Here is a 143448-nt window from a genome sequence, read left to right on the forward strand (position 1 = left end):
AAACAGGTGATAATTTATCACCTTTTTTTATCCTGACTTTATTCTTCTATACAGCCAGGCAGAACTGTAATTTGTAGTGTAGATGATCCTCCTTTTCGTGTTTTAAATTCTAGATGTCAATAGTAAAACTCATTATGTCAAAAGTGGAAACACTTGTTAAAAAAATAAAATGAGAAGATATGAGAGATGAAATAGAAAACCCTGTAGAGTTGTAAGTTGTAATGTAAGAGAAGCTGCCACTTTAGGATCCATGACATCAGTGCTTTGACCTCTTTATCACCATGGTTAACATCCCTGGGAGCTGAATGTGGCGCATGTTTTTAGCTAACAGTCCTATCAGAGCAGCTTAGACTGATAAATAGGTAAGCAGGAACAAGGTTTGCTGTTTGTTCCTCAACTGGCCAAGACACGCACCCAGTGACAAACACACAAATCTATGATATCTCACCCTAACTTCTCTCCTATGAGGTCAACCCAACCCAACATAAACTCTCCAACTCTCACCCTGGACCAGACTTTGCACTTGCACCACAGGTCTCTAGGACACTGTCATGGCCATATAGACCCTGTGACTATACTACAATAACAGTTAGAAAGAAAAATACTTCCTGGAAGAGTAAGGATACAGGTGGCAGATGATGTTTGTTTGTTAAATGAGTGTTTCTTCAGTGTTTGGTTTCTAGAGGTCTTGTTTGGTTTTCAAGATTTCCAATACAATGCATTTCTTGCTTATCTCACTTGAAGCCTGATATCTTTCTGTTTAATTCACCAATACAGTACTTAGTTCTTTAATAGTATACAGACAAATTTTGATGTCATATTTCATGTGACGTATGTGTAATGGAGGGCAAATCCAGGGACAAGTCCTGAGTCAACCTGCCCAGAAGCCGCTCTCCTTCAAAAAGACTTTGGGACTGCCATGATTGTCTTCCAGGAGTTAAAAAAATCTTGAAGTGGAGAACTCTTTCAGTCTGTTATATTTGATCTCCCAAAACAGGCTAATATGGCAATGAAGAGCCTAATCCCACATGCCAGCAGAAAAAGAGATCTCGGTGATTGGCAGACGATCAAAGATATACAAGCCTCTTTGTCTTTAATTGTTCAACCCTCTGTGGTTTTCGACGTCTTGTATGGTCTTAGCTTAAGAGCTTTAAACTAAAATTCCTTTTGACTGAAGATGATTTCTAAGGATTTTACAGTTCGATCAAACGCTGAGCCGATCCTTTTGTGCTGCCTTGTTTGGTTTGACTTCTGTATTGACCTTGCAGTGGGCTACATTGCTGCTTTTAGGGTGTGAAATTAAAGCTGGCGTCTACCCATCTTGATGGAGAGGTTCAGCTCCCATGCAGGAGGTAAGCTGTCCGTAACCTAACTCTAGATGCACTACATAATTAGCAGAGAAGCTGAAGCTTACCAAGGGCAGTCTTAATCAGCGGTAAATATGGCACATTCATCTGTAATCTCCCAGTAGGTAATAGTGGAGAGATTGTTGTTGTGGACAGAAATAAACGAAAGGTGATTTGTTAAACACCAAACACTGGTCTTACTTGTTCTGTTGTAGTTCAGCTTTCATAACAAGCAGGGCTGGACATTCAATGTACTTAGTACAGTTTGTAAATGACACCAATTGACAAGCTGCCAAGTCAAAAGCTACTGTATATATCTGCTCTGAAACCCTGTCATTGCAATGCGAGTAGACAAAACACTCGCAATCACAACTTCAAACAACAGCAGGTTTCCTCCTCCTTCACAACGGTGTGGTTTTCTGTGTGGAGCGGAAACCTGCTCTTTAAAGATGTGGAGGGTGGAATTTAGGTCTTAGCCATTAATCCACAGTGGAATTCTCTGCCTGCCAGGTTGCTGCTTTTTCCCTCCACAACTGCAGCCTGGGTTTGGTCAGATTGACCCCCATGGAGCCTTAGGACTGTTTATGCTGTTCATATATCTATGAGTCCAAGCCAAAATGTCTGTTTACAACATGCAACAAATTAAAGAAGACATATAAGAAGTGGCCTCTCTTGAGATTATTTGCCATACAGGGAATCCTGGTTTCAATCATTCTGCAAGCTTGAAAGTGGTTTTCTAAAAATGTTTAAGGGATAAAGTGAGAGTATGTAGTTCGTGTTGTTGCTTGATAAGGTGTAAACATGTCAGAATAGAGATAGCAAATGAAAAAGGACGAACCTAAAGCCAGCTGCATGTGCAGAGTCACTCAGAACTCACATCAACAAGGCAAGAAGCCATCCTGTGTGAGATTAATTCAGTCTGTTTCTCAGGTAAATATTATGTTAAGGGTATCTACATTGGATGTCTGAACCCCACGCTGGTGGGTTAATGATTTAACAAATGCTTTGGGGAAAAACATGACTTTATTTGGCCCTGAAAATGGTCAAACAACCTTGCATCCACAACATACATGCACAGACTGATTTGTCATGTCATCATACCCTGGTCCAGACAGAGTAGAAGCAGATTGGGTTGATGTAAGAAAAGCCTGACTGCAAATTAGCTTTACGTGTCCTCTGTCTCAAAGCAATGAGCCACTTCCCACTTCTGAAATCTGTATTGTAAAGCTGCTTTGCTGCTAAAGCCATATTTAACTTGTTGTTTGGCTGTGGACTTCAGCTATTTTCCCATACAAAAAAAAAACCTCAAGACGTTATGTAAAGCAACAATGAAGGGTAGGCATTGCCTGTGATCCGAGGAACATGCAATTTCTCCTTGTTTGGAAAGCTCCCGTCAGGCATTGTTACAGCGTCTTTGTGGGTTTTTGTCGTGACCGTATCAGGACACATCAGGACAACATGGACACAAACAAAGAACGGAGAAAGATTACAGACGTCTGAGCTCAGACATGCTCAGCATCCCAGAGGAGAAAAAAAACTGTAGCATAGTCGTATCTGTTATTATCAGCCTGTCAGCGTGTGATGGTAACAGAACAGGATGTGCTAAGTTAAGAGAAGACCAAGAATTTACTGTTCTAATAAAAGCCAAACAGGACATTTATGAGAGATGTGCAAAATGAGAAATGTGGTGGGTTGCGAGGCATGAGGAGTGATGGAGGAGGGAAATGCTCACTATGCTGTCAGAGTGAAATACATTTGTATAGGCTATGATCAGCCATACAGTTAAAGGTCTTCATAAAAATGACAGTGCCCAACTGTAGGCTGTTGAGTGTATTTAAATGCTCAACAATACACTGAAAAAAGCATTTGAGTGGTACCGCAAAGATTGGGTTTCAGTCCTTGACTGTGTTGCTTTTGACATGGATGGGTGCCCAATGGAACACAATTGTCTTCATGGTGGGAAGCCAGTGAGGGATTGTGAGCTTGTTGCTGCATTCGGGACTTGTGCTGATTCGTTGGGGTGACTCGACAGATTGAGGTCGAAGTTATACCCTTTGGGTGAGGTTGTCCTGACCCTCCACAGAGTCAAGAACAGCAATGAACAAGGAACAGGCCTTTTCAAAGTGGTAAAAAAAATGAGAAAACACACCAAAAAGTCATCAAATTACCCTAATTCTGATGAAGAGAACCGGGTAATGATGTTCACATCCCAATTTCAGATATCTTGAGAATTGCCTAAATCAGGTTTACTTCAAAAAAGACAAGGCAGGTGAGAAACCGATGCCCAAAAACTAAATGTAATTGGAAGACAAGCAAATACACAGAATTAAAAGAACATAAATGCTGTATTAGCAGCTACAACTGGCATAGGGACATTACTGAATGTTCTGGTGAGATTTGGTGCAGTCTAACTGCAAAACTACCCCTGTATTCTAGTAAATCCCCCTGCTGCATCAATGTCGCACCAACAGAGAAATCTGAAACCACAGTGATGACCCACACTGGAAATACCTCTGACACTTCCAAACAGAGATGGGAATAATGGGGGGTTTCAGTGCTTGGCAGGTGTGGTGAAGGAGGCCAGAGCAAACAGAGAGCGGATACAGGAGCCTTGCTTCCCTTCATTTCGGTTAGATGTCAGCAGCAGGTGTTCAACCTTTTAAACACTTCTGGTCACACACACGACAGGGATGGCCATGTGCGTGCATGCCCACCTGGAGGAAAATTGAACCACCTGATCTCCTTATACTGTTTTATTAGATCTTAAGTGCTTTCTTATATTTTATGGGATTAAGCTTGATCATTGCAAACTGTAGTGTTACTGTTTCTGTTATAACTACAACACAGGCAGTAATACTGTAACACAAACACACATCAGCTAAAATTGCCCACACAGGAGAATGTACTTTTTCTTTTTTTTAATAAATTTAGAACGTTTACCCTGGGAAAAAGCCCTCTTGATGATACATACACCACTCTGCTACTATTTTATAAAGTTAGTGATAATAATTGTCTTGACTTTAATCCAAGAATTCAACCCCCAAAAAAATCATGAACAGCACCAACAGGGGTATCAGGTGGCCTAGTAGTCTAAGATACTCAAATAAAGCTAAACATCCAAAAAAATCTTCTAAAACAGCATAAATAGCTGCTTCTGACCATATCACCACTCCCTCTAAGGACTACCATTCACACCGCAGCAGAATTCATGATTTCTTAGTCACTGAGTCTGCCTCTGATTTGCATCAGACCCAGCAGCTGTGGATCCAAAATCCACCAGAAGAGGGCATTCACACACTGACTCATCTACATTCCTCACTGCTCCCCAACAACGCAACTCCACGCACGTATTGCATCGCTGGCTGGCAGGCCTCCCACACACATCAAGACTGTACGTTTGTGTGTGTGAGTGCGTAAGTTGGACTGTGAGTAATCACACTGGTTGCTTTGCTGTGGTCTAATGTCGTCTTATGCTGGGCTTTGCGATTAAAAGCTCTGCCACTTAAGAGATGGAAAAGTACAGGTGCCATTCAGTGCATAACAAGATCCTTTACAATAGCACATACTGGTATTTCTGACCAGGGACAAACTGGTTTTCCCACCTTGGAAATAACAGTTTTCCTAAAGAATCACAGGGAGATGAAACTAAACAAAACCTCTATAAACGGTTACTCGTGCCACAGCTGCTTGGATCAAGAGTTGGAGGTGGAAGAAGATTCAGGAGAGAGAATCATGATGGAAAATGTTATAAAATTAGAAACTAGTTCATAAAATACAGATTAACTGCAACACAGACGCCAATGAACTGATGACACTGATGACTGGCAGTCAAATCTGGGTCAAATTTAGTTAGATCTGCTGTCAAATGCAGAATTTAAGACATATTTCACACTTTAAATCAAATCTAATCTAACCAATATGACCTCAATATCATTTACTTGACACTTTAGCCTACTTTATAGCCTGTTTTACTAATAGGATTACTATTGTTAGTGTTTATAGACACTCTTTTTTGTCTAAATAAATAGAATTTTACATGATCTTTTGCATATTTTGAATACTCCAAATAGTTATGTTTATATTAAATATCAATGCCAGTTTTTCCACAGCTGATCTGCTCTCCAGCGGGGTTTATTTCAAGGAGAAACTGTTTTAATGTGTCATGGGAGAGCCTTTGACCTTGCTGTCTACATTATCCACTATCTGCCCGACACAACAATACAGCACTTTCACTTCTACACACAGATGTGATCTATTACACAGGTAACGGACGAAATAATCCAGCCTTTTAGTCGCTGCTTATTTGAGCAGAGATGAACTTCATACTATAAATTAGATAAAAAGGTGTCAAGTTTGACGCACGGCAGTCCTCAGTCAAAATGTATTCAAACAGTGCGAAAGTCCGCTCAACAATTGAGCTTAAAACAAAGCTTTGCAATAACTTTCACACTATAGGCTACTGAATAGTTCATGTTTGACAAGTCATTTGATACCCAATAACGACATTACAACTAATTAACATTAAATAAAGGTTATTGTAATGCGCTTTAACTCCAAACTGTACAGTCAAATTGCTCATTAAGCGGCTACAAGGTTAATGCACTGATATTTAAATGAGCTGTTTGCGGTCGCAGGTGCGTTTTCTTGTCTTTTACGGAGAGCTATCTGACCAATCAGCAGTGAGGAGCGGGTCTGTGTGTTTAATAAAGTAGTAATAAGTCAAATCTCCTACCTGCTCCTGCCGGGACGCTCCTCAGCCGGCAGAGCCAGCAGCTGCTGGAGGGAAACCAGGCTGATGCAATACACAGTAAGCGGGAGAAGGGACCGCATCTCCGGACCAGCTTTTACTTTACACCCTCTCTGGGAAGGAGGGGGCGACCACACCGACTGGGCGCAGTTTAAATCCCAAGAGTGGGAAAAAAATCAAAATAAATATTGTAAAAAAAAAAAAAAAAAAAAAGGAAAAAGAAATCCCAGAAAAGTGTGCCGGGTTCAGATATCCAGGCTTGGCAGAAGAGATTGGAGATGAAACCTTAAAGGAAAAAAAGAGGAGGAAGTTAAAAAAAAAAAAAAAAAGATCAATTAAGCTGCTGAGCATAGCCTGCAATAATAGAAAAAAAGCACACATTTTATTCCTTTTAGAGCTAATGGGCAACTTTTAAATCAAACTATCTGCTCTTAAACACCCCCATCAGTGAATTCCACTTCAAAAGTTCTGTTTATAGATCCCTCCTTCATGGTATCCACTGAAACTTCTGCCCCAGATGAAGCATTCACACATTCTCCTGAAAATGTGCAAATATGCACCTACAAGCCCAATATGCAAATGATTTTCTTAACTGTTTAACCTGTTCAAACCTTTTAATAATGGTAATAAATGAAAGTCTTACCCTCTCGCTTATAATTTAAAATCTGTGTTTAGTTTAAGAGTTTTTTTCCCCCCTTGGATCCAAACGTGTTGGTCAAGATCAAGTTCTTCAGTGTGAAGCTGAGCGCTTGGTGACATTGTGGGTTTAAATACTGAGTGGGCGGAGTATAATGCCTCAAATGCCGGTGGGGACTTGTGGAGCCGAAGGTGCTGTAATGTTATTATTTCTCATGCTCGGAATATAGTGGACTGATGTGGTTGGTAAATACAAGCTATAAAGTGCGGGTAGAAACGAGAAGATGCATTTGGTTCCACATACCCTTATTAAAAAGAAATATGGTGTTCCTATGAGACATTTTAGAAAAATACTAAAAAAAAACAATGTAACAAGAAAGCTTCATGTGTCTCGATGTTGCCAGGAAATCTTAAACATGCTATAAAATATGCAAAGTTTGGTCTAAATGGTTTTTAACATGAATATTGAGCACCACAAGCTAATTTTAAAGTCTCAGAAGTAATACAGGAATGTTAAAGTGACGCAATAAGCATTTTAGGAATAGCACTACAAGCTCACTATTGAGCAGGACAGCACTACAGGTCCTTTTATAGATATTATGGGATTATTGCAGTTGTACCATATGAGCTTTAAAATTCACAAAAGGTCACTGTTAAGCCATAATTGGACACCACAGCCACACTTTGCTATCTGAATCAAACATGCGATTACTTGCACATGAATTTCTCAAGCAGTTTGTCTTCCAGACCAAACCCTTCCTCCTGTGTCTTATCATCACTGTCAGCCAAGTGTGTAAGCCAGATAGAAGGAGATGCCCCAGAACTTTGTCAATGCACGCCTACAGTCCCGTCATGACACATCATTGATAAATTTCCTGAGTAGAACATTTCTTTTGTACAGTTTATTTGCTATTGTGACCACTTTCCAAGAAGCTCCTGGCAAGACATAGAAAATTGTTTGTATGATTCATTAAGGAGCTGTAAAAGATGCAGAATGTGACATTTTTTCACTTACATTTTCTACTAGTACCACTACTACTTTCACTTTTATTAGGATATGTGGGTCAGACATGTCACAGGTCTAAATATGCATCTTACTATTTTGTTTAATGACTCAGATGAATCATATGCAGCTCTTTCCACTGTATTAGCGAGTCTAAGCTCTGCCAAAGTTCCTTCCTTTTCTAAGTCAGCTGAGTGATGCAGCAATGCACTAATAATACATACACCTGATCCTGCCTCCAATACAGTTACACAACTCTTGTTTCCAAGAAAGCACGTAGAGCTGGTTGTCAACGGTCAACTGGAAGCCTTTCTTGGTACTGTACTGACTCTGTGCTGCACATCCATGTACAACAGAAACAATAACAGAGTCAGGACAAGCAAAACACAGACTCCATGAGGAATTTAAGAATGTAATGTTTATTTTTTGGGCTTTTTGCTGAAGCAAAAATCATCTCAGGCTCATTAGTTGTATTTATTTAAACAAACATCAGTAGTCCTGCCATGTAGTTGACGCAAATGCATGATTGTCAATTTAGAATAGACAGATATAACCCCAGTTTGTGCTTCACATATAGCATGACATTTGAGTCACAGAGCTAAGCATCCAATTTTCCCCAGATTGTCACTGTATTCCCTGATCCAAACAAAGATGGAAGCCAAAAATGAAATACAATATGTCCTTGCTCTCGTAAAACACATGACAAAATCTTATGGCAATATTTTGTGTGGAAATATAAAATACTGAAAAGTACCATCAACATTTACCAATATAACTGATAATAAAATGTTTAATTTTGGTTCACGTTGTAAAAACCGAGCGAGGACATACAGTATGTCATTTTCGACTGCCATGTTTGTTTGGATTAGGAAAAGATGCACAATGGGAAACGGGTTAAAAATGATTTTTATAGTTCAACAGATTAGAAGGTTAGAAGACTCTTTAAGGATTTTGGGAATACCTTAGAACAGCACTAAGTGTTGTGCAATGAACATCTGGGTTTTTCACAGATCGCGGGGTATTTATTTTTTGGCGAAAATCTGATGCTGAACTCTGTGACTCGAATGTAGTGCTCATACATGGGAGGCACAAACCAGGGCTGAGACTGACAGAACATTTTACACATGTGGCTTGAAAATTCTTACAGCTGTATGACTTGATGGAAAAATCAATTATTTATGTATTTTTCCTTCTTCCTATGTATAACTTCTAAAATCTTAATGACTTCATGAGACATGGCCATATTTATAAGAGCTGCAGGAGAAACTGATTTAAACTGTCAACCAAACGTTTTAGTGTCAGTCATACTGTCCTCAAACTTCAGCAACGTTCAAGAAGAAGAAATCCATCAAAGCAGAGGAATGGAAAATGTTTGTAAGTAAGGCTAAAATAGGGTTTTAATTCCTGAAAAGCACTAAAAAACAATAAGTAACAGTGGGAATGAGGTACAAATAATATGAAACACCATGAGTGCCTCATGATTATGGGTGCTGTACTGTATAATTATTGCCAACCCAGGATTTTAGTCTTAATGTGTGCTACGTGATCCCTGTCTTGCGTGTAATGTGAAGCGTTGCGTGAGTGATATTCGCTCAGACAGATTCGTTAGTGATAGTTGCCAGCTTCTCACCCTCGCCGCTATCATCTTACAGCTCAGCTCTGCTCAGCCTTTCTTTGATCGCCTCATGTAGTTTCTCAGTAGTTAGCGCCACATTGTGACCTTTCAGTGGCACACTAATCCAGGCTTGGCTGAAATGGAAGGATCCTACTAGTCTTTGATATGGCTTCATATTCAGAGTCAGTTTGGGTTATGTTACCAGCTCATCTCTGTAACTTCTGTTTTTCTTAAAAATTAAACATTGTGATAACAGCAGTGTGGTTTTGACCTTCTTCCTAGGGTTAGGGTTGATTCATTCATATTGAATATTGCATGTTTACTCTGTCACCGACCTTCATCCAAAGCCTACACTAGTACCTATTGATTTGGAAAAATGATTCATGAAAAATTTCCCAAGACAAACAGCTGCTAGTAACTCATTTATCTCTCAGACTTGGCTGTGGAAACAGGTCACTTCTTCAGATTCTGACCCATTTATGTAAGAGTTCTCTGGCATGTGACAGTGAATCGGTACCCGCTGGGCTCTGAACACAGGCTACCCGCCTGGTTTGATCTCTCAGTCGTGCACTAGTTCTACTTTTGTTTTAGGCGGCAATTAGCGAACATGAGTATGTACTCTGTGGAGCCGACCACAGGGCAGTTTTAAAAGAGCCTCTATCTGTGGCTTTGAAAGGAAAAGTTGGGGGACGTAGTCAACTGATCAAAGAGGAGAGGGACCTTTGCTTGATTGTGCGGCATTCTCTGTCTTGTCTTTGTCAATGTGAATCTTTGGATGGGTGAGAAGGGGACACAGCCAGCCTTTGAAGGTTGCGTAAACAGTGCAAATAAGCTGTTGTCTCATGGGATGTGATAAAAGTGAACACTCGCCTTAGTCAAGCAAACTGATATGATTACAGGTTGTAACTTTTCACTTTGTTTGTTGGTGTACGTGCAGTTGGTCACTTGATTGACACCCAGTCATCACTGGTGGTGCTGATGATCTGTGTGTTTTATATCCTTCCTCTGTCCTCATATGGTGTTGGTCTGAGCACTGTGGCTAGTAGCCACAACCAGCTACCTGCTAGTCACACCAATGGCAACTAGATTCCACAAAACGCCCCAAATATTGCTGCGGTGCAAAGTTAAGTCTTGTCCTTGGAAATAGCAGTTGACAAAACAATCTAACCTCAAGGTCCATTTAATAGCTGTTCTGGAGCGTTCGATCGTATTACATGATATTCATCAGCTGATGAACTTTGCCAGTTGTTGTCTAAGATTCAAACTCCTTGTGTTTTCAAGGTTATGATTGTACTTAATACCTCAGCTTTCAGGCCAACATGAACCAGAGGTTCTTTGGCCACTCTGGGGCAGCAAAAACAAGGTGTAAACACAAAGTTGAAGTTTGCGGGACGTAAAAATCAAAACAATGAGCTGAAAGATGCTAAAACGGTTAGTGACTGGGGGGTTGGGTGATATAAATTCTCTGTGGGTTCATCATTACGAGTGACCTCTTTCACATTACACATCATCTTGAATCCATTGTTCATATAAAAATATTAATGATAGCAGCTTTAAAGTGCCCAGAAAATGAAAATTTGAACATCCAAAATCCCATGAAATCTAGGCAAACTCCATCGATGATGAAGATCATGAAATATGATCACAAGCTTCAAAACAACTACTAAATAAAAGTAAAGGTAAAATTGGTAAAATAGTCAAGGTAAAATAGTTTTTTCAATCCCAAACATCTTTTAAAATTTAATTTGAGGCAGAGGAGATGGATGTGTGAAAAGTAACAAAAAGAACACTGTTCATGTTTAATATGTCATGTGAATATGCATTTGGAAGTACTTTGTACCAAAAAAATAGTCCCGATGGAAAGTGTTGGCAGAGTTCTGTGGATTGCCCAGAGTTATGCTGGAAAGAGAAGTTGCTGGTAAAAAAAAATGTAAATGTCATTTTTCAGTGCTGCGGGCAAAACTAACAAAATTCCATTGACCTCTATTTTATTGGGTTGGAGACATAAACCTCAGAGAGAGATCCCTCAAAACCTGAACAAATAAAACTAAAACTATCACCATGGCTAGACACCACGAGGGGTAAAGTCATCATTTGGGTGAATCAGCCCTTTAATATGGGTCGTAAACATCTTCAGCATGTGCAGGAATCTCATGGTTATGTGTTAGTGGAGGTTAACGTGAGAGGGCCCATAAACAGCAGCTTTATGCTGAAGTGTCCTGGCTCTGGATTGAAGTGGCTTATGTTACAAGCAAATTAATCATCTCAGCACGTGCAGTGACGTGGCTGAGCTGAAGGACTTCACATACAAGCACACCTACACCTGCTGCTTTGAGGAAGATTTATTGATCCTTCGCAAGAAAGTCTGATTTCTCCTGTTTTTGAGGAAAGTACCAGTTCATGTACATACAGTATCTAAACACTTAATCACTTGTGCATTTTTTTTCCTTTCTTGCAGCACCTGATCTGGTAAAAATGTAAATGTTTTCTCGGTTGTCCACTTGAGCAGCATGTGACCATAGGTACTCCACATCTGGATTCGACCCAAGACTGAATCATAACAGATCTCTCTGTCCTGTACTGTTTCTTACTTCCATATGAACATTTTACATAAATATTTCTGACATTGGTCGTGATTACAACAGAATAGACCACACCTCAAGAGCACGCCCTTCAACCTCCTCCTGCCTCCTTACACAAATAAATGACACAGCCAGTCATAACCAACATAAAAATCATAAAAACAGCTTTTGTGATGTGACTGTGTTTCCATATCTATGTTGTGCTTTGTTTTATGGGTATTCTGGAGTGAATGTAAGCCAACCTTCTCTCACTGAATCAAGTTTATTCCATCAGCAACCACAATGTGGTAGTCTAATGATTGCTGCCCCCTAGTGAATCTCACGTTACATCAGCAGAATACACTGAGCAGCAGTTCCTGCTGACAGTGAATCTGTTGTGATGCTTCCCATGAGGACCGGCCTAACTTATCCCCCTTAAATACAAAACAAATATCATTTATCAGTACGGACAACAAAAACAAACTTTATCAAGGCGTTGTCTTGGATTTTAAAATAATTGTTGGGCAATTCACTATTAAATCCCCATGAAGAATCAGTTGAGGCATTTTCCCACTGCTGTGCTTATAGCATCCTCTTGGCTTCTTCAGTACACTTTATTTACATTGCTTGTTTGAGATGGTGCACAACCAAGTTTGTTTGAATGGCTTGTTGTCTCTGTCTGAGCCCTATCAGTCAAGTTTGTTTGGTATGGCTGCTTACCAGTACAGGGATGTGTGGGAGGAGGGGGTTAACAGGACAGTGCTCTGCCAGATTTGATGGACAAATGAGGGATTGGATTTCAGTGTGGGAAAGATGATGGCAAAAGACAGCGGTGACTGATAACAGCAGAGCGCCCAGAAATCACTACATCTGATGAGGAAAACAGGGCTTCCAAGTTTGTGGGAACAGATTGGGGAAGAACCTTTCCTGTTTCCCTATGACAATGCCCCTGTGCACAAAGCCAGGGACATAAAGAGATGGCTTTCCCAGGTTGCTGTGGAAGTGTGGAGGAGCTTGACAGGCTTGCACAGAACCCTTCCAGCCCCAACCAGCACTTTTGGGATGAGCTAGAATGCCATCCGTGAGCCAGGACTTACCTCTCAACATCAATGGTGGACCTCCCTAATGCTCTTGTGGCTCCAGCCAGGTTCTAACATCTGGTAGAAAGGCTTAAATCAGAAGAGCGGAGGCTGTAATGGCAGCAGATTAATGCCCGTGGATTTAAATGGTCAACAAGCATATATGAGTGTAATGTTCAAGTGTCCACATACTTTTAGTCAAATAGTAGTATGAAACAGGGAAAATGTGTTTTCTGCAAGGAGGATAGAGGTGTAACAGCATCCATGAAGCTGCTTGGGTGGATGCTTGTTGACACACTGCCACTCAGCTGAATGAACAAAGATACCAGTAATTACATTATCAAGTAAAAATGAGAGGGTTAATGTGTATATCATGTATTCATCACATTGTGTGTCATCTTTGCTCATGCACTGTGCTGCAGCATGCATGCAATTATGCCAGAATAGTTTTCAGGTTGCACCCCCTCCCCCTCTAACATCTGTCCCCTGCACTCTGCAGACAGGCCACATAGAAATGAATGGCTTCCTTATCGTTGTGGTTAGAAGATCACACTGATATCACCACCAGATGTCTCCAGGCTAAAAGTCCCATATCTATACCTATATCATATCATACATATATCTGGGGGGTAAAGAATAAAAATCTACTAGTGGTGAATCATTTTTGTTCCATATTGAATGACTTTGACTGCAAACCTACAGTGATTTCTTAATCAGCGTCTCAATAAGATGGTTTGAGGTGGGTGGGACTCAGTTGGAAAAAGGTGACACATATTTTTGTGCACTAATCAGAGTTGAGCAACATTTAAATCAAAATATGATTTCAGTTGTGTGATTGTTTGCTTGTTACCCGTGCTGTCAACCAAGTCTGATCAAACTACACCCACACACTCCTGATGAAGCAGATTAGCTCTTAAAGTGAGACTATGTAGCCTTGGAAAGACAAAATAACACAATCCTTCATAAGCAAAAAACACATCTTTACTCAGTTCAATACACTCAGGGGTTTTGCTGCTGTTATGTGGTCTGGTGTGACTAGTAGCTTATGGTGGCTAATGTTTGTGAATGTTACCAAATCTAAGCAAGATATTGTTGTATAACTGCCAATACTGAGTCACTTCTTTGACTTCATGACTCTTCTCTACTTTTGAAACTGTTGCACTGTGGTTATATGAGGCCTCAGCCATTCAAATGTGTCAAAAGATAAAAAGTGGATATCTTAAAAAGTTACAGCTTTTTAAATACAAATTTCCCTCTTTTTTACTATCTTTTCTCTGCAGCTCAACAAGGAAGCCACATATTAGCTTCAGATAAACCTTTTGAAAGTACATTATGAAGGGATCTTCAAATGTTCAGTATGAACAGGAGGAATGATCACAGCAAGAACAAAACCTGTTTAGATGTTCATATGGGCACCTGACTATTGTTTTAAGACAGACTTGAAAAATGGTGAACCTATCCTTTAATAGTTATTAGGATTCCTACTCTGTATGTGAATCATACAGTCATGTAATCATGGTTATCTCAGATGGGAATACAAATTTATTACAGACTTGGAAGATAAGGGTGATTACCAGGCAGGCGGGGTCAATGATATTGAGTTACATTATGATAGTGTAGCAGTGTTTTTGGAGGATGTCTTGGCCTATGCTGCTTCAAAATTTACTATAATTTTTACAGTCTGTCTGTTGAAAGTCCCCCACCTTCATGCAAGTGCAGTACTAAATTAAAAAAAAAAAAAAGTAGGCTACCATTTTAAACTTTAGCAGATTGTTGCATCTGGCTCAATTAGTATATTTAAACTTTTTTTTAGAGTATTTATTATTTAATGGTGCTGCAAACATGGCAAATAAGTAACACTGTCATATTTTTCAATCTCTGCCATCTTTCCAGGATGTTATGGGTAAAAACAGACTTAGTTACAAATCAGGATTTACAGGAGTTTGCTGTACACAGAGTTGCGCCACATTGCCTTTGCTCTTACGGAAATAGAGGAGCTCCAATTACAGCAGTGAGATGCATGAAATAGGAAGGTCTGTGTGTTTACATATGTTTACTGTCAACCATAAAATATAGTCTGACTACCAACATGAGAGTAACACAGTGGAGAGACAGTACTGAATAAAAAAATCTCTGTGTCACTGTGTAACCATCTGCTGGTCTGGTCTCTGGGGAAATGAGTGCAAAGATGGTTAAATGAAGCGTGTTCATGTGCTATATGCTTCACCTGAGATGAAGGGAAATCAACTGCTGGAATAGCCCTGTACAGAGCATTGGTGTGCAAGAGGCCTTCAAACCACTTCCTGTCTGTGGGTTAGTCTACAGGAAGTCACATGGTTGTTGCATCCTGCAGAGCATGGCTTTGCGCTCTGATTGGACTGCATATGTTAATATCACAGTGTCAGTGACAGAACAGACACCTCATCAGCTTTCTTCTTCTTTTTTATTCCTCGACATAAAAGGTGACAAACTGAGATGGTAATACTGCAATAAGAAAGTTCAAACATACTCATATTAGCCATGAAAGAGATCACTTCACTTCTTCCCATCTCATGCTGCCTTATCAGAATTAAAACATGTGCATGATTGATATATATATATATAAAATTTTGATGATTATGATGCTTTGAGGTCTATCAGAGGTCACAATTATGGCAGAATTAACTTCCATGGGGAGAAGCATTACATGCTGAGATTAAAGGAATAGTTTGACATTTTGGGAAATAAGCTTATTCACTTTCTTGTTCGAGTTAGATGAGATGATCGTCTCATGTCTGTACAGTAAATAGGAAGCTACAGTGAGCAGTCGGTTAGCTTAGCTTAGCACAATAACCAGAAACTGGGCAAAAGACCTAGCCAATTAACCCACCTCCTAGCACCTTTAAAGGTGATTAATGAACTGTTAGTGGCTGGACGCAGTAACTTTATGGAGCCTCCAAAATTACTGCTCCCAGCTAAGAAATAGTCCTGCCCCCCATGAAAATGATTGAATTATTAACATCATAATGTTGAAGGTTATGTTTTCAGCAGTTTGTTTGTTCATCAGCATCAAGTGATTAGTTTTAGATAGATAGATAGATTTAGATCCAACAATAAACACTTGTCAAAATACTAAATTACAAGTAAAAATCTTGCATTCAAAGTTTTACTTGAGTAACTGTACTTAGTTACTTTTTCAATGTGTTCGGTGTTTTGCTTTAACCTGGAATTACATTTACTCTCATTCATTCATTCCATTGCTGTATATTGCCTCAGCATCTGACAGAAATGCAACATATCTATGTGCGTCATCCCTTAGCTCATAAAAGAGGAACAAGAGTGACGTGTTTCCAGCTAAAAACACTTGAATGCACAATGCAACATTGATATTTAACACACAAGGCAACATTGGTATTTAAGCATGTAGGCATTTCCAAAGTTCAAGTTTGTCTAAGAAAGACAACTTCATTACTGTGTGTATCCTTGTCCTGAGGGGAGAGTCTGGTAGAGACTGTGTTGCTCTTGTCTCTCTCTCTCTCACCCGCTGTCTGTCTCTCTGGCAGCTTGTCAAGAGTGATTCAAGGTTGAGATACAGTTATTGTCAACTGTAAGAATCAAAACCACAGCGTTGACCTCAGTTTCACTCCCTGAAAATAGTATCCACAAACCCGGCTTGAGATGCATGTTATCTCTTGTTAACATAGCTTTGGTTGTCAGAAGCCGTGTTTATCAAAGAGCAGCGCTGTCCTCCGCTCATCCGGGCCTGAGTCTTAGATAACTGTGTGAGAAAAGAGGGAGAGCAGTTGTCGCTGACTGTTGGGAAAACAAAGCTCTTAAAGAAAAATGTGACATCTCAGGATCAGGATTGTTTTTAACCAGTGAGTGATACGGACTTTAGGTCAAAGGTCACAGCGCAGGAAGTGTTGGAATTAAGGCTGTTACAGTGGTGACAGCCAAGGACAGGCCACACGGATATGGGCCAACAGGCCTTCCTCACATCCCACTGACATGTTATCTGCCTATCAAAAGTGACACTACAGCATCATGCCAAGGTTTTCTGTAGCCTTACTTAGCATTTTTAAGTCGCTCCACAGCCAGAAGTTTAATATGTATCTGATTATCTTTTATATTTCCCTCAGGATTCTATGTTTGCAACTGAAAGGTGTAACAAGAAGGAGGATTGTCAGAGGGAAAAATATCTGAGATCAAAAAAGATGAATGTTGGAGTTTGGGGAATGGTTTGGCTACAGAAACTTGGATTAGTGCTCTACAAGCAGTTCCGTGAAATCTATCTCACTGACATTTTATGTTTCTTGACTGTAAAAGGATGTCCCTATTAACTAAAGTGGTTTGGCAAGGAGATGGAGCTGTGGCTGTGTGTTTGGATGTCTATAAAACCCAGGACCAAGTACTCAATTAATGGCTGAATTTTAATTTTGGCCTTAACTATTCCTTTTAAATGACTAAATGTTTCCAGCACATCATTCAGTCAGCTAATTCCCAAGAAAAAGTTCAACAGAGCTGCATGATCCACCTTAGTGTTGGATTTTTCATTTAAGTCTTGGCTACAAAGCAAAGCGATATATTATGGTTGAACTTTCACAGACTTAAACCCAACTGGAGTCCAAACATTCATAACACCTGCACAAATAACAAATGCAACAATTCACAGAAATGATCCATGTCCTGGTAAAAATAATGTTTTCTGTTTGAATAATAGTGAAAGTTGGGGGCTTTCAAACTTTTCAACTATTGGTAATGTAAGGTAAGAAGATACCTGGATAACTGGATTCCCAGACTTAGAAGGTAGAGAGATGCCATATTTAATTTGTATACTGTACTATGGATTGAAATTAAATCATTTTTCAAGTTGAATAATAGTGAAAGTAAGCGGCTTTCAGACTTTTGAACTTTTGGTAATATAAGTTGACAAGATAGCTAGACAGCCAGATGGATAGCAAGGTAGCTAACGTTAGATGACTGGATCGCTAGACTGCTTGGAACGTAGAGAGATACCATATTTCATTTGTATACTGTGACATGAATTGAAATCAAATCATTTTTCAAGTTGAGTCATAGTGAAAGTAATAATGAAAGGCTTTCAGACTTTTGAACTTTTGCTAATATAAAGCAACAAGATAGCTAGAAAGCTAGATGGATAGCTAGGTAGCTAACGTTAGCTAGATTGCCAGACTGGTTGGAAGGTAGAGAGATACTGTATTTCATTTGTATACTAACCATGGATTGAAATGAAATACTTTTTATGACACGTTCATATTCATGTCGATTTTCATAGTCTACCAGCAGTTCACACATAGATCTAAATAATGCTAGTAGCCATGGGTAGAGCAGAGGGTGGTACCTCACTCTCTATACACAAATAGCCTACAACAAAATGAATAAAACTATGAGTGCTAAAACACATCTTTCCCCCACAAAATGCCAAACAAGCATAGATGACTTCACCCACCTACTAAACAACCAATACAAACTGTGGGTTCAGAACTCCCTTCTCTAAAACACAGTGGACAAACAGATCATTCATCCCATCCAGAATCATTTTTCTAAACAAGGACACCCACTGTGCATGGCAGGGGTTGTATGTCCATGCCATATCATTATTTTGATGTGTTTCTTCTACATGCTACTGCAGAACAAACATCCTTCTGAGATAATCTATTGGGAGCCCATTGAGACTGGTGTAGTTTGTGGTCAGACTTTCAATGGCCCTGCACTGGACAATCCTGCCATGCTGCCCCTCCTGAAAGAAAAGGTTCAAACTGAGCTGCAACAAAGAGCAAAAGTCAGTAGGTTTCCCCTATAAGTTAAGAGTTTACGACCTCATGGTTGCCAAGGGGTTGCAAGATACTGTAAATCTAAGGGGTCACAAGGTGATTTATATGATGGGAACTACTGAAAAAAACATTTCTGCAACACAAATTAATTGTTATCTCAGATTTTTGCTTATTCATTGTGAAAAACTGGATAGTTTTACCTATGTAAGCATAAAAAATGTTCAAATAAAACAACATGATAAGGGAACATCACTCTTTGGTTGAACTGCTTATACACAATCAATGACACGGGGTCATGAGTAGACACTGCTTCACTTTAAAGGGTCATAAAAAGGTTGGAAACCATTGGCCTAGCCTGAAAGGGCCAATAGCCTTGCTCGTAGAGCTGCAACGAATGATTATTTTCAATATCGATTAATCTGCTGATAACTTCATAACTTGCCAATAAATTATTTGCTTTATAAAATGCCTGAAAATACTGAAAAATCACAATTTTTTACAGTGACAATTTCCTAAAGCCTGAGGTGGTGTCTTGAAATCACTTGTTTTGTCCAATAAGCAGTGTAAAACCCAAAGATATTCAGTTTACTATTACATAAGATAAAGAAAAGCAGCCAATCATCACAAAGGAGAAGCTGAAAAATAACTTAAACAATGAATAGATCATCAAAAATAGATCCTAATTTATTTTCTGTCAAGCACTAATCATTTCAGCACTACTTACATATTAAGTAGTACATATTCTTTTGTAATTTACAGTATGCTCTCTAATGATAGTGTAAGGCATAAAAAGCAATTCTTGGCCCCCAGAGGGAAAAATATTGCTCTTGGATCTCCATTTTAAAAGAAAGCATTCCCACTGGATTTTGGTGGGTGCTCTTCAGTTTTGAGCAGCTAGAATCGTCACCACCTTTCACCCCTCAAAGGACGGCAATGTTGCAACTTCACTGGGTTTATTATAGGTTTTGGTCAGACTTTTGGCCCCTGAGCTGGTTTGGCTCCTCACATGGGACATTCCTGCCGCGCAGCCCCTCCCTGGAAGTCCCTCACTGCGCAGACTCGCGGCTCTCCGCTGTCAGGGCAAGGCAGACTGACAGTATGGCGGCGGGGTGCAGCTGGAAGGATGCTACAGTCGCCCGTGATGTATCAATCGCCGGCAGGACGTAAATGGACTATTGACGGCAGAAAGAGAAGAGGAATTAGCGAGAAAGGCCTGTCGCCGTGAGCTCCAAAGATGGCCAGGCTCGCCGACTACTTTGTAGTGGTCGGTTACGACCTCGACAAGCGAGGTGGGTGCTTCAGTTAGCCTGCCCTGCTAGCTGTAACGGCGTATTATTAGCTCCGGGTAAACAGGAGGCAGGGAGGGAGGCGGGGACGGGCCGGACCGCCGCTCACAGCTGGCCGGCTCTATCCGCTGTCAGCGGGGAGTGTGCAGTCAACTTTAGGCCGGGGACGCGGAGGCCTCACGGGATTAGTGTACTTAAATGCTAGCCTGTCAGCTGGTGTCCCGCATCTTTAGCGGGGGGGCGGGGGGACACATTGAAATGCACAACTCCGCTACAACGTTTATCTTCCAGCCATGTTTTTAGCACCGGCAAAGCAAACTGTGTTGCTCTGTTGACAGTAAACTTTATTTGCCAGGAGCTAACGTTAGCCGGGCTGTTTGGTCGGCTGTGCCCTAAGACGGATTTATTCACCCGTTTCAGCTGTATCTTCCCCAGTTGTCTCTCAAATAATAGGTGCAGCTGTCGGCATTGAAGGTGTCATTTTAAAGCAGAACTTCAGTGAGGGACTGCTGCACAGCGGGTTGTCAGTGTTGTGGCTGCAGGGTCCTCAGCAGTAACTTGGGACAGTCGCTGATTTCCGCTTGGACTTGATTTAAAGCGTGATTCTTAAAGTGGAAATCGATGCTTTTCCTCGTCAGAGTTGCTGATTGTTTTTCTTTGTCTGTGTTTTGTGTGGATTAACCCAAATGGCTTTGCCCCTCCCTGAGCCCCCTCGGACCGGAGCTCTGTTCCCTTGTGTTGTTGGGACGGGGTTTGGACCGTTATCTGAGCCCCCACCCCCCCTCCTTTCAGCCTGAGCCTTGGCCTAGATCTGTGCAGTATAATGGCCCGTTTAATCATGAAATATTCAACCCGCCTATCCGATGGAAGCATGCAGCTTGTAACGTGGTAGTGGAGTCTTTTATTCAGAGTGGATTTTTGCTTATGATTTATTCAGAAGAGGCAAATTGTAACATGACAAGTCCTCTGCGGCTAAAAGCAGGCAGAGAACTGGCTTTTATCTTGATGATGCTGGAGCAACCTACATCACTTCTCTAACTGCTTGAATGCACATTTTGCATCTTGCATTTTTTTTCCTGAAGGGGTAAATACAGGATGTTATAACGTGGACACTGCAAACACTGCAGAAACTCCCCTTCCTGTTCTACCCTGCCTGAATGCAATGCAGAGCAGAACAGGCCTGTAAAAAGCATCTGGGAACCAGACATCAGAGCCACGGTGGCTTTAATGGATCAAGGCTCCCATGCTTGTAAAAACCAAACACTTAAGGGTGATGATGATTGTTAGCGTTGCCCCACTACTGCTGCCACGCTGTTTACAGTAACTTTACACCATGCTGAAGTCTCTGGGTGGAGGCATTTTGTTGTGCTAAACATCTCCAGTAGCAGCCACGAGTTGACTCCCATCCTCATCATCATCGCCATTAGTATTTGATGCGCTGATAGGCCATCATTAACTTCCTCTGGAGTCTGATCAATACTTTTCTGCCACGTCTTTGCTTTTGATACTGTCTTGTCCTCTTTTAGCTTATTCTGGTTCTTCACACATCATCAAATCACAGAGCGAAATGTGGAGAAATTTTTAGTAACATATATGGATATGTTCCTCTTCAAAGCTTCCGTACCAATCAATAACCATTACCTAATGGAGTATTAGTAATATGTCAAGAGTGTGGGTTGTATTATGAGTCTGATGCTCCAAGTGTATCAAATATTTCTGCGTGTGCACGATTATTTTGGTTGTATTTTAATTTTTCCAGCTGTATTGCCACGGGCAGTAAGTGACTGTAAATAAAAGAGTTGGCTTCGAATCAAGAATGAGCGGTCCTCGATCATAAGAATACCAGGAATTCTGCAGCACAGTGGAGTTTCCTCTTGTGTCTAAATATTACATGCATCCTGTCTACGTGTGTGTGTGTTTGTGTGTGAGTGGTTGCTGGTTATCACTCACTCAGTGGAATGTTTGCAAGCGTGGGCACTGACAGGTTGTCAGGGCTGACATCATCGCTGTTCATCTGCCTCTCAGAGAGCCGTCAAAAGCAAAAAAAACCTTGTGGGTGTTTATAAACTGAACTTCCTGGGGGCAGAAGTGTTTTACCTGTTTTTTTTTTTATGATTCATTTCCAAACAACCAGTGACAGTTTGGCTTGGCTACCGGACGCCAACCTGGAGGCGGAGCCTAGAATCTTCCTTTCATCTTCTCCGTTTGTCTCTTAAGGTGTCAGGTTGCTCACATTGTGCTCAACCTAGATGCTCAGTTATGCTTACAGTGGATCTTACTTAGAGCCAAGATGGCTGCCTTTGGGTTGAGAAGTGTCCATAGTTGCAGGGGTGTGGTCCTCATCGCGAGGGTCTTTTGAGAAACCCCACACACAGCATGTCACTGTGTTTTGACAGCGGTTCCTCCACCGCGCTGAGGACACAGCAGCCAATTGGACAGGCAGTCCAAGGCCCAAACAGGAAATGGGAGACGACCCAAGGGAGACATGTGTTTAGAGCGAGAATCCAGATTGTCCCCCTGTGCGTGTCTGAAAACCAGGAAGGGGGTATGTGTGTGTGTGCGTCTGTGAGAGACGGTCTCATTCAAGACAGTGAAGAGACACACATGCGCACACAAACACACACACACACAGACGCTTACATACAGGCTCTATTGTGGCTCCGTCTGTGTGCCTCTGGCGGTGCAGTTTGAGGGTGTTGGTCATTGCTGCGGCGGCCTAAACAGAATGCAGAATGGTTATTTTCAGGCTGGAGTGACAACTCTGGCACTCAGATCTTCCACTGAAACTCAGCCTCTTCTTCACCCTGCGCCCACACACACACACACACACACACACACACACACACACACACACACACACACAGACGCTCACCTACCTACAGCTTGCAGTCAAGCCAGGATCATTCATAACATTTAGTGCGTTTACGTGCACTTAAGTAACCGAGTTACTGTCAGCTTTCTCCAGTAAGCTGATAAACATCATGTAGACGAGTAACCTTGGTTCTATAATGGAGGTAGGAGATTAGAGAAACCTGGTTTGATTTGGTAGAAATGTTGGTTTCTTGGCCATGTGGCACAAGTATATACGTGCATGACAAAGACTGCAAGCAGGGAAAGTTTCTCTGAGTAACCTGGTTTCTAAAGTGCATGTAGGCACACTGATCGAGAGGTCAGCGAGGACACACAGAGAAGCACACGGGACGGACTGAGTGTGCATGGGTGTAGTCGTGTTTACAAAACTCAGGTTGTCTCTATTACTATCCTGCAGTGTTGTCATGAATTGTGACATCACTAACAACGTTTAAGACTGCATGTCAGGGTCCAAAAGTTACTTTTACCGGCCAGACAGATTTTTTTTACCAGCCAAAAATAGTAAATAGCTTTTTGATTATGCAATTTGCCTCTACTGATTGGGGTAGGGGCACAGACTGTGTCCTGGAGACTCACGGTGACATTTTGAGCTCTCATGTATCAAGATGTTCTCCAATTTCATAACTGTAGTGCCAACAACGAAGGAATTGCCTCTCTGCTTTTCCTTTGCATTAATACCGCACACACTACAAAACCTTACACCCTCCAGCCATGTTCTTTGAACACCTGAAGTGACAGTGTTGAGCAGTGGCTGTGGCAGCAGCAGCAGCAGCAGTGGTGCCACAGCTACTGCTGTCTTTTTCTCCACTCCCACGTTAAATCTCCACGTAGCTAGCTGGGTTTGTTTCAATTGCCCGGATGACAGCAACAAGTACCTCACATGCTGTAACCATAAAGGTCGCGGTTTGATGACTGATGCAATTACGTACTACGCAGGACACACACAGCATGGTAGATCTAGCAGATTAAAGTGACAGCAAACCAGCAGCTTTCTCCAGCACATGTAGGGAATTAATTTTTTCCTGCTGGTGATTTTTGTCGTCTGTTGATTGTCTTTGTTAGCTCTATTAGCACTTCTGTTGCTCTTTTGCTGCCAGCTTTGTCAGCTTGACTGGGACATTTTGCATCGGTTAGGGCCGGATATCAAACACTGAGCTGGTTGAACTTTAACCTAACTTCAATTCTGTGGAGGTTTTAAAATGTCAGCTCAACTTGTGATTATGAAACTAACTTTACGTGCTCATTCTCATACATGAGCACATGATTGTGGGACGGTTGTATCTACTTTTCCAAACTTGTTAAAAGATTTTTCTTCTGAAGTATGGATTTCTGTTTTGGTGTCAAAGCGGTGACTAATTCATGTGGTACTCGCAGGTGCATTCAGCTGTGTGAGTGTGAATGCAAGCGAAGATCAGCATGAAACTACATAAAGCTCGCAGGGGAAATAGAAACCTCTCAGACTAAAAGCAAGATGAAGCGGCTGAGTGAGTGGAGGAGAGAGGAGTGTGTGTGATGCTGCCAGCAGTGCCTGCCTGTGGGCAGCCACATCCTCCATTGCTCCAGAGCAGGCCTGCAGCCTTTCAGGCCCTCCAGAAATAGCCCCCACAATCTGCCTTTCATAGGGGGGACAGAGTGACGCTGGGTCGCGGTGGTGGCTGCGGTGCGCTGACGCTTGTGTGTGTGTGTGTGTGCGTGTGTGTGTTGGCGTGCGCCGTCACCCGTCTGCCACTCAGATGGCTGCCTGCGCGTTTGTGGCTGTCTCTGTGTGTTTGCTGCGTTACCGCGGCAACGTTTACCCCCCTGCGGGCTGCGGGTTGTGATGATGAGCGCTTGTCGCATACTGACCAGTAGGCACAGATGTTTTTTTTTTGTAAACCAGTAACAATGCTAATAGGAATCTAGCAGCAGCAGTATTTAGTGCTGATATGTTTTATGTAGCTTTAAATTTGAGAAGTTTCATACCAAAAAATTGCTAATAATTACCCTAGATTAGATTTTTTGCATTCAGCTTTTTAATTGAGCATTTAGACCACCAAACGATACAAAAATTTTCCACTGACACTAAACTGAGAAGCTAATTTTTTGCATTAGTGAAGGCAAGTAGAACCACATCAGCTCTTTCATAATTGTACAGTGAAAAGAAAAGAACAGGGAACTTATTTGCAGATTCACACGGGACAGCTGTCAGTGTGAAAACCTCCATCATATCATTGTTTTGATGTTGCCCTCGTCCTGTGTGTGTGTGTGTGTGTGTGTGTGTGTGTGTGTGTGTGTGTGTGTGTGCGTGTTTGTGGCTGTATTACAGCAGTCTGTCTGCTGTGCTGAATGCTTGTTATTCATGAGGGAGACGGTTGCCCCAGGGCCCCAACGCTGCCCTCATTCCCTCATTCCTATTACACAGATACACAGGAGAGTGTGTGTGTGTGTGTGTTTGTGTGTGTGTGTGTGTGTGTGTGTGTGTGTGTGTGTGTGTCTGTGTGTGTGCGTGCACTGGGGGTAGGGATGTAGATACATGCTTCCTCACACATGTTATCTCTACATACACACAGGGCCTGTAAACCACTTCTGTTGGCAGACACTTACTCTTCTGTCAGATACTGTATACTCAAATCGTAACGTGAGGGTGTGTATGACAACTTTTTGTGCATGTTTGTGCGTCTGTTGCTAAGTAAATGTGATCTGCACCCCAGGGGGCATCTAAGATCTAACATGAATCCACTTTAATACGCTGACTCATTTTTAAAGGCTTTTATAGGCTGTTTTGTTAAAGTTGAATACAATTAAAGACACCAAAAAAACTCACCTGAATGATGGTGATTGGATGGTCACTTTGTGTATATGTTTGTGAGTGTGTGTGTGTGTGTGTGTGTGTGTGTGTGTGTGTGTAGTAGGGGGTGTTAGGGATGCCCTCTTCCTCAGTCCTTTGATGGTTTTCCTGGAATTCAGAGAATTTTCTCGGTCCCCTCTCGGGACAAAGGCTGAGTCAGTGCTGCTCCCAGTCAATCTGTCGGTGCTCAAGGGAGCAATCGTTGAAATCCCCGAGGGGTGATTCCAGCGTGTCCGGGAACAGTTTTGATTTGAAGATAGGGTGTTGTTAGGAGCATTCAGGCCGACTTAAGCTCTGAGTGGAAAAAATGCAGCCCTCTCATTCATTTACATGAGGCCGGTCCAGCGACGTAGCAGGGGTGCCCACGCAGAGGGCTGCGCCAGAAAAAAAAAAAAAAAAGCAGGATCGTCCCGCAACAAAGTTGAACCCGACTCAACTTTTGCCAGACGGCAACACAACGTCGTCTGGCAAGGTGCCGGTGGTGGTCTATGAAGTAAATCTAATCGCATCTTCCTGGTAGATTACTTTGCAACATGAACTGAATATTTCCACTTTTTTTTTTACCTCTCCAGTGTCCCTATGAAAGATAAGATGTGATAACTTTCCAGAGTTGTAAAATACTTTCTCATAGGATTATAAAACGCTGAGCGGTGTTTTGGAAAGTATGAGAAGCTTTCAGACTCATGGATCTGTTCCTCAGACTTGACTTCCTGGATTTTATTTCATTGTCTCAGTGGTACCTGAAGCAACATGATCCCACGCAGGGCTGATTTTTGGTCTGAACACCTGCTTAACGTTGGTAGAGTGTGTTGTGTTAAACTGGTTGGCCATGCAGTAAATACATCACTGCATCACCCTGTTTGTGTCATACTACTTGTGTTATTGAGCTATAGACGGCGTATGGATGGAAAAAACAGCTGCTGATGTAATATGAAACCCGCCTTTTCTCAACAGGAGCAACAGCACAGATATCTATTACGTAGGTTTGTATTTATAGTTGTCTGATTTAACCTGTTGATGACTCCACCACAATGCTTGTGTTGGACATGATCGCTGTATCTTATTGCTACACATATACTAATAGAAATGGAGTTACATCCAGGTAACCTATAGTGTTATTTCACCAAGACTCTGCTCTGTGCAGTCGCTGTGTTTACATTCATTCATTCATTCATACAGAGGTGTGACAGAAGCTCTGCAGTGTGATGACTCTGCTAGCTAAGTGTTACTGAAAAGGAGAAGGAGTCTTCCTTCAACTTGTTTAAGGTTGTCTTCACTCTCAACTGGCTGATAGCTTTTCTTTAAAGTCTACTATCAACCTGACATTTCAGTCTAATTGTAATTTTAACATTTCTCTCGGCCTCGACCGTCATTTTCCACTAATTGTCTCTGCGGTGGCTAAATAAATGCATGAAAAACACTGGTTTAGTGTCTGGTGGTAGAAGATTAAGTCTCATCTTTATTAAGACAGCCTCCAGGTCAAATCTGTCCTTCAGAAAGGAAAGGAAATCTGCCTCCCAGACACCAACTGTGTGCTCGCTCTAATCTCATGTGTAGCCTGTGATTGGTTTAAATATGCAGATGAAAAGATGCTCATTGGTCCCGACCTGGTTTGATGTCTATAACACTGTACTGTATTTATGGTACTGTCTTTGCTGCTCTCCCCTCCCCCCCAAAAGAGAGCTCTTTCCTGTTTCAAGGTTGAGATTACTGTGTAAACCCAGGTTTTGCTTGTAGGCAGGGACCAAAATGTGATATTACTTTGAACCTGGACATTTAGCTTTTCCTGTGCGACATACATACAAACAATACTTTAAAATGCTGACTTGGTTGTATTCTCAGCGTACTGTTTTAATGTTGTCACATCACAACATGCTTGTTGTCATGTGAGCTCCACATACTCACATATAGCCCCTTTCAGACATGCTCCTCCTTGTGATGGCGATTTAAAATGATTATATTGTGTCTGAATTTTATAGCACGTAAAAGTCCTGATGACAATCTGTCAAAGTGGGCTACTGCAGGCCTGTGGAAAACAAAATGATGAGAAACTTTATTAGCGTTGGTACTGTGAGAGGAGGGGGCTGAGCGTCACTTGTGCTCACATCGGTCAATAAATAAGGCCTCAACAGCTGATTCAGCCTGTGAGAGACTTCAAACCTCCACCGCTACAGCAGTAAAACCACTCCCTCTGGAGCACCAGGTGCCAAATATTGAGCAAGCATGGTTTCTCTTTCTGTAACGGTCCTGACATTTCTGAATAAAGCTCTAACAGACATTTAGGTGAAAGACACCACTGTCTGAGTGACAAAAAGCCATCACTTCAACAGATAAATGTAGCCAGCAGTGTTGTGTGTTCCATTTGTGAGCAGGGCTTGTGTGTCTGCAGTATACCACTTATTTTGGAGGGATTTTGAATAGACCAGAAAAAGTCAGTCAGCCATAGATTCAGCTCAAACCCTGCTGTCTTGCTTCAATTGTTTCACTGTCATTTAGTTTGGTTCCTGTTTGGTTATGAGATACGCACACGTCTGTGTCTTGACTACTGGTTGCCCAAGTAACAAGATGTAATTTCCGGGCCATGTGTGTGAGGTTGATTAATGGTGTGGTAGGAGAAAGAGTTTTGGGGTTAATTTGCAACCGAGTACAATCTGAGACTAGAATATAGTAGCGCTGATAACAAAGGAAAGAAGAAGAGTGTTTGGTTGAAATGATTAGAGGGATTTAGTGTATTGCTGAGTGAAGACTAGGGCCTGGGTGCCAGAAGATAAGTCGTGATTGAGTGCATTAGCCCATAGCTATCATGTTTCCTGTTGCAGTATTCTGGGGTAGCGCACGGAAACCTCATTTGCATCTTGTTCTCCAGGAGCCTGTTGCGTTAAGACCATACTTCCTGTCTTTCATTGTGTCAGTCGTGTATTAATAAGTTTAATGAGACAGACAGTCATATGCTTTGGTAAGTTGTCACTGACATAATCTGATGTCTTAAGCTGTTTGTGCACAGTGATTAAAAAAAATTACAGTTTTACAATGAACAGTTTTTTTTTTTTTCAACATGGCTGCTCATCATCCTCTTGTCGACTTAAAGCTCCTCTAGAACCACAAGACTCAACATCATCTGTGACAGCATCATGTCAGCACGCAGGCCATGTGCCTTCCTCATCATGTGATTATCATCCACTGATGAGTCCTGCCCTCCATTTATGTCACTCTTGTCTTGTCACTCACTGATGTCACACCAGCCTAAATAGCACATTCTGGCAACTGAACACTCGTATTTACAATAGATCTACTGTGTGTCGTCCACTGAGTGTCAATTTGATGTTATTTGACAAAAAACTATGCATTGGACCTTTCAATATTTATAAAAAAAACAGAGCAGGTTGTAGTTTTTCACAGTGCACTCAGACATTAGCATGAAGAAAAGTGAAACTGATGAAATAAACACTATGTCCTGAAGTAATCCTAATTCAGAACCGGATTAGAATTGATTTATATTTTAAATATAACTAAATGTTGTTGCCAGAGCAGCAAAGTCACTATATATACTCAATAATATCTCACTGGAAACAAAAATAACATGTCAATAAAGTATCAGTTATTCCTCGTGATTATTATGTACAATGTGAAATTTCAGCGGTGGTGTTCATTATTATATTATTATAGGGGGGAAACACCTCTCTATGATGAGAGAAAGGGGTGAGAAGGAAACAGTAGTTGGTCTGTGACAGGCAGAAGCTGTGCTGAGCTGATGGTTAGTCAGGCTCTATATAAATATACTGTGCTGGTCATTGTGACTCTTGTGTCTGCCGGGAGGGTGATTTTTTTTTCCACGAGTCTTGTCACGATTGCTCGTCTGCTCTTTAAATCGTATTGTAAATATAAATCAGTGTTTCCCCGCTTTTCTTAGGATGACAGGGCAACGGGTAGGTACTGCTGACACATAGCACCTTAAAGACCCGGTGCAGCGAAGTTCATCAGGGCGTCTCCGTGACATATGTGGTTCTGGAAGCGTGTTGGTGAACTGTTGTGGCTGACGAGTTAACCGCTAACACACTAGCCAAGTGTGAACATGTTAGTGCTAGTCAGTTACAGTAGCTCTCTGAATGTCTTCCTGTTTTCTGTGTATTGAGCAGTTGACGCTGTCCAAGCTAACAAACTTGCTGAGTGGCAGTTAGCAAGCTTGTTAGCCTGGTTGCTAATGAACAAAAAGCTCATTATTTTGCCATGCTTGTCACAGTTATTGTTCATGATTTTTAGCCTTTTTCGAAGACATCGTTACTGTTGGCATTTTTTCGATTTCACTACCTGTGGTGAGAGGCAGTGGTCGTCCTTCACACCAGTGCAAGTGAAAATAAATATTGCACTGTGTTTTATTGTCTACAGTTCGAAGTCATTCGAAGCAATATACTGATTGTGCTATTTATGACCAAAGCCACGGTCTGTCTTAACAAAGCCATGGTCTGTCTGTTTTCTGTCTGGAAGTACAATTGTGAATGTACAAAACCCAGAGTGACTGGAAAGTAGATGGTCTGTGTTCTGTGAGCATTGGCAGGTTCTCTCCCCCCCGACTCTGTTGAATGTGTTTGGCGGCTCAGACTAAAGCAGAGGACATTTGCAGACAGCCACCTGTAGCTGCGGAGGCGAAATGAAAAGAACGAGAAGAAATAAAAGTCATGTCATCAATCATCAGTCTGTGACGTTTCGATACGAGGTAGAACCGAAGCAGTTTAACACCTAAAACTAAATAAGTCTAGCGACTGCTGTCTCCCTTCTCTGAGGCCATTTCCTCTCCTGGAAGGCTTTTCGTTTTTGTTTTGGGGGTTCGGGAGGTGGAGAAGGGGGGGGCGGGGGGGGGGAGCATTAGTTTTGCAGGAAGGATGTGAGTTTGCTGAAGAGCTTTTGCACAAAGAAAAAGTCCCACATTGTCTCCAGGGCGACGGCGGTTGCCAGATGGAGAGGGTTTTTTTTTTTTTCACCCTCTATTTGGCTCCTAAATGGCAGCTTTGCTCAGCCAGTTGGTTTTTAACATGCATTGGTTCATTTAATTATGTAGGATTATCATCTTTGACGTCGCCTGACACCAGATTCAGACTGAAATGTCAAGTGTTACTTATTGATGTGCTGATGTGCGGCTCTGAGGAGCTCAGTGACATAAAACCATATTGTGTTGGATTGGACCCAGTGAGGGGCTTCGGCCTGTAGCTGCTGCGCTGCTTTTAATCAGAGTGACTCACATGCCTTCGTATTACTCAACAACACTGTCCTGCACGTGTGTGTGTGTATAAGAAAGTGCGCAAGTGAGTGGCTGTGTATTCATGTGTAAATGAATGTGTGTGTGTGTGTAATAGCAAACACAGCAGAGAGAGAGCACTATCAGAGGGTGTGGTGTAGAGCCTGAATACAATGATGTCATCATATAGTTTTGTATGTTGTCACCCAGAAGGCCTCATCTCTGTAAATGTCATTAGAGATGTTATCTTAACACAATGCGGATACTGTAGTTCACCTCAAGTGCACTCTAATCACATTAACCTGTAATGCAGCTGATCCTGTAATGATACATGGACATTAGTAGTATCAATATATATATAAGCATAATACTTGCAGCACATTTTGTTGCAGCATTAAGTTACTCAAGGAGGTTTTCATCATAAAAAACTTTTGTGAATGAAACCTGAGGAGAGAATTTGTAAGAGATTGTTTCATCAGTAACTTCCAATCTCAACACTCTCAGCTCGCTTCAGACCAGACTTTCTTGCTCGTTTCGTGCATAGTTGCAAATCTGCACACACACACACACACACACAAATAAACCTGCATGAACACACACAAGGCTCAGAGCTCTTTTGTCTCGACTACTGCAGTCGCCGTGGAAACCGCCTGATGTGTCACTGTGGTTTGGAAGCCTGCGAACGAGAAGCTGCAGTCTGGTTTAGCACCAAGAGCATGACACGCGCGCACACGCACACACACACACACACACAGAGCCACAAACACACACACACACTCAAAGAGAATGAGCTACGCACTCATTTCAACTCTGACTGCCATCATTCAGTGATCACATGACCAGTCGCTCTCCTTCCATCCTGTATCACAGTTTGTAGTCATCTGTGTGAGGAGTCATCGCCAGCTCTGACACACACACACACTCAACCGCACTATATGTGACCCACGTTTTCACCCTTGCTCCTGCATCTTCTTCCTCTTCTGGCCCGCTTCTCTCTTTTTCTCATTTGACGTTTTATGTAAGCTTTATTTGAGCAGGTTATGTTAGGATGTGTGCTTGTAAGACATGCCCTGCTTCACATTCAGACTGTGAGCGTCTGTTCTGGTTGATCATGGCTGGCACGAAGCTCTGTTTCAATGACTATTTATCTTTATAGCAGCTGAATAAAGCAGAGATTTCCTTTAAATATATTCCGTTTTCCTTTTTCACTCAACTAATATCTAAGAAAACATGAGAAACATTTGAAAATAGTCAAGTCAGAACTGGAACAGGACTGCAGTGTTACTTAACATGTTGGCTAACTAGCTTGCAGATATTAGCCAGTCAGTCTGGTCAGTTTATAACCCTCTGTCTGCTGTCTTATTTGCCAAAATATCTGAAGATATTTTATCACAGCCTCCACTTTTTTTGTTTGGTGAATGTCCATAATGTAACATTTATATTGTCCTCTGTGGAAAACAGTGGACTCATAGTCAAGTCAAGTCAGTTATTTATGCAGCCTGATATCACAAATCACAGTTTTGCCTCTAAGGGTTTTACAATCTGTACAACATTATCTTAAGAAATCAGCTTTTTTATTCATGGAAACCTTTGACTGTGCTTTAGTTATTATATTTATGTGTTAGGAGAACGAATGCGTGTTATTGCTTATTTACTGCTTCTTAACAAACAAGTGGTCTTTGCACTAACAAAACATTCTCAGCATTAACTGCAGTTTTAGTTTTAAGTTATTTAAGCTAGGCTAACTATGCTGGCTAACGCAGCCTCATTAAAGAACGAAAATAACGACACAGCGGCAAGATGCAAGGAATTGGAGGGGCAAAGTTCATATCCCTCTCAACATGGGACTACTTGACGCACGCCGGACCCATTCATGATAGCCGTCACTCTACTTCTCACTGTTAGACTACACAAAGAGGGTAATAAGAAGGGAATGTCCGTGGTAGTTCATTCTGAATAGCAGGATATTTATGTAGCATAAATTAAAAAGTAAAAGGAAAACTAATAGACTTTCATTTTCCGCTTTAAAATTCCTCTTGGTCAACTTGTAGCCCGTTTTGAAATAGTCAGGCACAACTATTGTCTAAGAAGCTAAATGACTTTGGTTGGCAAAGCAGGAAACATGGAGGGCTGGTTTGGCTGCTGCTTAGAGAGAGTTCAGTGGATGAAAAGCCTGTTCACAGTCTGCACATTGACACAGTCACTTTGGATTCTCACTGTAGGAATTGAATGCACTGATTGTGAGTTGTTGATTGTGTTGCTCACACTGCGAACACACAGCCGCTGTTACACTTCTTCCAATCCACAGGGTGGACAAAATAACAGAAACACCAGTTTAGTATTTGAGAGTTGCTTTCAGTCAGCGTGACTTGTGACCAAGTGTTTGGCAAACTTTATGTTGTTATGATTTCGGAGCCATGTATGAGTTTCTATAACGCATGTTTGGACTTGTGTTCATTCGTGTTGCTGCTGCGGGTTAAAACAGGCCGATGCACCGAGGTAAACCTTCACCTTAAGTCAACGGTCATATCCTGAGTTTGAGATTCAAGGCTTTATGTTGAAGGAGGAAATCATCTAAATCAGGAAGAGGATGCGAAGACAATGTGGCGCCATAAAATATGGACTGGGGTGTATAAGATGAAGCATCAATGTAGAGATAATGATCAATATTTGGCACAGGAGGAAAAGTCTTCCATTCACTAAGTGGGCGCCTACACCAAAAAAAAAGTCTTGTGTTAAAACAGGTCAGAGACGTTGAATCAGCAGTAGAAATATGGCATTTACATGGCAAAGTAATCTATCACGACTGCACAGTTGCATGTATGTGACCGGCCACAGCAGCACCTTACCAGATGATGTTGTGTTGTGATCTGGCAAAAGTTGAACCAGGTTCAACTTTTTAGCTGGATGACCCTGTGTGTTTTTTTGTTTTGTTTTGCCGGAGCCCTCTGCGTCGGCACTCCCGCCGTGCTGCCGGACCGGCCTCGTTCAAAAGAGCGACGAGCGTGCCTGAAGTCGGCGCGAACGTGGCCGAAAACCTGCTGTTACACAACAACCCCGGCTGATATCTGGCTGTCACATCCCCGCAAGGCCACTCCATTCGTTTCAAATTCCTCTCACTCTGCAGACTGATAGAGAATCTTTGGAAACAGCTGTCTTACATCAGCAGCAGCTTTGTTACGCAGTCATGCATACAGACTGCTCACTGCTACCTGAACAGCAGCACTCTTTGCTGAGCCCTAACTTTTTCCACCTGCTGCACACACACACACACACACACACACACACACACACACACACACACACACACACACACACACACACACACTGTGGACTTTTGCCAAGTCTGTTTGTGGATTTAACCAGACCCCCATGACTGTGGCTCAAAATATAATTACTTGACTCGTTTTAATTTGAAGAGGTGCATAATTTATCTTACACTTTTGGCATATTTGATCAAAATCAGTACGTTCAACAGCAGCAGATGGTGTAAGCAAATTAAATGTTTGATAATGATTTTTGTGCAGCCTTGTGGGCTCATATTTGAGTGAGAGAGTTTAAAATGAGATACTAGGTTTGTTGAATAAAACATGAACGGACATGTCACAACTTGCACTCTCCCACCCAAAAACAAACTAAGGAATCATACAGTTTAAACTGGAATTGTAGTCTGACAGCACGATTGGATACAATACTGATCTGTGTCACCGCTTTGTAAATGCAGGTCATTTGTGCAGATCTGTTTCTTAGATGTACACGCAGCCCGCTGGAGCTTCGCCAATCCTAGAGTTACTCAACTGGATCAGGCTGGAAAGCAGTGGGTGTGACAGGGATGAGACCCGCATCAAATCTTTTCAACTTATCAGCCTGTCATAAGAGATAATGACTAACTTGATACAAAACAGGATGCAGTTACCAATGTAATCACATTTTGCGCAGTTACATTATGATGATGTGATACAGTCTCATTTGCAGTACAGATATCTGTCCCGTCATCGTCCTCTTCAAACAGCTGACCTGTCGCCTCAGCTTCTGTGCACAACGGGCCGGGCGGTTGTGCAATTGTTCAGGTGCAGGTGGGCAGATTCCTCACTTAGTGTAACGCAGGTTATCTCTTTCAACGGGATGTTGCGGAATCATATGCAAATAATGAAGCAGTAAACGTTTTCATCACAGCCTTGTCATTGCATTATCATCAGTCATGCATTAGTTGTACACTTAATTGCACTCAGTACCACCTTTGGGTGTGATTCTTTTATTCACAGACTGTACCAGGCACAGAGCTGTCACTGTATGCTCACATGTTTTTATCATGAATAAACAGATGTAATAGAACTTACTTTGTATTATAATTGAAATAGCATCACTCAGACTTGATCCCTGTCTCCTGTTTTTGTCTGCACAGCATGTTAGCAGAAAGAACTGGTTGAAATATTGAAAGTCAAGTCGAATTAAAGTGACAGACAGCAGTCGGGAGTTTGAGTGGGAGTGAGATCAGCTGGGAGGCCCGGGCTCTGGGCTCTGGGCTCTGGGCTCTGGGCTCTGGGCTCTAGGCTCTGGCTGCTTTTCCTCTCTGAAACACAGGACCAATCATATGTCTTCTCGCAGTTTTGCAGCATCGATGTAGTCGTCATCAGGGTTTGTCGTAGAACCTGCTGCGTCTGCTAGCTCACCGCTCTGCCAACGAGCTGCAGATCTACCAAGTGACATGCAACAGTGTTTACGCAGGAGCTGGAAAAAATTAGATTTAATAACGGGCAGTTTGATCCAAACAGTCTGAATAGCCAAAGACACATTCCAGCTACGCTAATAAATCCCATCGAGCATGACAGTCTATATCTGAAGAGTTGAACTCTTGTGCTAACTAGAAAGCTAGTTAGATCTGCCTGTTTTTAATTTGTATTCTTGAGATCAGTGCAGTAATGGCAACATTTCAGTGCATATATGTCAACAACTAATGAAGTTGGCAGCATGTAATAATACAGATCAAGCTGTAATCAATGTTAGAACAGGCAAAACGACTTTGATTTGTGTTTAGTGTGCAGGGTTGTTGACTGAACTAGCTGAAATTTTCATACAGATCTCAACAGTATCACATGATGGGTTGAATCTTTCAGCCATTCTTTCCTGTAGGAACTGAAGAGACCTCTGACATGTCTGACATTTACCTTAAAAAGGTCATATTATGCCCTTTTATCAGTTGAATATTTTCATTTTCATGGTCTATCAAAAAAGAAGAAATGGAAATCTCTCTTCCTGTCCCCTTTAAGACAGAAGCTCTGAGATGACCCCTGTGCTCACATTAACCTACTTAGTTTCACCTAGTTATCTATGTGTTACATCACTGCTTCGGATGTGGAGCTTTTGTCACAAGTAATGGCATTTGAATTCAAGACTTTTATCAAGGGAGTTGTTTTTTTGACTTAAATATATCCCATACAACTTGTTCTTGAGATAGCCTCTTCATTTTTCATGAAATGATTCTTTTATGGGGAATCCTGACTTGCATGGTAACAACTTATATTTATCACCTGACCAAATTATCTCAACTTTTACCCAAAGAGATGTGAGAGATTATGTAAGTCAGCGTTTCAGAGACTTATTTCAAAATGAACTTCTGTAGCTCCTGTAGAAACACTGTTCAAAGGCTGTTTAGTGTTCAAGGTAAACATTTGCATCATAGTTTCTGTTTTTTGTATCACCCCCGGATCCCAGAGGACGTGCCAGTCTGGGTGCAAGCAGGTGATATGGAGGTACTGGTGCAGCTCACTGCCAGGACTGATGGGGTTACAGCTTTCTGCTCTGTTCCTTGTGCTTTCCTGCCTGCTGCGGTTCTCTGCAGAAAGTATTACAACAGCATAAAAATGCTTTCACTTTTGGTGGTCTGGATTAGGCTTTTAATAGGCCATGAATAGATGGTTACAGGTTTTTAATTTGATACGTGTTTTTACGAACCCAACTAGTTTAAAATTCGACAACACACTCCAAAATAGCATTAGGAATATTCTCAGACCGCTGTCAGAGGTGACGCCGCCGGTAAAGATTTCAAGTGTGCTCTTCAAAGTCATCTATGATAGATCAACGACCATGTGAGACATTGTGGGAGCGGTCGTGACTACTCAAAACAAGAAGTACAGATTATACTTCTATGGAAGTAAAGCAGAACTATGTACAATCAACAGGTTGCAATCAATGAAGTGATTCTTCTTGGTTGCAAACTTGCTGCTTTGCTTGAACGTCTATGTCAAATCTCAGTTAGATTTTAGATTCTGGCCGCTGAAGCATAGATGCTTTAGTAAACAACACAGTAAACATGGCTTCTATTTTTTTGGATACATATACATAATATACTGTATAGTCTAACAGCAAGTGGGCTGATATTGAGCTATGATAGAACCGCTATATTGAGGAGGTCTAGTTTTGGGTTAGAAATGAAAGAAGAGGGCTTATAAGCAACAGACTGAAAGCCATGTATAACCTGGCGTATTATGGAAAACGCTAAGAAAAGCTTGTCTCTATTCATGTGTCCTAGCAGTTCATTAATGGGAGCTGATGTAGCTGCTTAGCTAACAAACAGTGAAAAAGGAGCAGTTTGAACGGTTCTTGGAAAGGTTGAGTTGCACAAACAGCCTCATTTATCATTGTATTTATCATTTCCAACCCAAAGAGTACAAATGGAAAGATCTTTGTATTTCTCTGTAATTTCCCTTTTATATAACTAAATATTTAGAAGCTGTGTAGCAGTTGAGATGTCCAGTGGCTGTAATTAGTTTTTAGTGTGGAACAGTAAGTCACTGTCTCGCCCTGCGCCTTCTCATTTCTCAGAGTAATTGGTGGCTTTGTGAAGTCAACTAGAAGCCTTTAAGTCTTGTTTACATTCCATAGATTCCTTTTATTTACATTCACATATTCTTGACATCATTGTATAGAGTCAAAATTATAGTCATGTGATGACGGGACACGTCTTGCGTCCAGCATACGTCTCTATAAACCAGCCCACAGCAAGGAACCAACTGGGTTTAGTCTGACGGAAAGAAGAAAAAAACAAACAATGAGAGTGTAAGAGTTTGTGTGTTTGTGTGTTTGTGTGTTTGTGTGTGTGAGTGTGTGTGAAACAGAGAGAGCGGTGTGTGGTTGTTAGGCGTGCGTGTCATTTTAAACTCATTTTCTGGCTCATTCATACACTCCTCCTTCAGCTGCAGGATGTCCTGCTTTAACTGGCTGAGTAATAGCTACCCTGCCTCACTATTGGCTGATATCTGTTACACTCAGTGTGTGTGTGTGTGCGTGCGTGTGTATCCTTTGTTCATTGCACGTGTATGTGCGTCTGACACACCTACAGTTCGTCATCCACTGACAACATAACGCTACGAGGCCATACCTTTTTTAAAATCAGCGTCTCTGAGGAGAATGTTTGAAGGTGACGTAAAGTCCCAGCATGCATCAGCTCCGGTACACTGTACTGTGGATGATTCATGACAGCGTAAGAAGGGGTTTGGCCAACTCACATGCTGCACTCATAACAAAATATATCAGTCCTTTTTACCAGCAGACTGATTATTTCTGCCTCTTCTATTTATTATTATGTGACAATTTGTTAAACACTGCAGCTCTGTTTAAATAATGTGGTGTAAATATAGTTAATTTTTATGTTGACATCATTGCATCGCATATAACACCACTGATGAATGAAAATCTTTGATTGTCCACACTCTGCAACCACACACACACACACACACACACACACACACACACACACACACTCAGCTGTGGTATGTGCAGAGTCTCACAGACAGAAACAATGTGGACATTTGAGTTCTTTTATTCTCTAACATTGGTGCTCTATTTGAACACACACACACCCACATTTTTTTGTCTACCAGTTTAGGTGCCACTCAATATGGGTGACCTGCGACAGGGCTGCCCCGTTAAAAATGTTTCCTGTTTTTTAAAAAAAAACATTGTAACTAATACACAGCTCACCTGTCACCAGATGTATTCTGTGCCCTGTCCAATTATTCACATAGTTCAGTCTGTTTTTAGACAATCATTTCTTCCTTTTTCAAACTGCAGCACGTCAGAGCAGCGTCAGTCCTTGTGATCCTCACAGTCTGCAGGATCAGACGGTTCATTTCTGCCTCCGCCGCTGCTCGACACTTAAGGATAGTGTGTAACATTAGAACAGGCAGCGTGACATGAAAAACATTTAGAGGAAAACATTGAGCAGCATTTACCTAGAGGAGCATTAATCCCTTGTTTTACAGCTGTTACCAGAGACATATGTTTGGCTCACTTAGTTAATAAGTCTCTAATGTTTTGAAGGCTCCTGCTTAGGATATTTGATTTCAGGTAGTTGTGCAAATTTGCTTTTGTCACGTGGAGTAACACCCACTTGTCATTGGAAGCAGCTGAGGGAGAAGTGTTTGTTTTGATGATCTACCTCCTAATGCAGAATCTTACTTTGCCCCTAATGCACCAAAACGTACTCATGTGGAACAGCACATTTTAGACCACCAATGTTTAGTCTCTATTATCTCATGTTTCTTTCAAAAAATTCCCAAGAGTGGAAGCCAGAACACTTCTGAATAGGTCAAACTTCAAGAATAAGGAGCAGTCATATTGAAACGAAAAGGAAATGAACTTCTGGTCTTAAAGACTTGATCTCAGAGCAACAGTCCCATGAGCATTCACATATGGCTCTTTTCGCAAGGGAGAGGGGATGACTTTAGTATTTCCCGGTGTATTTTGGGAGCTGGCCTACTTTCTGTTTGTGTATTGTGTCTGTGATTCCCCTCAGTAAAGCCCACAGGCTCTGTTGTTTACTCTTGAGACTGAAATAAGTGCAAATCGTTTCAGGTTCAGGTCGAAACACTGTCGAAAACATCTACGGGATAATATTTCATCCTGTGCCGTTTTTATGCTGGATTTTTTTTTTCCTCCTTTGTATCGGGAGGATAAAGTGTATTCTCTGTGTGAATGAATGCTGCCATTAAGCAGCCTGACTGGAACTAAACTGAAAGACGGGCTTGTGGTGGTTACATAAGTTGGCCTTTGTGGTGGCATTGTGCCGCTGTGATGAGCCAGGCCCCGGCCAACAGTGGAAACGGCCTCATTAACCAGTAGGGCCCTATGATTTCCACGTTGCGGAAAACACGGACGGGCAATAAAAATGGAATTAACTGTAAAAGGCGGAATATTGTGGATTTAAATAAAATGTGGAAGCAGTTTATAAAAATCAAGGGTTTTCCCTACTTAGGTGCAGCACCTAAGTGTTTTTTTTCAACAGCTCCTTAGAATTTTAACACGTCAACGTTTACTGAGAAGATAAACATATCTATATATCTATTTCTCCTTTTTTTTTTTAAAGTAACTAGTTATTTTTAAAAGGAACCGCTGAGCCACTGAAGATGAGATATTATTTGTCATCATCAGCTTCAGATGTTACAGCGCTATACTAGCTGTGTAGTTTCTTCACAGGTTAAAAGACGCACCTTCACATGATGATGGTTATGTGTTGCATCGTCAGTACAGCGTCTGGTGTCGCAAAATCCTGCAAGACCAAAGTGCATGCAGCAGTCACGTTCTCCATGGAAAATAAAAGCGAAATGACATCATCTTTCTAAGCCTTTATACCAGTCTGTCAGCTTGCAGAATGATGTTTAACATGAAGCGGCAAGACTGAAGCTCCTTTCAATGTGATTATTGAAATTAGAGTTTATTTATGTGCAAATATACAAGTGATAAAAGACAGAAAAAAGGAGATAATGAAATTAGTTTTGCCGATTAAATACTAAAGAAGTCGACTGACCTCTGTATGTGTCTCTCTCTTGCCCTGTGTGTGTGTGTGTGTGTGTGTCTCTGCAGTGGAGGGTGAAGGTCAAGGTCGCATTCTCCAGCGGTTTCCTGAGAAAGACTGGGAGGACAGCCCGTTCCCACAAGGCGTAGAGCTGGTAAGTCAACACTTAAAGACATGTTCCTGTATGGCACAGTAGTTAGAACAGGACACGTAACCCTGTCAGGGTCAGGGGCGTTACTGACTCGGTCACATGCAGGGTTTTTTTTCCCCTACCGTTAGAAGACTCAGACGCAGCACCTAAGTGTTTTTTTTTTTAAACTGAACAAACAGAAGCAAACTCTGCTGAGAGTCTCTACTGTGTTTTGGTGTCATGTCTGGTCATGCTGCTTCTGTTCTCTGCTCTCTGGGTCATGCACATGTACACGCACACACACACTGAGGTGGACATAGTGAATCAGATGAAGTGAAAGTTTGGCAAATTCTTGTAAACTCCGCTATTTGCTGAGACGGCAGCCTCTTACCGAACCAGCACCTCCTCTGTAGCAGTGGGACCTGCAGGCAGTGAATCACAGCCAGCAGTCAGCAGCAGAGGGAGCAGGAATGATACTGACTCATGACTTTTTTCTTAGGAAATAGTAATTCAAAAAAACCCAAGTCTTAAGAAATGAAAAAGAAACAGTAAGAGTACTGACTAAGAGTATTAATAAGATAACATACCCGTCCATACAGCTGGGTAGCAGCTGTAACCTGACTATGAGAGGATGAGCAACTCACTATGATTCAATTTTATTTTGAACTTATTTGGCACAGTGTGATTTGTCACTAAAATATGAAGGGTTACTTCAGCTTACATATCTGTTTCACTCCTTCATGCTAATGTCTGACTATACGGTGAAAAACTACAGCCTGTGTTCTTTTTTTAATAGATATTATCATGATAATAGACCAAAATATGTGACAATGCATAGTTTCTAGTCAAATAACATCAAATTTTCTTTGGGGAGGACCCCCAGCCCTCCAGAAACCTAGGTGAAACCTTGGCCACATGTAGTAGGGATTGTTGCATTCATATTAGGATCTTGTCATGTCAGCATTGCGGCTGTCTAGTAATTCCATACCACCGTTTCTGCTCCCCGTTCAAATGCTGCACGAGGGAACAGAAGCATCTTTTGTGTTTAATTTCTAAATGTTCAATTATTTGAAAACGAGGCTATCAGACATGACATCGAGGGGGGGTTGGAAGCTCAGATATCCTGCAGTCCTGTCATTTCAATCCAGCTTTCTATGTCCATGGTGAAACTCGGTCTTCTGTGTTTGTTGTAGGTTCTGTATTCACCCCTGAGACCCAAATTATTTTTAGATATAAGAAAACAAACATATTTTTACTGAACCAGTGAATGAAAAACATTTGATTTGGGCTCAATTTAACCCTGAAATGAAACTTGAGTTGTGAATCACAAGGCTGAATTTGTCCGTGTACTGTGAAGTGTCTGGAAGAACGAACCAGAGTCTGTTTTTGGTCAGTTCAGTGCATTAAATATCTGACATATAATTGTGTATCTTCACATCGATGCAAAAATCTGACATCAGCCGTCAGCTGTATTTGGCTAATAGAAGATTTGTTTACTTTAAAGAAATAGTTTGACAGTTTGGGAATTAGTCTTATTCTTGCCAAGAGTTAGATGAGAAAATCAATGCTGCTTTCATTCCTGAGAGTGGTGTCAATCTTCTCATCTTACCCTTGGCAAGAGAGTAAACTAGCTTATTTCCCAAATTGTTAAACTATTCCTAAAGAAACAGAGCAGGATGGACTCGAGCCTGCTGAGTCAGCATGGATTCACATAGTGATCGGCTGGTTAAAAGCGTTATCTGAATATCTGAATTAGACATGAAAATAAAGACAGAAAGAAAAGACATGAAATAGCTTCATAAAGAGTTTGTGTGTAGATTGACTGAAGATAAAAGCAAGCAGTAAAAGGTATGTGTAATATGTTTACATATGCCAGTCATACACTGACTTTAGATGAAGTCATTCAGTCAGTACATACCACATCATAATAAATGACATATCTTAACATAAAACCCTGCTAATATTGACCTTGTATTGTTTGCTCACCTCACTCACAGTATTGATCGTTGCATTTACATTTCATGTTTTGCAAGTAAATATTTGAAAATTACATACTGCAACTTTTTTCAAACCCGCTACAATGTGATTAGAAATAAAAGTACAAAATGCAATTTCTCATCTATTCACATCATTCAGTCAGAGCTGTGTTGTCGTTGTTGTCATATTATTAAAACGGATGGAAAGTTTTCAGGACAGGTTTTGATGCCAAACCCCTGGCTGAGTCATCCTGAGGTGCTGGAAGAGCACGTGTATGTCTGATATGTCGCAAAGCTTAGTATGAACCCTCATTTTTCTCTTTGTTCCTTCCTTCCCGTCACCATCTGATACCTACCCACTTCCTCCTCCTCCTCCTCCTCCTCCTCCTCCTCCTCCTCTCTAGTTCTGTCAGCCCAGCGGTTGGCAGCTGGTTCCTGAGCGGCAGCCTGCCTCCTTCTTCGTAGCGGTTTTGACTGACATCAGCTCGGACCGTCACTACTGTGCCTGCTTCACCTTCTGGGAGGGTCTGGACAACCCGCAGGTGAGGCAGCTGTTCACTTTCTCCTATCAGTTGGAGTTAGTGGTGCAGCAGCAATGACATGATCCCTCTCTGGTTGCTCACAAAGGATACGAGGCTGAGCTCTCTTTAAATTATGGACCACATGACACATAGGGGCCCTAAAATACCTTTTTGCTGTACACAATCTTTACAAAAGAAATGACTATAAAACCGAATACAACATCCACAGCTGCTAATTCAATGATTCCTTTTGAATAGCACAATGTATAATGTATGTCTGATGTAACTGCAGTAATGTCTGTCCGTCTCTGTGGTCAGCGGCAGAAGGCGGAGGCCAGCGAGGTGGACGAGGTAGATGAGGAGCTCGCCGTCGTCCAACAGGCTCAGGTCTTCGCCCCCAAGAGCCTGGTGCTGGTGTCCCGGCTGGACTACACCGAGGTGTTCAGGGTACGACACACAACCACAGCTCCTAATGTTTAACCATTTCTGTGTCTCCGTTGTGGTAAAAGACAGCAGCGTGTGCTCAGGCTTGTTTGCAATAACAGATATTGTTTTATCTCATCGTCTATCTTTTCTGAATGAACAGATGGGAGAAACACAATACTGGACACAACCATATTATTATTTAACTGTGTAGCTCTTTCATTTTTGTGTAATGCTATATTTTTGGTTGACCTCTGACCTCCATGTCCCTCCCTCCTCGATTGAACAGAACTGTCTGGGTTTGATCTACACCGTCCATGTAGATGGCCTGTCTGTCCCCTTGGAAACGGTGATTGGAAATCTCCTCACATGTGTCATCCCCATCGCTGGAGGCTCCCAGGTAACTGCTGACCGTTTGTGTCTTTGTCACGCAGACGCCTGACTATCCCACAAAAGTCAAAGATCATGATTTGAGCTAAAGATAAACTGACACTATTCTTCAGTCTGTTTCTTATAGCTCTTTGTCTTTGCTGTGCGGTACACACTCCTCGCTCAACAGTGCAGCTTATCCAGACTGTTAGCATCTTAGAGAAGTAGAGCTTGGCGCAGCCTGCTAGCACAGCACCATGTTCAACGCTGTCCGCTCATTTCAGTAAAGCCGCCTCTGTGTTAGCTCGGTACGACAGAAATACATCACCTGTGACGGAAGCGCTGCCCTTCATGTGTGTGTGTACTGTATGTGTGTAAAAGACTATGATTATTCATATGCAGAAGTGCCTGCTGCTCGCATGCACATTTCTTTGTGCATGCATAATTTGATAATTTATGGATTACTATCTACAGACAGTCATGTGGTTGGAAATAACACAAATCTTCATAGAGCTGGTTTTACCGCCCTGACGGCCAGTGTCATGTACAGCTCTGTCAAACATCCTTTAAACATTCACTGCACACTTTATCATTGACATTTTAGCTTTATTTGATTCATCATTGATCATTTTCATTGTTATGGACTTAACGTACTGGTAGAGGTTAGTGACAAAGCTCTGTGAAATGCAGCTGATACAGATTGTTAGCAGACAGTTTTAAACCACATCATTATATTTTGCAAGCAATGTTTGCCACGGCAGAAAACCAAATAACACAAACAAACGTGTGTTTTCTTTCTGTTGATACATGAAATAACTCAGTGAGTTACAGTAACAGTTTCTCCTCCAGTGTTTTTCCTTCATGCTGCAGACATTATTAAATAGATAACAAACTTCCACTGAAGTGAGTCAACAGTATGCAGCAAACTCCATCAGATAAGAAAAGGTTCTTGTTTTTGTTTTTGGCATCTTGTTGCAATTATGCATATGCATGTGCACGTGAACATGCACATGCAGTGTTGTGTGTTACTTGGTAGTGCATTTATTTTAAACAATTTCTTATTTTTTCTTGTCGTTTCTGCCATTTTTCATCATTTTCTTTCTCATTTTTTCATCTATTTTGTAAGAATCGTGTGTTTTTTTTTCTCACCTCAGAAAATAGTGACTTCTCTGTTTTGTTTTTTTTTAATCAGTTTTTTGTGCAACTAAACTAAACCAAACTAATAACACGTATTCATACCCATGGTGCACATTCAAATATAAGTGTCTTATTTTCTCTGAATCAGTTGAACCCTCCCAATGTGGTTTCCAGATGTTGTAACCCATGTGTTTGATTTCTGTGCACCCTACTGTACACTGGTTCCTCTGTGTTACAGATAAATGAGTCCCCACTTTGTAGTTTAGACAAGGTTCCTCAGGTGCTGGCCTGTGACTGGCTGCTGGCCTGTCTCCAGGTAACTTTCTCGTTCTGCAAGCTTCACCAATCAACAACCCGCTCAATGTTATTGATTCTGTTAATCAAAAAAAAAGGCCAGAGTTGTTTTCTTTTCTTTAAGGAATGTCTTCCCTTCTTGCAGTCATTTCAAGTCATGCGTGATTAATGGCGCTTCAACTATTTTTGACCTGCTTTTTTTTTTTTTGTGTGTGTGTGTGTGTGTGTTTTGTGATTAAACTGTTTCCACAGGATCATGTTAATCATTTCAAACATTCCTTTTTTTTTTTTTTTTTTTACTTCCTTTGCATTTGTCATGATTTTAATTTATTGCAACTATTAATAACCATTTTAGAACACTTATTATTTTCAAGTCATTTCCTCCTCTAAAACACAAACACGATGGAGCCCGTTGCTGTGCGGGTCGTAGTTCAGTTGCCGGGTGACCATATGGGACGGCAGATGGCTTCCTACCAGGAACGCACCGTCTGAATGAGAGAATCAGATCTAATCAGTATTAACACACATACAGACCCAAACAGCAAAGCTAATGCAGCGCTCTCCTAACACACTAACACACACGTGAAAACAAACACTCATGGGTGCACAGGTAACCTAAAGCCTCCAACCTGTTATTTTCCATTTAACTCATACATTCTGACTAGAATCTGATCAGTGGTTTCATTATAGAGCTGCATAATACCCATGATGCTCTATGATGTGAAGTATAAGACACAAACACACCCAATTTATCTCATTTCAAAAAAACACCCCATGTATATGTACACAGCTCGTTAAGGCCCTTAGAAATGATTTGTATGGCCTGCTCCAGCCGAGCACAAACAGTTTTATTTTGTAGAGGTGTAGGAGGACAGACCACTTAGACAGAGTAACACACACTTACACACATTCCTCTGACTGTTTAATCATACAAGAGCTTCCATTCAGTGAGATCATCCTCACAAAATATCTGTCATTATCACAGAGTCTGTGTGTTCACAGCAACCTCAAAAACACACAACACACCAACTCCTGCGACATGACAGCCGTCAGACATAGTGTCACACACCAGACCAGTCTTAGCACGCTCGAACCCTGAATTAGTTTCTCTCAAACGACCTGACAACATTAATCCATAAAACCCCGACGTCTCACAATATGTTGTTGAGTTTTTTTTTAGTTTACTTGTATTGTCTGCGCTGTGGCAGGCTGTCATGAACGAGGACGCAATGACTTAACTGCTGTCTGAGGACCTGCAATCTAACCTCAGGCTATCACACAAACTACGTGCGTTTATCTAAGAAAATGAGCAGTCACAGTTCCAGGGAAGCACTGCCGAGCAGCTTGGGAAACAACTGATATTTTACAAGTCTTAACTAGGAAGTTACAACACTGCAGTAATTTATCTGAGTAGTTTACACAACCCAAATGCGAAGTGAACTCCAGGCTGTTGGCCTGATGTGAGAAATGCTGACTTTCAAAAGAAGAGTGGGCCTGTGGTCAGGTTCTCTGCTTAAGACCCTCTGAGAACAACACATCTGTACATGACCCTGACCTCTGACCCTCCCTATGTGTGTGTGTGAGTGTGTGTGTGGGTGTGGGTGATAGTGCCAGATTTCCCCACATAGGGAATTAATCATTTTTCATATGAAAATGATAAAGAATTCCCCTGGTAGCCATCCATTATCAATTGAGTTGTTACAGGAAGGAGTTAATTGTTCTCTAAAATCCCTGTGAAAGAGGGAATTCCAGTCCCAGTTACCGGACTCTGTTTGTCTCACTGCCAAGTGCTCCGATCCCATTTAAGAGTCAAACATTAGGTAAGAACCTTGAGGCTCGATTGAGAGAAAACCCACTCAGTTGTTCTGCTGGAGGTCAGTGTCCCATGATGGAGAAACAGGTCTGTTCTTAATGAAGCACGTAGCCTGTCCACTTCAGTTTTTCCTTTCACCTCTTTTTTTTTTTCAAGATTATTTTTTGGCTTTTTTCCTTTATTTGACAATCAGTAGAGAGAGACGGGAAACACAGGGAGAGAGGGGGGGGGGGGTATGATATGCAACAGGGGTCCTGCAGCCAGGAGTGGAACTGTGGACATTGTGATTATGTGGTATGCACCTTAACCATCAGGCCACCAGGACACTCCTTCCCCTCACCTCTTATCAGTGGATTGTGTCAGTGAGTTTGAGGTTAGAGGGTGATTTCAGGTCTGCTTTCAGTTTTAGTACCTGTTACGGTTGAAAACAGTCACATGGTGTTGGAAAATTCCCTCATCTAATCAGTATCTGCTGCAGTGTAAATTCCATGCAAGTGAAAATTGCACACTATGAGGCTGTTCCTGACTCCAAATACAATAACTGAACAAATAATGATTCATATTGATAGATGAATTGATCAATATTTGTATTGCTGTTGTTCTGTGTGTTTATTTTGAGTGCAATGACATAATGGATCATTTAGTGCTGCCAAATGCCAAATGATGGCTCTACTTTGTTTTGCACATTTATTTTTCATATTTTCACACAGCCCTCTTCATCTTGCAGTTCATGTTTATCATGTTATTGTTTGTGCAGCTTACTTGTTTTGCCATGCTGATACATTACTGTCATATTGTTGTCAAGTTTGGGCATTCTGTGACCACACTCCTGTTGTTTCTAACCTGTGTCTTATCCTGCGGGGTGCTTGTGTTTGTGTGTGTGTGTGTGTGCGTGTGTGCGCGCGTGTGTCTCCGCTGGGTGCTTGTGTAGCCGGGCCAGGAGGAGAGAGAGGAGAGTTTGGTACGCCTGCCTGACTTCATTCTCCCCACGCCACCAATCAGCGCTTAGCTTTCTCAGCTTCCTTTTCTCCACCCATTTCCCTCAACTAAGGAGAACCAATCAAAACGCTTTGATACAGTCAATACGTGACCAACAACTGATCATTCATGTCACATGAAGTACCATAATGCACCTCTAATATAAGCATGAGCCTCTCAGCTTCTCCATATAGTCATGATTGACTTTAGGACTGATTGTCGGTTTATCTCCTTGATGTAACTGCTGTATTTCTGTAGAGGAACTGAGAGAGAAACTACACAAAGTAGTACAATTTACATTCCACAGTACACTTTCAGATGAGAGTACTGTGAACAGCATCAGTTACGATGCATTCCAGATGCTCATACACAGCTGTAAGTAAAAGTGGTAACCCCATCTACTTCAGTCATCTCTATAACTGCGCTGCAAAACATGTATTTTTTTACATTATAAAAAGTACAATGTTTTAAGCCCAAATTGACTTTTCATCCCAGAATGAGCTCTGATAGCTCTGTACGTGATGAAGAAACAGTTTGGGTTTGAAACATAGTGGCTACACAGTAGACAGAGCGTTCTATTGTGTAGCCAGTCCTTGGGTTTGTTTGTTTGTGTGTGTTTAGCACACTGATTATTCCAATTACACCATGGCTCCTCGCCTGTGATCAAAACATCAGTATTGACTTTGTGTTGGCACTAATTTGTCAACCATTGGGTTACTTTACCACTCAACAAGCAGCAAAGTCTGCTGCATGAGAGCCATGCGGTTATCAGTAAAATAATGCACTCAGCATTCTATGCATATCATTATTAGCCCCTTTTTTTATTTAATCAGAGATAGACAGCAAACTGAATTGAACACACCTGATGGTCAGTTGTTGTATCACAGCATTGAATTGCTAACAGCTCGGCTGCTGACGCTAACGCTGCTGCTGCTGCTGCTGCTGCTGCTGTAGAGAGCATGAGATAATGCTGCACCTGCTCCCTCTTAGCTAGCGCAGCACGTACACACACACACACACACACACAGCCATACTGCCTGGATGATTTTAAACACTTTCAAATGAAGCTTTTTCTTACACACATGACAGATCTAATCCAACTGGTTTGTCTATGTTTAAAGGCCCTCGGCAAGACATAACTACTGTCGCTGAAACAAACATGCTAATTTGTTTCCTCTAATCATCAGGACTTCTGATCACCTGGATTATCTGGATTGTTAATGAGTCTCAAATACTTAAATACATAAATCAGAAATCATGTCCTCAAGGTACGCTGTGTTCAATAGTCATATAATCTCACCTCAAACAGCTTCATCTTGTGCTGCAATGCTAAGTCGTACTGTATAATTGTGCTGGTACGGTATTGATTTCTATTTTTGCAGTCTAAACCATCTCTGTCTCCACTCCCGCATACGCTTGTTATCCAAACCACACACACACACACACATCAATATTTATCGGCTTTGTCTTCTGTCTGGAGGCACAGTAGATTTACAGTTTCTACAAAGTCAATCTGGTTATCTGCTGATGGAGAGACATAATGAACCTTATCTCTGTAAGATATCTCCGATGCAGTACGCAGGCTGTCGGAAGCTTCAGCCTTTTTTTTCACCCATCGCAAGTCACATCGGATAAGAGTCTCTACTGTGTTAAATTTATCCCAGGACACGCTTCACGGCCCTAAACGAATCATCTATACACATTCACCCCCGATCAGTCCCCTTTCCACTTGTGCTCACATCAGACCGCGGTGGAAAATCGCCTGCGCATGACACCTGCCATGTCGCCGGTGATTTCTCTCCCCCATAAAGGCTCATTGATACGGCGGCGCTGGTGTTGTTTTGCAGCGAGGTCGTTGGCATGGAGCCCTGCCCGGCTCCATTCTCTTTCTAATCAGCTGGAATGGCTTGTGTCTTATTTGTCGTGTACCTGCTAAGCTTCTGGGATTTCTTCATTTCTCTGTGGCTGACTCACGCTGCTCTCCGGACACGCACAACTGTGATTAAACCACACTGTCAAACCCCGTCTTTCTGAGAAACCACATTTGTTTTTTGTTTTGTTTTTTTTCTCACCTCCCTTTTTTGAATCCCTCCTTTTTTTTTTTTTCTCCTCCCTTCTCTTTCTTTATTTGTAGCGGACAATAACATTAGGCGCTGGCGATCGGCAAGTTATCCAGACACCCATCAACGACTCGCTACCTGTCAGCGGCAGCAGTGTGGCTCAGCTCTTCAGACAGCTTGGTACGGACTATTAGAATATGGGATTAATACTACACCTGTCCTGTCTCTAAATAGTGTTTTCCACATGTTATTGAGTATGGGGGGTTTGTTTATTATGATGAATTCTAGCAATTCTGCATCTAAAATGGACAGGACTGCATTTAATATAGCGCCTTTCTAGTCTTCTGACCAATCAAAGTGCTTTTATAATACATGTCAACATTCACCCACATTCATACACTGATGACAGAGGCTGCCATGCTCATCAGGATGTAATCTTAATGCACATTCACACACTGCTACTGCCCAGTAGACAGATCACTCCCTATTCACTCCCTATTTACCAAATAGTGCACTATATCTACTGTCTGCCAATTTATTGGATTGTCTGAATTCCTAGTGTGAATTTTTGCTCTCTATAGTACCCTCAGAGATGCTAACAATTGGAAAAAAAATATGATAATAAATAAGTAATAATATATCTTCTGAAATATAATTGATTGTTTATTATATATGCTGTAGGGGGTAGTGAATGAGTGAACAAGGGAGGGATTTTGGACACAGCCCAAGTCTGTCAAAAACAGTCTTTCCACACAGCAAATATGCAACTTTTAGATTACAAAAGGAGCTACAATCATGTGACAGTGTAATATTATGAAGAATAGCCTTGCCAGTCTGCTTGAATGTTTCAGAATGTGGAAATGATCACATTTATGTTTCATATGTTTTTAGAAGTACTAACACTATGTAGAAACCCCAGTTACTTTGCCTAACCAGTAATAGATGAATTCTAGCAAAACCCTTAATATGTTGTTTGTGTGTTTTTACAATTAGTGAGATTATTATTGTAGAATATGATATATTGGATTCCTAGTGACGTCCCGTCTGTGCTCTCTTCTTCTTCTTCTTCAGGTATAATCAACGTGCTGTATCTGTTCTGTGCTGCTCTGACGGAACATAAGATCCTGTTCCTGTCCAGCAGCTACCAGCGATTAACGGACGCCTGCCGGGGGCTGCTGGCCATCATGTTCCCCCTCAAATACAGGTGTGTTCCCACTTCTCAGTCTCTTACTGCCGTGTCTGCAGAGCTGTGAAAACACATTCAATCCCATATCTAACGTCATAAGATCCCAGACAGATGTTTACTTGCAGCCTGGAAATGTGCAGTTTATTTATATTATTGTTTTAGTTCCACATTTAGCATTTTATTGTTTGAGTAAAGAGATCCAGAAAAACTTTGACCCTGCTCATTGGTGTTGATGCATTACATAATATGACATAACAGCAAGATGTAACATACAGTCAACAACTGTATACAAAACACAAACACACTGCAAATATACTTTAATATTTAGATAAGCTTTACAGAGCAGGAAAACAGATCCGCTGTAGCTGACGCCGTCTGATGTGCTGAATCTCTTCCTGTTTATGTCTTCCCAGCTTCACATATGTCCCCATCCTGCCGGGAAAACTCCTGGAGGTCCTGAGCACTCCCACTCCCTTCATCATCGGCGTCAACTCCTTCTTCCGCTCTGAGACACAAGAACTGGTGGGTTGGCATCAATACAACATGAGAGACCAATGTAGCCACATCATGATAGCACAAAGTGAAGCGTTTTGGTCCTGTAGATAAAGCAGGGAGCAGAAGCAGGGAGTCTCCAACTAGTAGGAGGCTTTTATTATGAAGCAGCTATAGAAAATGTCATGTGTTTGAGTCAGTGGAGCTTTAATAGCATTGTTGTTCTTCAATAAGAACAAGATAATGACTTATTTGGTGCTGTTAGGATCAGTTTTAAATATCCCAGGGAGGACAGTTCAAGCAGAAACAGACACAGTGACATGTCAGATGAAGAGCTGTAGACGACAGGCTCTCACTGCAGTTTGAGCAAATCAGCACTCCTCCATGAACTTTTTTTTTTTTTACCTTGCTGTTCTGTGGAAAAACACTCCCACCTTACCAGCATCGCTGGCAGGGTGGAAGCGGTTGCTCACGGCTCAACACAGGGCAAGTATCCTCACCACAATTCCAGAAACAGCCAGTAAATGTTGTATTGTTCAACGATAATGCCAGCTTTTTTTTTCACGGTTCGTCTTGAAAAAACGTGCTAACGAAGGCTAAACTCGTCCATCATCGACCACGGATTTCTTACGAACAGCCTACGACGAGATGACCGGCAATGTGTTCTGAATTAGAAAAGTAAACCGCTCTGGAACAGAAAGCAGCGGCCTGAAGCAGCAGAAAATGTCGGGAAGAAAAATGCCAGCTCAACACACACACACACACACACACACACACCACACTCCATCAACAATAAACAAACAAGCAGTATCATTAAAACACCCAGCATGCACTGGGTCAAATCGAAACGAAATGAAACATCTGCTGCCAGTTTCCAGCAGAGGGAAAGAAATGTGTTACATGTGATATAATAGAATCAGTATTAAAGGTTGAATATATCGTTCTGCTGTTTAATAAACTTTCTCTCAAAAAAAAAAAAAAAAAATCAGAAGGAGGAGATTTCCCAGCAAAGAAGCTATTATATACTTGTGGTTGATCTCTCTACTTGTGGCTGGCTTTGATTACAATGTGGAGTATGTTTCATGTAAACTCTCACTGACCCATTAAGCAATGGTTCATCTATCTTTTAATAAAGTGCCGTTCTCTACCTGCCTACATCTTTAGATTAATTATGCCAACATACATGACAATTATCAGCGTCTAGATCTCACGATCAAAGAAAATAATTTGCCGCTATCTTATTAAATCCTGATGAGAGTGTGTGTGTGTGTGTGTGTGTGTGTGTGTCTGACCACGTGCTGCTGCAGGCCGCTCACCGTGCCGCCCTGATGGAGCCATTGTGTCACATAACAACGAGACGCTGTGTTTTGTACCGTAGTTCTCAATGTATGAGCGGCTGGTCAGGGGTCAGATGTTGTTTTCTGGGCAGCTTTTCCTGCTGTCCGCGGTGAAATGTGAATGTCTATTATGTCGTTTTGATAGCCAACGTCCTGTAATGAGCAGCTGCTGACAAGAGATGACTCGTCTTTGTCCTTCTCTCGCCGTAATCAGCTCGTGTATCACTCTGTCGGTCTGTTATCAACATCCCCAGAGGCAAAAATGAAAAGTGTTTTTAATGGTGACTGATAAGGATTCTGTGTGTGTGTGTGTGTGTGTGTGTGTGTGTGTGTGTGTGTGTGTGTGTGTGTGTGTGTGTGTGTGTGTGTGTGTGTTTTCAGTTGGATGTGATCATCGCTGACCTGGACGGCGGTACAGTCACCATCCCGGAGTGCGTCCACATCTCCCTGCTGCCTGAACCGGTCCTCCAGCAGACCCAGACCGCGCTCTCCATGGTAAGAGCTGCCGCGTAAATACCAAACACACCCATAATACACACCAGTGAGTACTGGGAAAATCTCATTACCATCTAGTGGGTGGTTTCTATCAAGCAGTAAATTCCTCGGTGGTGCTTTATGGGTTGAGATTCTCGGAAGCTCTTCAAGGATTTTTCCCTCTTATTCATTGCATTATTTTTTTTTTTTCGTGTCATTTTGGTTTTAGTGTTGTTTGATTTTATGCTCTTTTTGTTTTGTTTTTGCAGGTGGTAGATATACTTTTTGTTTTGATTTAGCTTGGACTGCTATTTATTTAGTTTTTCATTATGAAACCAATATTACCAGAAATGTTGTAGAGCTGCAATAAATAGTCAATTAATCAATATGTCTAGGAGATCTTGGAGTCATGGAATGCTGTCAAAATAAAGGTTATAATTTAAAAAAAAGGTAAACAGTTGAGCGCTAAGAGAAACACTGCTCATAGCGGGAACAGACTTTGGCCTGTAGTTCTGTTGCCAGCTTTTTTTTTTTTTTTTTTGCATGTTTTCTGGGAAAAATTCCACTTTTCGATGCCTCAAATTTTTATGAAATTGTGTATTTCATCTGATTATAATGCAAGAAATCATTGTTTATAAGTTGATTTATAATCATAAGCTAACAAGTTATTTGTAAAAAAAGCATAAATCAAGCAGCTGATTACTCAATAGAGCAGCTTATCAGTCTGTATCAGTCTGATAACAATTCATCAATGGTTTTGATAAAACTTGTATGGTGCATGTCATGGCTCACTGGGAGCTTCATCATTAACTGAGGATGACGTGCTATATGCTTTTCAAGGGTTTTTTACAAAATGTTCTTTTTTTTATCTTGCACACCAAAAAAAAGGATAAAAGATTTAGTTTCATTTATTTTACACGTTGATCAGCCTATCAGGTAGTATTCCTGCACTGTGCTGTTGTGTTGACATCGTTTGCTTCAGATACTTCAAACAACACCGACTCTTATCAAACCTTTTTACCGCATCCTGCAGCTTCCGTCCCTTCCAGTATTCCAGTACCAGCCTGTTCTGAGAAGTGTTTTTTATACGTTTAGGCGTGTAAACAAATTTTCCAGCTTCCTTATTCTCTTATTGATACGAGCAGAGCACACTCATCTATCCGGTGCTGTTTACTCTGCACAGACAATGTCTCATTGTTTTGTTTACAAAGTGTCTCAGGTGTGTAGAGTATTTGCTTTTGCGGGAAATGACTCACAGTTTATGCTCATAATTTACTGGATATAGATAAAGAGCGTTTGTTATGATTGCAGTCACATGTAAAACAAAAATAGGAGTCAGTTACGATACACTGGGCTTGTCTGGAGCCTGCTCATATTTATTGAATGAATCAGATACAAACGTGCAGGCAGATATTGTTTATTTATGTTATTGTTTATTGCCATTGCTCGCTCACACTTACTCATTCAAGGCTTTTTCTTAGTTTATATTCCTCAAAGTAGCAGCTGTTTATCTTGATGACAGCTTTGCACACTATCGGTGATATTTTAACCAGCCACATGAGGTGGTTTCTGTTAACAGGTGTGTCTTGTCAAAAATTAATTAGTGGAATTTCCTTCATTACTTTAACACATGAAGGTCAATCAATCCAGAAAATTCCAAGAACTTTAAAAGTTCCTTCAAGTGACGTCGCAAAAACCATCAAACCATCAATATGAAAGATATTTTGGTTTGTTTGAACACTTTTTTGTTTACTACATGATTCCATATGTGTTATTTGATAGTTTTGATGTCTTCAATATTGTTGTAGAAATAAAGAAAAACCCTTAAATGAGTAGGTTTTAACAGTAGACAGTGCTGCTCACGTGCTGCACACTTGTAAACAGACCGCTAGACAGATTTTCTGTTTGTAAATTACTTTTTTTACAGCAGTATAAAGTATTTCCTCTTCTTGTGTTTGTTTATAACTTTTTATTAGCAGGAAGATACAGACCATGTTTATGATAGTCGCCGCACACTCAACTCATAAAAGTGTCCTCTACTGGTAAATCTGTTTTTGTTTGCTACTGTGATCGCAGTCACGTCTAAAAAGAAATCATTCACTTAATTTGATTATCGTATCTTCATAAAAAAAGACTAATGAGTTTATGGTGAAAGACTGACAAACACGGCACAAGTCAAGGGACAGTTTTCCCTCTGCTGGTCGCAGCAGGGGTTTTCTGGAGTCTTGAGTTGTAATGTCACTGAGGCAGAGGGCAGGATGTGTTTATTTGGGAGAGGCTGGAGTTGGCATCCACCCGCTCCGTCTCGACTCAGACATGCAAAGCGTGTGTTTAGATGCTGCGGAGAGCCCAAATTTTTTGGAGTGGGACATACTCTTCCCACGGACTCTGGCTGTATTTGGAATATTGTCATGTTAGAAATCCATTGTCCCTGTTTACTTCAAGAAAACAGAAGCTTAAGACGCAGTCTGTCTCTACGACGCATGATCTCATATGATGTGAGATATGATGAGAGAACACAACATGCAAAATGATTGTGATGTTTAAGTCACACTTAATTCAATTGTGCTCATCTTCCCAGCTGTTGCTCTCCATCCACACTATGGAAAATTTAATGTTGATTAGGAAGGAAGGAAGATTGAGCTTCAGGGCTGGGCATCGTTTAATAAATTACAACACCAGTACCAACACCAGTACCTTTAAAGTGAAACCGATACCAACAGAGTACTTCATTCATGGGTGGTAAACTTGCACGACATCACCTGAAGAACTAGTGCACGTCTACAGTATAATTTACAAAAGAAAGAAAGAAGTGTGAAGTTCATGTGAAGCTTCCCACCAACAGCTGTGTGTCAAAAGTGTCCTCAACAGTGAACCCTGACCCAATGACCGGAGCGTTCACTAAATGCCAAGGCTCAAAATACATCCAACCGTATAATGAAAAAAAAATGAGTGTTTTTATTGCGAAATAAAGGGATCATTCCTCAGTGTTTATGTGTTTAGGGCTTTTTCTGTCACCGGCTGTTCTGTGTGGTTTATGGCTTATAACCTGGAGACTCTTGTGTGCTGTTGGTGCGTTCTCTGTGTCGGCGGAAAGAGAGAGAGGGAGCGGAGGCTGGAAAGGAGCCAGAGAGCGAGCGGTTCACTGGGTTATAGGTCTGTGTCCTCAGCCAGCGGAGTTTTAACCAACACAGATTTATAAAGTGGAGGATCATAGCTCCCATCGCTCAGGGTTCAAACTGCTTAGTTTGCGGTGGATTTGCCCGGGCGGAGGTCTAATGACCTCAGTCCGATCAGCTCATATACCTCCCTCACTGAAAATGAGACACAAGGAGATAATTGCAGAGCCGGAAGACTGATCCGCGTCTTTCTATAGCAGGGCTGTAATTTCTGAAATTGTCCGAAAATGTTCCCTGGAAGAGGAAGAAGCAGGTTTGGTGAAGGATGATGCTGGAGATTGTTGGGCAGCAACCGTGAGTCAGGGCTTAGCTGTTCTGCTCTCCTTTCATCTCTAGTGTGTACTCAGTATAAAACACATCCACTTTGGTAAACTCTTCAAATGTTATGTTTTCCTTGAAGTGAGACAAAAAGTCTGTCACTTATTTTAAGATATCACTCAATTTTGAAGTCAGAAATAAACCTAAAGTAAATAACAGATCAGTGCATTTTATTCTCATGTTTGGTCGTATTTTGACATGTTCATTTATCACCCGTATTGTTTTCTCACCCAACTATTTATATGTGCAGTATTTTTTTGCTTGAGGTCTGCAGAAAGAGCTTCTGTTTTGTCGAAGTAAACAGGACATCGAGTTTCTTACATGACAATATTTCAAGTACAGCCAGAGTCCGTGGGAAGAACATGTCCAACTCTAAAATGCGGGCTCCTCACAGTATCCAAACACACACTTTGCTGAGTTGTCTGAGTCGAGACAGAGCGCTGAATGCCAACTCCAGCCTCTCCCAAATAAACACATCCTGCCCTCTGCCTCAGTCACATTACAACTCAAGAAAACTCCGACCAGCAGAGGGAAAACTGTCTTTTTTTGTTCATCTTCAAACCTGAAACTCATCATCATCTCTCATCATCATCATCTTTTACATGTGACTGTGACAATAAAAAACAAAGCAGACCATGCAGGAGAGGATGCTTTTACATGTTGAGTGTGCAGCCGCTGCCAGCGTGTGACTTCAACGTCACTTCTGCTGAAGAGACGAAAAGATTCCGATCTGTGCGGAGCGACGAGGAGGCTCCTCAGATGAATGCAGGAATAAACCGAGATGTCATATTTCCATCATGTTTTCCATTTGGTTTTCCATTGTTTGAGCTTTGACTGGCCCTCTGTTTATCTTGATGAACCAACTCGATACCAAAATATTCAAAAAACAGTAGTGGATCGAAATAAACATTCTTTTTTTTTTTTTTTTTTTTTTACTGACTTTCTGGAGATTCAGTTAAAATTTGCACCACGTATGAATAGAAACATGGCTGACCGCAGACTGAAAATTAAGCTTACCCTTCAGTATCAAAATAGATGATGTTTTTGCCACTTACGCTAAATAAAAACTGCTCAGACTGTTTGACAGGTGATGTCTGGGAAGTGAAGTTTACACCAGAAATGCAAACAAACTCAAACGTAAAGCATAATTTAAAGATGACAAAGAAAAACTCACGCATTAGCACTTTACCGCTATTCCACTGATGCAGCAGGAGAACGGTGGCGGTGAGATGACAGGTCGCTAACGGTGATTAATGATGGTGTTGTTCGTTGTTTTTAGGTTTTGGATCCAGAGCTGGAAATTGCTGATCATGCCTTCCCCCCACTGTCCACGCAACCCTCCGCACTCAAGATCCAGGTAAGAGAAATGTCTTTTAATAACAGTGAGATGTTGAATGTCGTTGGAATGTTTTTTGGCGCATTTTTGTGGACAGCAACAGTAGAGAGTTGACAGGAAATGAGAGGAGAGTGAGACGAGGAATCGCATGCAACAAACGTCCCCGGGCCAGATGGCAGTCAGGGACGTTGCGGCACTTTAACCCCTTGACCACCGAGGCGCAGCTGCTGTAATGTTTTAATAATGTCTTTTCTATATTTTTGGCAACAAATGATCCAAATGAATGTTTTGTTCTCTAGCCCTCTGTTTTTTATAGTACAGTCAACACAGTAGATTCTTATGTACTTCCTGCCACAACGACAGCTTCCAGCAAAAGTGGACAAATTTAGTTTCCTGTCACGACTCTGATTGCAAAATAGATTTTGTATTTTGTTCCTACTGGCATGAAGACGATGTTAAAGGTCAAAAAATTAAGTGGAATAAATCTGTTGACACTCAGTCCAGGATTCTTGGAAGTTTTCCAGATTCCATTTCAGTTCCTCATTCTATTATTCCTTTTAGTTCTGGTGTGTGTGTGTGTGTGTGTGTGTGTGTGTGTGTGTGTGTGTGTGTGTGTGTGTGTTGGCTTTAGCTTAACTGTTCTGTGTGTTTCAGGATAAGGAGATCCGGGCTGTCTTCCTGTGGCTGTTCGCTCGGCTCTTCCAGGGCTATCGTTGGTGTTTACACATCATCCGCATTCACCCCGAACCAGTCATCCGCTTCCATAAGGTAGAGTGTGTTCAAAGTGAAGCCGACGGTGTGTGTGTGTGTGTGTGTGTGAGAGCTCCCTGAGGCAGAACAGAGTAAGTCAGTGTTGACGTGTGTTTCTCCAGGCTGCCTTTCTGGGCCAGAGGGCGCTGACAGAGGACGACTTCCTCATGAAGGTGCTGGACGGCATGGCGTTCGCAGGCTTTGTGTCAGAGAGAGGGCCCCCCTACAGAGCCACTGATCTGTTTGATGACGTGAGTCTGCCACTACAATGCTCACCACTAGATTTTTTTTTTGTGTCAGCGTTTAGTGAGACTGTGGTGATGATTTACCCCTTCACTTACATTTACAAAAAAAAAAAAAGACGATGACTCACTGAAGGCTGGTGAGAAAAAACAATATTTTACAGATAATTTCTTAATAATTTCTGGAAAGTTTCTTGGAAAGTATTTTGTGGTAATTATAGAGAAAATGGGAACAGTTGTGAGAGTGTTATTTTAGATAGGATTTAATTTGTTGTTGACTACAGTATCTTATATTAGTAATACTAAGTTACACAGTTCTTTCCAGGAAACTTCTAAGAATTTATTTAGAAATTACAGACACGTAAATTATTATTTTCAATATAAATCATCCACTCTGTGCAGTAGTTTTTTAAATTTTGTTGATATATTTATTCATTAACTTTTATAATACTTAAACCATCAGTGTCAATGAGTAACTGGTGGTAATGGAACATACATGGCTCAGATATGAAAGAAAGATGCTGAAGCTTATTTCTTTCTCTTGTTTCCACAGCTGGTAGCCAATCAGGTGGAACGGATACGACAAGAGGAGACCTGTCCGCAGAAAGTTATGAACCATGTTAAGGAGCTGGCTGAGCTGCTCTTCAAAAACGTATGTTCTCAAATGAAATTGACAGCTAATGCCATACCCCAGTCCTGCTATTTCCTCTTCCTGTCTTCCTGTCCTTTCTTTCTTCTTCATTTCTTTCTTTCTTTTCTTCCCCCTCCCTCCAGGAGAACCCTTACCCAGCTGTGGCCATGCACAAAGTCCAGCGGCCGTCAGAGAACAGCCAGAACACCGCGCAGAGTCAGTCACCCTTCCCTGTGCTGGACGAGGTTGCGGTGCAGCTCTTCATCGACCACGCCGCCGCCAAGCTCAAGACCGCACCGCCTGTGGTCAAGGCAGAGCTCAAGGGCATGGTGCCGTCCGGGCCCCCGCTGGGTGAGCTGGGGGAGAGGGCTGAGGGTTTGAAACTGTCCCAAATGTCTCATAACCTGAGGTGGAAAAGACTTTTTTTGGACTAAGAAGGAGAAGATGGGGAAAAGGCATGCAGCAGAAAAGTGAAAATACTGAGCAGTAATGTTGTAAAATCACTGAAACAATGTTGTTGGACGGACAGAAGGTGGCAAAAGTTTTTCTGTACTGGGTTTGACAGTTGGTTTCACAGTTGGTAGAAACACATCACACCAAGTTCAGCATTTACACTTGTGCCTCTGAAGTTCCTGTGTGAACTTTTCACTCACACAATCAGCCTCACAGTGTGTGTTTAATGGGGTTGAGCTCTACAGTGATGAATGAGTGTCTGATCACTTCTTCCTGTCTCCACAGGAGATTTTGTGGACAGGAACGGCAACGTGATGGCTAACAGCGCCCGCAGGCTGGAGGTGGTCAGGAACTGCATCACATACATCTTTGAGAACAAGATGCTGGAGGCCAAGAAGGTAATACATCTCTGATGACCAGACTGATTGGACACCTCAGGATAGTTTCCTACAGTTTGATGAATTCTGACAAAAAACACTGGAAACCCACATGGCAGAAAAAAGTCAGTTTTTCATTAATAAAAAAAACATGACAGAGTGGTTCAAATTTTTCATATGTACCTCGAAAATGTGTCATTATTTGTTGTAATCTTGTGCTGTGAGTCACTGAGTTTATTTCTGTGAAGTGATTGAGCTTTGTGTCTCCTGTGTCCAGCTGATGCCGGCTGTACTGCGGGCTCTGAAGGGTCGAGCAGCTCGGGTTTGTTTGACCCAGGAGCTTAATCAGCACGTCCTACAGAACCGAGCGGTGCTGGACGACCAGCAGTTTGACTACATTGTCCGCATGATGAACTGCACCTTACAGGTCAGCCTGCTAACACTACTACACTGTAAAAGCAAGAGCTAAAAGTCTTAAAGGGGAACTTCACAGATCTTACACATGAAGATCATTTGTGAAAACAGCTGTATAACATCTTCTGTGGTCTGGAGGAAGCTCTCCAGAGTCTGACTAAGTAACTCTAATGATGCCAGCAGTCTCTGTTTGGAGACTACAAATTTATAACAGAAAGACAAACTGATGATGTGGACATTGGAAGAAGAGGCCTTTTATCAGACGGGGGTCTTTAAAAGAAGATACCGTTGAATTGCATTATGGGAAATGTAGGATCTAGTGTTTCTGTAGCTTGACATACAGACTAAAGCTCTTTTCAGACAATACGTAATGCTGGCTTCATTTTTCTGTTAACGTGTGGAGGAGAAAAAGTAAGCAGGGTTTGAACTTCTCTCTCTAGTTCTGTTTTTTTCATTTGTTACACAACTATTTTTGTCACTTCTCGTGTTCACAACCAAGTGCTACGAATGCCTTCCAAGAGAGACTGAAAACATGTGCTGTTATCCCCATATTTAAACAATTATGTGGCCTTCTCTCTATTACAGTCAGCTTTTCACTCTGCCTTTTAGTGCCGCTGTTTGAAACAGCTATAAATACTTTTGCCATGTTGTATGAACTAGTTCTTTTCTAACATGATCTGGTCCTAAAAGTCAGGATACCTCAGCTGCTTCGATATTTAACTTTCTGTCTCGCACATGATTCCCAACTTTATGGAGGTGCAACACTAAATCTTTGGTCTTGAAGTATAAATGAAATGAAACGGTACATTTAGTTCTGCTGCGACAGACAGACTTGCTCTGTTAATGACATGTTCTTTGTCTTCTGAGGAAAAAATAGCATCAAAAAGAGAGAAATCCAATCAGCAATGAGATTTGTGTTCAACAATCTTATAAGCCTTTGTATACTGCAGATGTACAAAAGTTATTTTCAGTAGATTTACTGAGAGATATTGTGATCATTTGAGTAACTTGTCAAGACTTAATTTTGGGTACCCAATAATTATTCTAAATAATTAATTCAGATGTCATGAAGGCAACTCTGTCTGCATAGACCAGTCACCATGTTGTACTTTATTGTTTACAACGATGGAGAACTTATTTGAACTGTATACCTACAATATTAGCATACGGCAGTAAGTGTTACTGTTTTATCACTAGTGTGATGACTCTTCCCCCTGAGAGACTTCTTGTTTCTTTCTTTGAATAATTATAATTTCTGTAATTTCACTTGGACTGTACTGAACTAAAGGAGAAGTAAATAAGATCTCATTAGATATATTATTACAGATACCCATTTAAAGATTCACAGTATGTACATTTGCGTTACATCAGCTTGTGATAATAGTAAACATGCAGGACAGATGAGATTCAATGAATAACTATAAGCCTCGGTTTGTTATGTTTTGGTTCTGTTGTATGTTTTGCAAGCTGACACGTCATAATCTGTTTCTATACAGGACTGCTCGCATATGGATGAACATGGGATTGCCGCTGCCCTGCTCCCATTGGTCACAGCCTTCTGCAGAGTAAGTTCACAACCAGCATCACCAAAAATTTCCCAAATCCAGCCACATCCTCAGGAACCCCACAGAGCCCAGTGGTTTTACAATTCACCGAGTGGGAGGAGGTTGAGATGAGAGCTGTTTGAGGTTGACGGGATGTCTCATGTGGTCTGACACTGGACTCCTCAGAGGCTGCTTACTCTGAATCTTCATATATTTTAAGTTGCTGCTTTCTCTCATAAAAGTGTCTCCCTGTTTCCTTGTTTTCTAACAGAAACTGGGGGCAGGCATCACTCAGTTTGCCTACAGCTGCGTACAGGAGCACATGGTCTGGACCAACATGCAGTTCTGGGAGGCTATGTTCTACAGCGACGTGCAGAACCACATCAGGGCTCTGTACCTAGAGACAGAGGACGGAGATCAGCAGAACAACTCGGTGAGCTCACGCACAGCTTTACCTGATACTGGACAAAGAAATGATTAAGTGCTGGTAGATTTAGGAAACACATCTGGCACCACAGCCAGCAGACTAATAATTCAGCGTCCCATCCTGCTGAGCAGAGTGTCATTTTTGTCTGGAGATCATTAATCTTGAATGAACCTCTTCCGCTCCGGTTTGTTGTCAGGAGCAGCAGGACGGATCAGGCAGCGGGCGGGAAATCGGCGCCCTGGAGCTGGCATCGGAGCAAAACAGGATGTGGCCGACGCTCAGCAAAGAAATGCAAACGGAGCGCGTGCAGAAGGAAGAGAGCACGGTGTTCAGCCAGGCCATCCACTACGCCAACAGGATGAGCTACCTGCTGCTGCCGCTGGACACCAGCAAGAACCGCCTGCTGAGGAGCACTGGCCTCGGAGACGTGGAGAGCGTCAGCAACAGCTACGTCACGAACAGGTAGGAGCCCGCGTACAACTCTGAAAAAAGGAGGGAAGTTGTTACATGCAAATTGTCCACACACTGAAAATTGCAAGCTCCCACAAAGTTGCTCATTGAGGTGATGCAAAGCATAGATAGCTGCTGACAGAAAATTCAAAACTTTTCTTTTGTTTCTTGTAGTATTGCAGGCAGCATGGCGGAGAGCTACGACACAGAGAGCGGCTTCGAAGATGCTGAGAGCTCAGACGTAGCCAACTCAGTGGTGCGCTTCATCAACCGCTTCGTAGATAAAGTGTGCAACGAGAGCGGCGTGACCAACGAGCACCTAAAGGCTCTCCACACCATGATACCAGGTAAATACTCCCTCATCTCTCTTTGCACCGTGTCACGTCAAACTTCATGGAACAATCAGCCGCTTATATCCTCCGTACTCACCCCTCTGGCGTTTGTTCACCCACAGATATCGTTCAGATGCACATCGAGACGTTAGACGCAGTCCACAGGGAGAGTAAGCGACTGCCGCCGATCCAAAAGGTAACCAATTCCTATTTTTACGTTCCGCTGGAGAAAGGCCTTGCAGAACCCCAGCCAGCCCCGCCCACTCCCCTCTCCACCAATCCTCCCCACCAATCAGGCTCACAGTGTCACAGCAGGTACGTCTGTCCGGCCAGAGACAGAACCGTGTGACTCACAGCACGCCTGAGCAGTGCATGCTGGGTGATCGCTCTGCCTGGTTTGCCGTTTGGTGTCACGAGGGCCCGGCGGAGCTGCTGCAGCTCCCCCGAGGCCCCGCAGACCTGAGTGCCTTCAGTCTGAAGGGTGCAGTGTAACGGAGAGGGATGGTGGCCAAGCTGAGCTCCATTAGACGCGTTTTGTCGTTTCATTAAAGACCGCATGGAACATGTAACCCCCGCCCCCACCCCTGCCCCCTCCTAATATTATTAATCCCTTAATCCTCAGCATTTTTCTTTTGTAACACACAAGCTCATATCCAGAGTATTTATAGATCAGTCCAACTACTATAAATGAGGTTGTGGGCTGAGCAAAACAACAAGTAATATGTACATAATTTACAGCTTTCGGGGCCCCGCACTGAAAACTCCTGTCTGTCTCTGCTGTGTGGCTGCAGCTGGAATGCAGACATGTGTGGCATTAGGTGTTGTGCAACACATTATGAAACAAGTTACCAAACTTGTAGTTCATTTCCTACCAGTGGTGGAGTTCCTTAGGAAGCTCTCCGGGCCTCACTGTGGGACAGGAAGTGATGTAAAGGGCCTGAGGACAAAGCCAGCGTCATATTTCATTTAGAAAAAGCTCAAGTTTGAAAACGAGAGTCCTGTAATCAAGCTTCAGACCCTCAGGGACAGTTTAAAACACTACGGTTCATGTATTTTGTTAAAGGAATTTGAAATGAACATCCCATCGTATAAACACACACAAATGAATATTATTATGTTCCTTTCTGTGTATTTATATTTAACATCATCTCTGCCAAGATCCCACCAATCCAGCTCCACTCACATGTGTGTTATGCATTTTAACATTATCCTCTGGAGTTTTTACTAGTCTAAACTTCCCAAACAGTGCAGGTCATCAGCATGATTGTAAAAGCATGAGATTCTGATGAGTGGAGTGTTTGTTATTTGGTTATTTGGAAATAACCTGTTTTTCCATATATGGCAGTAATAGCTGCAGCATGTTGGCATTTCATTTAGGTGTAGCAACATCATTTTGTTCATATATTGTCACTAATTTTAGTTGTAGATGTATTAGACAGTATCTTATTATATAGTAAGGAAAAAGCAAAATAAATGTAATTCTGTGTTGTAGAATTTTGATCTGTCTGGATCTTAAATCCTTTAGATTCATCTCATGACCAGCGATGGTGGAGACTGTGTAAAATTTCTTAGCAAAATCTGTGAATTTTTTATTTTTACAAATTTGCAGCTTCACAGAACTTGTTTAACAATTTTGTTCTGGAAACCAGACTGTTAGGAACATATATGAATTTGCAAAGTCTTTAAAGTTTATAAAATATTATGGAGAATTTCCTGTATTGACATTTTTTCTCTGTTTTTAGACTTCCTTCATTTCGCATTCTTATAGGAAAAGTTTGAATGTGTAGCAGCAACATTTTTTGCATAAGATTAAAAGAAATGAAACTCTGGAAACAGTCTGGAATCTGGACAGTAGTGACATTTACACTTCTCCGTTTCCCCCCCTCGATTTAATTCAAATTCTTTCCACTGCTGCATCATTAATCTTCCTCTCTCTCTCTCTCTCTGTCTCTCTCTCTGTCTCCGTCCAGCCCAAGCTGCTGAGGCCGACCTTGTTGCCGGGGGAGGAGCTAGTAATGGACGCCATGAGGGTCCACCTCATCTCAGACGGGCGCGAGGAGGCCACGGGTCTGATGGGAGGTCCTCCTCTGCTTCCCGCCGAGGGAGCCATCTTCCTCACCACCTACCGGCTCATCTTCAAGGGCACGCCCACCGACCCGCTGGGTGAGAGATGACACGTACACACTAACAGCTTCCCCATCAGTGATAATAGAGGTGTAGTCAGGCGTTTTGACTCCTCTAAACTCTGCTCTTTGTCTCCCTGCAGTGGGTGAGCAGGTGGTGACTCGCTCCTTCCCCATCGCCTCTCTGACCAAGGAGAAGAGGATCTCCGTCAGTCTACCCATGGACCAGTTTGTCCAGGAGGGGCTGCAGTTACGATCCTGCACCTTCCAGGTACTCTTAACATTCTCAACACCTGCATTACAATCTGAAGCTCTGCCTGTATCTCACCGGCTCGTCTCTCGTCCCTCTGTTAGCTGATGAAGATCGCGTTCGACGAGGAGGTGGCATCGGACCTGGCCGAGGTTTTCAGGAAGCACATGCACAAGCTGCGTTATCCTCAGCACGTCCAGGGTACCTTCGCCTTCACCGTGGGTCAGTGCGGCAAACTGGTGGTGGAGCACAAGACAAAGGACAAGAACCAGTCACTCAAGTAAGGAATGACCTACGTTCTTTTAATGTAAAAAAACACACAGCCCGAAGTTATCAAACTGAAAATACAAGTTCTAGTTTTGCCCCAAGGAAGCATCCATCAGCCAAACTAGCACGGTTACTGACAGACTGTTTATCACTCCTGAGCTTTGACCCCTTCACACCCTGCAGGTCAAGTACAGGGCGTCTGTTGCTAGAACAGTAAGTCAGCAGGTGACACAGATGATGCTTCACATCTGTAATATCAGCTGAATTTACAGCTGCTCTCATGTTTGCCCTACTTACCAAAGTCATTCATTTACACCTCAAGCTCAAGAATTTTCTCTCCATATTTCAACACGTTGTCTTTCAACAGGAGGCGAAGGTGACGTTAAGTTACGGTGTGTTGTGTAACCTAGTGGGTATAGCCAAGAGTCACATTCACATCCAGCATGATTGAAGCTCTTTTTAACTATGATATTATTAATGACATGCCTGAGAATGAAAGGCTTTACTTTCAAGTGAACTGCAGTGCAGGAGGAGCAAAATGAAATAAACCAACTACATAAAAATGTAACAGATCTGATAGCACACACGCTAGTAAAGTTGAACAAAAACACAGAGGGACTTAAGGGTCTTCTAGAAGGGGATAGGCTTTTGTTTGCATTGTTGTGGGCAGGACACAGAAAGATTTAGTCAAATCAAGGATAGCTGTGTGTTCGCCAACTCAAATATCAGCCATGCTTTAGCTGGATGAGAAGAAAAGAAAAACTAAACCTCAGCTAGGCCGATTTAAAGGTGTCCTGTGGAGTTTTCTTTTAAACAAACAAAGTTCCTGTTTATATTCAGTGTATCTCATTTAAACACTTTGTCTGTGTGTTTCCTTGAGGCCCATCAAACATGTTGAATGTGTTTCCTTATTAAACATTTGCAGAGCCGAATTTTAAAAGATTTTAGTACCAAACATCCATGTTTGCTGACTTGCAGTCTTGTCAACTTATCCTACGATATAAGGACATGACCTCCATACTGCCCATTGTGTTTACATGCATGTTTGTTTACACAAGAATGTCACCAGCATTTTAGCCAACATGATGCCAGAATAAACATAATCTGTCTACCTGTTTCAGCAGGTTGTTTCCAGAAGGTTTCAGCTTTCTGATAAATCCAGTTTTCACTAACCACCCCTAAGGAAATGCCCAGTACATAGATGGCACCTCACCCTGTGTCTAAACAGCAAATGTGTCAGACGTGTTTTTCACACACACGTCATAAGCAACAGATCTATGCAGCTGTCAGTACCAGCTCAGTGCAGGCTCGCGTCTCACACGCGTAACCACAACCCTGAAGCGTTTATTTTCATTTCTAGCATAAACCTGAGTCTATTTTCTTCACAACAGTCATGTGTATCGGGCTCTGAGCTCTGCCAACACACGGGTGACCTACGCTCAACACTGCACGTGAACGCCTCCAGTGTAGACACACAGACAGAGCGCTCGCTGCTCTGCTGACATGCTGCTCAGGCTACGTTTGCTGTCTAGACGCAAGGTTAGGGTACATGAAACAGGCAATTTACTGCTTGTTTTTAATATTATACTCTGATGGAACATTGCCAAGTTGTTTCATGTTGATTTTGAGAGACTTTGCACCCTCACTAACCTGGAAAAAGTTGTAAACAGAAGTGAGTGAAGCATGTCGTTGCTTTTCAACAAGTTTGCTTTGTGAGGTGGAAGACACCTGTACCTTCAAACGCTGGTGCTCAGAGGAATCACAGCTAAATACTACCACCTACTGACATAGAAGAGCACAACATAAAATGTACAACCTGTTTTCTTTTTAAGTCAAACAGAAAAGGACTTATGTGTATATGAACTATTTAACTCAAAAAATTCCTTTTTTCTCATGAGCATCACACTCGCCCTGACAAATAAAAATGGCTCCTGTCATTTCTAGAAAGGCAAAATTCTCCCTTTTCACTCCCACTAGTGAACATATGCTGGGGGTGCGTGGGCTTTGTGTGTAGGCTGCAGGTTGCATGGTGTAAGTGAATAAGGTGAAGCTTCGGGTCCTGGCACCACCTAAATAGGTAAATATGTTATTTGAACAAGTGTTACCATGTTAACTGCAACTGTGGCATAAAATGCTCTTAAAAGGACAATAATATTGCAATTATTTCTGGGACAAACAAAAATAGTTGTGGTGACAGGCCTACCACCACCAACTGTCAATCAGGTATAAAACAATATGAATTAAATGGGGGATTACTCCACAGCTACTAGTGGTCAAATACTCCACAGGATACCTTATAAAGGCTTGTTATTACATGTCCACCACTGCTCAACAATTTATTTAGTTTAAGATATTTTTACTCCCTTAAAGGAATAATTTTGGTTCAATAACTTCTTAGACTTTTGTTGTCTCCTTGAAGTTGCCAGGCAACCACCACAGACTCCAGGAAATTGCTGCGCCCGGCCAATAAATAATCCTGCACACAATTCTTTGTAAAAACCACAACATGTCATTTTTTACTTTTTATAAGCATGAAACAAAAAAGATCATTAAAGAATGTGCAGAGGTGCTGATAGGTGGATTCTTCTACCTTCAGACAGAGCCAGGCTAACTGTTTCCCCTTGTTTCCAGTCTTTATGCTAAGCTAAGCTCACCAGCTGCAGGCTGTAGCTTCATATTTACCCAAGAAACAGATCAGGATCAGGTGTGCCCTTGACTCTAAAGTAGTGCATGCTATGTGTTTCATGTGCACGCCTCTGTCACGGCACACTGCATCAAGCCTCAAGTGTGAAAACATGCTCTCAGCTCTGCAGAGAGTGAGTGGAAAGCAGCTACAGTATTAATTCCCACTGGCTGCATCTTGACACATGTCCCACTGGGCTTTGGCTGCAAACTGTAAAGCTCATTTTTGTCTCTTTTGAACATTGTTTTGTAGTGTTTCTGTCTTTTTTTCATGACTGCTGGAAGAGAGAGTTTGTCTGAGCAGCAACAGCAACGACACGGAAGAGTTCATGAATGTGTTGTTTGTCATTTATCATTTTTTTAAAGCACTTTATTCAACCTCTGCTCTGGTCTAGGTCGAATGTTTATTTAGGTTTTCACACCTCTGATGTCTTTGCTTCGCTGCTTTAAGTCATGCATTTTAGTTTCCTGTCTGTGTCCTTCTTAATTTGTCTCTTCTTTATTTAAAGTCTTAGCAACCAACTCTCAGCCTCCTCCCAACCCCATGACCTCACACACATACACACACACACACACTTCTCCCCTCTTTCTTCTCTGGAGAATGAAAGGAGCATGAGAGAGAGAGAGAGAAGCCTTTGAATAATTCATCAGTGGAAAATGTGGCAACCATTTTATCGGCCCTGTTGTTTCCATCTCTGTCTGTGTGTGTGTGTTTGTGTCTGTCATAGGCTACTTTTGGGGACAAATTTCAGACTCAAGACCAGTTAATTGGGGACACGGCTTGTCCAAGACATGCCAGTTGATAAAATACTGATTTTTGGGTCAGTGGGCAAGGTTAGGGTAAGTCTCCAGGAAATGAATGTAAGTCAATGTAATGTCCCCAAAGGTGACCTAGGTCAGTGTGTGTGTGTGTGTGTGTGTGTGTGTGTGTGTGTGTGTGTGTGTCTGACATATTAATTCTGGCCCTGTCTCACGCTCCACCAGCAACACACCAGTGAATTCATGACTGTCAAACATGGAGTCAAATCAGCTCATTGTCAGCTGCTTCAAGAACTTAATGCACATTTGTGTGTTAAAGCCCAAACAGGAAGTGGACGTTCAGTGACTTTGAACGGGACGTGCAGCAATGTCTTCAATGTCTAACTTCCTTCTCCTTGTTTCTTTCAGGACACTTTCCAAAAACCTGGTGAAGAGTGCCAAGAAGACCATCGGCCGGCAGTACGTGACCAGGAAGAAATATTCTCCTCCTACCTGGGAGAACCGGAGCAGCTTCCAGTCGGAGCTAGATGAAGATGAAATCTCAGGTACCATGAAGGAAATAAGACTTATTTAGCGCCCTCACAGTTTGAAATGCCGTCACTGGTTTCATTGATGAGCCCAGTAGGGTTGAAATGAGAGGAGATATTTAAACAGTCGTATTAGTTGTGTAGATGAGATTGAGTCACTGAACAGTTGTTGATCTCCACAGTCTCAGAGGAGGTGGACCAGAGCTCCCTCACCCTCTCCTCCACCATACGCTCCTCGGACAGACAAACCATGAGCAACGTAGTGGAGCGAGCCTGTTGCCGCGACTACCAGCGCCTGGGACTGGGCACGCTCAGTAACAGCCTGACTCGCTCCAAGAACGAGCCCTTCAGGATTTCAACTGTTAACCGCATGTACACGGTCTGCAGGAGGTGAGAGACACTCAGAGATGAAGGCTGGGAGGCTGGGATAGTGTGTGGGTAGTATCTATTCAGTGCTTAATACTGTGTGTGTGTGTGTGTGTGTGTCCGACAGCTACCCCGGCCTGCTGATCGTCCCACAGAGCATCCCAGACACCACCATCCAGAGAATCTGCCGCTGCTACCGGCAGAACCGCTTCCCTGTGGTTTGCTGGAGGAATTCACGAACCAAGGCTGTCCTGCTGCGCTCCGCAGGCCTACACGCCAAGGGGGTAGTGGGCTTCTTCAAGTCCCCCAACGCCCCCACTTCAGGTAAAACAAAACAGCAAAACCCATGTTACTTTGAACATAGCAGGGAAGATCACTAATATGCTCTTTTTCAGGTGTCTTTCTTCATTTTATACACACAGCCATTAGTTTGCTCACCGTTACTTAAATGTTATCTGCCAAGACTTCACTCAGAGCTACATCAGTGGAGGAGTGACTGGTAGTAAGGAGCACAGGGGTCAGAGGTCACCATATTCTGCTGTTATACCACTGAAATGTACCTGTTTAAAAAAACAACACTTTCAAAGACAAAAAGACATCTGTAATATCTGTGTATGTATTTGTTGTGTGCAGTGCCCTCCCAGGCAGACTCCACCAGTCTGGAGCAGGAGAAATACCTGCAGGCCATCATCAGCTCCATGCCCTCCTACAGCGAGAGCAGCGGCAGGAACACACTCAGCGGCTTCACCTCCACACATATGAGCACCTCCGGTAGGTGGACTAACACACTCACAAACACACACATTGAAAAAAAAACTGACATGTGATGATGTGAAGAGCCTGAGAATCTCTGTCCAGAAGCTGTTGTTTGTGTCCACAGACTCGTCAGATAAGCTGAGGCAGCCAAAGATCGGCGCTCTGATGAAGCAGGTGATGGGCAGCAAGGAGGACGTTCCCGGAACCTTCAGCAGAGGAGGTGAGACACATCTGTGACTGTGCTTCCTGCAGGCAGCTCCCGTAGCTCCTGTTTCATTCCTGCTTTCAAAACAAAATGTGTGAATAGTGATTGAAGTCTTAAATATGTGAGTGAAACTGGGACTGGACCGAGAGGATGTTGAATGAGTTAATGCATCCCTCGTAGCTGATGTTTAGGATCAGCGTGTGTGTGTGTGTGTGTGTGAAACCATCCTCCATTGTGTAGCGTTGTTGGTTAACGGGACGTCTCTGTCATTTGACCTCAGCTCTGGGTCAAAGGGCGAAAGTCATCTCCCTCTCTCAGCCCAAAGTGTCTGGCAAGGCCAGGAACCCTACTAGAGGTACAGTAGGCCCCGTCCCTCCCCCTCCCTCCACTCCTGTCTAACCAATCAAATCTCAGTGTGTTTGGCGTCGTCCCCGGTAGTGTGCTGTCTCTGCGGACTAATGGTCTGTTGTTACCGCTTGTGTGTGTGTGTGTGTGTGTGTGCTTGTGTGTGCTTGTGTGTGCGTACGTGTGCGTGCATGCTGCTGTCTGACATCTTGTTTGTTGTTTACTGTTTGATTCTTCTCTCTGTGGAATGTCAACAACAGTCAAGAGTTGCATCATCATGTCATGTAGCCGTCATTGAGCTAGACGTAGCAAACAGGTGTGGGTAGCTTTCATCTCTGCCTTGTTCTCCAGCATGGCTATTAGGTTCAGTAGCTGTGGACAAAACACACACACACACACATATATATATTAAAGAAGAATTCCACCTTGTTACAACTCGGGTGATGATCAACTGGAATGATCCTTTAATGACTGATATCAGAAGAGATTTCCTGGAGAAGCTTGATGATTGAGCTTTCATGATTCTATTGAAGATCTGTATGTGTGTGTGGCAGGTAAATGGGGCAGTATCCGGGGCAGCGGGCGTCTAAGTGCCTACAACCCAGACGTGGGGACGCGTCTCGCGGGGAAAGAGTCTCCGCAGCCCAACGGAGGGCCGAGCGAGGCGCTGTTCCTCCGCCAGCAGAAGGCCTACCTCTACATCATCGGAGACAAGGCCCAGCTCAAGGTGACCGATGAACACCATGTTTACAGCATTACTGACCAGGATATGAGTTCAGGTTATCAAGCATGTCAGTCTCTCACATGGTTCCAAAGCACCTTTTAGAGTTTTAACTGTGATTAAGGGCTGAACAAACAAAAACAGGAACTGATAACTAAACAAATGTAGGAAAAATAAGAGGAGATGCTGAAGGAAATGAATGAATGTGTGTTAAAGTGGTTGTGTGTGGGCAGTATTGACTCTGACTGTGTTGTGTTCAGGGAGGGAAGCAGGACTCGTTCCAGCAGTGGGAGGTGGTTCCCATCGAGGTGTGTGACGTGCGGCAGGTAAAGAACAGCTTCAAGAAGCTGATGAAGGCCTGCGTACCGAGCAGCACCACCACCGATCCCAACATGAGCTTCCTGCGCTGCCTGGAGGAGTCCGAGTGGATGAGCCTGGTTAGTGCTCGCCTGGGCAAACATTTACATTATTGATTAATCTGCAGGTTGTTTACTTGATTAATAAATGTAAAATTGTTGTTTTTTTAAACTCTTCATTGAAATATCACAGAGACCAAAGTCTTCAAATTGCTTTTTTTAATCCAGCAGTCCAAAATGGTGTTTGTCCTGACTCTGTGTGTGTGTGTGTGTGTGTGTGTGTGTGTGCAGCTCCACAGGGTGCTGCAGGTGTCGGTCCTGGTGGTGGAGCTTCTGGAAGCGGGCTCGTCGGTCATGGTCAGCCTGGAGGACGGCTGGGACGTCACCACACAGGTTTGTCTGACAGCCAGAAACGTTTATTCCATAATTCAGTTTTAAAGATGATTTAAAGCATCAGCTAACGTGCTGCAGCTGTTCTCCTGTTCAGCTACAAGTCTTCCGTCTCCTGCTGTGACATGTCGTGCGTGACGTACCGTGTTGTCTGCAGGTGGTGTCCTTGGTGCAGCTGTTGTCTGATCCGTACTACCGAACCTTCGACGGTTTCCGGCTGCTTGTGGAGAAGGAGTGGCTGTCATTTGGACACAGATTCAGCCACCGTGGAGCGCAGACGCTGGCCAGCCAGAGCAGCGGCTTCACCCCCATCTTCCTGCAGTTCCTGGACTGTGTGCACCAGGTGGGTCTGCTGCGCTGCATGTCAGCTTTTTTAAACAGGAAGGCTGTTGTTTGATCCTGAAAGGAGGGTCAGTAGAAGGACACTGACAGAGAGGACACTTTGTGACATGAGAACTTTCATCATAAATGTAAAAACCTTGCTTGCTTGTATTGCTGAGATGCTTTTTTTAGCACCTAAGAACCAACTAATGTCAGAATCAGACTGTTAATAACAGTAGATCATTTAAACACGGGCGCTTTTTGAAAAAGAATCACTTTAATGCACCAATACTTGCACAAGGAATCTATACCTGCAAGTTGCTTGCAAAGTGACCAACTGGCACATTTTACCTAAAACAAAATGAAACTGTGTGTGTGTGTGTGTGTGTGTGTGTGTGTGTGTGTGTACCAGTGAGTCTGACTTGACTTCCTGTTTTGCTGATCAGTGACGTAGATTGGGCCGATCTTATCACATGCAGGATGTGTGGTTTCATTTAGCTTCAGCGCTTCCAGACTCATGACCCAGCAGTGTGTGACAGTCATAAATACTGTCAGACACATCAGAGCTTTTATTACAGATGACGATGTTCTAGTTGTTTCTTCTCTCTGGTCAGACTATTTCTGAAACTGTGACACTTGTTAACAAACCTCAGGGCAGTGTGAACACCTCCCTTCCTCCCTTCTAACTGTTTTTCACACCAAAGTAAATGTGTTGGTGTGATCACACACTCTCCATCTAAAACCGCAACCCTGACCTGTGTCGCTCTGTCCCTCTGTCCCTCCACCCTCAGATACATCTCCAGTTCCCCATGGAGTTTGAGTTCAGTCAGTACTACCTGAAGTTCTTGGCCTACCACTACGTGTCCAACCGCTTCCGCACCTTCCTGCTCGACTCAGACTACGAACGCATCGAGCTGGGTGAGAACATTTCTCAGTCTACATCTTCAGCTGTAGTCAAAAACTCTTCTGTCAGAATGTGTTCAATGAGCAGATGATGGTAACAGTGTATGTTTGACTGTGTGTGTGTGTGTGTGTGTGTGTGTGTGTGTGCAGGAGTGCTGTATGAGGAGAAAGGCGAGAGGAAAAGCCCTCAGGTGTGCAAGTCTGTGTGGGACTACATCGACAGACTCAACAAGAAAACACCCATCTTCTACAACTACATGTTCTCTCCTGAAGACGAGGAGGTGAGTACACACACACACACACACACACACCAAGCAGGCTGACACCATGTGACAGTTTATCTGTTCTATCAGGACAGCAAACCCAGAAACTTACTGTCTCACAAACATTTAATACACTGCAGTCATTGTATTTAATGGAGGTCAAAGGAGCATCAGTGGCTGGGTTTAAAGCGAGGTATTGTTTGTTCCAGGTGCTGCGGCCGTACACCTTCATCTCCAACCTGAAGGTGTGGGACTTCTACATGGAGGAGACGCTGTCGGAGGGGCCGTCCTACGACTGGGAGCTGAGGGGCCGGCAGGAGCGCGTGACGGAGGAGACGCCAGAGAAACCCGACACCAGCGGCCCCAAGTCGCAGCGGCGCATCGTGTGGCCGTGCTACGACAGCCTGAGCAAGGTGGTGCCCGACGCCATCACCAAGCTGCTGCAGGACCTGCAGAGTCTGGAGGCCGAGCTCGGCCAGACGTCGGAGAAGTGGAAGGACACGTGGGACAAGATGAAGGCCACGCAGCGGACCGAGACCAAACTGGAGAGCAAGGTGAGACCGGCTGTGTTTACTGCAGTTCAGATTTGAACATTTATTACAACTATGATGATGAGTGCTCAGTGTTGTTTATGTGGACTCCCTACAGATGACTTGTTTACACTGAGATCAGCACAGATTGTCAACCTGTTCAAAACAACCAGTCAAGTCTCCGTCACCAAGAAACAAATCATTTAGACTGATGATGAGTGACTGATATAGTTTCAAATGAGATGAGAAGATGAAACAGTGTCTTCCACTGACATCTTGTGGTTGAAAAGTTGAATGCAGTTACATATTTGAAGGTTCATACTGTTTTAATTTAGTGTTTTAGATACAACTCACACACATTTTAAGTATTACTGACTATTGTTCAAACTTAACTGAAGGTTTTAGATTTGTAAATTTGCATTCCTTCGAGTCAGCAATTCTTTGTTTCAATAGGATGTGTAACAACTTGAGTATTGTTGCATGCTGATGATTAAACTGACTTTTGAAGAAGAGCTTGAAAAGACAAGATTGATTTGAGCGGTTACGTTTGGTTTTTCTTCTAAAGTAGATTATCACCTGTTTTATTGTAAGTATTCACCATGGCAGGGATTGTTCCACAAGCGTCTTTTGGAACCTCTCACTGATGATTCTCCTTCTGCTCGTCTCTTCTTCCTCCGCAGCCGTCGTTCTCCAGCTCCCTGCTGATGTCATCCAACCTGAGCCACCAGCGGCGTTCTCAGGGCGTTTACCTGCAGGAGAGCGGCGTGGGATCCTCCATCAACCTGGCTCTGGACTGCGAGGCCAGCGCCACCTCCACGCCTGTCGCCGGTCGGCCGAGTACCAGCACGCTGTACAGCCAGTTCCAGAGCAGCGAGAGCGAGAACAGGTCTGTACCCGACACCACAGAGAGGAGAGCTGACCTCCTCTGTAGTGAGGAGTCAGCAGTTTGTTGTACTATACCTGAAATTCAACCGGTTTGATCACACTGCTTTGTTTTTGTTGTCGTCTCCCATCAGGAGTTTTGAAGGCATCTTATACAAGAAAGGGGCGTTGTTGAAACCATGGAAACCGCGGTGGTTTGTGCTGGACAAGACCAAACATCAGGTAAGAAGGAGGGCTGTAGAAAATGAAACTGAAGCTCAAGCTTAACGTTCAACGACTCTAATAACCTCAACTCTTAAAAAATTCAATAGAATGATTATTTAATAAAGCAAAAATGTACTTTTAAAAACTATTTCCAGGGTGACAGATTGAAGAATGGTTTGCATTTGTCTCTGTCTCTAAACACGCTTCCATCTCCTCAGCTGAGATACTACGAGAGCAGGCAGGACAAGGAGTGTAAAGGGGTGATCGAGCTGGCCGACGTGGAGTCCGTCATTCCAGGAGCGCCTGCCATGGGAGCTCCCAAAAACATAGAAGAGAAAGCCTTCTTTGATGTGAGTGACACATTATCCCAACACGAATACACCAACTGCCAGATTACGACACATAAATGGGAACCAAGCCTAAATGAGATATTTTTATGGTGCAACATATTTTTAACAATGTTATTTCAAGTGAAAGCAGCTGAATGGAGTGTATTCATGTTGATACTGGATTTAATTTAGACATAGTGGATCTGCCAGCTCTGGTTGTGTTGCAGCCATCAGTTTGTTAAAACTTGTGTAGTGTGAACTGGAGACTGGCATGGATGGCTTTTCCTTCTTGGCTGCTCATAGCCAGTATAATATTGCTAATTTGTTGATTTATTGATTATATTGCCAGTAAATTCTTGAGTCTATTTAACACATCAGAAACAGTAAAAATGACCATGATAGATTTTTCCATTGTGGCATCTTCAAGTTGTTTGTTTTGTCAAACATATTTAATGTTTTTATTGATATGAAACAGAGAAAGTCATAAAATCTGACATTTGAAAAGCTGGAAGCAGTGAATGTTGGGTAGTTTGGTTACATGACTTCTACATTTAATAGATTATCAAAATGATTCATAGTTTTATTTTTTTGATATAATTTGATAAATCAACAAATCATTTAGGCTTCAGTTTTTTTACTCCTGGTCAAAATGCCACAAGTGTAGTTCCTACATGTACCAGCATGCATTGTGTGATCAGAGCAGCCCAGTGTGGGGAGTGAGTGTTTACCTGGCTGTCAGCCTCTGTTTGACGCCTGAACGCTTCATTTCAAACTGAATTTGAAGCAAAAAATTAGAGACGACATGAATTGTGAAAACAGTTTCCTCTTAGTGCCTCAAAGTTGCATTTGGTTTTGCAATATTTCAACTTGTAAAAAAAAAAGGACTACTGCTCAGATACGGCAAGGTGAAAATTAGCTTCACAATCAGTGTGATCAAACTTTTTGGTGATTTTCTCAGTGTCTTCATGTGTCCAGACAACTGGAGGTAACTTCTCTCCTCTCATCTTTCAGCTCAAGACGACCAAACGAGTGTACAACTTCTGTGCCCAGGACAGCCTGAACGCACAGCTGTGGATGGACAGTGTTCAGAGCTGCCTGTCAGACGCCTAAGACAGGATGCGGGACTCTTTTAAAGGAGCAATGCAAACCAGGAACGAATGAGCAGTGACGGACATCTCTGCCGGCCAATCCCAGCAGAACAGGGAGGGGGAAGGGGCCTTTCACCACTTAAGCTCTGTTCTGTTCGCTAGTGTTGAACTAATACTCTTGCGTCACAACGTTTCAGTGTTTTTGTTACAAAAATAAGAAAAAGAAAAAAAAAACCAAAACAAAAAAAAAAACACAGATGTCCCTGAAGAACCACCCGCTGTTGTCTCACCAAGTAGCTGCAGCCTCTCACCTCCTCGACAGTCTGACCACTATGTGCGCTGGATGGAAAAAAAAAAACATATTAAAAGCACGTCGTTGCATTTTTTCTGAGACGTCCTGCAGCTCAGACCAGCATGAAGATCTTTCCAGACCCTCCACCTGTAAACCACAACCTGCTCTCCCTCCTGCTTAACCCTGCTCGCCATGTGAAACACTCCGGGGGAGGAATGACGGAGGAGCTGCAGCCTGCCCAGCCACGTCGGAGGACTCGTTTAGACCGCTACGGAAACGGATCTAAAAGATCGGATTTTTTTTTGATGGGTTGACGGACCAAAACAACCCAGAGGAACGCAGCAAACGCTCCTTCCTTCCTTCCAGTCTCAAGAGGTCTTGGCTTTTTGCCTCTCACTGCCTGACGTAGCCCATTCGCAGTATATTTAGAGGAAGTTTTAGGGGGAAGTGCGTTGCAGCACACGCAACAAGGTGAGGGAAGGTGGGGTGGGGGGGCTCCTCAACGGTTCATGAAGGATTTCCTTTTCTTTTATCTTTTCCAAATAAAATCTCAAACTAGCACCAGAAAGAGATCAATGTTCATCATCTGTCGTCAGAAAGCAGCAGGCGATGAGGATATACTGTGAAAGCCATGAATCAGTCGTAGAGATCAAAGAGCGCCAGTCGGAGATTACAGTCTGTCAGGTTATCGAGTGTGTCGGTGAATCTTCACTGAGAGTGTTTACAAAAGTAGATGAAACTTCCCTCACTAAGCTAAACTCTGCTCTTCACCTGCGTGTTTTGAATCAAGACAAACCACTATTAACATTCAGAATTTTTTTTTTTTTAAGGGATGCTGAAGGAAAAAGGAGGGATATATTTTGTTGTGATGTCTTAAAAATTATCTATAGAAGGAGATCTGGAAGTTAGGAGATTAAGAGGAGGGATACTAACGAACTGTACTGGTATTATGGGATGCCTCGGAGAGACTACGGTGTTGAGAGAGATGGACACTGAGTCGCTGCGGTGCGCCGAGAGTCGTGAACAGGATAAGTGTGTATTTTTTTCACTCTGGTTCTGACTTTGCGCTCGTCGCCTCTGTCGTGGAGGTTTGGGAAACTCAAGGAAAGCAACCAAGCCTCTTAAAAGTTACATTTTACATAAATTATTTTAAATGCTGGTTAGCAAACTACCTAGTCATCTGCAGTATTTAAGTTATCGCTTCTGGAATCATAAGGCAAGATTCCGCTTCAACGGAGGTAAACAGACATGTACTGAAAGGCTCTTTCCGTTAATTTTGGAGGTGAAACACAGTCTTGAGCAGAACAATGTCGGTCACTCTTTCACGGACAGGTCTAGATTTTCACACTGTTGTGGTCCCGTTTTCAGCAGTTTGACCGCAGCAACCTCCGTTTCTTATGTTACGTTGTTTTGCTGGAGTTTCCCGAACTTCTACAAACAGATGTGGCGAGTGTGAAGTTAGCACGGACCCATCAGTCAGAACCAATAGAATTATGAGAATGGGACTGTAGAAGGTTGAAAAATACTGGAATTATCCTTTTTACTGATGTTGGGACGGGGAATGTCACTCAAACGTCTGTGAGCGCTGGTCAGGTTAACACTCATATACATACATGACATTATCCATTTGTACTGAGTGTCTCGGGATCTGAATCTGATGCTGTTTAGACTCACTGTACCTGTTTTCAGCTGCATCCACTCGTGTCGACACCAGTGTTTAACGTTAGCGCCTGTTGTACATAGACGAGTCTACATCTGTTAGAGTTCTAGAGAAACAGTATGTTCAGCTGGAAGGTTTCAAACATCGTCACTTTTTTTTTTTTTTTTAAGGTTTTATCAGACTGCCCCCCCCCCCCCTTCCCCCTCCCCACACAAAACCACTCTGACCCACACTTAACACAAACCCTGCTCTGTAAAATATGGTTATACTGCTGTCTTTGTTGAAGATAAAATTTAAAATTGTAGATTTTTTTTTTTGTGTCTAATAACTCCTTTGTATATACTACTCCAGATTTGTATGTAACGTTTATGGTAGTAATTTATTTAACTTGTCTCCTCAGTAAGAAAGTTCCTCAAGCACCACTTTATTTTTAAATTAGGAATTCAATGTGCCATTTGTTTATTTCTGTATTAATGTGACTAATGCTTTTTTTTTTTTTTGGAAAATGTACAAGTAAACCCTCAATGTCTTTTTTTTTTTTTTTTTTGTAAATACGGTTGTCCTTACTCAATACCAACCGTATGCAAGAGTGGAAATGGTGTGTTTGTGAAAGAGGAAGCCTCTGGGCTGGTTTTTAAAGACTGGTTGGATTTTACTGTGTTGCTCACCCACAGTGCTGCGATGTTCTGGATGTAGATTATAGTCCAAATAAATCTCAGACACATCAAGTCTTACTGGTTGCTGGTTCTGCTGACTGATCTGCTGCTAGCTTAGCTGACTCCTCTAGTGGTCATTAAATAGTCAGTGATGAGATGAGGAAATACAAGTCAGGCTGCCTGAATGTACTGAATACAGACAGGGCTTTAGTCTCCATAATTAACTGAAAAAAATACGTTTTCAATTATTATGCATGGTGCAGTTGAAAATAGTTCAAGATATTATTTGAAGATGCCAAAACTACAGGAAGATTAGTACATTTTATGGATTATGGTGCGTTCACATCCTTACAGAATTACTTAAAACCAGGTTGAGGTACAGCGTTTCACTGATTCATGATGTCACGGTGTACAGACACGCCCTGTGGTACACTTCTACATCACTACAGCAAGATGAGAAGAAGGGCTGAAACTTAACATTATTTATTATCACTTAATCTGGTGATTATTTCTCGATAAATCATTTGCTCTGCAAAATGTCAGAAAATAGTCACAGATTCCAAGATGACATCTTTAAGTGTCTTGTTTTATTCAACCAACAGCCCATAACCCTAATTTATTCAATTTACTATCATATATGATGAGGAAACCAGCAAATATTCACATTTAAGAAGCTGGATCCAGTATTGTTTTGGCATTGTTTCTTTTAAAAATTAAGTAATTATCAAAATAGTTGCTGGTTTATTTTCTTTCAATTATTAAACAACAGAAAAGACTTCAGCCTCTGTAAAATCACTCAGTGGGAAGTCACAGGATCGTACTACAACTGTTCCTGTGAATAATTTATCCAAGATTTGGCTGTTTGTCCTGAAGGCAGGAAACTAGTCAAATACCTTCTAAATGCCCTCATCTCACTGAATATTTAATGGTAACCCCACTTTTACAACAGGAACTGTATCTGATATGATTATGAGCAGGTAACGTTCCATCTATAACTCAAGTATGTGTGGTGTTTTAACTACCACAGCAACATACACAGACTGAATCAGTGCTGTGTTGGTTTTCATACATTTAAGCTTCCACTAACAGTTTACTGGTTACCAAGAAAACCACAGTACTCAGCCAGCACCATGCTTGTCTTAATACTAGACTACTAGCTGGGGCTCATCAGTTAACTGTTGAGATGCAGGTGACCTTGTACATCTTAAAATAATCTCTCTCTGAGGAGCAGATGGACCAAAGCGACAGCAGGAGTCTCTGCAGCAGTCAGAACCAGCCTGTGGGAAGACTCGGTGTGTCCTTGTGTTGTGACTGCAGTCCACATTCAGTTAGACCCAGCTCGTCTTTTCACTCTAGTTTACTCATCTCTCCGTGGTAACGCTCTACAGCAAACAGCTACGTTAACCAGAACAATATGACATAATCTTTTTATTTATTTTGTTCTTTTTTTTTTTTTTTTTTATTAGAAATGACCTTCTGAGCCGGGTTATGTTGTCAATCATGTCAATATAGTTTTTAGAATCAAAATAAAAACTGTGGGTTTAAATGTTCATCTGTGTTGTGTGTGTGCATTGACTCATTTTTAAGTTTCACCCTGGATAACACAGCATATATATTTACATTTTTCAGCTATTTTAGAAGATTCTTAGAATGTTTCTTTTAATGCTGTTTTATGTTGAGACATTTTCCCTCAATTAAACACATTGAGAGAATATTCATCTGTGACGTAGCTGCTGCTTTCACACTAAGATGACCACTGTTGAAAATATACTGAAGCTTTTCAGGATCATTCAGCTTCTTCCTTTCAGACAGCCATTTCTTTTCTTTCTTTTATAGACTTTAACCTTGAACTTTCATTATTGCCATTATTTTTTTTGGCCACTTGAGGGCAGCAGAAGCACGCTGTAAACAAAACATTGACATATCATCACCTTATAAAGTTGGAATGACAAATGTGTTTCGACATCCGGCAGACGTGACCAATATTCACTCCTTTTAACTCTGTTTTAGTCTCCTGAGAGTTGTCTCTTTAGCTGCTAAATGCTCCACTGCGATCACCAGCTTGTCTTACATTGCATATGTGTGGTGCTGAGCAGGTAGTGTACAGTTGGTTTATCAGAGCTTTTTCATTGAAAACAGCTGCCTGCTGCGGCTAGAAACAACACTGATGAGAGCAGCGATAGTGAAGCAGAACAGTAAAACCAACACTGTAAAGCTGAGAGGAATGTAGAGTTCATCACTACAACCAACCCCTCACATTACAGTCATGTCATTACTAGAAATGTATAAATAAGAGCAGCTTCTTTAGTGTGTGAAACGGAAGTTGTGAGCAGCAGCTGCTTCTTAAGTCTCCACAGTGGTGAATCACTCACTGACAAATTACTGCGATGGTGAACTATGCAGGTGATCTTTTCACACTGAGCAAACATGGACTTAGTGAAAAGGTAATGTGACTTTATTCTTTTCTTGTATTAAAAATATTGCTCTTCAGCAGCCATCTCTCATATCTAAATATTTCCCCTGAATAAAGTCTGTTATTCTCTGCTCACAACAGTCTAATAAATGATAAAAAATGCCACAAGATTATTCACCAACATAATTCCCCTATCTCTAGTGAATCTTTGTTTGACTTTCAGTGCATCCTGAACCAAACTAATGACTGCCTGCAAGGTAACGAATATAAAACTGAGGGTGATTTTTGGAAAATAGGTGACAGTAATACACACAGCTGTAGTTAATAGACTAAAACATGAAAAGCTGCCGCTCAGGTTTCCTGTAAATAACTGATTTGTGTAGAGAAAACAATGATTTCCTTTTCATCTAAACCCAAATAAATTCATTATGTATTTATAACTGAGCTCTTTTCTCATATGCTGACTAAAAGACTCTTCAGGTGAAGCTGTAAATGTATTTGAATTCATTGATTGGAAGTGAACCAAATGAGCACCTGGATATTACATTTGTAGGAAATAACAGACTTGTAAAATGAACCATGATTTAATTATAACACTGCTGCTCTGCTGTTTTAACTAGCAGCTCTGTGACTTTCTTTATACTGAACTCTAGCAGGTAGTTTTATAGTAAAATACCTCATCATCAGTGGCAAACTGTTTAGTGGCTTCCTACCAGCTCCTGACCTGCTTGCACTGTAGCTGACACTGACCTCTGACCTCCCTGTAGACAAGCAAGACATAAATGTAATGAAATGATCACGATGAGAGAATCAGAGAAGGTTTCACATTCAGACTCCACGTGAACAGGCAGCTGGATCTTTGCAGAGTTGGAAAGACAACAACCAGACCGGCACAGCAAAGCTTTTGGTATTAATGTGGTCAACCAGACATTTTTAATTTCAAATTTTTTTTTAACAATGATCGTAGAACCTGATCGCTGTCAAATGATTTAAGTAAGTACACCAAAAGAGGCCTGGAGCTCTGCAGAACCCAGACCTGCCCTCTTTCCAATCCTGCTGCTCAGAGAGAAATAAAATTAAAATGTTTTTTTTTTAAAAAAAGAAACAAAACAAAAAAAAAAAAAAAAAATACAGCGTCACTCTTACCAGATGTCACTCTCGCCCTGTGAGTAAGTGCTCGGTGGAGAGAGAGAAAAAAAAAGAGGAACAGACAACAATAGTAATCTCAAGATTGCTTGTAAAATTACTTTTAAATGTAGATAATATTTGTATATAGGTAGATAATGTTTGGTTGATTTAAGGGGGATAGCAATAAGAACTTAAAGGTCAATACAATCAGAAGGTCTTAGCTCACTAGCTAGGTCAACAGAGAACCGGTTATACATGCACTAAAAAGAAAAAAAAAAAGAAAAAAAAAGACAAATTTAAAAAAATCTGAAACCTCAAATCGAGATTATATCCAAATTTGTTTGCCCAAAACTACACCCAATGAGTCTCCAACGCTAGATTGATTCTTTTTAAAAAGAAATATGTTGAATTTCATTTTAAATAAAATGGCTAATTGACATTATTGCACATGAGCAAAAGACAGTAATACTATTAGAGCTCTGTTCATCGACCCGCCCCTCCTCCTCCTCCTCCTCCTCCTCCTCCTCATCCTCCTCATCCTCCTCCTCTTCCTCCTCTTCCACAGACCCTCCTGAAGCACTTCAAAACATTCAGAAACCTGGTGATGTTCGACAACAAGAGATGTTTCAGCAACAGCAACCAAAACGGAAAAAAAAAAAAAAGAGAGAGAGAGAGAGAGAGAGAGAGAGAGAGAGAGAGAGAGAGATAACGGGAATAATGGATAAAAACCTTGATCTGGGTGAGAGGACAGATAAGACAGCCAGCAGAGATGAGGGTAGAACACTTACATTGTGCTATAATGTACAGTAAATGGCTGCATAAGTGCTTTTTCTGAAGCTTGAAGAAAAAAAAAAAAAAAAAAAATGTTTTCAAAAAAAAAAGAAAAAAAAAAAAAAGAAAAGGTATTTATTGTTGAGGCATCATTAAAAAATTAGCCTGTGCTATCCGTTCAGGGGTGACGATGTAAAATCCCTAACAATCAGGTTCCAACAGCTTTCCACAAGTAGGAGAAAAAATCTTTCAGGACATAAAAAAATAACGATGATGATGTTACCCCTCGGATTCTGTCATTTCAAAGATCGCTGCTACATTAAAACCGCACGTAATTATGTGCAACATCGGAAAAAGGCTTTGAAGATGATTCCTCTACACTCCGCTCTGTCTGTTGGTTTTTTTCTTTTTTCCTCATTTTTTTTGTTTTTTTTTGTTTGTTTTTTTTGTTTTTTTTTTAACATGTTCCGTCGCCTCATTATTGGTGTTGATTGGCAGTGTCCGGGTCCAATAACATGGCAGAGTGATTCAGTAAAAACACCAGTGAGGTTTATTTAGGGGGAAGTCACTCTGGAGGAGGCTGACAGTCAGCGGCAACCGTAGCTGTTTGGGGATTTCACCGTCTGCTCGTGCTCAGACCGGCCCGTTGACGGACACTTCCTGGGGCGGTGGCGTTTGCTCTCTGTTAGAAGAAACATTCAAGAATGATTTATAAAAACAGCACATGTCAGAATTCCCCATCAGTGAGTGAGGATCATAGAGTGACAGCAGCTAATGTTAATACTCATTTGGCAAAAAAAGACTCTTAAACATCAACATATACTTCATTTATACTTGAAGCAAAAATATTGAAATACAGTTATTGACACAAATCTGTTCTGGTCAGATCAGCTTAATGACAGTATGTGTGTATGTATTTGCATGAGCCTTGTGTTTACATTGTTATCTACTGTAGATTTATGAGGAGTCATGTCAAAGATTTACATGGGCCAGATATTTGTGTTGGAGGGCCAGATTTTGGCCCAAGAGCCGCTATTTGCCTACCACTGATCAGCTGTATGAAGCTTTAGCAGCGTCCAGGACAAACCATACAAAGCCTGCAGCCTTCCAATGTCTTTAGGGACATTTCAGTGCACTGTTTTCACTTTACTGACAGTTTTATCTGACCCTTTGATCTGGAGTTTTTTTTTTACATTTCAAAAAAGAAGGGAAAAAATAATCACAGCTGTTTTAAAATCGGAGGAATAGACACAATTCCTCAAAACATTACACGTTATTTTGCCTCCGATTTCAGCGTGTCAGCTAACTAACATGTTGTTGGCAGGATTTCCTACAGCTGAACGGCAGGAACCACTTCCTGTAAATGAGCAAACTTTCACACAACGGGCCTTTCCCCACTCGCCCTCCACTACTACTGTCACTTCTTACCAAGCGAAGAAAGAAACAGGTCAACTGTGACTCACTCCACCCTTTGTCACCATATGTACATATATATATATATACAAAATTTTGATTATTTGTTCAGCTGATTGATGCATCATTTAGTCTATAAAATGTAGAAAATGATAAATGGCCGTCACAGGATACCGAAGCCACAGCTGTGAACTTAATCTGATCAGCAGCTGATCTCCCCACAGTGTTTTTAAAAGATGTAAAAGACAGAAAGCTTTTAGCGTTCACACTGTATTATACTGTTTATTTTGACTATATTTTCTTGATAACGTCTGTTTCTGTAGTTAGGTACTTACTTCCTGTCAGTCTGTGTGGTTACTGGTGAATCCTCAGACGGCTGCTGTTCTGATGCTTTCGGAGGATCTGACAGAGAGAGTTTCTCCAGAGACACTGGACTCTCCTCACTGCAGGACGCAAACAAACATTCAGAGTTAATCATTATTCCACAGCAACACAGTTTCAGCACATTTTACAGGTTTATGTCAACAGTATGCCCCCCCCCTCCCTGCATAAGTGTCTGTTCTGTAGCTGACCTTTGACCTCACTACAAAAAGAAAACACTTTCTAGTTTGGGCTCAGTGAACTGAACGCTTCATTTAGCTTTTTAGACATTTTTCACACTACTGGAAAAGGTAACAGCTACCCCGCTCTTCTTCTTCTTCTTCTTCTTCTCAACCTTCTGATGCTCAGTTTAAGCTCAAGTTTCTGCAGAGAAGCAGAGGAGCTCCCGGGTTATATTTTTTACTTAGAAAGGCAAAACTGAATGAATCCAGTAATTTCAAATCCCAGTCCAGTCTATAATTTCCTCAATGTGGTAATTATGTTTCAAATATAGATGTTTACACACACACACCAGCTTTTTGTGTATGACTGCACTGAGTGGACTGGTCAACAGGGCAGGATTTTGTCACTCAGCATCTGACAGAGGCTTTCAGCTAAAAGATGCAGTGATGTCAAACCTTTTGAGGTCAGCTGTCTTGTTGCCGGGGGTGCCGGCTGTTTCCGAGGCGATGGCTGCAGCGGGAGGAGCACCGGCAGTTTTGTCATCCTCCTCGCTGTCAGATCCCCCGGAGGAGCTGCTGTCTGAGGCCACGAGAGGAGCTTTCCTCCCTTCTCCTGCCGGAGGAGCACCAGGGGAGGCACTAACATCTGCTGAAACACGCACACACACAGGCAGAGAAAATGACGTAAACCTTTATTTCCTTACATTTTTTTTAATCTTTCACCAACCCGAACGAAACATGAGTTCAGGAGTAGTTAGGTGGGATTGGCTCACCGCTCTTCTCGTGGTTTTGTTTGGCTTGTTTATCTGCGTCGCTGCTACCCGAGTCCACAGGAGAGCTGCACCTGGGATCAGTCTCTGTACTGTAGGAAACCAGGAGGAAGCAGGAAACGGTTTTAACACGTTGCAAAAGAATGACAACTGTTCCTAGAAAATCTCAATTTCTCTGTTTTATCCTCTCACCCAGAGAAAGGCTGGAACTCAGTGAAGTTGGCCCAGCCTGTTTCCTGTGTGTCTGTTCCGCCTCCAGCTGAGGTGTCCCATGCTGCCGGGGTTTGGGATGCCGCATTCCCTCCAGAGTCCCTGAAATTTGCTGTCCAGCCCGGACCTGGAAACAACACAAAAGAGCCTATTTTGAACGGCTGTTCCCCTTTTCGACATTATATTCGGCTGTGTTTCTGTGGGTAGCTGCTGTACACTAGTCTACCTGTGTCTGACGTGTTCTGCTCAGAGTCCTCGTCCTCATCAGATTCAGATCCACGGTCTCGCTCCCTGCCTCCATTCTCCATGCTGCTCCTGGAGCTTCCCTCTGAGGTTTGAGAGACCCCAAACCTGGACAAGAGAGGAATGATGGAGAGACGTTGAGGAGATGAGAGGGTTAACAGACAGAAGACAGTGAGCAAACCAAACACTAGAAATCATCATCATCATCAGGTTTACCTTGTTCTGGATTTAGCTTGTGTTGCATAGTTTATCTCCTTGTCCTCCCAAATGTCCTCTTCCTCTTCAGCATCATCAAACTGGCGTATCCTCTCTTTACAGCAGGCTTCAAAAGCAGCCGCATTGGCCTGTGAACAAGCAGACGCTTGAATGAAGTGATAACTCTTTCTGTGACAGTGTCTAATCCATGATCTATAAACAGCAATAAGCTACTTTTCTATTAACATTGTTCACCACCAAAACTCTACACAGTTGTAGCAACATGAACGGAAGTAGTTGTAATATTAATATCAATGACAGTGGCAGTGTGATTATTATACTTTCTTTTAATGAACAGAATATTCAAACACTTACACTATTATCATCAGCATCTAGATTGAAGTTTATTTCGGCAATTCTGTCAAATGTGGCGCTGAGGAAAGAGAAGAAGCAGAAAACATGAGCCAACATCCTGGATGTTAAACTGATCACTGAGGGATAACTCAATCACTTTAACACACATACAGTGAGTATTACAATAAAGCAAATTGTGTGTACTGAGATTTGATAAAAAAAAGTTAAAGCTCTGGTTTAGAGGATTTTTTTTGCTGATGCAGAGTTGTTTGATACTGAGAAACATTTTCCTTAAAAGGGCAACAAACTGTGTAAGACTTTTCCTCCTTACTTGATATTTTCATCATGCTCGCTGAACTCCTCATCGTTGAACCCAAACTGATCCACAAAGTTGGCAGTCATCTGTTGGATCTGATAGTCGGAGAAGGCCTGGGAAAGTCAAAAGGACGCTTTTTTTAGGGTGATGTCATAATGGATGTTTGTGTTTATTTGACAGATTGAAAGAAGTGTTTTATCATGAATACTGGTGATGATATTGTGAAGTGGTTTTGTTTTCATGGAGTCTCTCCTACCTGTTGGAGCGACAGGTCGTTGGGGAAGGGGCTCTCCATGTCGTCGTCCTCGCTGGACGAGTGCATGTTGTGGGTGCTTACCTGCAGGACACAGAGCAGAGGTTTGGTTTGGTGTACTGATGTTTTCCACACTACAGGGACCCTGTGGCCTTACTACACCCCTCCATACATTATGATGCAATTTCATTACATCAGACAAGAATTACAACAGTACAGGAAAAAAAACACATACAATAGTTTATCTGCTATAAGACAAAGTCAAGAAAAAATAAAAAATTGCTGTGCTACTTCCAATGCAGCAAATGCATTTTCTGTCAGTGCAAATGCCTGCCTGCAATTTGTAAACAATCCTCCTGCAAATACTTATCACCAGATATCACTGCTGTGTCAGTCCTCACAGTGAGCTGTGTGAATCTACAATCAGACGTTCCTGTAGTAACGGGGCTACTGATTCATTATATAAGTAAAAACACTTCTGACATGTGTTGCTTAGATTATTTCTGATGTATTAAATGACAAATTTGAAAAGAAAGTATAGACTGTATGTAAAGATGGACGATGCATCTCCACTTCCTGCCGCTACGCAATAGTGAGGGGCCATGTCTAGATGGTAATACTAGATTTGCGAAACTCTTGCACATGCACACTTGATTCAGCACAGTAGTGCTTGACTCTGCATGTGCTAACAAGCCCCCAGGAAAAGCGCAGGGCTTTGAAATTAATTTGACATAGTGGCCAAACCGTGTAATTATCACTTCTGCATCCGTCATGTGATGCACACTGGCCCAGAAAGACTTTTTCCCATAGACTTAAATTATGAAAGATACGTCTGTAAATCAGAAGATACATATTTTTTGAGCATCACAACTCCTGCAAAATGACTTGTTTCACTATCAGAATTTGATCCATTCAGTCTGATCACATGTGGAAAGTCTAGAAGAGCCACACGATTGAATTACTTCAATCCCGTTCAAGTTAGTGGAGGGCTGAACTGGAAGTTAGGCAGCTCAGCCGGTGGAAGTATCTGGTGCGTCTGCTTTATGGGCCACATGATCTCAGAAGATCTGGGTAATGTTATCCCCAGGAGGTGAACTTTTTAGGCCACTGAGCAACTTTCAGAGGAATGAATCCAGTAAGCTAGCAGTGGCAGGGACTCCCTTGTTTTTACACCTGGGAACAGCGTCTTACATCCTGTATCACATGGAGTGTTGTGTGCCTTATGCACGCTGTCGTTGGATCGCATTGGGTCGTCTCATCATTTTTTGGATAAGCTAGCAAAACTGTAACCTAAAAAGTTGTTTATTAGCCAAATCTTTGCCTTAACCCCAAGATTAAACCTACAGACTTCACACCTAACTGTAACTTCAAACAGAGATGATTCTTTATTTTTTGTGATCGTCGATTTATGAAAATACACTTAAATTTTTGCTCCTTGTTCTGCTGGCAAAGTTGCAACCACAACCAGACTTCCCTGCAGATTATCAATAGACTTTTACCTGACTATTGATAATCAGTCATAATGTTATACTGGAGAAGATGTACAACTAGAAAGTGCTAAAATATACGTCTAACTTATGTCCAACAACAAAAATCTACTCAGATGGGGCGCCTGTATTCTGATATCAATGTAGTATCTTGCATCAACAGATGCCCAAACGGGCTTACAAGACCGACTTTCAATTTCCACCCACACAGGTGTGAGACTAAATATACAAATTATAGGAAAACATGACAAGTATATTCTGTATGCCTTCATGCATCAAATCAGAGTCAGAGCACGGGCTGAGGTGGTCACAAAGCTCACCAAAGCGTGCACTGCTACATCCTGCAAAACCACACCCATGCGGTTGAAATACCACCACTGTGTCTCAACTCAGATACTTCTGTTAGTACACTTCCATGTAGTATACACTGGGTACACTATGTACTTACTTGCGTAGTGCGTGAATTTCAACAGAGTTAAGTTTTTAGGGAGTCCCAGCAATGATAGATATACAAGGAGCTGCTTCAAAATATACTTGTCTTGCCAAGTTTGAAGCACATCTGCATTCGTATGAGGAAAATGATGTGACGGAGCTGTGGTTAAGGTCTGGTTAGGTTTAGACACAAAAGCCACTTGGTTTGGGATAGGAAAATATCATGGTTTGGGTTAAAATAATCACCTGAAACATGGTGTTGGTTAAAGCTACTACTTTCGTAAAGTTAGGCAACCTTTGTCGTCATGGCAACAGTAAACAACATGACAGACGTGACAGAAACCATCTTTGGGAAAAATTTATTTTTTGGTAACGGCTGCTCTGACACTGTGCTGGGCTGCTTGGTCCTGTCCTGACTACCTCGCTGCACTGAACACACTGGGCTTAAACTGGGAGAGAAGAAGATCAAATGACAGGAAGTTAAAAGACAGCGATTCATGCTGAAGAATCTCAAGTCCGCTGAAAATAATGTCTCACCAGCTCTACCGTGTTCCTCCTGTTAGTCTCTCTCAGGGTCTCGTCCACAAAGCTCTCCCAGCGACCTCTGCAGTCTTCTGGCAGCTCTGCAAAACAGTAAACCACCGAGTAATGCCTGATCGCTGGAGATATTACTTTTGCGCTAATTTTTCAGTTAAATGGCGTCTCATCTGGTGTTCAGCCAGCTGCTACACATGATTACCTTTGATGAGATCAGTGATCTGAGCCTGTACTGGTCCTTTCTCAAGGTTCTGGACCACCATGTTGGAAATTCTGGTCAGATGACCCATGTTGCCTCTTCTGGTGCCGCCCTCAGCCCTGAAATTCACAGTCACACACTCACTTTCAACACTTACACAATTACACCTCTACATGTATTTGTCTTTATTTAAGTCACAGCCTAAACACAGATTGATACAAAGTGTTTGAGCATGTTGCTAAGTCATGGATGTGAAGAGGTTCTTACTGTATTTTATCATTCTCCTCCCAGGCGTCAAGGATCTTTTGTACCAATCGACACTGCTGGAAGAGCTGTGAAGAATGAAATCAGAAAAGTCAATCAAAACTTTGCAAACAACACAGTGGAGAGAGTTTTGGGTGTAGTCCGGGACATCCGAGATACTGTGCTGCTGAAGCCACCTACATGTGCCACAAGGGCATTATGAATGGAGGTCTGTGGTTCACTGGTCCCGCCTGTCTCCACTGCCTCCCCCTGTGCCTCAGCGGCTGATGCTGCAGGCTTCCCGTCGTGGTTCTGGAGGCCTGGGCTGGGCCGCTCCTCTGAGGAAGGGTGGTTCAGGATAGCCGCCACACACAGCTCCACTTGGAAGTGCAAAAAGTTATTCCAGGAGTATTTGAAGAACAGATCCTATGCAGGGAAAGAGGGAGAGAGAGAAGGAAGCAGAGCTAAGTCAGTAAAATGCTGCAAGAGAAAATCTAAGACAGAAGAACTCAGGGCGGCATTAAATAAGAGTGGACACCTCCACTAACAGCATGTGTACCAGAACCACATGTCAGATTTCACTAAACATTATGGCGTTTAATCATTTCTTCCACACTCCCTTGATTCACATCAGGACATAGACATTTAAGAGATACACATGATCTGAACACTTTTAAGCATTTTAGCCAGTTATTCATTACAACACCACATGTCTGATTGGTTCTGTGCCCCTCCAACACTGAACCAATTTTATTAAAAACAGTTTCGGGCGGTTAAACCAGAGATGACCTCTGAAGTGCCCCCATGTTGTTTAATGGGGGCAGTGGAGGGTTTGAATCCTCTGTTAAACAGCACACACAGCTTGATGACATGATTCTGCTCCAAAGAAGCAACGCCCACTGCTCTTTGACCAGGTGGTGTGATAAGGTAATCAGTGCTTCCCTGCCTCATGACCAACCTTGTGCAAATTTTTGTCAAATGTTTGAAATGTAACACATAAACTGACTGAATGAGGCAAAAATATCAGTCAACAAATGTTGGACAAGACCTCAAACATATCTGTCACGTAATGTGAACAATGACAAAAAAAATAAGCTTCAGAGTTGTTAAATGTAGCCTGGATAAGTCAGGCTTAGCCTACCAGTAGTAGGTCCATGGTGGCAAGATTGCAGAGCTCCTGGCAGATACTGGGGGCACTGGTCTGCAGCAGGGCGGCCACCAGCCGGGCCACATGAAGGCGGGCGTTCCCCAGTGGCTGCTCTAGAACGCCAACGGTCGTCAATATTGCACTTTTCTGTAAAGGGAATAAGAAAAGTACATCAACTAATGCTGTCACAACATATTTGTTCTGATACTAATACCCAAGAACACTGAGTTTCAATTCTACAACTGTACCGCAGAGAGCAAAAACTTTGTAAAACACTGAAAAAAAATCTAGATATTGCCGTTAAGAGTGTGATTTGCGACACAATGAAATAAATGATAACGCATAATATGAAACGATGGATGTTTTCTATTGTCAGATGATATATATCGTCATATCACACAGCCCGACATCTAATAAACAATTTCTATGTTCTTATGCTTATTTGTGTGTTTATTTTGCTTCATGAGTGCACTGCGGGTTTACCTTGGGGGGATCCAGAAGAAGCTGCTGGAAGTCCTTTAAATGGGGCTCAATGGCATTTAAAATACTGCTGTTGACAGTGTAAGACCTTTCATAACCCTGAGAATACAGATCCATCAGCCCTTCCAACCTGGAAGACACAAGCAGACAAAAACATCAACTCACTAAACATCAGATTAAGAAAACAAAACATTTCCTCTTCCTTCCTTAAAAGTGACTAAAATAAAAATTCACCACGTGGTCTTATTGCACAGATGACCCAGACCAAGAAAAACTATTATCTCACTGTCTGACATTTACAATAAAAACGTGACAGGAAGCACTGAGCGTGTGGACTCACCCAGACCTCCTGGTCTCCAGTAAGGTAAGTAGCACTTGAGTTCCGTTAACAATGGAGGCCTCACTTCTCTCCCCCTCAAACATGTTCTTGAGGAGTCCCGCTACACTCTCCTGCCTGAAAGATAAAGGTTTGCGCTGTTGCAAATCTAAGAAAGAAAAAAACTTTACGATGACGTGCTGATGAAGTATTCTGCTGCTGAAGCCAGGTGTGCCATTAGATGGCTCTTTTAGTAGTGCTTTCCAATACTGATATAAACACTGAGGAGTGGAAATGACAAACAAAATCAAACTTGCACAAAAATCTAAGTGTTGCTAAACAGGCTCTGTCAGCAAATGTTTATATACACACACTACAACTTGAGCTCTGCTTTTTTTTAACTCTACATGCCAGATAAGGATTTTTTGCAAATCTGGAGTCGACAATGACAAAGGAGGCAATCTGTGTGTTTACAATCCTTGCTTATATGGACATGTAAGAGCACATATCTGATCACAACTTTGTTCTAAACTCAACCTGATTCAAAACAGATTATACCAAAAATCTAATTTTGTGACACCAATGACTAAGAGAAGATGTTTGACTAGTTCTGCTATCAAATGTGCAGCTGTGATTAAAGCTGCTCTTAACTCTGGTCACATCCTTTTTAAATCTCTACACTATCAGATTTTGTGTTTTTAGATTGTCTTTATGTGAGTGTGTGAATGTTTGCAAACTTGCTTGCCTCCATTTCCCCACTGAGGGACAAATAAAGTATTTTGAATGTAAGTGAATTGAATTGTGTCGCCAGGTTTTTAAATACACTCTACACAATACTGTACATACTCACCCTAAATACCACAAGCAATTGTTAGATTCTGTGTTGCTAAAAAACACTACTTTGAGTCAGGAATTGTAAACTTACGACTCTAGCACGGCCAATAGTGGGTCGACCTCCGCATTCTCCTGCATCTGATTGGCCTGGTCTCGACTAAGGCGGATGATGTCACAAAGCGTTTGGGACGCGTTTGATTGTCTCTGAAAGGGAAACCAGTGAATCAGAAAATCTCAATTAACACGTGACTGCTGCGAGTTATCAAAGAAAGACCCCCCTCACAACAACACAATGATAAGGTAAACTCCCAGCATGCTTCACACTCACCTCCTCATCTTTGCCAGTATGGATAAGCTCTGTGAGTCTCTGAACCAACTTCTCCTCATTCAGCCACTTGGGGAAGAAGAAGATAAATGGCATTAGATACTGAAAGACCAGTGTTTACTTGAAGGAGGTACACAAACATATGTATAGAGCTTACATGGAGGACCTCCTGCCTCAAGGGGGCAGGCTCCACACAACTGATGAGGCGAAGCAGCAGGTCCATCATGGCAGAGGCATCTATATGTTTCAGCACCAGACCAATGAAGCCTTCCTTTTTCTTTAGAAAGGTGATCACCTGGGACAGGGGGAGAGAGAGGAGTGCTCAGTACTGATGATGTGAATCATAACATGTGATCATTTATCTAATTAGTTTTCAAATTACTTCATTTGTCCTAATTTGTCTTCATTTTTGCTGTGCAGCAGCTTGTTGACCGTGTGGATTTGTCAACCAGGTAAAATGGATTAACAGTGTTTTTCACTGCTTGTATATAAAATGTATTTGTTAATATGCTCTACTCAACAAACTATTGCCCGAGCAAAAACAAATGTTTTAAATGTACCTGTTCGGTTTTCCTGGCGATGAGATTGCCGATGGTTTTGCTGAAGAAACTGGCCAGTAGCGGGTTGAGGGGCGGGTCCTGCTCCAAAAAGTGGTACAGTATCTCGAGGAGAGACTCGTCCCCGCCCAGTTTATCATTGATGATGGACACATCTGCTGTTAGGAGCTCACACGCAATGTTGGGAAACCTTACAAAAAAACAAAGGACAAGGAGAGTGAGTCTTGACATATGCCAAGAGTTTCCTGATTACCTGAACCTTCTTGTGTCTAAAATCATTATCGATAGGATTAAATCAGTCTGATTACTGAAGGGAATATTAGATTAAGATTTTTAAAAACAGGATGTAACAAACTAAAATAGAAGTACAGCTTAAGGGGATGATGAACACAACTGACAACATGACCTACAACATATTATTTTCTCTTTGGACATGAGCATATGAAGTATGAAAATATTTTAATAATGCATGCATGTAAATCGATTATACTTTTTGTATGTAATAGAAAACATGATTAAAACATGAACATCCACTGAAGAAATGAATGAATGAATAAATACAACCGCATTACTTGTTTTGTGTGTCCTTTAAAAGAACTGATTTAAACAGATGCTGCCTTGATGTCTTCACATTATGAAACTCATGGACACAATTAAAGCTGAAAAAGTTGCTGACTTTGCAGTATTTAGCCAAGAGGTCTGGCTCATAAGCACGCTGGTTTGTCTGACGCTTTCATAGTGACAAATTTGCTCTACTTTCTTTTTACCAAATATATAGGTTTTGTGGCATGGGAGTACTTTCCAGTTGTGTGATCTGTGGATGTTGCCCAGTTACTACCTGACAAACTAGATAATAATACAATATAAACTGTAAACCGTTGCACAGGATTCTAAATATATGCTGTATAATGTGTTTCTCTATGTTGCTCTATTCACATTGCCAACTTGGAAACCAGTCACTAGTCCCTGCCATCATTTCTCTATCAGTCACTAATGTGGGGTCTCACTTAAAGCGGCTCCTCTCCTCCAGGTCTGCGGGTGGCTCTGTGGTGATGAGGCTGACCAACTCCTGCATGCAGTGATCCTGGGAGAGGAAGAGCAGCAGTCGACGATTCTGAGCCTTGCACTCCTGCAGGACGTCATCCTCCTCCATCAGCTCCCTCAGCGTCACGTCCTCCCTGTCCAGCAGCTGGTCGATGTGGGAGGTGGTGTGTAGGTCGAACTTCCAAAACATGGTGGCCGCTGGGACGGGGGACACAGCCCTGGGCCGTGGAGGTGGTGGATGAGCACAGGGAGGCCCGGCAGCGGCCAGAAACAATACAAGAAAGGGGGGGTAGGAAAGTGAAGAGTTGATGGGGAAGGAAGGTGGAAGAGGAAGTGTGGGAGGGAAATTGATGTAAACAAAGATGTAAGCCAGAAGATTAAACCAATAGCTGAGACAACAACATGAAAATAAGACCTCATAGGATATTGCAACAGAAAAAACAACATAGTGTTTGGATCTTTCACATAAAGCCATAAAAAACAGCCCATATTTTCAATAAAATAGCACGTATGCCCTCAGCTCAATAGAATGTAAACAGAAATTTGGAACTGAATACATCTAAAGGCAACTCATTTACATAATATATTCAAAATATAATATCATTTACAATATGGACAACAGTTGAATTATTGCGTCCCAAGTAAATGTAGTCATAGTTTATACAATTACAAAAAGACGGAAATGCCACACAGTAAAGTGCTCACACATACCAGTGGATGAAATGTGGATATCTTTAATCAGACCTCCCCCACGGGCAGGCAGGCATTTGTGTTTGTGCAGACGACAGAGAGTGTGGCGAGGCCTGGCATTTATCAGCATGGGTCTCCTCTTAAAACGCAGGCCTCTTTAGGAGATGAGACACTGAGAGGCTCAACATAACCTGCACAGTGTGAAAAAAAAACAGTGGAGACGATTATTCAACTGTGTGCGCGCCGAGATTTGAGGAGAAATGACAGTGTTAGCATACCATTCGGACATCATTTAAAATCTGTACAAATAGTGCATGTGAATGTATACATGAAGAATTAAAATGTATGTTTTGCAACCAGTGAGGAGTTGTGTTGTCCTCATGTGTCAACTCAAAGTTGGTGACGTGCCACCGACACATATAGTCAAACAAGTTTGTTGTACTTTCAAAATAAAGTAAAGTTAATCCCCGTACACTCATCTACAATTTAATCAATTTGACATCTTGAATTAGAATAGAGATGTACCTTTAAGTAATTATGGTATAATCTTATTGTTCATGTAAATAAATGTAAATGTATCAAAGACAAAACTCTATCCAACTGTCAGCTGATGAACATGATGCTGGAACAGACTGTCAAATAATCTTCAGCTCCAATCATCAAACTCCAATTAAATAACAATAAGTTTAATGAATGAAAAAGTCACATGACACTGCTGCTATGTATTAATTTGCTCTTGTTAGAAGAAATGAGGGATGTTCTGATTTTCTAAAGGACTGGTATCGACAGTACCGATCCGCTGTTTTGTATTTTAGCAACATTTTGCTATTTGTTGTCAAACTGTATTTTGTTCATATTAAATAGCAGTTGTCAAAATCCTGCCTCAAGCTTCATGCCAGTACAGATCAGCGATGACACTTCTCTCTACACATATATACTATTATACTAAACACTGAAGGACAGCATTCAGGGCAATTCAGCTGTCAAACATATTTATACTGCTTTAATAATTTGAGTGTTGGTCTACTCTTGTCAGCTGTATTATTAAGGAAAAATAAATAAGGCTCTCACTGAAAAAAATACACTTAAAAAAGTATTATGTTGAACTCTGTATCAGGTTCAGGGGTAACAGATGTGATCCAGACATCCCTAATATTAACCTCTTTAACTGCACAGACCTTTTGGTGCGTCTAGCGTTACAAAATCATGCCGTGCACGCTAGTTTTATTCAAAGCTACAGAGCTTAAAATACAGAAAATATGAATAAAACGGCAGATGGCACATGTAGAATGGCTGATCATACAACATGATGTCAAATCTGTGTGATATTTGCTTCGCTTAAATGCAGAAAACGTATCTATATTTGAAGTTACTTAATGGGAAATCTGGAAACAGCACACTTCTGTCTAAAGGCTAAAGTTAAGCAAAACATAAAAGTTAAGAATGAAAATGCACAAACTTTAAAATGCTTTCAGGTTACAACAACAACAACAACCTGAGGAACTCCAACCAACAAACGTAATTATGAAGGGCATGCCTGCATCAATGAGGTATTAACTCTACACAATGGGAATATTCACGAGCAAGTAAGAAGGCTGTAGTACTGAAAATTCCCTATGAGACAAAACTGCCAAGGAAACTATAGGTGCATCCCTCAGATTTTATATTAACTTCTTTATGAGCTTTTTCTATTTTATGAAAATGCTTTAGGATGAAGCATATGACCATATCACAGATGTTTGTCAAGCCAAATGTTATAAAGTTGATATGCCATGTATATTAGGCTTTGGTAAATCGTTGTTGTCATTGGAAATGAGCATGAAAGTTTATGTGGCTGGTTCCCCGGGCTGACACTTGAATCAGGCTGGTTACTGTTGGTTAAACAACCCTGAGAGCATACTCAGTCACTGTGTGCATGCTCATCACTCTATACTTAGACAACTGCTGAACAAGATTTGGTCAACCTCTCTTCCTCGTGTATCATCAGCACTGCAACAGAGGCTTTTAAATGCTCGCTATCCATCGTGGTAAATGGAGAAAGCCTCTTAAATAATGGAGAACGAGTATTTAATGTTTTTGTGACTAAGCAAGTGCGTCCAGTTTGTTTTTCCTCGTGCGGTTACTGTGGCAGCTAATCTAGACAACCCAACACACCGGCAGTGCCAAAATACAATTACATCTGCTGGCTTTATCAAAGCTAACGTGTCTCTCTGAGCAACATGTTATCAACTGTTGATCATGGAAGTAAAACTGAAGGAGGAAATCAAAGTGCTTCCTCCTTTTTCTTTTCCTTTTTTCCTGAGGAGGACCCTTCCCTGCACATGCACCAGCAGCAGCGTCCATCTGGCATACATTTACAGAGTACACAAGTGCAATAATAACCCGCCATACGCTCCCTGTGGACACTGAGCAGGAAAGCAAATGCTTGACTTTACATCCAAAATAGAACCCACCAGAGGCAACCTCAACAAAAACAGTCTACTGGCACATATAACATTCGATGAAAAGAGGAACAATGGCACATATAAAGGACATATATGTGGATGTTGTGAGCTAACAATAGTCTGTAATTAAGTGGTGATATCATGCGAAAGGGAATACCACCTACATTTTTACATGAGTTCTCCTCTACTTTCAGAATGTAATGAAGGATGCAATTGGTGGCGACTGAATGTTTATCATGTTGCTCTTGCTACCTGGTGAATGCATTACCAAACTGATCAACCACTTCTGCAATGGTGCACTTCAGAGGGAACACAAAAACTACAATCTCACCCAGCCTGTTGCTCCTTACTTGCACTTAGACGCACTGGAGCTGTAAAATTAAGTGAACAGACCTGTATTTTGCCTGTACTTCATGCACAGATGGTGGTGGCCCCCATGATAATGGCGTTTCTTCAATTCATATTATTAAATATTGGTTGCCTTTTGGTTTGTTGGCTGTCAAATATAGTTAGCCATCACTAATTCTTCTCACTTGGGTTAGGCATTTGGCATTACTTTCTTACACATGGTAGCTAATGATCAAGAAAGTCATGTTAAAACGATGGATCCATCAATAAAAAAACATGACTTTGCATCTCCGTCTATCATATTTTGGTACGGAAGAAGCTCCAACAATGAGAGAGACACTGATGTGTAGCTAAAGAAATGTAAACCGATCTACTGTAGCCTTGGCATGAATTGCACATCAACTGACTTGCTGTAGGAGCTCAGATTTCTGTTTACTTCAACTCCTGAGGAGGTACGACAACCAAATAATACAAGAATAAAAAATAATAATAACGACAGCCATCATGTTTCAGTACATTTCTCATTACTCTCGTTTAAACACTAGGTCTTTCTTGCTTTTTACCTATTGCTAACGTGCAAATGAACCCGGACGGAGTGTACTTTAATTCAGAAACGTTAACTCTGCACTTAACATTTGACTCGGTCCTGCACAAAATCTAACATTTCTAAATATTATGAGGCACATAGAAGCGGAAAATACAATCGCGTTAATCTCGATGGCAGCCAAGTATAACCTTTAAGGAAAGCGCCTATATTACGTTAACTAATGTTGAGTAATTTAACAGCTAAACATTCCCTGTGCAAAGTTAGCTGATTAGCCAACATTAGTTTGTCAGCTTTGGCGACTTTTGTTGCTCCAACTTATCTGTTTAGCATACCATTTAGCTAGAGTTAGTTCCTCCTTTGCTCTGAATAGCACGCAAGCTAATTAGCCACCAGCAGTTACCGTGTACTGAGCTGAGTTAACTTATATATCTCTCCAACTTAGGCTCAACTTTGTCGCTGCAGCAGCGGAGTTAACGTTAGCTAGCTGCAAGCTCAAACTCACCACCGTCTTTAAACTTACCTTTGATTTAAAGTCCTCCGCTATTCCTTTCGTCTGTGTTGGATTGTTGTTGGAGTTTATCGTCAAGCAGCCAGCTATCCAGCTAACTATCCGCTAACACACATCAGCCTGTGAGTGATTTGTTTTGAAGAAGGGGTCAGTCTGCGACAGCAGAGGCTGCTGTTAGCTAACGTTAGCTCAACTTAGCTAACGTTAGTCAAAATGTGGCTTTGAAGTCTGTCAAATAAACAGTCCCCCAACATTAACGGCTACTTCACATTAATAGCAATGCCTGATATTTCAGATATAGAGTGTATGATTCGTACTCACGCACAAAGTAATTCAAACGCGAAGCTAAGTTTAGCATGCAAAGCAGGAAAAACTCAGTCATATTTTTCGAATCAAAATGGCGACATGGTCACGAGAGCGCGCACTAGACCTACACGGGGACGAGCAAAGAACTCAGAGAGCTTCACAAAACATTTAGGTGAATGATGCGGCACTGTTATTTTCACATCACTAATTAAACTAAATTCTGAGGCTCTTAACATTCTTATAATGCACCTTAAGGAACATATCTACGACCCTCTTACCAGGCACCCCCATTTTGTGCATATGGCCGAAAATAATTTACCCAAAATAAAGGGGTTACTGTTCTTCAACCCTTTTGATTACAGTCTTAATCCTGATCTCATTTTAAAGGTCATTCTTTAAATTTTACAACCAAAAAGTCAGAAGGAGTATAAGTGATCCTGATTAAAGGTTACAAAGGCACAAAAATGAGTAGAAAGGTACGTTTTTGTTTTGTTTTGTTTTGTTTTGTTTTGTTTTGTTTTGTTTTGTTTTGTTTTGTTTTGTTTTGTTTTGTTCTGTTGCTGTTTTTTATTTTTATTTTGTTTTTTGCCTTGCCTATTTTTTGCCATACAAAGGTGAATATAAGGCCTGTAGTAGTACCTTTTGAGTGGAAAATACTTGCCTGAACATATCTGAACCACTTATGTGTCAAAACTGTTGATGGTTGAGCTTAAAAATAAGCTTTCTACATTGTTTTTGTACAGTTATGTCTCAGCAGAACACCTTTGTGCCATTTGTGCAAATTTTGTGCCAACAGGCAGAACTGATATTATGGATCTTTGGAGTAGAAAATTACCACATGCTTTGTACAAATGAATAAAAGAGAGTAAATGACTCCAAAAAAGTTTATTTTACAAAAACAATTTAGCCTTCATACTATATATAAAAAAAGACTCTAGCTTTTCCCCACAATCAAGTGTTTTGCAGTCCCTTTGCATTGGGGTAAAATGTGGCTTCCTCCACTCTGTGACCCATACAACTACCAGATATGCTGCAATATTGTTTTCACAGTTTTAAGTTGTGTGGTCATCAACCTGACTGTTACATTCATGAAAACAGTTTCATTACACTGAACAAAGAATAGTTCAACAGTTTAATTAAAGAAAGTTCCCACAAAGCACAATGAAACCTACAGTGTTTTTCTTCTTATTCACTGGGCTATTCATCAATATTGAGATTTCAACCAATCTCAAAGTGCATTTCTAAAACATATCATATATTATTTATTTGTTGCATTCCATTTAATTAGACATAAATCTTCCGTATAGGTGAAGTAGTTCAAGTACTTCAACAAGATGGCAAGATTGCTCTCTGAGGGTGTTTTGTACTCTGACCTTAAAACCATTATAAAATCATATCATAATAATAATAATATCGTGTTCACGGTGGAGTAATATAAGCAGGGTTGGCATATTTGCATATTTTTAAATGTTTAAGTGGGGTGAAGTAGGTTAAAAGGAATGGTGTTGGAATGGGAACAGTTATGAGTTATTTTCATCACTTGTCAAAATAATGTTTTTTAAAAATTAAATAATTAATTATCTGATTAACAATAAATGACAAATGTCCAACACAAGTTATCAGAGCCCAAATTCATCAAGAAACATACTTTAAGAGTGACATCAAAATATATGAATGCAAGAAACAATTAGAAACAAAACATTGATTTTTACATGATATAGAGTTAAAACAATAATCAATAAGCAGCGTTGGTAATGCATCATCAATGAAGCACTCTGTTATTCATCTCTGCCATACACATTATCCTTGTGTCTGTAGAAGTTGCAGAGGTCACCTCTATGTCACATTAAGTCCTGAATTTCTTTCGTCATAACTTATATTCTCCACTCATCTTTTCATTTCACACCCTTTTTTCCTTCCTCCTCACTCCCTCCCCTCTGCTTCCATCCTCTCCTCTTTCCTCCTCTCCTCTTCCTCACCCCCTTTCCCTCTCTACTCTCCTCTTTCCTCCCCTCCTCTCCTCTTCTTCCCCCCCTCTTCCTCCCTTACACTCCTCTTCCTCTTTCCTCTCGTCCTTCCTTGTTTCCCTCCTTCTCTTTCCTCCTCTCCTCTATTCTCCCCTCATCTCCTCTTCTCCCCCGCTCCTCTTCCTCCACCTCCTCTCCTCGCCCGTTGTATCCCACAATGCATTGTGTTCACTCGTTGGATCATGGACCAAAGCGGTAAGCAAAAAGCTCACTCGGGCCGACGTTAGCAAGCCTCTTTTTATGTGATATACATTTTCTACCACGATTCACTTCTATCACTATAACAGCTGTTCATAGAGCAACATATCACGCTCGTAGTGCGTGGTTTCGCTGCGGTATGCTGTTATCTTCCAGAGCAGCGTTGATGCTAGCGTGCTCCGAGTTAGCTAAGACTGGCTAGCGATCACTTGTGTTCACTAAAAGTTGTCAGGAAGCTAAGTACAAAATTGATTTACAGGGCAACACGCGGGGTTGCAACCGAGTTAATACATGTACGATATTAAATGGCGAACAATAGTAGCTCCTTAATACATCCATGTTTAGTAACGTAACGTTAGGTAAGCGCAAACTGCGAATGAGTTGGGGCGCGAATGCTACCTGAATGCTAACTAAGCTAGCTAAGATCCTGTAAGAGCTGACATAACTAATGGCATTCATCAAGATATTTACTGAAATGTATGAAATGAGTCATTTTACGGTACTGTGTTCTTCTTAGGTTGTAGTCCTAAAGCCAAGCGGCAAATGACATTATATGGGGTTCGTTATGATAACATAGCCTAGCTTGATACCCAAAGTTAAGACGTTTGTAGACGTTAACTTGCCGTAGACTGTATATAAAGATACATATATTATATACAGTCTATGGATGTTTTCAGCTACAAACATATCGTAATTCTCTCTCAATCCCAACCGTGAGGGCTGTGGAGCTGTGGATATCCCCCAAAACGCCCCTCCAGAGACATTCCCAGCTAAATCGCGGGTTGTAATGCAAATTTTTAGGCTTAGTGGGCTGGCAGGGACCACAACCACACACCTTGTCCCAGTGCGTTTGCACATCCTGACAACTTTCCTGGAAGTCCAGTTCTTGAAGATCCTCTGAAGACATGTTTTAAGATGTACATAAAATGTTCTACTTTGAATAATAATGTATGTCTGATATGGTTTTTGCACAAAAAAGTTCAATTATCTTGTTAAAATCCTTAAAATGACATTTACTCCTTCTCTCTCATTAAAAAGTCCAGAATCTATAAATATGCAAATATTGTTCATTTCAAAAGTTTAACTGCTGGACGCAAGATGTCTCTTACTTCACTGTGAAGTCCATTCTTAGTGTATGTGCACTGTGGAGGCTTCAAGTTTCCACATCACCCCTGTGTAAGCTGAATACTGGACCAGGATTGGCTTAGAAACCATTTGTGATGTCACAAGTCATGCTCATACGCCCGCTCCTTACATTTGGATTTTCAGTGAGCACAGAGAAACTTTTCACTTTCAGCAGATGGGTGTGAAAACAAACTGCACAGAGAGGCTCAAACATTCAACTGTAGGAACAAGAAGAAAAACACATTTTTGAGTGGAGGAGGACCTGCCTCCCCATTGGCTTTGCTTCATTTCCTGAATTTTACAATAAATGACATATGAAATCACTCATTCAGTCAGATTTTGCCCTTTCCACAATGCTGTACTAATCATCTACAGACAGGATTGTAGTTTTGACAAAATGTTGGTGTATCCTCTTAGTCATTGTTGTATATTTTCGTGTGGTATTCATTCATTGAAAGTTATTTAGAGGTTCTTGGCTAACTGCACTTTGAGACTCCGAGAAGCACTGTGAGTTTATCTTTGCTTCTTAATTTTCCTCAACAGACAATGATCTTCAAGGAAGCGATGGCTCTGGGAGTTTGGGTGGCCCAGATGTTCGCAGACGAATCCCCATCAAGCTCATATCCAAGCAGCCGATAAGAAGCAAACCTCAGCCCCGCACACAGAGACCCAGCAGCAGGCCATCTAAAAGTGAGGCTGGAGAAGATGGTGGGTTTGTCTCTCACAGTACAGTATGCCCCTAAGCATTGGGTTTTAAGGCTGTTTCTTTAAAAAAAAAAAAATAGTGCTGTCAGTGGCAGTGATTCCACCATGTGCACATTCTTAGATGAAGATTATTTCATGCAGTCAAAAGAAAAACATAACTTATGAAGCTTGTAGTGTTTGTTTTTGTTGAGATATTTTTGAGGTTGTTTTTTGGGGCATTTTGCATTTATTTGGCAGTCACAGTGTACAGAGATACAGAAAACATTAGGAGTGAGAGGGGTATGACATGCAACAAAGTTCCCCTCGGATGTTGGATGTTGTGGTTTTGTGGTTTAAGCCTTAACTATTAGGTTACCTTGACGCCCAGTTCACAGTGTTAAACAAATATCCTGTTATGTGTCATTCAAGGTCAATGTTGGTTGCTAAGGCAGTTTTCCTGTTGTGCCGTTGACAGTTAAGACTTTTCTCTTGCATCATTACAGAATTGTGTTTGTTGTTTAATTTAGAAGCAGTTCAGGCGATAATCAACATTGAGATACTCATTGTTTTACTTGGCATTATTTTGCCTGGAAATATAGAAAGGACTATGAATTAGAGGTCTTCATAGCTCCTCTCAGTTCTGAGGAACTGAGACCTGACCTGGAACCCAAGTTGGACTAGGTCCTAATTCTACTCAGTTTAATGGGGTTGGGTCTCCTTTTACTGCCGTGGGTGTTGGGGTCTTTATGTCAATAGGCCTATGACCAATACCCGAACGGACCCAAGTGTACGCGGTATCAGCTCTGATCATGTGGTACGTCACTATCTCCGTGGGAGAAAACTGTGTGTTTTAGCGAGAGGAAAATGTAAACTGTGAAGAGAAGAGAATCGATGTAAGGAACATATAAATGGGCTGCGTTTATATAGCACCTCTCTAGTCCTCCGACCACTCACAGCGCTTTATACTACATGCCAACATTCACTCATTCACACACACATTCATACACTGATGGCAGACGCTGCCATGCAAGGTGCCAACCTGCTCATCAGGAGCAGTTTATAATGTGCATTCACACACACTCAGATGCTGATGGCACAGCCTTCAGGAGCAATTTGCGGTTCAGTATCTTGCCCAAGGACACTTTGACAGTCGTCTACAAGATTTATGCTGTTCAATTAATTTTGGGAGTTTACACACAGATATTACATCTATTATTAATTTATATTAAATAAATAAAGAGTAAATGGGTTAGAACATTGTCTTTTGTCTATTACCCAGTTTGCTATAGAAGGTTTTATTGTTGGTACGGGAGGTAGAATGGGATTTCTAGTTGTTATGTTATAAATCTGTGCTTGAAGCATATAAACAAATTATTTTTGTTTCTATTTCTTAACATTTGTTCTTAGGGTATTATTATTGTTATTTTACTGCTCTTCTCACTGCGGCTGTTTGTTAATTGATGGAATTAATTGATAGCGCATCAGGCTGCTGCCGGTGTTTGTGTTCTCTCTACGTTTGGGTCGACTACATTTAGGATCAGGTCTGTTATTTTCGGGTCTACTTGGGTGGGGTCCGGCTGTGATCGAGTCGGTCTCTCTTTTTTGAAAATTAAATTATACACGTTGGGTTCGGGTTTTCTACGGGTCCGTTTTGGGACGGTCCAACATTTTGGACCCGTGAAGACTTCTACTATGATTGGGACAATGTAGAATCTGTAGTTAAAAAAAACAAATAAATAAAATTATTGATATTGAAAAACTGAGTGCGACATCATCCTGTTTACATCCTACTAGCCACTAGAAGGCGCCGATGGATTATCCATGGTGACCATAGTGTGCTATAGACTGCAACATCAGGTGAAACCCAGAGCAGCTTACACAAACAATACTCTCTTTTAAGTGTGGTGAGAACAGTAGAAAGTATTACTTGAACATTGATATTGGTTACTACTGAGAAACCAGACAGTCATGTTGTCCTGTAACAGTTTGAAGTTGATCGTGCCGCCTGGAAGTCTTTGACGCCTAATCTCAGAGAAAGAAACAGGAAAATGTGTGGACAAACTTAACATTTTTATTACTGTATAGAAAACAACATAAGTAAGATTGAAAAATTAAGTTGGAGTATATATTCTATTAAATTCATTTACAGTGTGGGAGACCTGGGCCATCACTCACTGTACGACTGAATTAGGCTGCTGGATTACAGCTCATTAGTGTTTTAGAGCCTCCTCAGTTTGTTTGTCTGTGTTGCATCATTAATACTTATTTCTTGTGTGTCACAGATAACTTTGGCTTCAAGCAGGAGGAGAGGTTTGACTGTGGTGCTAAAGCTGGAGATGTGTTTGCAACTCAGAGGAGATTCCCCCAGCCACTGTTTTGGGACTACAAGGTACATCAGCTGTGGAGAAAACAGGAGAGACTCGATAACACTGTCACATTTTCATATAGATATTAAAAGCAAACACTTTCATTACACAAATACAATCAGAAATCTTGTCTTTTTCTGATTGTCTTAGACAGTTATTTTCCATTTTTAACCCGTGGTGTGAAAAATTCTCAAATCCAATCGTAAAAAGTAGACAAATGCTCAGTGCTAATGATATTTGAGGGTTGTTCTAATGATTATTACCTGTGATTCTCACGTCATGTTACTTCTGCAACAGTTGAACTTGATCGGAGAAAGGGATGAAGTACCAATTCACTTCTGTGACAAATGCGGTCTCCCTATCCAGCTGTATGGACGGATGGTACGTACTTTGTTGATCTGACTTGTCTCTGCAGACATCCTGAGAGAAATGTTGATGGTTAACTCCTGCACTCTCACCTCTCAGATTCCATGCAAACATGTTTTCTGCTACGACTGTGCTTTGCTTCATGAGAAGAAAGGAGAGAAGATGTGCCCAGGGTGAGACGTTTGAACTATTTAAATGTTTTGTAGTTTTCAGGCAGTGTGTGTCGCTGCTTTGTGTCACTGATGTTTTATGTCTGTGTGTTCAGCCTCACCCTCTACAACTGCACAGACCCGGTGCAGCGTATCGAGCAGTGCCAGCGCGGTTCCCTCTACATGTGCAGTGTCGTGCCGGGTTGCAAGCGTACCTACCTGTCCCAGCGTGACCTGCAGGCCCATGTCAACCACCGCCACATGAGGGCAGCCAAGTCTTCCACGGGCCGCCAGGAGCCTGTGCACCTGCCCCCCGCGTCCGAGGTTCCCGATCGGTTCCGCGTGCCTCCACCTCACTTAGCCAAGAACCACGTCCACCTCCCCAACCCGCTCCAGCACAGCAGTCACGACCCCTACAGTCAGCCGCCGCCACCGAGCGCTCACGAAGCCCCGCCCCCAAACTCTGCTCACGGTCCCGACCCATTCCGTATCACGCTAACAACACGCAAACACAGCAATCTCATCACCGTGCCCATCCAGGACGACTCCTCCGCTTCCTCTCGTGAGCCCCTCTCCAGCGGACCCTCTCAGCCCCCCCACCACCACCCCGGGGACTATCCTGGCCAGCCACCCGTCGTGTCTCACTCTCACCACATGATGGCACCTCCTCAGCAGCACTTCGGACCCCCACCTCCCCCGCCCCCTCCTATCAGCCACCCCATGCAGCATCCTCCCCAGGCCTCCGGGACACCTCACATGGTGTACAACCAGGCCCCTCCTCCCCCCATGTCCACAGCCCCCCCACCAATCACCCCACCACCGGGGCACATCATGGGCCAGATGCCCCCCTACATGAACCACCCACCCCCTGGACCTCCACCACAACACAGCGGACCCCCTGTTAACGCCCCCCCTCCTCATCACTACAACCCTAATTCCATGCAGCAGTTCTCCGAAGACCAGGGCACCCTCAGCCCCCCGTTTAGCCAGCCAGGAGGGCTCAGTCCTGGGATGTGGCCCGCTCCAAGAGGGCCGCCACCTCCACGGATGCAGGGACCCCCACCCCAGGGCCAGATGCCGGGGCCACACCACCCAGATCAGGGCCGCTACCGGCCATATTATCAGTAAACTGCCAACTGAATGAATGAATGGGCAGCAATCTGTCATTCTGTTCATACCACTTGTCTGAATAATGTGATGGTGAACCTCAGGATTACAGGATGTAGGACTTTCATTTTGATAAAACTGCCCCGAAGCAAATGTGTATGTGGTGCACATTTTAGTTAACTGTACTGAACTTCCCGCTGAACATACTATAGACTTGGAGAAGAGCAGGAATGTCCCTTTTTTTTAATAGCTTATGGTAAATATTTCTGTATATATGTCAGCTGATTTCACGCATATGTACTGTACATTGAAAGACGTTAACTATGTCTCAATAAATTTTTAACAACAAATTTGCATCTCATTTTTGTTTACAATGTCAAGTCACATTGAGTTTATTTTGGTGATTAAAGGTTTTATGAAAGGAGACAAGTGGCAGTAATCAAATGTGAGTTAGATATTTTGTCAGTTCTTTGGCAATGTCTGTAGTATTTCTCCTTCTCGTGTGTCTTTGTCAGTCTGTTTTTCGCTGAATATCAGAAATTAATGCACAACATGCTCAGTACTATAAAAAATACATAGCTTTCATTCTGTCTAGTGTAAAAAACACTACGGGAGGTAATTTCTTGTTCATCAGGGATTAGCCAATACCTTGGGAGCTGTTTGTCTTCTTCAGGTCCTTTTATTATTCATGAAACTTTCAATGTCTGGTTAGAAAAGTTATCGTATCTTCAAACCTTGCTCCGCATTTCCATGTTGGAAGGGCAATGACAAAGGTCACTCATGTCGGAAAACCAGGCTTACCCTGGTAGCCTTTTTTTTTTATAATCTTAGTCTAGAAATTGAACTTGTGTACAGGTACCATTTAAAAATTCTGAAAAACTTTGTATTTAAAATCCTGCAGATTTAACACCTTTTGTTACAAGAAAGATGCTGTCATATCTTCATTTCAGCTTAAATATATATTACGTTTATTAGAGAAACAGTTTTAATAGTGTAACACAAGTGTGAAAACAAAGACTAGTTCAATATATTGAAATCACATGAAACACATGAATTTCAACAGACTTACCAAACAGCATTTAAAAAATAATGTATTTTTTTTAGCAGAAAACCCCTTATTGGACATAGAAAACATAGTAAGGTGGTTGTACAGTGAGAACAGTTGTTAACAGCACTTCAATATGGTCTGTAGGTGAATGTTCGTTCTTTTTATAGACAGTTCCTCTACAGTTTGGTATCTGCTAACTGCAAAAGAAAAACCTGCAAGCAGTAAAATAAAAAGAGTAAAGCAACATAACTGCTTAAGATGACGCTCATAGATTTATTCCATCAAGAGTGTTGTATTGTGTAATTACCATGATTGCGTAACTACTACGATCGGAAAATGTGATTGGTGCCTGTAAACTTAGTTCAGATATCCAGTAACCCACTTTTGATTGTGCGTTCGTTGCATCCTGATGTGACAGAATCCTGATCTTGATGTAGTCATATGGTAAAGATTGCAACGTTATACTTAGATTAGGAACAAGTAATATCTTTAATATTTTATATGAATATTTAAAGTTTAATTTCTCTTTCATGTTCCATCATAACAACCGTGACAAGCCAGAATCAATAACTTGGTATCAGTGGTTATAATGGAAAACAGATAACAAATCAAGGTCATGGAAAAAGTTTCCTTTCAGGTCAGGTCACGGCTAAGAAGCAGTGTTTTACTTTATAACTGCTTCATGGCATCATCATTCATGGCAATGATCAACCCAGTTCAGAAAAAAATGATGTATGACCTACTGAGTACTGTAGCTTTTCCTTGCACACGGCCTTTACTTTTGTCGCCCTTGTGTTTTTCAAGCACACGGCGTCATGAAGGCTCAGGAAGAACATTGAGGTCAGAATCTCATTTTCGAAGAACATACAGCTGTGTAGTTTCTCCAGGATGTAGGCTGTGAACACATGGATGGTAAAAGGATTGTATTTACTGTATATTCATGCTTAGCGATTTGCTGCTCATGACCTGGACGACCTGCCCTACCCACAGAGCAGCAGCGAGGCACACGCAGGTCATATTCACCTCACGTGGTCATCACTGATTCTTGGATCTAGTACTTTAAAGAAATGCTGATAAAACTCACCATCATATGACACAATGTAAACATCCACATCAACATGGACAAACTCTTTGAGTGTCTGTGGAAATAAGCAGCAGTAAACAGTAGATTTAAATTATATGGACATTACAGTACCAATACCTAACAAAGATGTCTCATCTAGTCTCTTATCTATTGTTTTAAAACGTCCAGCTTTCAAAAACTTGGTAGCTCTTAATCTTACTTCCATCTAACCGTATAAAGCTGTTCACTGATCTGCTCTCATTTGCTGCCAGTGGTGCCAAAGTAACTAATTACATTTACTGAAGTACTGTACTTATTTTAGTTGTGAGATTCAGGACTTATTTGTCAGTGTTTCACTTTGTTGGGAGGAACGGTAAAAGAAGAAGGTTGATTTAAAACTTCCAACATGGCATCAAGGTACGAAACACCTTTGGCCATGTTGTCCTGTTCCATGGAAACCATGTGGATGTCCCACAAATTTGGCAACACTAAACCACTACAACCATTGATTGTGGTAGAGAAACCTCAGTTTCACTACCACAAGTATTTGGAGGACTCTGAAGGGTTTTTACCATTTTGAGTCCCTTCAAAGCAGAGAAGTCCAGGATCAGGCTGTGGAGATCCACTCTGGGGACACTGATGTTTGTGGGAAGCTCGGCATTCCAGTTCATCCGGAAAGGAAGGTCCTTGAGGTCAGTGGGCAGGTTCAACTCCTCCATGCTCATGTAAGATTCATCAGTTGTTGGGCAGAATAAATCCATCATGTCTTTCTGTGTGAAATATGTAGGAAAAGTAGACTTTTAGAAAAGCACTTTAGAGAAACCATTTCTGCTTCCTTTTCTTCAGCTCCTTGTTGTTCGTAGTAGTTTTATGTCTTACCTCTGTAATGTAATGTAAGTTGTAAATATTTAGAATTTCTGTCAGTGACCATATCTCCCACTGGGTGAAAAGATTTACAGAATCATGAATCACTGGTAGTTACATCTGCTGAAAACAACGAAAACAATGAGTGTGAACCAAAACAGTAAAGTTTTGGGTTGGACAGCTAAACAATGAGCTGAAACTCGCTATAAAACTCTGCAAAACTGAGGGAAGAGTTGCTGATAATTCTCTGTAGGTTCATCACTACAAGCGACACCTCTGACATTGGACATTCTCATTTAATATTTCTGAAAAATATTGATTATAGTCACTTTAAGCGCTTTTGTCTTCAAGTGTCCAAAGTACCTGTGAGCAAGACATCACTTCTACTTGCTCATTTACGCTTTCATTGGATGAAAAATGTCAATTTAAGGGACAATAAGCCAGATTTTTATTGTTTCATGGTGCACAATTACACTATATTTGGGGAGGTCTTTGGTTTCTGATCTTCACCAGTTACCTCACCATGTGCTGAGATTCAGTTTCTAGGTTTACTCTTCATTGGAACAAAAAACTCCCCACAAAAAACAAAAAGTGAATTCCTAGACAGCATAAGTAAAAAAAAAAGTAGACCTTTTTCACAGCAGACATTTTGCCTTTTTAAACAGGAGAAGGAAAGCACAGCTGTTACTAATAACATTATCAATCTCTGTTATATTCAAGTGGCCCAGTAAACCATGTCAGTGTGACAGTGAGCCAGAATGAACAATATCAGGACTCTGAAACTGAAGCAGCTAAATGGAATTCAGCCATTGTTCATTTTAGTATTTATACCTTTGCTTTTCCTAAATGAATGAAAATCAGCATAATAGCTCTATCAATATTGTGACCAATAGATCACTTAATACTTTGCACATATAGACAACAGTGAGCAACTCTACCCCCAAGCCCACCACCAGACCAAGATCCAGTCCCAGCAAGATGGCACCCAGATATGTTCCCACCCACACCACCTGCAGACAAACAAACACTGAAAGACAATACGCTGTAGACAACAATAGTAGGAGTAGTTGAATCGAGAACCATGTGGTTCTCGAGATATGCGAAGGACAAACATACAGATAATAACAAATAATAAGCAATCGGCCTGTTCCGAACAAGCATGTTTTGAACTGGCACTGCATTAGTCAAATTAATAAGAAACTCTATTGTTACTCTCTTCTCCATTAATGCTTTTATTTATTGTGACAGGACAGATAGTTTTGTATTTATAAAAGACAACACAAAAACAGATTAGATTGGTGAAATTGGTTTCACATAGAAATGAAGCAGCATTTAGTTAAGTACATGGTCTACTGTATCAAATGCTGGATGCTGGACAATAAAGTTGTATTGGAAATGTTTGCTGAAGCAATCAAACTGATGGGTGTCCTTGGCAGCCTCATCTCTGATACATTAAAGACTTTGGATGTGGATGTGGAATGTCTGGGAGGCAAGCATGAGTTGTCCATACAAAGGCATTCCTTCATGACCCACACCCATGCTTACAGTGACCTGCTGTGGTTCCTAATGCTTTGACAACATTACAGAGCCTATTGTTACTGCTTCAGTCCAGTAACATCATGAACTGAGAGCAATAGTATCCTCTGGTAAATATGTGTTCTGTATTTAATGATGTAAACATGCACCAGTCATCAGTAGTGAAATGATATGAAATGTGGTTCCATGTTTGATTTGATTTATTGAACAGGACAGTGTGCAGTATTAAGCATAAATGATGCACTGCACTGGAGTTAGCTTGAAGCTAATTTGCATCCGTAGTCCATTATAATCAAAACATACAACAGCACAATAACAAACTGTACAAAGCAAAAAATAGGGATGTTGGGGGGAGCTCAGCTGTGGATCTAAACAGCTCTTGGGATACATGAATGCAGACTGCAAGGTGTGTGTGACCTCAGAATAATTCATATTGAAACAGAATGAAAATCATTGTTGTAATAAACATTTACACTTTTATCAATCTGGATGTGATGGTAAACATTATAACATTATTAGTGAAAACAATGAACTTCAGTATGGTGTGATGTGTACATGAGACCGTGTCCACAAACTGCAGGACAAAAGCCTGTTCACTTTCTGTGAGAAAAACTAAACATCAACACTGTCTGTATGGTTTCTCTGAGCTCCAAACAGTTATTTTATTCTGTCAAGCATCTGTGTGATCATTCAAACTGATTGAGCTCTTTTAGCTGCATGATGTCAGTCTACAGAAGAATGTTTGTCTTCCTGTTATGATGTCAGCGTTTATGACAAATCCATTCTAGAATGTAAAGTGTCTATAAGTGAGTCCCTCAGAAGTCAGAAACACAATCAACAGAAGTCACAATCTCTTCACCAGCTGAACTGAAAACATTTGTTACAGAGAAAGTCATCTGTCAGATACATGACAACATCTTACGTCCATCTCATGTTTCGGCTCTCTGGTGGAGGAAGTTACATGAAGTGCTTGAAAAGGCAGCGGAGGCAATTAAAAATAGAGATGAGCAGATCATCTCTCTTCAACAGAACCTCCACACCCAGACAGAGGAAACAGAGAGGAAGAGAGCCTCTGTTGCAGAATGCAAAGAGTCCAGCAGGTTGAAGAGCGTGAAAGAGAGCTGGCAGAAAAAAAGTCAGCCAGCTTGAAGAGCTCCTCAGGGTCAAAGACAAAGAGATAAGCAGGGCCAATGAAAAAAGACAAGCTCACACCATTGCTCACATTGATACGTTGGCCTTGCTGGACGAGACAGAGTCAGCTCTGAAACAGAGTCAACTGACCTGTGAGAGTAAAAGCAGCTGGCTGACAGACAGGAGAGCTACAAGAAAGAGCTCTCTGAGAGGAGCTCTTTGAAACAGTAGGAAAGTCCAGAGAGGAGCGTTAAAATTCAGTGACCGTGACAGTTATGAAATTCAGTTTTTTAATTCCTCAGTGTTTTAAAGTGTGACTTTTCTGTCACACATCAAGCACACTAAGCAGCTGCTTGGGGCCTCCAAATGAATGAGGGCCTCAAAAGTCCCCTGTAACTGATAAATGATGATATGTGACATTATTAGATTGTTACTGATGCATCAATGTGTAAGCAGTATTTTACTGTTGAGGAGTGTCCAGGTGGAGTCAGTCTGAGCTACTTTATATATTAGTTTAGTTGTAGCTCTGAAGCTGGAGTCAGGCCCCACTGATCTACTTCACACTTGGATGTTTAATATTAATAAACTTGTAATAAACAAGTGAACAGCAAGCTGCTCCGCTCTGCAGCAGGGGTGCAGGGCTTCTGGGCTCTGCCTGCACTTCATGATCAGAGCTTTCTTATCGTTTGTTAACGTTAACAGTTTGGCTTTGTTGTGGGTTTCCTGAGTCATTTTGTAAAAGATGAGAGGGTGAGAGAGAGAGGGCGAGAGAGCTGAGAGCATGAGCGAGTGACAGAGAGACAGGCTGGAAAGTTTTCTCTGAGAGAGAGAAAGCCAATGAATGAAAGAAATATGTTATTTTCTGATTGTTTCACAGCAGTTACATTCTAAAACACAAATAAACAACCATCAAACACTCAATAGGTGATTTACTGTGGAGACAGATGCCCATTAGTGCAATTTGGACATGTGACACGTCTAATATTAATACACTTTGAATAAACAAGCAGACAGTGAGCTGCTCAGCTCTGTGTCTGACTGCAGCACGGGCTGTTTGATATAAACACCATCACATCACAGTGGGGCAGGGCCTCCGGGTTCTGACTGGAGTTTACACTTGGTGTGTAGTTATTTGGACATGCGACATGTTTAATAAACTTTGAATAAACAAGTGAACAGCGAGGCGCTCAGGTCCGTGTCTGAGTGGAGCCGGGGCTGTTTGATATAAACACTCTCACTGTTTTTCCAAGATTTTCCAGTTGTTTAAGGAAGTCAAACTAGCAATTTATTTTACTTGTTATGTAGGACAAACAAAGAAAATATTTTACAATAATGCCCTTCTTGCATGACATACTTACAGATATGCGTCTTGAAGTTCTGAGGAAGAAGTGAGCATGGGGAAGAAAGCTGTGTAGAGGCCGTAGCTCAGAGGCAGCGATGACAGCAGAGAGAAGGCGAGTCCTCAGTGAGGCCATAGCAAAACAAACACTGCTGAAAAACATGTCCTGTCATCCTTTCAAGATGACGATATAAAGTATATTAATAGAAAATAGCTGTAAACAAATGAAAATATTAAAAAAGCATTTGAAAAATAGCAGCTAGGTTTGTAAAAACATGCAAACATCGGTACTTTAATAAGGTTGCATATAAGGACAAAACAAGTGTCAGACAATAATAATAGTAATAACTATATATAGCACCTTTAAAAACAGAGTTTACACAGAAAGCAATAACAAGTCCGACATTAAGAGGACAACAGTAGAAGACAGTGAAAAACAATAAAGATATGATTAAAAGATCAAAAGACAATAAAAAGACGTCACATAAAAGCAAGTCTGTAGAAATGAGTTTTAAGAAATGGTTTAAAAGAAGTTACTGATTCTCCAAGCCTTATCTCCTCAGGCAGGTTGTTCCAAGGCTGAGGGGCCCTGATGGCAAAAGCACGGTCACCTTTAGATTTAAGCCTCAACTTTGGAACAGCAAGAAGGGCTCCACCTAAGAATCTAAGGCTGCGAGCTGTGGGGTCAACAATGGCTGCTAAGTTACTAGAAAAAGTTAATTTTGGTGGGAGAAAATGCAGCATCATATTTATCATTATACTAATAGCTGATAAACACCAGTATTGGCCCAAAAATATCTGTCAAATCCTAATGATTGTGACTAGAACCTGGTATCATTTGAAAAATTTTAAGACTCTTACCATACCATAAAATGCCTTTTTTGAACATTTAAAAAAAGCCATAATTTTCAATCAGATTATAAATAGTCTTTAATGCTGTCTCAATACAAGCATTCATACAAGATCATTATCCTTGAATGCATCCTTGAATGCACACACAGAGTCAAGCGCTCCCCGTCCTGCTCCTCACCTTGCATGATGGCCACCAGTCCAGTGCTGATCCCGGACACCACATGACCCTGCAGCCACTCTGACTCTGTAGATCCTCATCCAGCCAATGATGGGGGGGGGGCGCTGCATTCTTGACACGCTTTGAATCACAGCTGTATGAAACACAGAAAAAGCTCCTGCACTGTGCTGTCTACTAAAGTTTGCAACTGGAGCATTTTTAAAAGAATTTTCACATAAATTTCATAAAAGAATTATCAAAAGACTGATAAATGTGATAAATTTGAGAGATTTCATATCAAGAGTGCAAATGATCAAGTCAAGTGACAGAACATGAACCAGGGTTCAGGTACTGTTTAACATGGTCCAGGGTGGTTTTGTGCAGCCTGTAGATTTTCTCATGATCTTCTGCAAAGCTGCCCTCAGAGTACAAAGGTCTGTCCACCACATACTGTTTCCTCCAAGTCACCTTCCTCACACCTTGAGGAATCAGTATAATGTGAGAGGTTGTGGACAATAGATCCCTAAAAGAACCTTTGTCTGATGTTTGACTTGGCAGTGCCGTGAATCTATGTGTATTGAATCTATGATCTGAGATCAATCTCATCACTGTGTCGGTTTTGTCTTTACTCTGTTCAATCATTAACACAAGCAGATAGATCCATTGTGTTGATATGTCATTTTATTCTTTCATGTTGATGAGAGATTGTGAATTCAGTTGTTTTCAGTGGACAGTTTTCTCTTGTTTCTCTGTATAATTAAAGGGTAAACACATAGTAGGGCTGCAACTAATGATTATTGTCACTACTGATTAATATTCTCATACTTTTCTCAATTAGTTGTTTAATTATTTGGTCTATAAAATGTCTCACAATGGCGAAAAATGTCAATCACATAAAGCCCAAGTTAGCATATTTGAATTGCCAGCTTTGTCTGACCAGTGGTCCAAAACCCGACTAAGAAAACCATAAATTATTCACATGTGAGATGCTGGAACTAGAGAACGTTTGGTGCTTTTGCTTAAAAAATTGCTTACAGAATTAATAGATCAAAATGCTGCTGATTAATTTTGAGTTTCAGTCAACCCAGTGGATTAATTGTTTCAGCGCTACTGGGCTATCTGGGATCAACAGAAGTACTGTACTATTTAGGGCCCCAAGCCAAGGCCCTAAAGATATCTGGGTTAGATACATTGCTGCCAACTGTTATCTAAGACTGCAAATGAAGTGATGCAGCGTTCACAACTTCAAATACATTCACTGAACATTACTTTTCACACAATAACAGTATCATATACAGTAGAAAGCACAATTTACCAATGAAGAGATTTGTGTTTTTTTGTTGTGTTGTTGTTGTGTCTGCTCACTCACTGTTTGAAGATGCAGATGTACAAAACATGTGACTCCATAATAATTTTTATGATGCATATTAAAGGATACAAAAAAAAAAAAAAAAAACAGAAGCAGTGAATGAACCTGTGAAACTTTGAACTTTGTAACTTTGAACTTAAGAATATCAGTGGATCAATAGATTACATACATACCACCATATTCATGTTCCTTTATGAAAAGGAAGGTTTTTGCCTACGTTGAATTTGACACCATTCATATTATTTAAGATGTCTGATTTGGGAGAATATTGCAGTAGGTGTGGTTTGGATGAAAATCTCAGGCCTGCTGTAAATTATAGATAAATAAAGAGAGATAAAGATTTATATAAAGATATGGAACAGTTAACAACCTGCATAAAATATGTTGTTGATTTTATTTTCACCATTAAAATGACTACAGGTGTGAACTTGTAATTTGATTATCTGTCTTGAAAAATGAGTCTTGTGAGGAGTTTTTTGTTGCAGTATTTTCTTTTTAAACATCATTGTGTGATTTTGTAGATTGTATGAAAAGTTTGGAGAGTGTTTTCTAAATGTAAATACACTCATGTGTGTGTGTGCTACCTACAGCCCCAAGCCATGAGACATTCCTTTCCATTTTTATAATGAATTACTATCTTTTCTAATACTTTGTTGTTGTTGTTTTTTTTTTAAAAAAAGATGATGAACATAATTTACTCTAATCGTACTTACAACTTTTACCAAAGGTAAGGAACAGACATAGACTGAATCCAATTACCAACATCAGTGGACGTCTATCATGGCCTGATATATCTGGTTAGGGACCCTGGGTAAAACTGAGCTTCTTTCCTCTATCTGTGAATTGTGTTACATTATTCCTCAAATATAACATGAGCTCATGTTTACTTTTTGTGGTGATCTCATTAAAGGATAAGACTTGCGTTAGTATTTTTTTTTCTTCTTCTCAATAAATCCCATGAAAAGATCAAAACCATCAATATGTATGTCCGTCTCTCAATACTCTTACTACCCTCCCTGTCCTAAATTCATAAATATTTAAGGGTTAGGGTTTGTGAGGGACTATTTTCAGCGGTGGATTAATACACATTTGTTGCTCTAGTGAGTATTTCTGGCAGCAGGATGACGAGTGTGGGATTAAGTCAAAATAAACTACAGTGTGTGTGTTCATGGTGATGAAGGAACATGTCACCCACTGCAACAGTGTAACTCATTGATGTGTTTGTAATAGTTTCTGGACAACAATAGAGCTCTATAGCACAGAGGAATAAGATATATCAGGTTTTGGATACACACACAATACTTGCTGGTAGATCAATTCATTGTTGGTTTGTCTTTTTATGGATTTTGTCAACACTAAGAAAAATATAAAATACACAAATGACTGTAATTCAGGAATATGCACCATTCACGCACAATAGTATAATATGAATGAGTGAAGATCATAACTAAAATCTGATACAGGGCCCATCTTCAAGATCAGGTAATGAAGTAGGACCCCCTTCAGGCCTCATCATGTCATCTGATATTGTGACAGTTAATCTGTTGGGAGTTGAGTATCACAGCCTTTTAACAGTATGAGGATACCATCCAAAACAACATTGCAGTAAGGATGTGTCTGATCAGTTATGAATAAATGAATGTTGGATATCAGTTTGACCTCTGGATGGGTCGACATGAGGGGGACCCATAAGACCCGCATACACCCCTGGTGATAGTGTCAAAACCTTTATTACCTTATGAAGAAATTCAAACAGTGAATGTAATTATTCAGAGTTGTAAAACATTTATTTCAATATTTCAGCCACTGCACACTCATTCTCATTCATTTCATTGCTTTTATCCCAGAGAACATTATTTTGAGAACAATATGCCAAAAAGTTAATTTATTCTCATTGTCATGAAAATAAACAGTAACTATACAACATGTAAAATATATTGCACCTAAAATTTTCTACAAATTCACTATTTACAGTATAAAAAACAACAATGCCATGAAATGAGATTTCTTACATTACAGTGGATACTGTATATGTAAACTTAGATCGTCAGATTTATAAAGTCAAAAACAGTATATCGTTATTCATTATATCAGTGTACTGTACAGCATGATTGGTAAAATAGTCACTCTTTTTGCCTTTGGTCTTTTTGGTGTTTTCTGCCAGAAATAATCATCTTCTCATTCAGAAGTTAGAACTTGGTTTCTGGATCTGGTGCCTGTGGGCGAAGAAGGAGTTTTTGTTTCAGTAGGTTTCATTTTTGAAGCATGTGAAGTTATAAAAATGCTGCTTTTACAAAATGAAAAACAGTGAATTATGGAATCTTTTCAATAATATGTGGCTTTGATCATGCTTCAGGCAACACTTTTAAAAATGAACATTTCAGGTAGTGAATAAAGATGGTGCATTTACTAGATTATATCAATTGGACAATGGAATTTGTCTCAATAATAATATATGAAATGAAACAAATAAAGGTGATACAGTTTTCCCAAAAAGCATATAAATCATGACAAGTATAGGATGTTGCTTAAGTAGAAAAGATGAAAACCACAACAGGCACTGTTGCTCACAAATAAAAATGCTTACGTACATTTCTATCTCTGCCTCCAGGGTGGTGAATTGTGACTGTTGTTATAACCTGCAGAGCAACATGAATAGTTAAATATGCTGTTCATGTTCATAGCACTAATATATAGGTTATTTTTCACTAAATAAACACTTGTGACAGCTAAGCTTTGTCTTCTCTACCTTTTCATAGTTGGATTTCTTTTCTGTGGACTCTGGATGGTTCACGAGGGTTTGCAACATGGCGTCATGCAGTGTCAGGTAGAATATTGACGGTTGAATTTCATCATCAAAGAAGCTACACTCATGCAGTTTCTCCAGGATATAAGCTGCAGGCAACAAAAAAAGTTAGTACATGGCACTGAACATTATATTTGTTGCTTTTATGTAAAAAGTAGATAGTTACTAAGTTATAACGTACAACCAGTTGTCAACAGCATCAGTTGTTCGTCAATCCGGCTGGGATTTTGTTTTAACATGTAAATCAATATTCTTATGTCTTATTCATTTAAAAGTGTTACAACTCACAATAACAAAAAGGAATATATCTTCTAGATTAAGTAATTATGCATAAGGTGGATATCTGTTTGTGTTCAGTAAGAGATTAACAAGAGCCCCCAAGCAACATCTAAATACAAAAACAGAATGATTTTTTTGTCTGATGGAAGTGACATGAACAAGGTAATGGCATTAAAAATATGCATTTGGCGATTAAATGTTTAAATCTGGAGAACACACAACAACACTGATGACCGAATAACTTGTTAACATGTCATTAGTAATAATAATGTCATGGTATGAAAAAAAATACATTTATAAAATGTTCATGCTCATGTAACTTTTTATAGTAATAACAGTCTATGAAAGTTCTACATAGGGTTACTGTCTCTTGGGCAGAACTTAAGTTGGAAAAAGGTAAACCCCGCAGTTTGATGTTTCATACTTACGATCACAAGCCACAATGTAGATCTCAACTTCAACCCGAATAAACTCTTTCAGAGCCTGCAACACAAAAGGGATGGTTGAAGAAGAATAGCCTCAGTGAAGTAACTGCTACAGTCGCTGCTGTGAATGGCCAACTCACGGTTTTGAGTCCCTTCACAGCAGAGATGTCCAGGAAAGAGACAGCAGCAAAGTCCAGAATCAGGCTATGGATGTCCACTCTGGGAACAATGATGTTGGCGGGAAGCTCAGCGTTCCAGTCAATCCGAGTGGGCAGGTCCTTGAAGTCTGTCGGCAGGTCAAGCTCCTCCACGTTGCTTTCATCTTCTGACTCCTTGATGGGTCCATATGAGGTATTAATGAGGCCCTTCTGTAATGGCAAAATATTGTTAATTCATTTCTCACTTTTTCTTTGTTCAGCTCATTTATTAAAAGACTGCAAGATATGTTAGATGTAACGATTCTCAACAATGAATCACATTGTGATTTTGTGATTGATTGTGATGTTAGTTGCCTGGGTCAGCTCAGTGACTCCATCTGCACTACAATGTGTGGCTGGCATTTTAACAATCCACCATGGAGGGTGCTAAGGGGTTAATCATACTGCAGAGGTAGATTAAACGTCAGTCATCAATTGTGGCTGTTTTATTGGTTGTACTCTGGCATAAATTGGTTCTGCAAATTTGCTTGGCCTCATGAAAGCAGAATCTTTTGTTCCATCTTTTAAGAACAAAGCTTCTGATACTTTAAGGTAGAAATTTGTACCAAGTCAGGACGAACTCATGAGTCAGTTGAAAAAATAGTTCAACATTATGGGTAATATGCTTGTTTGCTTGCTTGCAGAGACCTAGATGAGAAGATTGATACCCCTTGCATGTCTGTGTGTTAAGAACAGAGCTAGAGCCAGGAAGTGATTAGCTTAGCTTAGCATAAACTGACCCTTACCCTAACCACTGACTGGAAGCAGGAGAAAACAACAAGCCTAGCTAAGTCCTAAGTTAAAAAATATGCCTGCCAACATTTCTAAAGCTCACTAATTAACATGTTGAATCTTATTTCTTTGAGCTATACACAAACAGAAATATAGAAATGTCAGGTTGTGGTTTTACAGGGAGTTATGTGCTGGAACTTTTTTTTTTTTTTTTTTTTGGCGAACAGCATGACAGCCAACAAATAATTACAGCACCTGACATTTTGTTAAGCTAATCACCTCTTGGCTCCAGCTCGGTCTTAAACACACAGACATGACAGTGATATCAATCTTCTTATCAACTGCTCAGCAAAAAAACCTGAACAAGCATATTTCCCAAAATGCCAAACTATTTCTTTAAGACAGAACACTGATTGAAAAATGCATTATCCCACCACCGCAGACAACTGGTTTCAATTCACAGGATCTTCTAGTACGACCCAATTTTCAGTTTTGGTGGTGGGCAGCCGGTGTGGGATCATGCTTTTCTTGCAGCAAAAGTGAACCCTACTGGTTGGTCTGCCTTTGTTTAAAGGAAATATTGGTCACTTGGGTACATATTGTAGTTGTACTTTGAAAGTAAAAATGGTAAGGCTCCAACAACAACTGTGTGTATATATTATAAAAGTATATATCTTAAAGGGTACTGTCCCAGCTTTTGTACTCACTAAAGACAATTCACACATCACAGGCCTGGTCTTATCATCCTCACACAATTACTTGCATCTGAGTAAAAGTACCTTGTACCATCTGCTGAGCAAATGCCATCACAATCCAGATTTCTAGTCAATATATTTCAAAAAGTCATTCTGACACTGCACTAATGGTATAATAATGATGGTAATGTTTACATTATTTTGATTGTTTATGTAGTAGAAATGCAGTTCTACACTGCTGACCTAAATAGAGTTATCACATCAAAACAGGAAGAGATAACATCAGCATAAAAATTGAGTAACTGTCACTTTATTGGCCTTGTCAAAGTGTTTCTATGGTAAAAAAGCATGCTGTTGCTATCACTGAATAAGGTCAAAGTCATTACTTACCGATGTCCATTGAAGGTCACCTTTCTTCAGAAGTTTCCGGATCATCCTCAGTGCTTTATTTCTCTTTCTTAACACTCTCAATGGGTTAAATCCAGCCTGTGCAACAGTTTAAGAGACTGAATCAAGTCAAAGATAAGATTTGTAAATGTATCTTTTCCAATCTGCCTGTTTAAGAAATTATAGTTTAAAGTTGATTTATTATGTTTCTGCCACACTTTATGGCATTTTCCACTGAATCAGATGCTGTGTTGAAAACTAAATTAGCTTAGTTTAGGGGTTTGTATATGATTTACTACTTTTCTAGAAGGATATGACTTTAATACTTAAAAATAAGACTTACAGCTTCCACCAGCTTGTTCCTGAAGAACTCAATGTTGGCAAAGAAGATTGGTGATGGTATCCTGAAGATTTTCACCCCCTCTGGCTCATATATCTGGAGAGGATCATTACCTCATTATAGGCAAATTGTTGCCAAAATCACAGAAAAGTATGACTAGTCTCTTAAAAGTAAGATGCAACATAAAACAGAAAGGAGGGAACTGGAATAATTTTTATCACCTATTTCTAACTGCACATTTGAAACCATTTTTAATATTGGACATGGAGATGGAAAATCCTGGAGGAGCCTGGTACTCCACTTAATCTCAGTATTGGAATCACTGGTCAAAACTACAGTTAATGTTGTAACATAAGTTACAAAGGACAGCTGGAAGCACACACCAAGCCAACTTACATTGATATAATCCTTTCTGTCTTTGTAGATATCAGTTCCCTTAATGTTGGCCAGCACACTGCAGCGAGGGCTGAGAAAAAAGAAATAAAAACTTCATCAACCATTGTAGTGGCTCTGTGAGGCAATGCTGACATGCTGATGTTTGGCAGATATAATATTTATCACATATACCACGTTAATTTAGCACATTAGCATTCTACAGCTGAGGTTAATAGAAATGTTATTACTTTTGCAGGTGTTTGGTAATAAACCAAAGTTTTCAAATTCAACCTGAGGAAACATGAACATTTGTACCAAATATCATGGCAATTCATCTGTAGTTGTTTAGACATTCACTAAAAATCACAAATGTCAATCTCGTGGTGGTACTAGTAGATACAGTTTGGGACCCATGAATGTCTGTAAAAATTGTTATGGCAGGTGATCCAATAGTTGTTGAGATTTTTCAGTCTGGACCAAATTGGCGGGCCAACTGACTGACTAACATTGTAAGCCCTTGAACCTCACTGCTAGTACAGCTAAAAATTGGAGCACTAAGGGCTTAAACGTTCAAGAAACCATTCACAATCTCAATTTATCATAATGCTGCATGCTGTCAAGATTTGCAAACAAACTATAAAGCTAAGACACAAAGAAATTTAATTGTCAAATTTTGTGTAATGCTTGGTTAGTCACTGGTCAGATACTGACAACTGAGTCCTGAGGACGACACTGATTAGCTCCACACCAAGACCTACAGCCAGTCCAAGATCGAGTCCCAGAAAGATGGCAGCGAAACAGGTACATAACCACACCACCTGTGCATGGACGAAGGTGGGAAACAAATGAGTTTAAAAAAAGTCAGAATGACCATGATTGTCTTTCAAGTGCAGACATTTCTGGCTTTTAAAACTTTCTTTATAAATTCCAGACTTACACAGTCTGGTTTGTCCCTCCTCCACAAGTAGGGGACGTCTCTGAATTGCATCAGCATGCCCTTCAAGTTGACGATGACCACAGCACCCAGCACAGACTGTTAAAACAATAGGTCAAAGGTCAGCTGTGATCAGTCCAAAAAAATCTGTACATCAGAATCTTACTAGAGACTGAGGCTGTTTACCTTCGGGAGCGGCTCCAGTAGGTATCCAATCGCCACGGTGACTATCATCACTATGATGGCTGACAGTAAACCAGCTATCTGAAAAAGGTGTAAGAGGCACAGTATGTTACACTGCAGAGATGAGGAACATGGCCTTGGTGCCACAGCTAACTGAGGTTTAGATTATATGAAAACTATAGACCAAAGAAGAATAACAAAAAAGTCCAAGACATAGTTGGCCCCCTTTGCTGCAAAGGTACACTTGAAATAAACTAGTTTGTATGACCTATTATCTGACTGCATCTGGGATATGGGGATAAATAGGTGTACTGCTGCACAAGTGCTCATCTGTTCTGCCTATGATAGCTTGACCTCAAAAATGTGCCTAAGTACAGTACTTGAGTAAATGTACTACTTAGTCATATACTACCACTGGTAACAAAACATAACATGCTACTGCTTTATGTTTTGCAAGTTGGCCTCAACTGTATTCAAACCTGGCTCAAACTCAAACTGGATCTGTCTCAGATTTGACCAGAACTTCAGCTTTGTGAGGAAGGGTCAGATATATTAGTTTACCTGAGTCTTGCCCCCTGTACTCTCCTGCACTGCACTCCTGGAAAGAGCTGTACTCGCTGCAAAAGACTTGAAGGAGGCTCCAAAGATGTTACTGACTCCGAAAGCAATCAGTTCCTAGAGGCAGATCAAAGAGATGACATGTCTTATTATCCAAATCACCTGAGGCTCTTATCTTAATGTTGTAAATGTAACAGTGTTATCACGTACCTGGTTTCCATCTATGGTGTAATCGTGTTTCGTAGAATAGACCTTTGCTACAGAGAAGGCTACAGCAAAACCCACTATGGCTATTGGAAATGCTTCGACTGCTGACTCCTGGAAGATCTGCAGGTCTGGGGCTATGGGACGCTCATACCTAAAAATGAGTATTAGTCTATTAACTGAAATATTTCTGTAATATGTAGCAATGATAATTCAGTTTGAACTACCTCAGACAACATTTATTGTGGTTATGGGTGGTAATCACTGATAATTATTTGTAAAGAACAGGGTGACATGAGGTGATTTCATGCTATCTGTACTCATACATCACAGATTAAATTAGTCTGTTCTTTAATGACTCTTTGTTTAATAACAGAGCTGATAAAGCCGTCTAATCATCTAATGGGTGTAGACTTAGAGATATAACATATTGCTGTTTTTTTCTGCCCTCATTATCTTTTGACTGTGAATGACATGATCCATTAATTACTCAATTAATAACAAACAGCGAGGGTACAGCTGTTATTCAGGCATCATTTTTGTGAGGTATTTGAAAAAATACCTCACAAAAATGATGAAGGGTGGACTAGCAAAGTAAGAATTTCATTGTGTGGTGTAACCGCCTGTGTTTACTGTGCACATGATAATAAACTTCTTGACTCTTTTGACTGCTGTTGTATTTCAAATGAAAGTACCAGAAAACTGGGAAGCTTAGATAGACGCTTGAATTTAAACTTGCATTAAGAGATTTTTTAGCTACTTGGTGGCAGGTAGCATAAGTGGTTTATATAGGTTTTTTGCTGAAAAAGCTGATGAGAGCATTTAGATTGGACCAAAACATTAAAGTTGCAGGCCTTTAAACCAATATTTCTGGTTTTATTTGTCCAGGTTTTGATATATCTGTCTCTGAGATTTCTGCCTCTACCCCAATAAAATGAAGGTGAATTTTATTAGTGTTGCTCACTGAACTACATTTAAGAAATTCAATATCAACATGTCTGTCCCAGCTACTCAGGATTGTCCACAGGTTTTGTGGATCAGAGTGAAAGAGACAGAGACAGCCGTTGAGTTTTTTTCAAATGCCGTTTTTCAATGCATTGAGCACTACAAACTATCAAAATTAGACTTTTTGTGTTTTAAATGAACCAACCCTTTAAGATCAGGTGCTACTGTTCATAAAAATACTGTTAGTCCTCTCATGACATGAAGAAACTTTTCTCAGCTGAAAGGAGATGTGTATATATGTACATATTTCTATATATTGAGTCACTGACATAGGGAGAGCACACTAGAAGATCACTGGCAAGAGTAGAAAAATGTGGATGTGCTGACCCTCTCCTAGCATGGGAAGATGACAGATGGATCCTGAAAATACATCTGGGATTAGACTGGGACTCCTCTGTTACTAGTCTGGTTGTCTCATGGGCACTAAACTTCAGAGTTTAAATATCACTGAAAATGTTGCTATCCAAATAATACCAAACATGTCTTTGCTTTAGCTATTGTGCAAAATAGCTTACCCCTTTGGAATATGGCCAACAACGTCAATGCCATACTTTGTCTTGAAGTCAAATGCATAAGAAACTCCACATGCAATGACAGTCTGAGAACGAAATGACACAAATCACTAAATGACAGCTGAAAAATAGGCTTAGTTTCAAAATGAGAGATATTTATTAACCTCTGGTTTAGAGTTTAAGAGCTCTGTGTCCGCAAATTGCTATGAATGTTTTCTTTTAAATGCCATGAATGATATCAAAAATCATACTAATGATTGCATGGTACTCCTATCTGGTACGGTCATAAAAAGTTGTAACCAAAATTTATGCTTTCATTACTACTGTTGTTGTAACTAACAAGCCTTCAACAGCTCAGGCGATGGAAACATTTATAAGGATCATGTTGCATAATCTTGCTCACCATGATAACTTCTATGGGTATGGGCACTGGTAGCTTGGATTTGAATCTGTCATTTAGCTCCTTCACGATGAACACCACCACCATGATCACCAAAGAGATCACCAGATCACAGATGTTGGCAGAGGTTATCTTGTTAAAGATGATCTCCAGGGTCTGTAAAAGAAAAATAAACTCCTTGAACTCCTTGTGTCCAAGAAATAAATGATCCACTTTCCCTGACTGTGATAAACAGCGTGAAAGCTTCAACACGTTTTTACTTACATATACGATAGCGAGTGGTCCACTGATGCTCTGGACCGTCAGCCCCAGCACGAACTTCAGCTGCGATACCAGGATGTGGATGGCGGCTGCTGTGGCAAAGCCGGACACCAGGGTGTCTGACATGTACATGACGACAAAGCCCACCTGCAGGACACCCATTGCCAGCTGGAAGACACAGAGAGGCCATGTTGGTGATGAGGTAGTATAGGAAAACAAAAGTAACTTCCCTACTACACCTGGATCTGGAGGGGATTCACACCCAGATTCACTAAAGGTGAAGGGAAGAGCATACACGTACAGACAGTTATCTAACTCTTATATCTGTATGTGTCACCTTTGCTCTCTGAATCAGTGCATCCTGGCTACTAATGCACCAAATACATCAAACTGTTGCAATGTACTGCCACATGGCCAGTGTGTATTGCATTTAGGGGGGTAAAGTCCAAAGAGAAGCACAAGTCAAGAAAGAGGATGAATAGATCCTTTTGTTACCTGCTGTAAAGCTTCTCCCTGTGCAACTATGTCTCCTAGAAATTACATTTATATGCTACTAAACAGCAACACCAAATATGTTTAGAAGGAAGCATAATGCTGCCTAAGTTGTGTTTTCTGTCAACATAATGAGAAAATGTTATAATTAATGTATTGCTGATACTGGATTTATAAGTAAAATGTGACAACTAATTACATTGCTGGTCCTGATAAATATCCGATCTTGCAGGACAATATCCACCGACAGTAAGAACAACATTATTAAAAGTTTTTTATGGTTATGTTTAGACACTGTCAGCACTTGGTTAAGGTTAGGGAAAAGTTACAAAATAATCTGTCTTTCAGCACCTGTAAAGCTCATTAATTAACATATTTGATGTAGTTTGTCTAATCTGTACAAATCTACATCTGAAATGTAAAAACGACAGTTTGTGGTATTACAGGATGTTATGTGTTGGTCTATTTTTTTGCTGGGCGCAGTCACTTCATGGAGTCATGTCATCTTGCAAGACGTCACGTGGTAGGTGTATTTTGTTACCTTTGGACAATGCCAGGCTAGCTATTTCACCTCACTCCCATTCTTTATGCTAAGCCAAGCTAACCGTCTCCTGGCTCTAGCTTCATACTACAGACGTGATCTTCTCATCTATCACTTGGCAAGATTAAGTGTATTTCCCAAAAAGTCAATCTATTTCTTTAAGCAGGTCGAATCAAGTAAGCCAACTTGCTGTCAAATTTCAGCAAAGGATCACTGTGGTTGCACCTTTAATCTTATTAGTTTTTTCACTAAAAAGTGAATTTCAAGTAAGGTCATGAGTCAAGATTGCACCAAACAGCTTCTCAGAATTTTGTGGCATATACAATTATTTTTGAAAGACATTTCTGTTTGTCAGATTACCCCTGTTTCACTTAGGGACAGCTCAGCAAGGCAGATGTGTGCTGTCGCAAGGTTTTGAAGCTGTGCCACACAGATGTCAGAGAGTTTCTAAACCTACCATGTCACCATGACACCCCACCTCAATGATTAAAGTTTATTTTGAACTCTGTCATTGCTGTGTTGACAAGATAAATAGCTGTTGAACGTTTGAACTGAGTGGTTGTGGTGAGTGTGTTTTACCTGCATGATACCGGCGAGGAAGGTCACAGAGGAGGCCACCAACACTCTCTGCTCGTCTCTCGTCAGGCCTTCAAACCCTGTGATGTTGGCGGGCGGACCCTCATCTGGGACAAGCCTGGTCACCACCGTGCTAATCATCATACACAAGACAGGGAAAGGCCCTGCAGAGAGAGAAAGAGGGGACAGAGATTGAGACTCACAATACACTCACTACTAATGAAAAACGTTCAAACGCACCTACGTGTCCAGCCTTACCCACTGAGATGTGTCTGGAGGTGCCAAGAAAAAAGTACATGATGACAGGGAAGAAGGCAGAGAAGAGTCCGTACCAGGGTGGCAAAGAGGCCAGCAGACAGTAGGCCAGACCTGACACACATACATACACAGCATTTTATAATTTGCAAACTACACTTTGTTGCCACAGATCACAAAAACAAAAAGGAGAATTCTGAAAAATACCATTTATGATCAAAATGATAAAATATATAAAAATAATAACCTGTTGTTTGTTTACATAATAACCCTAACCTACTGCTAAAGATAGCCACATTATCATACCACACAGTTTATACACAGATGGCTGACTCCAAGGTTATCATCATTATCAGATTAGACACAAGTTACACAACTGTTAGTCATAAAACAGTGGCATTTAGAAGTGGAAACAAGTGAAAGCAAAACGACATTAGCTGAAACCAAAATAGCCAAACAACAATTTTAAAGCGGATGAGATTTGGGGATTTTTGGAAAGTAATATCCCTGTGCTTCTATTCTTGTCCCTTGTTTTCAGAGCTACAGATGACATTTATTGCAGTTTGTTCTAAAGTACAAACACACTTTTCCCAAGTCAACCCCAATGAATAATGTAGGAACCCTTCACATAAATCAGTAACAGGATACATCTTCTCTCACACTGTAAGAATGCACAAATACTGATGTTTTCCTTTGGATAGCAGTACTGTGTGACTGAAGATTTATTTGTCTACTCCCTTTGCTGAGGTCATGCAGTGGGAATTAGTCTACAGATAACTATAAAAGTTTTATCTTCATTTCAAGGCCAGATAGAACATTTTTACATGGCAAATTAGTTTCAAATGCATCGTAACTCTTTCAAGTTTTGCTAAAATCAGTTCATTTTGCTCATTTTCTACCAATTTGGAATGATTACTTTCACTGAAATTGCAGTCCTCGTCTATGTTAACTCTACTGTTGGTCTGTGGAGTGCTGCAGACAGTCCTATATGACCCATAAGGGTTGCCAGGAGCTTCTTTTTCACCAGCCAGAGGAAGTTCACTACCCTCACCAAACCACTATGAGTTGCTAGTGCAGCAACAAGAATGACTGAATGTGTCAAAGAGTTGCATTTATGCGGTTACTATAAATTTAGAGTGTGACTCAAAGTAGGAAGGAAATGATTCATTCGTTATTTACCTTGCAGGACAGCTACAAGTCCAGTGCTGATACCAGATACAATGTCGCTGAGCAGCCACTCTTTGATTTGGTAGATTTTCAACCATCCAATGACCGGCAGAAGAGACAAAACTGCATTCTTAGCTCGTTTGGCATCACATCTGCAATGATAAACAGAAACAAATATAGTTATATACATTATGTATGTTAAATAGAAAAACAAAGTTATAGATTGATGATATTCACTTGATAAGATCTCGGCAGTGGAACATGTAACAGGGTAAAATGAGCCACTTTTTCTGCAATTATGACAAATTAAATGTGTATTTTATTTAAAACGGTTAACATTAATAGTCAACTTCATCTCACAGGGAATTCATACTTGCATATTGTGTGTGTAAATGTTTTTTTTATATTGTATAAAAGACTGGACCTTGTGCATTGAGCCAGGGGATTATTTTTTATATCAAAGAAAGTGGATCAAGAACCAAAGTTTAAATTTACTTGATCTTAATCAACATAATTTTACATCAATTTAAACTTTAAAAACTTAGTCAAAATGCACTAAACTTGCAGGTTTTATTTATATTCAAACTTGTGTTAATGGCTATGAATATATGTTGTACATTAAGTTTAAAAAATGTCTGTTTTTTGTAGTTTTTGAGGCTCAACTTTCACTTTTTCACTTTCCTCTTTAAGTTCATCGTCTCATCATCCGTAAGGGACAGACTTCAAGTGTTAATTGTGCAGTGATCACGAGTCAAAAGCCACACAGGAAACTAAAAACCAAAATTATTCCTTACGTGAAGTACTGCTTGATGTGGTCCAGCATGGTTTTGCGGTGCCTGTAGACCTTCTCATGCTCCTCGGTGAAGGACTCCTCCGAATACAGCGGCCTGGCCACCACATACTGCTTAGCTCTCGGTCGCATCATCTTGCCTCTGCTGCCTGGAGGACTGCTGCTTCCTCTCTATGTGGCTCTGAGATCCATTAATCACATTAGGTCAGGAATAAGGTTCTGTCTTCCCTTTGAACATCACTTATCAAAGAACATTAATGGCTAACAACAAAGGTCCAGACCCCTAAATACAGGCAGAGCACATGGGCCAAGTCAGAACATGCACAGCCCTGAGGGGGGAGATTTGTCAGGCTCTATGTGAACTCTAGAAACAGATTAACACCAGAGAGGCTTGTTTTAAATATTAGCACTGAAATATCTCAGCTCCCTGACTTTTCCAACTTTCTTTTTCAAGATCTGAATCACTCAGGAAATTGTACTTCCTTCAACCGGAGTGCTCGGCACCTCTGGAGTTCAGGCTACATATAAAGATCCTCCGATGTACAAAGATTTCACCCTCAAAAGCTGAAAAAAATAGACTTTTCTTTTTCCAGTAACCTTCATATCCTTGTATAATGTACAGCAGCTTATGCACATACCTGACAGTGTCCTAATCTGCCTCAAATCCAAGGTTTCCAGTCTCTCTTCCTCCTCCTCCAGCTCTTGGAGTTCAACTGGGAGCTCTGACAGTTTTGCCATCAATAAATGCCACTTCTGTCACTTATCACAACTGTAATTATTAACAGCAATTATGATGAAGTCCCTGTTTCGCACAACTGCTGGACGCCTGCCTTATCCTTGACCATTGTTCTTACTGATATCTGTAACCCGCAACTTTCAGCGGAGGCTTTCCTCCCCCGAAGAGCATTTGGAAGTTATTGTACCGATGGGCAGGATAGGGAGGATGTGGACAGGGACAGACAGGACAGGACAGGACAGGTTATTGTTATGAAGTGGAAATCAAGTAGCTTTTCAGGAGGGGAAACGCTGGCAAAGGTCAGCTGCAGCTTTCTGTTCATTGCGCACTTCAAGAATAAAAATAGTCTGTGTGCAGCAGGAACGCAGATTGTTTAATGAAAAGTCCCAAATTTATTTATCCAGAGTGTGATAAGACACCCTGATACTCTGATAATCAGGTCCCTGGCATGGCAAGTTAAACACATTACAAGTTCAAATTCATGAGTCATCTTAAAACTTAACTGACCTTTTGTGTTTTTCCTCAACAAAGTTGACATAAGAGAGAGCTAAGTGAGAATGAAGTCTTCCTTCAAATTTAGAACTGCACTAATCAAACTGTTGATGAGCAGAAACTATAGGCGTATGGATAGGTTAATAGGTGGTAAGTGTGGTGTGGTTAAAGTTAAGATAAGTCTCCAGGAAATGAATGTAAGTCAATGTAATTTGACTTACATTCTAATGTCCTCTGAAGTGATGGAAACATGACTGTGTGTGTGTCACTGTGTGTGTGTGTGGTGGGGGATTTGTTCATTGGTTTCAGTCCATTGAGTTGGAATGCAAACATTACAGGAAAATGTGAGAGTGACCTTATCGAGGTGTCTGCTCAGAATTAAGTGGCAGTAATTCCCGCCTCAGCTGTTTGTAGAGGATCAAGCACAGTTCAGACCAGTTTCATGGGAAATGTTTGTGTGTGTGTGTGTGTGTGTGTGTGTGTGAGAGAGAATCCAGATGCATGAATGCATCTCTTTGTGAAATTAAAACCTCCAATTTGGGGGTTTTTAATCACCATATTCCAAATGTTTTCATAAGTGTGTTCATATGTCAATGTGTGTTCTGGGCTTAATGATGTTCAGTGAACCAGTAACTCGAGGCTGATAACTTCTGAAAGCTCATATAGTTTACTATAATAAACCAGTGTGATTTAACCGCATAGCTGTGATCAGGCATTCTTTCACACCATGCTCAGTGATAAACTACAGCGTAATGATTGATATCTGATAAATGCTGGAACAAAGGGCTCCTGTCAGTTGCTTCAAGGTCAGACGGTTTTCCAATTGGTACACATTTATTTCCATTAATAAAAAAAAAAAAAAAAAGCTTGAAGGGAAGAACAACGTGTTCATTGGTATGTGTGTGTGAATGTTACATTAATGAATGGAAAGAATTTTGTGACGAAATTTCCAAGTAAACAATAAACATACACAGAAAAGAACTTGGTTCATAAATATGTTATCCATTTTTTTGATTGCAGCAATCTGTGATCAAAATTTTTAAGTGACATGACAGAATCGACTTCTTTTCAACTCCGTTGCTAACAAATTATTTTAAACACAGGTTGTGATTTATATTTATGGACAGTATGCATTGTCAACACAGGAAGTAGAGTGACGTTCATGTAGTGCAGTGTACACTAAGAGTGTAGAGGTCATGTTTGTGGGTCGATGTTTTTACCTTGAACACTGATGGTTGGAGGGTTAAGACATTTGACACTTGTTCTTTACAGTGAACACCGCCTCCCCCAAACCTTATCTACATGATTTTAGTTTCGTAACCAACTGAAAAAATTGACAGTGAAATGTTTTGAAGATATGAACAAGACTAAGAATCTACAGTTGTTGAAGCATCTCATTTGAGACAATTCTGGACCAAAGTGGAGGACCAATCGACTGCTTTGTAGCTAAAAATATAAGTTCTGTCTAGTGTTTATATTTACAAAAATGTAATATATATATGATGCAAATGTAATTCAGGCATCAATATTTCTCCCAAAATGTGTCTTGCTTATGAAAAGTTGTTGCTTACAAACTGAATGTATTTTCAGTATGTTCAACTGATCAATGTAGATTGCAATGCATATTTACAAACTTAGCACTGCACGTTTCATTTGTGAAGTTTAATCTCATATAATATCCATATGCACATCTATCCCTAATGAATGTTTTAACACATACAGATATAGTGTCATGTGTTTGTGTGCTTTTCTTGTTATGCTGCTCTGTTTTCCCCTTATTTCTTAACTCTAGCTCTTTGTGGAGATGTACAGAGGTAATTGTGGCACAAAAGTTGCACAAATAAACGCACATGATCAAACACACAATCCATATGAAAAAGGGTATAAAGAAAAGCAAATTCCAATCAAGAAAATAGCACGCAATGTACTAAGCAGATATTTAACTGAACATGAAATAGCAAAGAGGTGAATGCACTGTGTACTACAACAAAGCAACCAAAAAAGCATTTTTGGGTCATCAGATATGATTCTCTCTGTGCATTTGTCTTATCAGTCATGAAAGAATGTACTCTTACCACAACTGACATCAAACAAGTAGGGCTTCAGAGGCAGTATGCAAATGTCTTGTCAGTCGGTCTAACTCTTTTGTTACAACTTAATACCGCAACACTGACGGAAACATAATTAATGCTTTGTCTGTTTTTTCCACAAATCAAATTTAACAGAACAAGAACAAACTGCAACTGCAGCATACAGATTGTCCTGAACTGTCCTGTTGGCATCAACAGGATGTGATAAGACAGATAGAGATGCGAATGTGGGGCAAAGTAGGTTGTAGTGATCTGTCTGATGTTGTAACGCTGTAAGGTCTCTGATCTGATCATGACTGCCCTATTTTCTTGAGACAAAGAAAACTTGACACTTTCAATCTGAAGACAGAAGAGTGCAACAGCTTCTTCATGTTGCAAAGGGAGTAAGAGATTGCCTACTGTATAAGAGTGGTATTTAGGAATTGTAGTCCAACTGGAGGTCTGAAAAAAGAGCAGGAGATCCAAAAATCTGCCAACCACAAAATGTACAATCAATACGTTTTGTACACGTGGTATAAAAAGTACACATGAATCCATTAGTCCAAATAAAAGCACATTCCCACACCATGATTCGATAGCAGTTGCTTATGGCAGTGTGTAAAATGGTTTATTTTTTGTCGATGATGTTGTCATTGTTACATTATTTATTTGTTTTCATTGGGAATATCTTGAATTAACTTGGACTGTGCATTGTTCATTGAGTCTTTGTAAAACTTTTGTCCCAAAATTAACACTGTATACCATAAAGAGCCAACATTAGGTATTCAAAATTTCATTTGTCTTGTACTCCTGTAACTCAATTGTATTCTATATACACAGAAAATTATGTGTATTCTGTCATGGAACAATCACTTACTCTAATTACAGATTGCCTCATAAAAGTGAAGACTGAGTTCTATGAAAAACTTTCTGCAACCTCATGAAATGTAGTAAGTTGAAAATGTGACTGTTTAAGAGTGTTTCACTTTTTCTCATCTATACTGGTGCTTTTACACCCCAGATGTGCTAAAGTAAATCTTAATTTATTTAGAGCAATCGTAAAACATTAGTGATTTTGAGTTGAAGTTTTGTTAAAATAATGAGTCACCGTAATAGAGTACTCCTACAATAGACAACGTGGCCTTGTTAAACCTGCAATAATTGATTTGTTTGGCCACTTAGAGTCACACCACTGAATTATTATCACCTTTTAAGTTGATAAGACTAACTTTTTGGCAAACAGTTGCCTATTACACATCCAGCGGCACGGAGCAACATTAGCATTCATTCGAGTCATGCATCTGTCCAGTTGATGAATGTAAGTCAAATATGCACACTCCTTTTTCCTCTTAGTTGCTAAACGCTTATTATTTTTCCCAACCACTGTAGTTGCTAATTTTGTCCGGCTGCTGTTTAAGTGCTAAGAAAGTTGCATACAGTGGGATTTTTATAGGTTTTTTGCTGACAACAGCTGCCTGCTGTGGCCAAAAACAATGCTATGAGAGCGATGAGAGAGAACCAAAACAGAAAAGTTCTGTGCCAAAAAAACCCCCAAAACAAACAAAACAACCAGCTGAAAGAGGCTAAAATACTCAACCCCTTTCACATTATAGATCATCATCTGATCCATTGTTGTACACATATTAGTGAGTACAGTGTCAGTAACGACAGGCAGATAACAAGGCTAATCAAAAACCATGTATCAAAATTGCATTTTGGCAAGTGTGACAAGATAAATAAATACATACATGTGCAGTAAATCGCCTGCTGTAGTTTTTAAGCACAAATTAATTCAGTATTCTGTTTCATTAATGAATGATGTCTCATTTTGAAACAAAACTTTGTTTACAAGTTTGAATTTCAGTGAATTTGCTCTCTTAAAATTGACAGTTTTGCACTTTGTAGCTACATTGTAACATATAAATAACAGATTTTATTATCTATCAAAACACGATAAAGTATATAAAAAAAAAGTACTGAAAGTTTGCTGTTATTTTAGTTTTTTGTTTTGTTTTGTTTCGCTGCCCATATATTTTATGTTCTTATTTGAACATGTTCGAAATAAAAATAATCTAATCTAATCTAATTTAATCATGTTCGTTAAAGTCTCCAATAAAATGCTCATGTAAACTGAACACTCTCAGCAAATAGGCTTGACACATGAAAGGTATTTTTATGGAACAGACTTTACACCCATCAAGGGCAATAAAAAGCAGCAACTGCTGGTGGAGATAATAACGCAACTGAACTATTCAGCAATGTCAAATTTTACAATTGCTTACAAAGATAACAGATGATGGAAATCAACATCAGAGTTTGGCTGAGGACTTCCAATTCTGGAGAATCTTACTGCAATTTCTCAGTAAATAATATTTAAGTTAATAATTCATTAAGTTGTCAACCAAAAATGCCCTGATTGAGCAGATTTACAGTTACATGAGGACACAGAGAAAGTATAAATATCGAACAGTTAAAATGTCACTTACTGATGCAGAAAGGTCAGTCAGTCATGATCAGGCCTCCATGTGTCTTTAAAGTCATTGCTCTAATGTCTTCCCTCCTCTAGTCTTTATATCTTTGCCGACACACTGGAAACTGCAAAAGTGTTTAAACCAAAATGAACATTCACCAAACTATTACAGACTGCTGTGGTGTACAATTAATTTGTGTTTTCTTGGGGTCGGTGTGTGGGGAAGAAAGCTGTGTATGCGAGCATGTTTGCTTCTGTGACTAATGTTAGCAACCATGCAGTGTTCTTGTACAGTGACTGTAGCAAGCATGTTTGAGGACAGAGTAAACATTGTTCTACCGTTAGTGGAACAATGTTGACACCCAGACCTTCAGAAATTTCCAACCGGGAATGAATTCCAAAGGGGTACAAAGTTTAGAGATGTATGTGGTCAGAGAAAAATCAATAATAATAGCTAACGACAACTCTATGCTGATGCAAGTTTATCAGGGAAAGTCCAAAATTTGGAATTCTGGAATTTTCCTTTTAATGTAGGTGACTTGCAGCTGAAAACAACTTGAATGTGAAGATTTTATTCAGCTAATAGCCCAAAAAAGCTGCAACAATGCATCGGACAAGCAGATACTGAATATAATGTTGTGGAGTAAATGTTTATTCTAACTTTAAAGGGAGACCATGTAACTTCTGAAAAAAAGAAATAATACATGCTTCCTCTTAGAAATGAAAAGTTGAATTACTAACTTATTAAAACACCCCCTTGCTCAATTCAATACACTTACGTTTTATGTCGCTACAGCCTAACTTGGTCTGGTATGACCACTAGCTTATGGTGGCTAATGTTAGCTAATGTTAGCTAATTCATAATTATCCCCAAATAGTTTCCTGTGGCCACAGTGCTAGCTGTTCAGCAAAGGTTACAGTTATACTCTATTTTACAGGTCTGTAATTTCCTAATGATTTTCTCAGAAGTCTTCTGTGTAATTTAGCACTAATTAAAGGGAAAACAGGAAACTTCTTTGAAAGAATTATTCACATTTTTTTTTTTTTTTGCATATTAAGCTGACCTGTTGTCTGATTAAAAAGACTCTTTTGGTTATGCTAGCATTTGTAGGTGTACCAATTGAACACAGTCTCTCTTTCCTATAATTACTACCAAATTACATTGTTCTTCCCAAAAAACTAGAAAATTACTCCTAGAAATTACAGACCCGTAAAATAATGCATTACCAAAGTTACATAATCTAACTTCTTAGCTACTCAAGGGGAAATTTAAAGGGAATTCTGGGAACACTGGGGCAGTTAAAGGTATACTCAGACTTTTTTAGAGTTTGCTGTATTATGAACCCAACAATGATAGCAGGCCTTTTTCACACCAGATATTTTCATTTGTTGTAGTAGGAAAAGCACAGATGTTAATAAAAACATTAACGATGACTTTGTGTTCCAGTAAGCCATGAAAGTGCAACAGTGAACGTACATGCACAATACCAAGGCCCTAAAACTGAAGCAGCTAAATGGAATACAATTGATTTTACTATTTACCCCTATGCTTTTCCTACTGTGACATGTCACACAAATGTCAAAGTTCATTATCTTGATATGGCTTCGGCAGCTTTCAATTACGCACTCAGTATATTCTTGATACAGCTTTATAGCAGTTACTTTTGTGATAGATGCATGCTAAAAAAGTCTCAAGATTTTCTAGCATCAAGAGAGTCACATAGGTGTTTTAAAGCTATCTCACAGTTAATAGTATGTTTAATGTCTGGCAGCAACACAGATGAGTCAGTCCTTTCTAGTAGCCTGCACAGTAGATGATTGACAGTTCCGTCTTTCAGACACCAACGTGAACCCTCCTTTTATGAACTCAGTGCTGATTCGACGTTCTGGAAAATTTATATAACCATGATCAGTTTCAAAGTGAATTGAAGGCAAGAAATGAGTCATGCAGTTGAAGAAACAGACTCTATTTCAATACTGTATCTGTTTGTGAATCATGTCCAGACTTAAATATTAAAACAAAGAAAACATATTTTTAAAAATAAATTAAATGAATAAAAATGTAAGGTTTTGTGTCCTTGTTTGAAGCTTGTATCATTTAACCTAAATTTCCAATTCTGTCCACTACACAAAAATTAATGCAAAGTTAAATAATCATAGCAGGCTTTTATCCTGACAGAGAGCAAATGTTAGCTTCTGGCAATATAGTAAGTCTAAATAGTTAGATATGCTGTACGCCAAAGTGTTAGCATACAATCAAAAGTATAGTTGTAAAACTTAACGAAATAAAAAATATATATATAAGGGTTAACATCAGGATACCATTTGCATTGTTCACAAAATAGCTTCAGAAACTTACATTGACAATGTTTTTTGTGCAGTCCTATAGTCCGACATTTTGGGATGAATGTTTATTCGCTTTCTTGCCGAGAATTAGATGAGAAGATTGAAAACACTCATGTCTGTGTGCTAAATATGAAGCTGGAACCTGGAGACAATTAGCTTAGTTTAGCTTTGTTGTGTGGGGCGGAGCAGGTGAACCCAAGTGCAGACACTCAAGGCGAGGAAACAGGGATATGATAGAAACAATGTATTTATTTAGAAGGCTGGGTGGAAAGGAAATGCAGGCCTGTAGAAGCTTGGACTGGTAACTGGGAAACCGGGGCTTGAGCTTTGGCTGAGGCTTGGGCTGGAAGCTGGGAAAAACGGGATCGAGGCTTGGGCTGGAAGCTGGGAGGAGCTGGAATCCAGGGCAGGGAAACAGGGTTGACGAGAAGAAATGAAGGACTGGGGACAGGTGCTGGAACCTGAGCAGACAGGACCGCAGGGAAACAGGAGACAGGGTTAGGCCAGGAGGGGGAAAAAAAACAGGCAACAACAGGAAAGGTTGCATGAAAAATGGCTCGAAGCGTATACTGACTGATGTAGATGCTACGATCTGGCAAAGTGGAAGTGGCAGGGCAGAGTATTTGTAGAGGGCTTGATTACTGAGATGAGTTGCAGCTGGTGTGGCTCTGCTCTGACTCCAGCACCTGTCTCCACTCACACAATCAGACACACACACAGGGAGAGAGAGAGGGAGAGAGCCGCTGGGAGAGTGGCAGCAGGTAAAGGAGACACAGGATCATGACAAGCTTAGCGTAAAGACTGGAAAACAGGGGGGAAACAGCTAGCTTGCTCTATTCAAAAGTGGTTCACAAAATAAGTTCAGACACATGCAATTTCCCTGCACTCAAACATGTCTTTAATTTTGCAAAGAACTACTGTTACATTATATACATTATTGTTATTTCAAAAACAAACAGTAATTAAAACATTTTATCAACCTTTTTTTGAGTTTTTTCCCACCCTGGCACCTAGGATGTGATTTGCAGACTCTTATCAAGTAAGTTTTAGTTTCCTCTAGTTATCATTCACTGCTAAAGATAACTCTTAACCCAAACCAAAAGATAACGTCAGTGGATTTCTGTCTCCCTCCGCGTGAGCAGCAGTGTTTTCAGACGTCCGGTGGCGCATCAGGAGGAGGAAACAAAGTGTTTATGCCTCACATTAACCACAGCCACATGGTGAGCACTGAGCAATCCTCAGCCGGAGATGAATTTTGTTGCATGTTTATTCTTCTGTTCCTCTCCAAACTCTCTACATAAACTCTTACAAGTGTTGGTCTACATTTGCTGAAGGAAATAAATATTGCTCTTGTGCCAGAAGATGGGGCTTGACGTAAAAGAGATGGATTGATGTTAAAAATAAAGTTCTACAGTTTTATTTCATTGCTGCAGAAGCCACTGACCTGATTAAAGATGCCACATTTTCATTAAATCACTACCACATTCACATTGTGC

The 143448-nt window shown here is 41.0% G+C and overlaps 6 protein-coding genes across 12 annotated transcripts in view; 2 read left to right on the forward strand and 4 right to left on the reverse strand.

The window, feature by feature from the left end:
* adm2a (adrenomedullin 2a) overlaps positions 1-6819 on the reverse strand; it is a 13362-nt gene extending 6543 nt beyond the window's left edge. The window contains exons 1-2 of the mRNA XM_042403570.1: positions 6737-6819; positions 6079-6378 (exon numbers count right to left, since the gene is read on the reverse strand). Of these exons, the coding sequence (XP_042259504.1) occupies positions 6079-6176 (98 nt within the window). The 5' untranslated portion in view covers positions 6177-6378; positions 6737-6819. The remainder of the gene's footprint in view (positions 1-6078; positions 6379-6736) is intronic.
* A 12697-nt stretch (positions 6820-19516) lies between these two features.
* Positions 19517-80940, forward strand: sbf1 (SET binding factor 1). Of its 4 annotated transcripts, none has more exons than XM_042403874.1 (42): positions 19517-20050; positions 40843-40928; positions 43285-43422; positions 43720-43848; positions 44114-44224; positions 48369-48398; positions 50550-50655; positions 51547-51679; positions 52075-52183; positions 53872-53985; positions 58741-58818; positions 59452-59565; positions 59670-59798; positions 60343-60441; positions 60564-60771; positions 61159-61271; positions 61528-61677; positions 63161-63229; positions 63480-63641; positions 63832-64097; positions 64260-64432; positions 64540-64613; positions 66388-66580; positions 66684-66811; positions 66895-67070; positions 70907-71043; positions 71208-71415; positions 71519-71715; positions 72025-72162; positions 72272-72367; positions 72633-72707; positions 73252-73424; positions 73679-73855; positions 74066-74167; positions 74322-74507; positions 75277-75403; positions 75539-75669; positions 75861-76205; positions 76862-77067; positions 77198-77285; positions 77486-77617; positions 78608-80940. In XM_042403874.1, exons 1-42 carry the CDS (start codon positions 19996-19998, stop codon positions 78704-78706), a joined length of 5760 nt encoding a protein of 1919 aa, XP_042259808.1. In that variant the 5' UTR covers positions 19517-19995; the 3' UTR covers positions 78707-80940. The 4 variants fall into 4 exon arrangements, with proteins under 4 accessions (XP_042259808.1, XP_042259809.1, XP_042259812.1 ...); XM_042403875.1 differs by having other exon boundaries at positions 43726-43848; XM_042403878.1 differs by lacking the exon at positions 72633-72707 and having other exon boundaries at positions 19518-20050.
* A 5191-nt stretch (positions 80941-86131) lies between these two features.
* ppp6r2a (protein phosphatase 6, regulatory subunit 2a) lies at positions 86132-102779 on the reverse strand. 2 transcript variants are annotated; one of them, XM_042403879.1, is made up of 25 exons: positions 102360-102779; positions 102051-102158; positions 98213-98382; positions 97465-97719; positions 96461-96647; positions 96058-96195; positions 95904-95969; positions 95667-95779; positions 94766-94879; positions 94429-94555; positions 93940-94092; positions 93000-93224; positions 92823-92887; positions 92559-92674; positions 92357-92442; positions 89904-89984; positions 89663-89760; positions 89353-89410; positions 88999-89126; positions 88766-88890; positions 88522-88666; positions 88333-88421; positions 88016-88208; positions 87353-87460; positions 86132-86286 (listed from the first exon to the last, which is right to left on the reverse strand). In XM_042403879.1, the coding sequence occupies exons 4-25, from the start codon at positions 97689-97691 to the stop codon at positions 86238-86240; spliced, it is 2691 nt and encodes an 896-aa protein (XP_042259813.1). In that variant the 5' UTR covers positions 97692-97719; positions 98213-98382; positions 102051-102158; positions 102360-102779; the 3' UTR covers positions 86132-86237. The 2 variants fall into 2 exon arrangements, with proteins under 2 accessions (XP_042259813.1, XP_042259814.1); XM_042403880.1 differs by having other exon boundaries at positions 88016-88205; positions 102051-102778.
* A 1679-nt stretch (positions 102780-104458) lies between these two features.
* Positions 104459-110716, forward strand: cbll1 (Cbl proto-oncogene-like 1, E3 ubiquitin protein ligase). 3 transcript variants are annotated; one of them, XM_042403971.1, is made up of 6 exons: positions 104459-104566; positions 106238-106402; positions 108661-108767; positions 109042-109125; positions 109210-109283; positions 109376-110716. In XM_042403971.1, the coding sequence occupies exons 1-6, from the start codon at positions 104554-104556 to the stop codon at positions 110385-110387; spliced, it is 1455 nt and encodes a 484-aa protein (XP_042259905.1). In that variant the 5' UTR covers positions 104459-104553; the 3' UTR covers positions 110388-110716. The 3 variants fall into 3 exon arrangements, with proteins under 3 accessions (XP_042259905.1, XP_042259906.1, XP_042259904.1); XM_042403972.1 differs by lacking the exon at positions 104459-104566 and adding an exon at positions 104743-104928 and having other exon boundaries at positions 106238-106384; XM_042403970.1 differs by lacking the exon at positions 104459-104566 and adding an exon at positions 104747-104928.
* An 874-nt stretch (positions 110717-111590) lies between these two features.
* LOC121891221 (chloride anion exchanger-like) lies at positions 111591-113228 on the reverse strand. The gene is made up of 4 exons (XM_042404048.1): positions 113050-113228; positions 112499-112553; positions 112158-112309; positions 111591-111611 (listed from the first exon to the last, which is right to left on the reverse strand). Exons 1-4 carry the CDS (start codon positions 113200-113202, stop codon positions 111591-111593), a joined length of 381 nt encoding a protein of 126 aa, XP_042259982.1. The 5' UTR covers positions 113203-113228.
* An 8259-nt stretch (positions 113229-121487) lies between these two features.
* LOC121891144 (chloride anion exchanger-like) lies at positions 121488-134786 on the reverse strand. The gene is made up of 21 exons (XM_042403912.1): positions 134478-134786; positions 133844-134020; positions 133062-133201; positions 131886-131996; positions 131631-131791; positions 130022-130186; positions 129761-129913; positions 129361-129443; positions 127847-127994; positions 127640-127753; positions 127082-127159; positions 126899-126994; positions 126673-126779; positions 125983-126052; positions 125590-125682; positions 125250-125345; positions 123376-123603; positions 123239-123293; positions 122475-122620; positions 122317-122364; positions 121488-121941 (listed from the first exon to the last, which is right to left on the reverse strand). Exons 2-21 carry the CDS (start codon positions 133972-133974, stop codon positions 121915-121917), a joined length of 2250 nt encoding a protein of 749 aa, XP_042259846.1. The 5' UTR covers positions 133975-134020; positions 134478-134786; the 3' UTR covers positions 121488-121914.
* Between the last annotated feature and the right edge of the window lie 8662 nt (positions 134787-143448).

This window comes from Thunnus maccoyii, chromosome 23 (assembly GCF_910596095.1).
Source record: "Thunnus maccoyii chromosome 23, fThuMac1.1, whole genome shotgun sequence".
Taxonomy (NCBI): Eukaryota; Metazoa; Chordata; class Actinopteri; order Scombriformes; family Scombridae; genus Thunnus; species Thunnus maccoyii.

What these genes read in the sequence shown, in the direction of transcription:
- LOC121891221 (XM_042404048.1), bottom strand. Translation starts at nt 113,202, where the DNA reads ATGAGCATGGAGGAGTTGAACCTGCCCACTGACCTCAAGGACCTTCCT. An exon ending in CTTTGAAGGGACTCAAAATG is followed by an intron (nt 112,554 to 113,049) that starts GTAAAAACCCTT and finishes TTATTTCCACAG; the next exon opens with ACACTCAAAGAGTTTGTCCA. An exon ending in TTACATTGTGTCATATGATG is followed by an intron (nt 112,310 to 112,498) that starts GTGAGTTTTATC and finishes ATGTGTTCACAG; the next exon opens with CCTACATCCTGGAGAAACTA.
- LOC121891144 (XM_042403912.1), bottom strand. Translation starts at nt 133,974, where the DNA reads ATGATGCGACCGAGAGCTAAGCAGTATGTGGTGGCCAGGCCGCTGTAT. An exon ending in TCCTCGCCGGTATCATGCAG is followed by an intron (nt 130,187 to 131,630) that starts GTAAAACACACT and finishes TGTGTCTTCCAG; the next exon opens with CTGGCAATGGGTGTCCTGCA. An exon ending in GTCGTCCTCAGGACTCAGTT is followed by an intron (nt 126,053 to 126,672) that starts GTCAGTATCTGA and finishes CTTTTTTCTCAG; the next exon opens with CCCTCGCTGCAGTGTGCTGG.
- sbf1 (XM_042403874.1), top strand. Translation starts at nt 19,996, where the DNA reads ATGGCCAGGCTCGCCGACTACTTTGTAGTGGTCGGTTACGACCTCGAC. An exon ending in CCCAGACCGCGCTCTCCATG is followed by an intron (nt 53,986 to 58,740) that starts GTAAGAGCTGCC and finishes CGTTGTTTTTAG; the next exon opens with GTTTTGGATCCAGAGCTGGA. An exon ending in TCTCCACACCATGATACCAG is followed by an intron (nt 64,433 to 64,539) that starts GTAAATACTCCC and finishes GTTCACCCACAG; the next exon opens with ATATCGTTCAGATGCACATC.
- cbll1 (XM_042403970.1), top strand. Translation starts at nt 104,907, where the DNA reads ATGTTTAGTAACGTAACGTTAG. An exon ending in TCCAGCTGTATGGACGGATG is followed by an intron (nt 109,126 to 109,209) that starts GTACGTACTTTG and finishes CTCACCTCTCAG; the next exon opens with ATTCCATGCAAACATGTTTT. An exon ending in GGAGAGAAGATGTGCCCAGG is followed by an intron (nt 109,284 to 109,375) that starts GTGAGACGTTTG and finishes CTGTGTGTTCAG; the next exon opens with CCTCACCCTCTACAACTGCA.
- ppp6r2a (XM_042403879.1), bottom strand. Translation starts at nt 97,691, where the DNA reads ATGTTTTGGAAGTTCGACCTACACACCACCTCCCACATCGACCAGCTG. An exon ending in TGAGGCAGGAGGTCCTCCAT is followed by an intron (nt 95,970 to 96,057) that starts GTAAGCTCTATA and finishes TTCTTCCCCAAG; the next exon opens with TGGCTGAATGAGGAGAAGTT. An exon ending in GAGCATGATGAAAATATCAA is followed by an intron (nt 89,411 to 89,662) that starts GTAAGGAGGAAA and finishes CTCTTTCCTCAG; the next exon opens with CGCCACATTTGACAGAATTG.